Raw genomic sequence first — 144179 nt, forward strand, 5'->3', positions numbered from 1 at the left:
AATCTCCATGAAAATGTTTAATCTGTGACATCCAATTACTCCATAGCACCACCCGTTGAGACAGACACTGATGGACACGTGGACACTTTTTTTTTTTAACTTTGCACCTTTCAAGTTCAATCTCACAACAGACAGTGAAACACCAGCACACAACAAGGAGCTTAATCCTCCTAAATCACTCCCTGCAGCACACTCTGAGGATGTGATTTTTCCAAGTTCGCAGAGCACATAGAGAGTGGGTCCAGTGCTCCACAACCAGGATGGTAACCCTCACTGTCTGACGGACAGGCGCCATCTCCAGCCCCCTGGTGTAGTTGTTGCAGGGAGGCTGAGAGACCCCAGAACCACTGCTGAACCACTGCCAGTCCAGAGGCCCTGTCCCCAAATGGAACAGCCCCACAGCTTTAAAACATTTAACCTCTCACCTCTTTGTCCGTCTTGGCCAAGACGGTGTGTTCACCTGCACTCCCTCCTGCAGACGGACCGCCGCTTGCCGACCTTCTGGTTCGAGCAGTCGCAACGGTCTCTGCAGTGTCTGTAGCAGGGGTGGAAGCCTGTTTGGACTCCTCACTTTGCTCTGCAGCCAATCTTGATGAAACTCGTGTGGGAGTTTTAACAGCAGCTTCCTTTTCGCCTCCTGTGCGCCGCCTGTCGGCGGCCGCTTTACTGGCCGACTCGGATCTGCTGAGAGGAGATTTAGTGACAGCGCTTGGAGTTGGACTTTTAGCAGCAGACATCAGTTTAGAGGGTGTAGATTTGGTCGCTGGTGCGGACTTGGCAGGTGTAGCCTTGGTTGATTTGGCAGGTGTAGTTTTAGCTGGAGGAGCTTTGGTTGCAGAAGCCGGTTTTGCTGGTGTACTTTCTGTGTTTGTCTTCCCCGGTACCTGAACAGAAGATAGAACGGAGAACCTTTAGTAGAACCGAAACATGCCTCACTCATGGGCTATAAACATTTACGAAGCAGAGGTGCCAGCAGTGTGAGAAATATGTTGGAAATAGCCTTTACAGCCCCGTATCCATGCCTTTGACCCTAGTCTGTTCTGATTGGTCAGCTTCCAAAACAAATGAACACAAATGTAACTAGTTGAGATAGAGTTCACTCCTTTTTCCACCTAAACTGTTCTCACACGGCTGCCCGTTTGAGGGTGAATCTGACTGGACATTTTGCGAGTAAACAACGTCAACAACCAACTGACCAAAACTAGAAATACACTGATTACAAATGGTCCTCCAACACGTCTGCTGAAGGATTCAAAGGTAACCTTGTGTTTGTAGACGTTCAGCTGTTAAAGAGACAGTAGCTTTTTAACCACTATGGACTGGACTGAGGACAGTATCAGACAACACCACCACAGCGGCCTGCTCTCTTTACAGATGATGCTGCACGTGAAACATTTACTCTTTCATGTCTGTCACATGAGGTCATCCTGAACCTGCTCACATCTGTGAAGAGAACCAGCCCTCACTGTTGGACCGGTCACTTCAGGTGATGATCTGACCCAACTGGACAGACTGATACTGCTGAAGTAAAGCTGTGCTACATCAAATTACCCAATATAATTGTTTAGGCGATGTAAGAGTGTCTGATCAATCACAGCAGCTAATAGTGATGGGTATTGAAAACTGGTTCTTGTTGAGAAGAACCACTGTTTCAATTCCTTGGAATTGTTTGCCATTTTTGCAAACGATTCCCTTATCGATTCCAGTCGCCCCGAATGACGTCACCACGTTGCGGAGCGTCATTTACCTGGCAGGAAACACGGCGGCTCAAACGCTCAAAAGTTTAGTTATACTTGCAAAGTAGATATTTCATTTAAGGGAGGAAACACTACAAATATGCAAAAGCATTTGCTCACAAAACACGCGATGACCTTAAATGAATGTCGTGTTTTTAATTCCGCTCCGAACTCGTGAATCTCAACCCAGCAGCAGCGGTAACGTTTGCACGTCCTCTCCCGTTAATGCGGCAGGTAAATAATCAACTAACAGTGCATATTATGTTAGCGCGATCTGCCTTATTACAAAACCTGCCATTACTGTGCATTTAGATGACCATGATGAGAGAGACAGACAGAGTCTGGCTCAGATGCTGGCAGTTCTCGCTGCAGTCTACCGGTAGCGTCTCCTTTCAGGCCAGGATAGACGAATGTCACCGAGCAGTGACTAAGTTTGTGGTCAAAGATTTGCACCCATTTGCCACAGCAGATGCCCCCAATTTTCAGTAAGTGAATGTGTTTAATTGTAGGCAGGAACATTACTGGATATTCTTGTGTAATTGCTACAGAATAATTTATGTTATACTTTGTTATTGCTACAGAAGAATATTTATTATTTTACATTTACAATTTTTTCCCTGGGGATCCTGTGACACCCCATTGAAGAGCTGTAGGCTGGATCTCTTAAGATCTCACTGTTGGGTTTGTAAGGCCATGTTACTCCTAAATTTCTATCTTGTTCAAAGAGAAGATATAAAACAAAGTTCTAAGCTAATCGACCTTAGTGTTCTCCTTTTTTGAAAAGAATCGATAAAGAATCAAATCGTTAAAGAGAATCGAAAATGGAATCGGAATCATGAAAATCTTATCAATACCCATCTCTAGCAGCTAACTGGAGAAGGTGGAAAATGCCCTGAATTCACTGACATTAATAAAAGCTGCAGGCTGAAAACTGAAAGCATCAATAAAACACTGTTCAGTATTTTTATATACCAGATACATCATCACAAATATAATTTTAAAGCTATATAAGCTTTTTTTAAGCAGTGCGTCAGAAATATTACAAACACATCATTAGAAAATGCTTTGAGCAGTTCATTCATAACCATTCAATCACATAAAAATGAACTGAAGCGATTACGTAGCATTTTCATTACAACTGATGAGTGATCTTTAAAGAGAGACTGACTTTGAGTTTACTCCCGACTCCAGGCGTGTTCTGGATCTCCCACATGCCCTCGGTGAAGCCTTTGATGCGAACGCCGCTGCCATACTTCATCTTGTTTCCCACATAAGGGACGATGTTCTCCGGCGGCAGGAAGCCTCTGGGGAGGGGAGATTAATCACAGTTCGATCAATGCTGCTCAGAATCTGACACGATCGATCTGCAGCTGCACGTACGTACATCTGATGGGTGCCAAAAAAGAAGACGGGGACTCGCTTCTTGTACCCCTCGTCCGACTTACAGATCTGTAAAACACAGAAGAAGAGTTAAAGCGCGTACACACAAACAGCTGCATGCAGGTATTTACAGCTGAGGTGTGAGCGCACCCTCGCCGGCCAGTGAGGGAAGCCCTTCATCTTGGCGAACACCAGGTCTCCGGGTTTGAACTGGTCGCCGTTTTTTCCCGGCATCCTGTCGCTTCAGAGCTCGGTCGCACAGCAGGAATCAAACACTGAAAGACAAGCAGACCATTTAGACCACAGCAGCTGTTTCACACACTTTACCGGGTTTCATTTAAGGAGGTAAATGTGGGTAAGAGTGAGAGTAAATGAACAGATGTTGATTCGAGCTGTTCTTCAGCCTGTAGTAACCCCACACAGCTGTGACGTACGTTGTAGTCAGAGGATTACAAACACTCATTAGCATCAATGTGATGGTAGTTTGGGGTTTTTAATGACTTATTGAATCCACTCTTTCTCCAGGGTGGAATGACCGTACATCCATCTTTAATAACTTAAATAAAACAAGAATTGGATGCACAAGTTTGAATTCACTTTGGACTTTCTCCACACAGGGTCAAACACACACACACTCACTTAATCTTTTATTGATTGATTGATTGATTGATTGGTTGATAATACTTTATTCATCCTGAGGGAAACTGAATGATGCTAAAGTTGGTGTGTTAGTGTTGATCATGTTATTGATCATGATCTCTTTGCATGATAAAAATTATTTGTTTGTTTGTTTTAACTCCCAGAACAAAGAAGCTATAACAAGGAGAACTGTAGATTTATACAAGTTGGAAAGATCTCATTTCTAAACAAATGCAGATTCAAAGATCATCAGTTCAAACAACTGTATTCAAGTACAAGTTATTCAGATCTGTCACCACTTTTGGTCTAGAAGCCCCATGATGTGACCCTCAGATAGGGCTGCACGACTTTGCATAAAATGAGAATCACGATTTTTTTGCTTAGAATTGAGATCACGATTCTCTCATGATTTTCTTTTCCAACATAAATATTTATTGCGCTTATTAACTGCACATCAACTTTGTAGCAGTTGAGACTGAACATAAAAACAATAAATAAAAATAAAAACAACAAATGTCTCACATTTTGTCGTTGCTGCAAAATGTTGTACTGCTTGAAATTCCGTCTCCACCGTTGCTCGACACTGCGTGTATAGAGCAGGTAGTGCACCAATAGAAAAATAGTTGCGGGACGGCACTGTGTAGCGTTTGTCTAGGGTGTTGATCATTTTCCTAAATCTCTCGTTTTGCACAGTGCTGATGGAGCCATATCTTTGGTCTGCGGGAGTTCGACGGGTATAGGGAAGCGCTGTATAAGGTTCCCGTTATTGATGTTTGGGTGGTTGACCGGGACGGATTTTCTCCAGTCACTTTCTCATCATCCCTGACGTGCTCTCCGTTGTTTTTTCCCTGCCAATTTTAGCAGCCAGCTTCTGTATCACGTGGTATAAGGCTCCGCCCTTGTCATTTGTTGAGCAGGAAGAGTGAGCGCTTGTTTTCATGCAGATTACGTCCCAGATCAAAAATTTTTTTTTATTTTTTTTTTTATTGTTGTCATTTGGAAATGAGATCGCACATAAGTATGAATCGATTTTCTAACGATTAATCGTGCAGCCCTACCCTCAGATGATGTTCTCGGTTAGGATGTTTGGGAACCACCAAGAGCTGGAAACAGAACCCCAGTGAAACCAGTTTTATATCACCATGGACTGAAAGTGTGAGAAAGAAGAAATAAGCCTCCAAATCAAACTCCTTCAAGCTGATCTGAAATCTACAGGTGTCCACATGGACAAGCCAAATACCTTCTGGAGAATTTTATATTCAGACAACACAAAATGTTTTGGCCTCAATGAGAGGTGGTTTTTTTTTTTTGATAAAGTTTATTTTTAACATTAATTGCAATGCATGCTCATAATAGAGTTGATACACTTCTCATTAAAAAGATACAAGCACTAACCCCACGTTGTGAAGGGTTAGATAGAGTTGGGTGTTGAAGGTAAACTGCTACAGAACACAGTTTCAGACGGGAACGGCTGCTTGGCCTTGTGTGTCAACAAGAAATAAAGACTTCATTGTGTCAGTTAAAGCTGACATCAGCATGAAAATAAAACATCTCTGGTAACATTTATAAGGTGGGGACGGGTTTTCTTATACAGGACAAGATCCCTGACTTGAGGTTAATTCCGCTGTGGCCAAGTGGATGGACGACGAGGAGAACAAATCAGGGAGCACTAAGTCTAAACCACAGCATCTCCCCATCAATAACCAACCACAAATATGTTCTGTTTTCATGTGTCTAATATATTCTTCTCTGTAAGCAGACTGAGAGGTCCACAGCTGTGCAACCCAAACCTTTAACTGCCTGATAATAAAATAGTGTGAACTCCTGAACTTCTCTCAGCAAAAAAGAAAACCACTCAAACCCAAGGACACAGAGCAACTGTACAGCACAGTGGTAGCATCACGCCCTGGGGCTGTTTAGCTGTGATGGTACTAGTAACATTACACATTGAGGAATAAAGAAGAAGAGAACTACCTCAAAAATCTTCACCTTAAATAAACATCAAGGTGGTTGAAACATAGACAGTCAGGTGTTCCAGCGGGACAAGAGCTGTTTTTTTATGAGATAAAGCAGGTGAACACTGAGCTTCTGGTCTTCTTAAAGCCTTTCTCGAGTTTAAAGAAACGACCAATTCTGCCAAGAAGATATCCATCCTGAATTATGAGGAAGCTTGTTAATCCAAATTGTGAACCCAATTCTTGTTATTTAAAGCCATTAAAGATGTGAGCTGTGCAAAGATTCCACAGTTCAAAGAAATCATCAAACGCCTAAAATTATCATGACATTCATGGGTGGGTGTGAACTTCTGACCACAGAATAAATGGACTGTAACATTTTTTTAGGTATTACTTTGCTGCGTGTTTTGTTCACTGTGCGTGTCCAGCCCTGATCTTACCAAGTGCATAAAATCGTCTGTAGGAAACAATTAAAGCGGAAACCCCAACTGTTTTCTTTCTCTTCTTTTTAAACATGAATTTCAGGCCTGAGTTAGAGGGCTTTTCCACTAGTTGGGGGTTTGAATATTACCTCAACTCAATTTCAAACTCAAACACACCACCACACAAAGAATTAATACATTTAACGTAAACTTGGAGATTAACGATAACGTGGCAGCAATACTTCAATCAATACACACAACATGTGCTAACCCTGAGAGGATGCATAAGCAGGGCCAGACTTGAAGTCTGTAAGTAAAAATTTCACTTTCTGGACCTGAATCGTCCCACCAGCTGACCTTTGCGTGTGCAAAGTATAATCTTTCACACTAGCTCATCGGTTTCGCTCTCGTCTGCGTGTTTACGCTTTGTTTACAAATACAGGCTAACCACTGAAAGCTCGCGCTAACGTGCCGACTCGCGCACCCCTACTCCGTGTTTGTGGCATGCACCGTGGATGTGGGGTGGACTCACCTGCACACAGAACGACTGCCGTCTGGCACCGCGGACAAAAAACACGAAACAACAAGGCTTCTTGTTACTAAGCTATCCTCTAATGCACGTCGCCATATTGACCTCTGTGTTCGTGTCACGTGATCCACAATAGTGTATTTTTTCCCGCCGCTAGAGGACCGTTCCAACCACACGGGAGCTTTTGGACCGTACCACCTTAGGGTACAAAGGTTGTTTTTTTTGTTTATTTGTTTGTTTTTTTTAAATCTGAATTTAGATTCCTTTCTTTATAATCACCATAATGATGTCATCAATGCACACCTTAAGAAATAAAGCACTACTTTGAACTAATAATTCTGTCGTCATTTCCGACTTTCGGCATTGAGCGTCTGCCCGTTGCTACGATACCTCAGCGCGTGGATTGGTCTGCCCTCAATATAAAGTACTGAACTTCATAATAAGTTCATAACTTCATTCACATATTCACGCGTGCACTAATGTGTTTTTGGGGAAAATAAATGTAACGAACGTAAAGTTCACTGACAATTATAAATGAGAACTATGTATGTTTAGAGTGCAGACAGGTACCACACCAAGATGCATTTTTCTAATGATTTTTTATATGGTTACGTCTTGCATTGTTAGTAACATAGTAACATTGTTAGTATCTTTGTTGGGGTCACTGTTAGTAACAGTAACTCCAACAACTTTTAAAAGTCAAAATAAGACACTGTAATTGGCAGTGATCTACTCCATCTTCTCATAGCAGTGACACTATATGAAAAAAAATGTAGATCCTCGTTTTTCTGTATAAATTAAAATTTCATGGTTGAAGTAATAATAAAAAAGAGAACTAGTTTCAACAGTTGTTTTGCAAATGCAAAGTGTGCCAGAAATTAAATGCACTACTATATCGTTCTAAACCTTGTGGAAGGCTTTCCACAAGGTTTAGAACTAATAAATCAATCAAGCTTTATTAACAGACTTAATTCGATGCTTACACAGATTAAAAATGAAAACAAAATCTAAAAAGAATTAGAGCAGTCTCTGCTCTAATTCATCCTGAAGGTGTTTTGTCAGGTTTCGATCAGGACTCTGTGCAGGCCTTTATGGACCTGTCAGTCATGTTGGAACAGGAAGGGGCCATCCCCAAACTGTTGCCACAAAGTTAGGAACATTAAATTATCCAAAATGTCTTATGTCAGTGCTCTAGAGTCCAGTGGTGGCATGCTGTACACAACTGCGAATGACATGTTGCATTGCGTTTGCTGATATAAGGCTTGGATGCTGCTGTTTCCGTGGAAATCCATTCCATGACACTCTCTAAGCACCGTTCTTGAGCTAATCTGAATGCCACATGAAGTTTGGAGGTCCGTAGTGACTTACTCTGCAGAAAAGTTGCTGGCCTCTGCACACTATGCGCCTCAGCGTCTGCCGACCCCGCTCTGTGATTTTACGTGGCCCACCACTTTATGGCTGAGCTGAAGTATATGTCAGTGGGACTCGAGTGAAGGTGATATGGGCAAGAATGTCTCTGGTCACAGTCAGCCGAGAGTTACCTCATTGGTGTCACTGTGATCTAAAAGCCCTAAAAGAAAAAAAAATCTTAATACCAGTTGCAAGTGAACAGCAGATTAAAAGCCCTGCTGCTGATCTTCAGTCACCTTAGCGTTGAGGATAACAGAAGACATCCAACCTGCAGGATCATCAGTCAGGTTCTGACCATCTCAAGTTCTGGCAAATTTTTTAATAATTTTCATTTTAGTGAAGAACGACTGTCAAATTACAGTGTTCACTCTAATATTAGGTTTTACCTAAAGTTTTACATCCATTCACAACTACGAACAATTAGGAATCACTAATTAATTTAACAAACTAAGTGCATGTGTTTGGACTTTGAAGTTGGAGCACTCCACATCCACAGATGGTGGTGTCAAACCCAGGAGCTTCTTCTTGTGAGGCAACAGTGCTTAACTGTTTTTTTTTAAGTTATTTTTTTAAAAATTTATTTTATATTTAAATTGTGTTAAATAATAATAACAATAATAATAATAAAAAAATATAAATCAATAATAACAACAAATCTAATAAATACAATAAAATCCCTCTTTAATCAGCTTTTGATGTCCATGTTTTAGAATGGTTCGTATATAACAGAAACCATCTAGAATTGTATTTTTTTTAAAAAATAAGAACCTCTTTACCATCAAACATTCTGTGAAACAAAAAGCATAAACAATTGTGTGTCTGAACTACCACTAACTGTTATAGAAATATGAACTAAATTGAATCACACGAGAACAGGTCGTCTTTGTGAGGTTTAATCTGTTTTGCAAAGAGACAAACGACAGCACAGAGTTCTGCAGTCTGCATCACATCTGACCAACAAGAACAACAAGCACCAAATTATTTATAGACACAAGTTATTTATCATGGGGGGAAAAGCAGAGCTGTGCATGTGGGAATATTTAGTACTGAAAGATTATATGGAGGCAGAGCATGATACTGTGGAGCCTTTCATTCAGCCAGGTTAGCCTGACACAGAGAAGAGCAGAAACTTTCCATCACACAACTGGCTACAGAGCTTTGTACACAAATATAGTTATATTAAAAAAATAAATTAAATATAATTTAGAATTCAAACAGTTGTTGTTTTGAGCCACCAGATGTCAGTAAAGAGCTTCTATGCATCCTGCAGGTTCTTTCTATAAAGTGCAGGCAGGCAAACCTGCTGCTGCTAACTGTTAGAAACATTTAACAACAGACAGAATTTAACAAAGATTGTTTTGTTTGTATTCTTAAACAAAAGGCCTTCAATGTGAAAGGACTGAGAAAGTGTTGAGAGTGCAAACAACCAGAGAGTACTGTAATATTGTAATAATTATTATTTTTTCATTTCTTGTATTTTTTATGTATTTTCATCCATGATTTCATTTTTAATTAAAATTGTTATTGATCTTTGATTGTTGGATCTAAAGAAACTCTCTTCTCTTTGATGATGTAACGTGTAGTAACTCAGCCTGGGCTCTGTCTGAGTTTCTCCTGTGGATGTCAGATACTCCAGGATATTATGACACAGTGAGAGTGCATAGCTGGTCATGCACATCACATATGTTGCTGCTTTGTTTGAGGCATTATTACAAGGGTTAGTTTGTTTCCAGTGTGGAAATTTACAGGAACTGCAACAGGACCTGAATGCAACATGAGCAGGTCTCTGCTTAATTTCAGGTCAGAAGTGATGCTCTGTAGTGACATCATCATAGTGGGCATCTAATCCCTGCTCAGCCTGACTGGGTTGCATCTTTTCCACTGATGCATGAGGTTCATTTCCTGAAATATAAGTTTTAAAATGTATCTGCTGTTAACTCATGAGGAGTTCAGACAGAGAGATGAGTTAATCATCACCATATTGATTGTTCAGTGAGTGACTCAGAGTGTTACCTTTGGCTCTGAGTTGATATAAAGATATCATGAGAAGAGTGGACATGAAGTATGGAAAGAACACCACCAGGTGGAGGAGCACTCTGAACGCAAGCTGGAGGGAGCTGTAGTCAGGGAGTGGAGCTGTCAAAGGCGGCACAGCAGTGGTGGATCTCACTGTAGATGGGGGTGGAGGTCTGGTTGTTGGTTTATCTGCAGAGAGAATCCCACCTGGTGAATATACCTCAGGTGAATATGTGGATGAAATAAGAGGTGAAATCAGAGTGAAGCTCCTCACCTGTGACAGTGATCCAGCTGGATGGAGACTCTCCATGACCGCTGATGTTACACTTGTAGAGGCCTTCATCAGACCTGGAAACATGCTGGATGGTCATGTGACCTGTAGGCTGCTTCCTGATGAGGGAGCCATCTTTATAGAAAGCAGCTGGGAGGTTGGAGGGAGTGGTCTTTGTTTTACAGAGCAGAGTGACGTCATCTCCCTCCATCACAGGGAGGACAGGACTCTGCAGGATCACTGATCCACCTCAAAACAGAGACAAACTACAGCATTTCATCCATTTACACACAGCTTCATCAACACTAACTCCACACACTCAGCTTACCAGTGACTGTCAGGTTAACCATGTTACTGATGGCACCCTCTCTGGACTCACACCAGTAAACTCCACTGTCCAATGGGTAGATGTAGTTTATGTCACAGGAAGAACCAGCTGGTTTTTCCCACCCATCTCCACACTGAGTCCTGGTTTCTCTGCTTGTGTTTCTCCTCAGAGTCCATCCAGCAGAGCTGTCGTCCTCCTCACAGCTCAGAGACACAAAGTCTCCTTTAAAGAACTGAGAGCTGCTGGGACTCACAGTCAGACGAGCTGTGATAGAGAGAGCAGGATATTTATTGTGTATGTTTTTTGATCATGAGACAGTTGCCAGTTGTCTCCTCTGCTGTGACATATGGCCCTGAAAGTATTTGGTTGTCTGTATTCACTTTAAGAATCTCCCCAAATGTTTCAAATTTGCCCATTTTAAAACAGTGAAAGATGAAACTTCTTCTCTGTTCAGTTTAGAAAAGATAGTTGGGTTTTAAATGTTTCTACTTTTCAGAGCTTTGTTTTCTTTGATGCAAGGGTGAGGTATCTAAACAACATATGTGCTACACATGAAACATTCTTCAGAAAGAAAGAAAGAAAGAAAGAAAGAAAAACGGGCGTAGCTTTAGCTCAGTTGGATGAGCAAGTAGTCATATATCGAATCGCTGAGAGCGGCCGGCCCATGTTCGAGTACGACCGTTCTTTAAAAAGAAAGAAAGAAAACTTGATGTTGCTGTCATTTAGGTTAGGTTTTGTTAAACATATAAATTCCCCTCTCGCCCCTGCGGGGGGTCTACCCTTCAAGCTCAGGCGAATGAGGCGTTGACAGATCGTTTTTTTCTTTCTACCAATTTTGTTTTTCTTTACTCGAAGAGATCAAATTATTGGTGGGGATAATTCAATAATCGCTGGATATTGGTGGGGACATGTCCCTTCCATCCTTGCCAAATCTACGCTCTTGCATTTTTTATTGTAACAACCAATGATTTATAAAGGAAAATAATGACTATTAACAAGGTTGCCCAAACTTTTGCATCCCATTGTAATTGCCTGTGTATGGTGACAACTTTAATAATCTCTTCAAGTGAGTCAAAAAATACTTTCATCTTTAAACAGCCAAAATGTTTATGCAGACTTGCTAATGAAAAGAAAATGGAGAATTCATATCCATGAAAACAGACAAAAAGATTATTTGTTTTAAAACTATTTCACATTTTGCTAAGTCTGCCAGATTTACAGTGTGACAAAAGAAGGTTACTGACCTTGGTTTGTGGTGCAGCTCAGCAGTGAGATCAGAACTAAAGAGAAATTAAACTCAGGTTAGTTCAGAGTTTAACATTCAGCAAGACAGCAGAGACGTTTCCTCCATCCTGCTGCTCAATGATATCAAACCAACACTGAGATCAGCTCACAGTCATATAAAGTAAAACCCGCCTCCCTCTACTCCTCTTCCTCTTTGATAGGATGTCAGTATTGTGGTTTCCTTTGTAGTGATCATCATGAAAAGGTTTCTTTGTTTGTTTGTAGAAAAAGAGTTTTAAAGTAATAAAAAAAAAGTTGTAGGTGAGAAAACTGAACCAGAAAATAAGGCACAATGGATAATAAATTACAGCTGACCCAGAAGGCAGCATCTGTAGCTGTAGGATGCTTTCACTGACAATCACTAAGGTAGTGGTTCTGAACGTGCTTTAGTTTCCTTAGACTCCTATATTAAAATCCTATTCCTGATCCTAAAATTTCCATCAAGACTAATAAACCTCACTGACAGACCCTTCTGTAAAGGATGTTAGCGGTAGCTTTTGTTCACCTGTACAGGTAAATATTCTGTAGTCACCAGGTTTCTGGGGTCGATGAGATTCACCTGTATATCTCATCTTTCGGGTTGGTCACTGGACTGGCACTTTTCTAACACTTTTCATGTCAAATTGCGCTCTCCAAACATTCACCAATCACACACACTCACGTTCATACTGTACTTTATTCTCTATCTAAGCGCTTTGTCTAGCATTCACACACACTCCCACTCAAGGTTCAGCCACCTTCCCCATGGATACTCCAACATGCAGACTCAAGTAATCGGGAATCAAACTACGGACATTCTGATTAGTATTCAATTGAATTGAATTCACTTTTATTTATACAGCGCCAAATCACAACGACAGTCGCCTTAAGGCGCTTTGTAAGGTAGACCCTACAATAATACATACAGAGAAAAACCCACCAATCATATGATCCCCTATGAACAAGCACTTTGGCAACAGTAGGAAGAAAAAACGCATTAGGAAGAAACCTCCGGCAGAACCAGGCTCAGGGAGGGGCGACCTCTGCTGTGACTGGTTAGGGTGAGAGAAGAGAGACAGGATAAAGACGTGCTGTGGAAGAGATTAATAACAAGTATCACTCAATGCAGAGAGGTCTATTACCACATAGTGAGTGGTGACTGGAAAGGAAAAACTCAATGCATCATGGGAGTCCCCCAGCAGTTTACATCTATTGCAGCATAACTAAGGGAGGATTCAGGGTCACCTGATCCAGCCCTAACTATATGCTTTAGCAAAAAGGAAAGTTTTAAGCCTAATCTTGAAAGTAGAGATAGTGTCTGTCTCCCGAATCCAAACTGGAAGCTGGTTCCACAGAAGAGGGGCCTGAAAACTGAAGGCTCTGCCTCACATCCTACTTTTAAATACTCTAGGAACAACAAGTAGGCCTGCAGAGCGAGAGCGAAGTGCTCTAATAGGGTGATAGGGGCCTGAGAGGGCCTGATTATTTAAGACCTTGTATGTGAGGAGCAGGATTTTGAATTCAATTCTGGATTTAACAGGAAGCCAATGAAGGGAAGCCAAAACAGGAGAAATCTGCTCTCTCTTTCTAGTCCCTGTCAGGACTCTTGCTGCAGCATTTTGGATTAGCTGAAAGCTTTTCAGTGAGTTTTTAGGACATCCTGATAATAATGAATTACAGTAGTCCAGTCTGGAAGTAATAATCAGAATCAGAATACTTTATTGATCCCTAGGAAAAATTCTTTTTCGTTACAGTGCTCCATTATAAAAAAACATTAACAAAGACAGACAATACACTAACTAAGAATAGCACAATATATATATATATATACACATAAAGGTCACTTATTAATAAATAGCTGAAAAAGGAAGAACATGTGCAAAAAGGGTGTAGCTGTTGCAGTAAACAGTGTGTTAAGAGGATGAGTTGTAGAGGGAAATGGCCACAGGCAGGAATGATTTCCTGTGTCATTCAGTGGTGCTTTTCTTTGTCTTCGTCTTCGTCTTTCTTTTTTTTTTTTTTTTTTTTTTTTTTTTGACACTGTAATTTTTATTGATAGTTTTGTCACAGTTTAAACACAGACATGTAATGCATTACAGGATAAATAACCATGCAAGCACACAGTCAAAACAAACAGAACTAAAGCGAACAAAAGGTGTGGGTGCCAATTCTAATCAACTACCGTATGCATACCTGCCTTTACTCCGCAGCATACATATTCCAGCTTATATACATACTTTTATACGGGCAAGCATCAATAGATATACAGAGTTATAGACCTTTAAATGTTTTGTTCGTTCATTAGTTTTCCTTGGTGCCATATAATGTCCACTTCTCCCACTTAGCAACGAAAATATCTTCCTTTAATCTGAGAATGTAAGTCATTTTTTCCATTGCATAGATTTCTCCAATAATATTTAACCAGTCTTTTGAAGAAGGCAGATCCAGTTTGCACCAGTTTCTTGTTATAGTTTTCTTTGCAGCTATCAACAGGATTTTTGTCAAATACAAGTCGTCGTACATAACATGCTCTCTAATATTCCCAAGATATACAGTTTTAAAATTGTGTGGTAATTGGTAGCCCAAGATATTGCCTATTACAAGAGTCACGTTCTTCCAAAAATTATGCAGTTTCAGGCACTCCCAAAACACGTGTGTATGGTGTGCTTCCATGTTACCACATCTTCTCCAGCATGGCAAACTGTCTTGAGTCTGTTTACTTTTGATTTTTGGTGTAATAAAGAATCGAGTAAGATGTTTCCATCCAAATTCTCTCCAGCATCTTGAGTTAGTCGTTGTGTTCTGGGTTTCACACATATCTAACCATTCCTCAGTTGAGATATCAGTTTTTATTTCCTGCTCCCATTTCTTTTTTATGTATTCAGTTGATGTTGCCGTGTTCTCTCTTAGATTTTTATATAGTACAGAAATTTCCTTGAATTGGAGGCCCCTGTAGGATTTAATTACGCAATTCAGCATGCCATAAGACGTACGCGAACTTCGTACTTCCTTTGAAAAGTAGTCTCTGAGTTGCAGGTACCGGTAAAAATCGGTTTTCTCTAGACTATACCGATCTTTTAAATCTTGGAAACTCATCAAATGGCCATCTTTCATCACTGTACAAATCGCTGTTATTCCTTTTTGTTCCCACTTCCTGAATCCTGAGTCGTGAGCACTTGGTATAACACCAACAACATAGGCAACCCAGTTTAACATCTTAACCTCCCTTTCCAACTTACTTTGTTTAACTAGGCCAAACCATATCTCTAGAGTGTGGGATGTTATAGGATCAAGGAGATGCTGTAAGGTTTTCTTAAGTTGCTCATTTCCAAGAAATGTCTGGACTGGGACATCCTGTACTTTTATTTCAATATCTTTCCATTTAGCATTAAAGTTCTGATCACACCACTTTATCGCTGGTCTGGTTTGGGCCGCATGGTAGTAATCTTTCAGATTAGGGAGTCCCACACCACCTTGTTTCCTAGATAGTTGTAATGTTGTGTATTTTATTCTAGGCCTTTTACCGTTCCATACAAATCTAGAGATGAGCCTATCCCAGTCCTTGAATTTTTCCACTGGGATCTTAACTGGCAGAGATTGGAAAAAGTACAATAGCCGTGGGAGGATACTCATTTTTATTGTTGTGATTCTTGCACTAAAGTCTAGTGTAAGAGTTGACCATCGGTTTAGATCGTGTTTAATTTGAGTGGTCAGTCTATCATAATTTGTTTTAAAAAGGTCACTCAATTGTTTAGTCACAGTTACACCCAAGTATTTCATTTGTTTTGCAGTCCAGTTCAGTTTAAACTTATTTTTAACCTCTTCGGATGGCAAATAGTTGAAAGCCAGTATCTGAGTTTTGGTCACATTAATTTTGTACCCCGAATGTTCAGCAAAGATATTAATTACATTAAACATCGGAATCAAAGTTTGGTTTGGATCTTCTAGGTAGAGTATGATATCATCTGCAAATAAGCTGATGATGTGGTCTTCCCCTTTAATATTTATTCCTCTCACTTCCTCACTTTGTCGGATGGCCTGTGCCAGGGGTTCAATATATAGAGTGAAGAGAAGAGGTGAGAGGCAACAACCCTGACGGGTACCCCTCTCGAGAGAGATTTGCTCCGTTAAGCTGCCATTGATTCTAATTCGAGCCGTAGGAGATTGGTAAATAGATTTGATGCACATCACAGCACCGTCATTAAAACCAAACCTTTCAAGCACGGTATATAGGAAGTTCCAATCTACACTGTCGAAAGCCTTCTCTGCATCCAGGCTTACTAGGGCCGCACTGCCCTTTTTTGTTTGTATCAAATTAACTATCTGGAGGGTCCTTCTTATACTATCTTGAGTTCTACGTCCTGAGATAAAGCCAGTTTGGTCTTCATTAATTAAGTCTGTCATAATTGCTCCATATCGCTTAGCGATTATAGATGTGTATATTTTGTAGTCCACATTAAGAACCGATATGGGTCTGTAATTGTTACAATATTCGGTGTCTTTTCCCTCTTTAGGGATTACTGAGATAATCGCCTCTCTCCATGAGGGAGGGGTTACACCCTCCGCAAGGGTATGGTTGAATGATGATTGAAGCATTGGTATCAACTCCTCCTTAAAGTTCTTGTACCACTCTGAGGGAAACCCATCGGCCCCCGGTGATTTATTAGCTTTAAGTCTTGAAATTGCTCTAGATATTTCTTCATGACTGATGGGGGCAGTCAGTTTGCTGTTTTGCTGCGTACCAATACGTGGCAAGTCTAAGGAGTTAAGAAAAGCAGTTTTCTCATCTTTATTTGAGGAACATGGTTGTTTATACAAGTTTTTGTAATATTTCTTAAATGTTTCTTCTATTGCTTCCTGGCTATACTGCAAGTTATTTGTGGATGGGTCCCTAATCTTGTGAATTGTATTAGCAGCTTGCTGCTGTCTAAGACGCCGTGCTATCAGTCTAGCTTCCTTTGGGCCGTTCTCATAATAATCCTGTTTCAAAAATCTAAGTTTTTTTTCCACTTCTTCAGTCAATATATTGTCAATTTCCTTTTTTAGTGTTTTGATTCTGTCTTGGAGCTGAACATTCCGAGTTGTTCGGTATAATATTTCTGTGTTTTTCAATTCCTCCACCTGGCTTAGGTACAGGGCCTTCCTCATTTGGTGTTGTTTTGAAGTTATAGCAATAAGCTTCCCTCTGAGTACAGCTTTGAATGCATCCCAAAACACAGTTGGGCTAATTTCTTCAGTGGAATTTTCCTCTATGTATTGCTTTATATCTTTCTTGATTTGGTCTTTCGTTTCTTTTTTATTCAGACAGCTCAGATTTAACCTCCAACAGGTGTTTCTACGCCTACTATTTAGATTTAGCTTTAAATGAATGGCACAATGATCAGAAATATCTGCCACTCCAATTGTGCATTCAGTTACTCTATGTAGATCCCATCTATTCATTAAGACATAGTCAATTCTTGAGTAAGTGTTGTGAGTCTTTGAGTAGTGTGTATACTCCTTATCCAGCGGGTGATGTTCCCTCCATACGTCAACCATTCCCTGCTCCTTCATAAAGGTATTAACCATTCTCGCCAGGCTGTTTTTACTTCTATTTGTGCTTGTTGTATCAATTCTATGATCGAATACCACATTAAAGTCTCCTGCACACAGCACAGTCCCTTCAGATTCTGACATGACTGTAGTAAGTAGAGTCTTCACATTTTGTTGGTTGCTCTCAGGGGGAATATAGAGATTGATTAGTGTCACCGCCTCCCCTTCTAGTTTACCTCTTACAATAATGTATCTCCCCTCACTGTCCCGAATTTCTTTGGAACATTCAAAATTAACTGAATTTTTAATAAGTATTGCTACCCCCCTTTTACGACTTTTCTTGCAAGTACTATAGTAAGAATTTCTGTACCCAAATTTCTTTAATTTATCATGCTCTTCCTGCGACAGATGTGTTTCCTGTAGATATATTACATTGGCATTAAGCTTTCTCATTTTAAGTATCACTTTACTTCTTTTAATTGGGTTATTCATCCCATTGACATTCATTGACACCAGCGTTATATTCCTCATCTTTTCACTGTTAAGTTTTGTTTTATTTTTGGCTTATCACTATCATAGCATCCCACACTAACTCTAAGAACTTGGAACAAGATAACAAGAAACTTAAGAGAAACTGAAAATACGTATTTCTTACCCACAGCGTCCCTGTGGTTCATGGGGTATATCCCTTTCAGATTAGGGGCCCCTGTGAGATCCAACCTAGGTTCCTTAAAAAAAGAAGAAAAAAAAAAAGAAAACCTACCACTTTCCGGTCTACCTTGCCTTGAAAAGCAACAGAGTAATGAACCTTTAGTTTCTGAATTCTACTGTTCAATCATTTCCACCGGATTCAAATGTTTGTATCCTCACTTATAAGTTCTCGGTGTTAGATCGCTGCCATCCTAATGCATTTTGCAGTCGCTCCTCCAGCATCGCGCTTTCCCCGCTCCGCTGCGGCACCTCCACCTGTATTCCTCTCCTCCTTAGCTCCTCCGCCGCCGCCCGGCCGCTGTCGTATGTCCTGACGCCGCTCTCCCAGTGGATCCTGATTCTGGTCAGAGGCGTCTGGAAGCGAATCCCTCTCTCTTTTAAGGCTTTCTTAATTCCAGCGTATTCCTTCCTCTTTTGAACCACGTCGGCAGCGTAGTCATGATCAAAGAAAAGCTGCTTATCCTGATGTACAACTTTTTTCTTCCACGCTGCCTTCAGCACCATCTCCTTGGTTGAGAACTGAAGAAAATTAACCACCACCGATCGCGGAGGTTTTTCTGGACCGGGTTTTGGCACCAGAGCTCTGTGCGCCCGCTGAATATTTAGAGCAGAATCCGGCGGGAGCGAAAGCTCAGCTCTCAACAAGTCTTCCACACACTGCAGCACAGAGTTTCCTTCAGAGCCCTCTTTTAGGCCAAAAATGCGAATGTTGTTCCGTCGGCTACGGCCTTCCAAGTCAGCCAGTTTCATCTGAATATTCCGTTGTTGCTGAAGCGACTGGATTAGAGCGTCGTTTGCGGCCAAATTCCACCTTTCCATCTCTTCCAGTCTTTTCTCAGCTTCTTCGAGTCTGGTCTCATGGCTAGCTAGCTCATTCGCAGTTTCTGCCAGCTTTATATTAATGTCTTTCTTGAAGCTGTCGAATTCGTCCTTCATTTCTTGTGTGATGTCTTTCTTAAACGTGGCAAACTCAGTTTTAAACTCTGCTTTAAGTGAGTGAATTTCCTTAATGATGTCCTGGAAGTCTGCGTGAGGGTGGCTAGCTACATCTTCCATCTGCTCGCCTTGCACGCTGTTCTCGGACATATCTGCGTTGCCTCCTCTTGGCAGCTCCACTTGTTTCACAAAATCCTTAATGTTTCCTTGTCTTTTTGACCTTCTTCCACCTTCCATGGCATTTATTTCACGGTTTAGCGGTGGAAATATTCGAATTCTGGTTCTCTTTCGAGTTTTGACCGGGAGCTGCAAGCTTATGCTGCCATCTTCCTTACGTCCTCCTCTCGTCTGAGTCTTTCACTGAACGTGCTGACCAGCATGTCATGGAGTGGGTGGGAGGTATTATCCAACATTGTCTTTATCTTGGACAACATAATAAATGCATGAACTAGTTTTTCTGCATCACTCTGGGACAGGATATTTCTAATTTTAGAGATGTTGCACAAATGGAAGAAAGAACTTCTACGTATTAGTTTAAAATGTGCATTGAAGGACATATCCTGGTCATATTTCTAAGATTTTCAGGGCTGAGTACAATAACCTCATAAGAAGCAGAAAGTTAGCGGCCATCCAGGTCTTTATGTCTTTAAGACATTCCTGCAGTTTAACTAATTGGTGTGTGTTATCTGGCTTAATGGACAGATAGAGTTGGGTGTCATCTGCATAGCAGTGGAAATGTATGCTATGTGTTGTGGTGATACTGCCACAGTAATACTATCACTGCGGTGATAAGGGAAGCATGTATAATGTAAACAGAATTGGTCCTAGCACTGAACCCTGTGGAACTATGAGTGGAACTAATTAACTTTAGTATGTGAAGAGGATTTATTTATTATTTATTATCCATTTACATGAACAAATCAGAGTCCGTTAGATCAGTGATTCTCCAACTGTGGTACACGTACCACTAGTGGTACTTGGGCTCTCTCTGGTGGTACGCAGTTAATCTCCAATTTCTTTAAGATTAAACAATATACTATTGTGGAAGTATGAAAAGACGAGTTCCCGAGGCTCTTCTGGGAGCCGGAATCAACCAGAAAACATGTACCCGAGCGTGAGTCCTCTATGAAGAGCAGCCTTTCCTAGTACAGAGCAGTACTATCACCCAGGTCCGAGAGAGAGAGGAGTTTCTCGGCTGCTCTGCGTCGGAGAGGGAGTAGCCCCACACCAGCAGCGCCTTAAGAGCAGTATATTTCCCTTGGATGGGGGGATCCCGGCGGAGGGTCATCACACGGCGGGTGGACAGCGGATCCAGCGAGGCCACCACAATAACCAACTCGCAAAATAAAACAAAATAAAAACCAACAAACACGAAAACACCAGACATTATAATACAGACTTATAATTTGCACCGATGTTTTTTCAAAATTCTATACACGAAAAGTGAGCACGAGAGCCCTCGGTGCACCTGCTCGCTGCTGAAGTCAAAGTAAACTTTATTGTCATCTCCGCTACAGTCCAGTATATAGAGAGACGAGACGACGAGGCTCCAGTTACAACAGTACAAGTAAACAAACAATAAATATAAGAAGAGTAAGAAAATAAATCTACACTTTAGGACTCGGGGTAAAGGGATCAATAACAATTTAAAATCTACAGTTTGATGATTTAAAGTCTCACACACAACCCGTCAAAAGGGGAGGGGGGCCAGTTGCTTCTGTTAGGGATAAGAGAAATATTTTTAATGTGTATCTGCTCATTATATTGTTTTATGTACTTTAATAAAGGCTTGTAGAGCAAGGCCACTTTTAACTCACAAACTAAGTGCTCAGCCAGACTGAAAAACAGGAAGTTTTAGTGCACAGGCATATTAATAGATAAGACATGATATGATAAGACACTGAAATGAGGAACTTGCCATATAAGCAATGTTTGAGACTGTGTGACGTGTAAAGTACCAAAATAAAACCTAAATGAGCCACAGTTTATGATTCTAATGTTAGAGAGCTCTTGCAACTGGCGTTTGAGCTGTGCAGAGATCTCTGTCTTCCGGAAGATGAATGAATAAAAGAAATATCAATATTTTAACACACTATGAGTCGGTTTTCTCTGTTCTGTCATGGGGACAAAAGAATCGGGGTTTAATACTTCCAAATAGAGCACATTTCATTTATAATGTTGTAAATCCAAGTCCATTATGTATTCATGATTTGAATCCTGGGTTGTTTGAAATCCCAGAAATACACCCTAGACAAAGTGAATCTGTGAACTAAGGTGTAGGTGTGTTAGATCATGTTGTGGTGATCCTCGGGTTGGGGGATGGTTGTTCATACTGGAGTGCAAAATTAAAACCAATGGAAGATGGACAAGAAAAGTTCAAAGCCATCAGGTGCTCAGTTTAGAAAAATGAGAAAAGAAGAGGAGGAGAAACGAGCAAAAGATACAGGTAAGCAGATGTGTGATTGGATAATGGCAGGTCATCCTGAAACAATCAGAGTCAGAATACTTTATTAATCACTAAGGAAATTATGTGCGTTACAGTTGCTCCAAGAAGAAATGATAAAAATAGTAACAGTAACAGACTAAACTCCAAACAATACATTATGTTACAGATTTTAATATTAATTAGTCATTGTCATTGTTGATTTGTCCTGTTCTCATTGTATGACGAATTATGATGGCTGTTTGGTAGCCGTTTGCATACTATGCATACTCTCTCTCTCTTCATGTGTGTGTGTGTATACAACAGTTTTATGTTAATGTACAATCCTTAATATGTTTTGTGTGTGTGTGTGTGTGTGTGTGTGGGGGGGGGGGGGGGGGGGGGGGGGCCGTGAAGCCAAAACTCTGGCAGCTTGACCGCCACAGTAAAAATTAAAACGTACAATCACTTTCAACATAGATGAAGACAGTAAACTAAACAGCAGTGACCTTTGTGGGGCTACTGAAGTTGGGCTGGCTGGTATATTTAATGATGTGCTGCATGGTGGCTCGCTACACAGCTATGGTTAGCATAAACACAGTGAAGTTGGAGGATGGACGCTAACTTTTTTACATTGATAAAAGTTAACGTGAGGGTACCCGATGGTTAGAGAGAAATGTAATTGCCTTCCAGGATGCTGTAAACGGACCAAACGTCAGTCAGTAGTACAACTGCAATATGAGGTTAGTCATTAATATACTTACTGCTTCATGGGCTGGGCTGTAGTAAGGTTTTAGATAGATATTATACAAAACACTGCAGCGCAGTACCTGTAATAACTACAGCATGGTCTAATCACTCTAATAGGGTATTATGGTTGACAGTATCGAACGCTGTACTGAGGTCTAGCAGGACAAGCACAGAGATAAGTCCACTGTCAGAGGCCATAAGAAGCAGCTGTAGGCGACCTGCTCTATGTCCTGAGCTGAAGCTGCTCCACCACATCTTCTTGGTGCCCACCTTAATGATCTCATAAGCACTGGGAGAGGTCTTTGCTCTGTCTGACTCTTCAAAAGCTGATATCCTTAAGTTAGTAAATAATCATGTCAGCTTGGTTTCAGGTGTGCCTACATGCACAGTTTTATTAGAGCATGACATCAGTCCAGATGATCATGTCCCAAACAAGCAGCTTCTCTACAGATGTTAACCTTATCAGAAGTCCAGAAAGATAATGAGTGGTGCGTCAATTTATTTTATTTTATTTAATTAACAAAAGCTGACTCAACATTTTGATTCAGCAAAGACAAAAGTCACTACGTCTGATTACCTTCCTCTTTCTTTTGTGAAGGATTTCACTGGCAGGGTAGGTTCAGCTTGCCATGTGAAAGAGGTGGAGTTCCTTGAGGGTTACACAGGAAACCCCTGACATATGCCTTTTTTTTTTTTTTGCTGAAGATAGCTCCCATCAACACTGTCATGGTTTTGGCATGGGTAACACCAAGATGGAGGTTGCTTCCAGTAGCGGCAGGTATCGACCACCCTGTTATTTCTCCAGAAAGTTCTCACAGACCCACAGAAACTACAGCACTATTGTTGTTGATGCTCTGTCTGACATTTATGAGTGCCATCACCTTCATGATGATGAGTGTTACATCCTGTTTTATTTTAGTGTTGCCTGTTTCCCTCACCTTCTTGATGAGATGATTGGCTACAGAACGTTCTGGCTCATGGGCTGTTCAGATATCAGTTTATCTTTTGTTTGCAGCTCTCCATCCTGCTGCAGCAGAGGGTTTGAAGTGCACTGCATATCATTTTCAGTTATTGGCTCATTTACGGTAAAATTAATCTTGGTGCATTAAACTTTCAGTCTGGTGTTGTGTCCAGTTGTTTGCTGACCTGCAAAAAACTCAGAAAGAACCAAACTCACAGCTATGTTGTTAATGATTTAGGTACAGTGAAGCCATCACATCATCTCAGTGGGTGTAGTTTGATGTCATTTAGCCACAAAGTTTATTTCTAACAACATGTTAAAAATAAACTTTGTGGCTAAATGACATCATTTAGCCACATCATGTAACAGAAGCTGTCAGAGCCTCAAACACTCCACCACCTCCAGCTCTCTTCCTCTCAGCTGACCTGCTGTCAGTAACAGTCTTTATATTTAAGATCATCCTCTGACACCTTCAAAGAAACTCCTCCATCTTTCTGATGAAGCATCAACTTTACGTTCACATGGAGGAAACATCTCTGCTTTTCCTGCTCTGTAAGTTCAGTCTGTGTGAAGATTCAGCTGAGGAAATCTAACAAAAAAACTCAAAAAACCAGTCTGTAGTTTGTTTTTAGTGATGTTTGTCTGTAAGATGAATCTTCTGTACATGATTCAGTTGAACAATCTTCCTCCTTTCTGCTCCGATTCTTATAATCAGCAAACAGAGATGTTGCGTCTGCTCTGCTCTCTGATCACTTCATTAAACACCACAAACCCTAAACTAACCCGAGTCTTGTTTCTCTTTAATTCTGATCTCACTGCTGAGCTGCAACAAAAACCAAGGTCAGTAACCTCCTTTACTCAGTCTGAAACTCTCTGATTGTGTCTGCTAAACTCAGGCTACATCCACATGTAAACGCTAAAAACCCAGTCAAATGCTGTCAAGAACATGCCAAATCCTAACCGTGTAGAAATGTTGGCCAATTAGAAGTCTAGAAGCCTGGGAGGTAAAGAGTAAACAGGGCTCTTAAGTACTTCTGAAAAGTTTTTATATTTTTCTGGAAAGGCAGCTAATTTTGTGTTACTTTTGAAATGCCTTTGTAGAAATTCATCTCATGTAAACAATGACGCGGCTTAGACTGGGATAGTAAAAAAGGCGCACACCTTTGATGTTGCATGACTTAATCCCCATTTTCCTTGTCCACACGTAAACGCAAAAACTGAGTTTTTTCGAAAATCTCTGCCCTTGCAGGAGTTTTTAAAAAGCAGTTTTTAGTGATCAAAAACGTTGTTTAAGTGTGGATGAAAGGAGGAAAAACTGCGTTTTTGAAAATACCCATGTATGTTTGGACGTAGCCTCAGTCTTGGTTTGATTTTGTGTTTGGAGGTCTCCTCCCTGTTATACTCTGGTGGCTTTTAATGTGGGCACAAATATAAAAGATCACCGTTGTATCATTTTAACCCTCACAGCTCGTCTGACTGTGAGTCCCAGCAGCTCTCAGTTCTTTAAAGGAGACTTTGTGTCTCTGAGCTGTGAGGAGGACGACAGCTCTGCTGGATGGACTCTGAGGAGAAACACAAGCAAACAACAGAGGAGTCAGTGTGGAGATGGGTGGAGATAACCAGCTGGTTCTTCCTGTAACATCAGCTACATTGACACAATGGACAGTGGAGTTTACTGGTGTGAGTCCAGAGAGGGTCCCATCAGTAACATGGTTAACCTGACAGTCACTGGTAAGCTGAGTGTGTGGAGTTAGTGTTGATGAAGCTGTGTGTAAATGGATGAAATGCTGTAGTTTGTCTCTGTGTTGAGGTGGATCAGTGATCCTGCAGAGTCCTGTCCTCCCTGTGATGGAGGGAGATGACGTCACTCTGCTCTGTAAAACAAAGACCACTCCCTCCAACATCACAGCTGCTTTCTATAAAGATGGCTCCCTCATCAGGAAGCAGCCTACAGGTCACATGACCATCCAGCATGTTTCCAGGTCTGATGAAGGCCTCTACAAGTGTGACATCAGCGGTCATGGAGAGTCTCCATCCAGCTGGATCACTGTCACAGGTGAGGAGCTTCAATCTGAATTCACCTCTTATTTCATCCACATATTCACCTGAACAGGTGGGATTCTCTCTGCAGGTAAACCAACAACTACAGCTTCATCTTTCATTTCTTCTCCCTTCAGCCTTGTGTTCAGAGTGGTCTTCTACCTGGTGGTGCTCTGTCCATGCTTAATCTTCGCTGTCCTCACAGTGTCTTTATAATAACACATACCCACAGGTAACCCACAGACACCACATGTTCATCAGGTTTCACTCACCACAGAGCATCACTTCTGAAGCAGACCTCATGTCCTGTCCAATTTCATATTTCTTATTAATGACTCTATTGTGTCTCTGTGGTTCTCACTTGCCTTCATCTGTCATCTTTATTCTGGAGATGATTAGGATAAATGGACTCTAAAGTACTCTAAATGTACTTATGTGGACAATTGAACTATATTGGTATTTACTCTGTACTACACTATACTGAAATCACATATTGGGTTAAATTGAGATATATACCATACAATTATAGTGAAACACGAGCATTCTGTTTTCAATATTTTTAATCATGTTAAAAAATTATTAAATGTTTTTATTCATATTACTGAGAAATGATTCTTTATTAACCTCTCTGATTCATATTTGTTCAAACTCTGCAGAAGAATCTATTCTGTAAGTCTCTCTGAAGCCTGTGCAATAACTCAGAGATAAGAAATTCCATTGTTATCACGCTGCATTTGTTTTTTCTGTATTTGTTCTTTCACAAAAAGTTTACTTCTGAATATAAACTTTGAACAGCAACTCTGTGGCTCTTCAGTACTCCTCTTCATTCTCGTTTCTCCTCCGCTCCACCATCTCTCTTTCTATTTTCACTGGCATGCTTGACTTCCTGGGCTTCTTCTTTGGCGCGGGGCCAATTGACTCCGCCTGCCACCGATTTCCTTCGCAGTAATGGGATGCTCTCTGAGTGTCACAACTTTCTTGGGAAATTGGGGTGGTGCTGGAAGAATGGTTAGTCAGAAGGGGGTGTTTGATTTTGTCTGTTGCAGAACTGACTACAGGGATGAGAGAGGGAGGGGAACCTAGAGAAGAAGCAGTATGAACTGAATGGAGGTGGGGTGGAAGCGGAGGCAAGACCTGGGGGTTATTTAGGGCAAAGGTGGGATTGGTGTGTTGGTTCTGGGATTGAAGAGGGGAAGAAACAGGAGTTGAGTCAGCGTGATGTGGCATGCTCTGGAGAAAGCAATGTTGGAGGTTTTTGTGACCATTTAAGCCACTCCCCACAGTGTGCACATGTGCCTGTGAATCCTTAGTATGTTTCCAAAATGTGTTGGCATTTTCCTTTTTCCTATACACATACATGTGACTGTCTTGTGTGTTTTTGCGAGCCTGTTTAGAGCCATGTATCTGTGTATCAGTGTGAACGCTTGTGTGGTCAGAGTGTAAGCTTCTGTAGGTGTCTCTGCTGCTGCTCGTGTGAAGTCTTGGGTTTGGGTTGGCGCTGTGTCGGTTTCGACTACGCAGCGAGCTGAAGACCATGGTGCAGCCTGCCACTGTACAGCGATGTTTGATCTTCAGATGGACAGCGTTGTAGTGGATCTTCAGTGTTCCTGCACAAATTAAAATGGGATTTTTATTAGGTTACTACCGAGCTACAAATAAAAACTTATCAGGGCTGAAAATTAAATGGTATTAAATTAAATTCAAAGTTTCTTTTCATTAATGCTGGTGTATGATTCAACAATGAGATCATTAATAGACAAGAGTAGTAGACCTTGAATTAAATCATGTGGATCTCCATCGGACAGACACAGGCCATTTTTATAGGCTGCTTTACTGGCAGAAAAAAGACTCTCTAAGTGTACCATGAAGTAAGGGATAGAGTCTAAAGATAGAGTAAGGAAATAGAGAATATTCAATTGGACTAAGGGGAACCCCAAGAAAACAAGATAAACTATATAGGACCCAAAACAGAACCCTGTGGTACTCCGAAAAATGCTTTGTTATCCAAATTTATAACTAACTGCATGTCTGTAGCAGTACTTGTACATAACCCTCACAGACATGAGTAGAACATGCAAACTTTACAAAATGAGGCCCCAGCCAGATGGTGGATTCAAACCGAGGACCAACAGTGCCAACCACCACACCACCATGCTGCAGTTAGTGGGGTTAGGTTAATTAGTGATTCTGAATTGTCGAAAGAGGGTTAGGGGAATGGTTGCCTGTCTCTCTGGGTTTGTCCTGTGACAGACTGGTGACCTGCCAAGGGTGTACCCTGCCTCTCGACCTAAGAGAGCTGGGATAGGCTCCAGCCCAACCCGCGACTCTGAATTGGATAAGCGGAAGAAAATGGCGGGATGGATGTTATACATAATACTAGCATGTTTAATGTTAGTCTTGTTTAAGCTGTCAGTAAACCATTTAAGGATGCGTAACTAACATTTACTTTCTATAGTAACAGCATAGATTACACGGTTAGCCAGCTAGCTGTAACTTAGTTACACAATATCCATCTGATGTTTTTAACTTTGTCATGTCCAAGTAAATTTTGTTATCAGTATAGTGATACTGAGGTATACATTACACATTCTGGTCTCTCATTTTTGCACAAGACACTTGATATACAGCACATATAAAAGTGCAACACAAAAATTAAGTCCTATATTTATGCTATAGGATAATTTATAGTATATATATACTAGGGGTGCAACAATACTCATATCGATATTGAACCGTTCGATACAGTGCTTTTGGTTCGGTACGCATATGTATGAGCAATACAAAATTTTTAATTTATTTTATCAACTTTCCTTCTGACGATGCTGTCTGTGTTGAGCGCTCAGTGGATCTGCGCTCGATTCAGATTCACTGAGCGCAGGGCAAGCTAGCAAGACAGAAGTTAAGCTCTCTGTTGCAACATGGCAAATTGAACCTCCCCCACCCTCATTCAGATCTGCCGTTTGGAACTATTTTGGTTTTCATGTGATGTATGACCCTGAAGGTAAGCGCGTCATGGACAAAGGCGCAATTACATTGGTGGGAACTAGTGTGTTAGTGCAGTTAGCTCGTTAACGTGTTGACGCTGTCCAGCCCCACGCACGGGGCGATCCGCGGTAGCTCGTTAACGGAGATTTGCCGTGTTGTGGCGTTAACGTCATTTCAGATTAACGCTGACAGCACTAGTGGGAATACAACGAATATGACTGCACATTTACTCTGACATCATCCTAGTGCAAAGACAAGTGGAAGCAGAGAAAAACAACAAGCACACATGCTACAAACTCTACCCGAGTCATTTAGACAGCCGTTAGCACATGATTCTCCTTATGGGGACCTGATATGTTTAATATGCTGCTGAGAATATAGCCCAGAAGAAGCGTATAGTATAGCTTTTATTTTGGAAAGAGACATTTCTCTGTAATAAACTCTCTTTTCCAAAGACGAGTGATTCCTCAATCAAATAGATTTATTTTTTTATTACTTTGTTGTTTCAGCAACATTAAATTTAAAAACTGTACGTTTGAGTTAAAATATATATTTATAATTTTAATAAATGACAAATTAAAAAAGCATGAACATTTTTTTTTTGTATCTAAAAAATATCGAACCATGACACCAAAGTATCGAACCGAACCGAACCGTGAATTTTGTGTATCGTTGCACCCCTAATATATATATATATATATATATATTCTTTCAGACTCTATTATTGCACACACACACTCACAAAGGCCTGAGGATCCATACCTTTGTCATAGAAGCTTTTCCCGCAAACGCCACAGCAGACCCTCCCTTTCCGACCTCCTGCAGCAGATGAAGGGACAGAGCAGAGGGTGGAGGGGAGTGGATGGAGGGTGGTAGATGAGGAGGGGGGAGGATGCAGGGAGGAAGAAAGTGAGGCAGTGGGAAGAGGACAAAGGAAAGATGAGGAGAAGGAAGGGAGAGGATGTAGAGAAGAAGAATGGGAGCCTGGCACTTTCTGGGAAATCTTCAAAGGTGAGGATGGAGAGGGGGAGATGGGTGAAAAGATTGAAGAGGAAGAAATGATTGTCGATGGGTTTAAGGTAGGAGAAAGGGAAAAGTCGCTCTCGTGTTTGGCTGTTCCCCTCTGAAAATCAAAGTCCTGCTCACTGTGGAGGGAGGGATACCACAGTGAGCGAGGCGGGCTTGGCTTATCGGGGTCTGCTTTGACTTTTACGGCCAGTTCTCCTATACACTGACGTAAGATTGGATCAGTCTCTTGGTCTGTTCTTCCTCCTTCTGGCTTGTGCTTCTCAACCAATTTGCTGCAATGGGACTTTCGTAGAAACTGCGTCAGCTTACTGGGAGGAATAAGCTCCTGATAGAAAAAAAAGATGGTAATTGTAAATGTAAGAAGCTTAAATCTGGAGGAACTTTAATGTAAGAGGTTTCGAGTATTTAAAAAACGTAATATCATTTGATTACCTTAGTGGGAGAAACCAAACAGTGGAAGGCCGAGCTTGGAAAATGGAATGGCAGCAGAAAAGAAAGTCCACCAGCAAACTTTTCAAAATGGCGGACATTATTGTTGTGGTCAGCAGGACTGCTTTTTTCTAAATGACAGACACTGGTCACCAGTCGTGAATCTCCTCTTGAACTCCTTAACATCATCGTCGTTCCTTCTTTCGTGCTTGACTGGCAGCTGCTGTGTGTGGGTTTCAGCTCAGGATCTGAGAGGATTTCCGCACCGTCTGCAGTCTGAAGCATCAACTCGACTATGGGTCGCGTCTCTCCAAAGCGAAGGAACTGTTTGAAGATGAGCACTTCTTCTTCTGGAGTCACCGTAAACCAGCGGTCCAAAACTTTTCCACTGGGAAACTGCAGAGAACGAAAGCTCTTTTAAGTTTGGTTGTTGGAAAACGTCCATCATGCACTGCCTTTAATCTGTTAATTACTGTAAATCTAAAGTGATGCTTTGAGAGCACGTGAGGAGAGGTTCCTACTGGCACGAAAAGTCAAAAAGCTTGCTTAGCTGGATGGACTTATTTTTAAACAGTGGTTTTCTAGTCTTACTAACTACTCAAAGTATTTTAGGCTCAAGTCATATTTACATTAACATTCATACTTTACTTTTTACACTTTTCAGCACTTCTTCATCTGAGGACAATTTAAAGTCAACATGCAACAGTTGTTTTATAACTTGAGCAGAATCCAAATCTGCTAAAACAGAAGCAGGAGCAGTTTTAAAAACAGAAATTCAAGTTTTAGTTTTCTCATTAGTTTCTAAATATCATCCACCTTTTAATCCGAGCCACAGTTATAAAAGCAATTCTTGTTAGATTTTTCCTCTGGGATCTGGTGAAAGGTGTGTACTTCTTCTTACCTGGATTTAGTAAACGCTTACATCTAATTGGTGCCTTTTGAATGCCCCCAAAACTACAAACTCAATTTTGAGAATCCTTAACTTAAAAACCAAAAGGTAAAGAATATACTCATGCTTGCTGGTTTACAATTAATTTGTAATTATTTAATGTTAATCATATATTTGTTTTAGCTGTTACTTCTTCATATGGTATCACAAAATACAGGTTATTTTAATGTCAGACATTAGATGTTCATATTCACTCAGTCACTACTGTGAGTAGTTTACCTGCAGCATGTAGCCTCTAACATAATCCCCCAAATTCCAGCCCAAAGTGTGAAGTATGTGTCCGACCTGGAAAAAAGAAAAAGTAAATTCAAACAGCTTCTCTGCATTACTACCAATCACAGAGGTGCACTTGCTTACCTGCTCTGGGTTCAGGATGCTGTAGAGGCGGTCCAGCAATATCTTGAGACGAACAGGAATGGCCTGAGCTCCGTACAAGACCAGGGAGCTCAGGTCGAACACCACCCCAGGAAGAGCCACCTCCACTGGACCACAGCTGGAGGGAGGCTGGGCCTGGAGCTTCTCCAGTGCTGAAGATGCAAATACAGTTTCCAAGTTTTGTATTTATAAAAATGAAAAATGAGTTACATCAGTGATAATCTGTTGATTAAAAAATATACAAAAAGGTCAAAAGTGATAAGATGCCTCTGAAGACCAGCCACAGGTACGACTCACCTGTTTGTCAAAGCAACAGATGTGTGTTTACCATCTACACACTGCAACATTTGTGTGTGCGAGTGTACAGATGCTTACTCCAGATGCTCACACTGATGTGATGACAGCGACACCTGACTCCATGTCACCATAGTGACAGCGCACATCTGCACTCTGAGGGCTAACATGACTACTGACATTTTATCAAGAAGTTTGTTTTCCACGACTTCACGTTACAAAAAAAAGCCGACTCTGACTCAATACTTAGCTTCGTCAGACACATGACCTCTGTTTTACATATCAAAAAGCACAGTTTTATTTATTGAATTTAATTGAATTTAATTTATTGAGTTTAATTAAATATTGCCATTTGGGGACTCAAATTTTATTAAACCTATATAAACATTTTTTTCAGTCTCCAGGACTTTGCAATACACACATCTGTTCGAATACCTGCATCACGGGGACATTAACCTGTCACCTATATTATGGAGACACAGTTTTTTTTATTATCAATAATCATTAAGGCTAATGTTACTGTCCTCTCAAATACAAACAGTGTATGTAACAGCGTAATATAAAATGTGTATCCATGGTATTACCATGTGCCACCCAGCCGTGTCCACAGCAATCACATGACCTGAGCTGTACACTTCCTGGTCTGAAACACACGCAGCTGCAGCAGGATAACGTGCACCTGATGGACTGCCGAAGCACGACACATTTGAAATTTAAACATTTGCATTTTCCACTTTGACATATTTGTAATAAAACACAAACGTGCATGCCTCAATAACAGAGTCGGTACCTCCTCTGGGTCTGGAGTCATCCTCACGTCTCGGTCCTGCAGTCAGAACAGAAACATCAGCTCAGGCCTCTGATTGGTCAAATACAATGTAACCTCTATCTGACTGGTCACTGTGATTGTTTAAAACTTTTATGAATATTTATCATAAATGTGCTGATGACTTCTTTTTTGCAGACACGATTCACCACTGTTTTAAGTACCAACGCAATTGGGTGTAATTGTGAGTGTGATTAATGATAATCAGTTAGTGAAATTCCTTTTTGATAACTGGGTTTTGATCACAACTTATTAAGATTCATATGAACTACTGTTTTAACATAATATATATTATTATATAGCATTATATATTAATATATTTATTATTATTATATTCTTATTAATCATTAATGTACAATTTATTTTCCTTCTTTCTCAGAAATGGTCAGACTTGTTATGTATTTTATTTTGTTATATACTTAATATAATTTTAAATGATGTTAAACAATCTGTTTTAAAAATTATTTCTATTTTATGCTCATTTAAATTCATTTAATTTAATGTGTTTCCAACTTTCTTGTTTAACAAATCAGATTTTTTTTTATTATTGTTGAGTGAAATCATTTTTATATATTTGAGATATAATTTTTCCCCTGATATAGACACTGTATATTTTGTTGAAAATGTAGTGAAATTAATATTTAGATGTTCTTTCTTCATGGTTTAAAGTTATTAGAATGTTTATATTATATAAAAAATATAAAAATAAGACATACTGACCTTCTTTGCCGATGTTAAATTCTCCACTGATGAACAAAAAAAGCTCTTCTTTCTATTTTGAACCTTTTCCTTTTTTATTAGGATTCTTGGTTTTTATTTTCCTTTCCTTGTGGTTCTTCTTGTCTTTTTATTTCTTCATTTCTTTTTTCCGTCTTTCCCTCCTCCTCCTACTCACTCTGTCTTCTCATTTCTTTCTATCTCTCCAGTACAAAACTCCACTTTTCTCTCTCCCTCATGCATTTATTTTTCTTTTTAGGGCGCTCCATCCTTTGACTCCACCCTCTAGCTACACTCACTGGATGTGATTGGGCCCTTTTGTTCTTTTGTCTCCCATCCTGACAGAATATCATGATTATGATAATGGCAATGATGCTGATGGTAGTTTCATGTTTCTGATGCTTTTCAAGACAGAAGTTGGAAAACTATCTGAAATAAGCAAATAATAATAACAATCATGTGTTGTTGTTGTTTTGTTGAAAACCTGTAAGCCACACACCCAGCATCACCACCACAAAAACGGAGGTCAGAAGTTTCAAATATAAAAATTAAACAAATTTGGTATGGATAATCAGAATCATAATAATGAATTAATCCAAGGAGAAATTGTATTATTACAGACACTCAGCCCTTTAAAGCCCGAATCATAGTATAGTTGCCAAATGTATTGAAATTATTGTGTTTATTGAATCATCTGACATTTTTATAAAATAATAATAACTTATTTCAGGGTTTTCAGGAGGAGGGTGGGGGTTACACTTGTGGTGTAGATGTAAAAAGGTGCTAAAAAGAGTGAATTTTTTAAACTATATATATATATATATATATATATATATATATATATATATATATATATATATATATATATATATGAAAGATGGAAAATGTCATATATATAAATATATATATATAAAAAAGTCATATATAAAAAAATAGGGCCAAATTGAAATGAAATATTTCAAAGTTAAAAACCCCAACAGTATATACAAAATGTTACAAGTAAAAACAATCCAGATGTCACAAGGAGTTAAACTTTGATACTCACAGGTGGGAATAATTTCCTGTGACATTTTGTGATGCATCACATGATGTTGATTGAGTCTTTTACTGAATGTGCTTCTGTGGCTGTCCAGCATGATTTTAAGAGAATATGAAACAGTATCTACTGACTGTCGCTGGGACAGCTTCCTCCTTTCTGAAACCTGGTGCATTATTGGCATTGGGGATCAGTTTAATTAGTCTGTTGTTATCTGCTGCACCACCACACCACAGCCTCATCAAACAGCATCATCTAGCACAGCGGTCCCCAACCCCCAGGCCTCGGACCGGTATCGGTCCGTGAGTCGTTTGGTACCGGGCCGCGAGAGTAGAGGCTCAGGTGTGAAATGTATGGTTTTCAGAGTTTTTTATCGGTTTTCAGCGTTATTTTGTTACTGTTTTTATCATTAACTCGTTTTCCCTGGGTCTTTTCACGTGTGTTATGAATAAATCTTCTTTTTTTCGATACCGGTACTAATTTTATTTTGTCGGGCATAAACCGGTCCGTGGCGCAAAAAAGGTTGGGGACCACTGATCTAGCACATGTTAAAATACCTCGGTCACATCAGAAAATGGGTTCTCCATGAAGGAAGATAGTGTGGGGGGGGAGTAACTGTACAGGGTGGGCCATTTATATGGATACACCGTAATAACATGGGAATGGTTGGTGATATTAAAGTCCTGTTTGTGGCACATTAGTATATGTGAGGGGGCAAATTCCTCAAGATGGGTGGTGACCATGGTGGCCATTTAGAAGTCGGCCATCTTGGATACAACTTTTGCTTTTTCAATAGGAAGAGGGCCATGTGACACATCAACCTTATTGGTAATGTCACAAGAAAAACAATGGTGTGCTTGGTTTCAACGTAACTTTATTCTGTATATTTCTACATGTGCAAAACAAAAAAAAGAAAAAAGAAATTGCAAAGAAACTCAGAAGCTAGTCAAAAAGAGAATAAAGTGCACAACAATATGTGCATTTAGAAAGGATAAGCAAGCCATGCAGTGCTTGCCCAGAAATCTAAAAATCAATTGAAATGTTTTATCTGTTAAAACGAAAGTTGTTTCCACCTTCTTTTAGCCATAGTCCTGGCTGCAGATTTAAAAACTGACATCATATTACTTTGTTTCTTTCAAGGGTCATCTAACGTGAGAGACACCGCTCTAAGACTACTAAATAAATAAGGCTGCCCTTGGTGTGTCCATCAGCATCTGTGTCCCCTGAGAAACAGCTTCCCCCAGGGAGGAAGGTTTCCCACCCGAGGGTCAGATTGAATCAGGGTGACAGTGGGACTTCTGCCCTGCAGTTAGAAACAGCAACAAGGTTAAATTGATTATATCGTCCTGAGAGTTTTGTTCTCTCAGAGCTTTAATGAAGCAGTCAAGTTCTCTTGTGAATAAAAAGAAAGAAAGAAACATCACACTGTTCCAACTAAAGGAAGTTAAAGTGTTTTTTTTAAAGAATCTGATCTGATCGTCAGCTAAATCTGAGGCATTGGGAGATAATAATAAATGTTTCTGCTGCACAAATATGTAATTTTCTCTTGTTAAGGACTAAGTTTAGTTATTACCTTTCTCTGTGTGTTTCTCAATAATCTTATCTCTGTATAGATCTTTAAAATAACTAAAATTTTAAAATAATTTCCTCCGTTGAGTGCTGTAACTTTCCATATCTAAATACTTTGGGTCACATCCAGAAGTTGAATAATCTGAGACTTGTTTTGGATAGTTACTGCTCAAGATTTTTTTTTTTTTTTTTAAGTGATCTGCATATATTTTTGTTCACGTTTGTTCACTACACATTTAATTCTTTCTTGGAGCCTTTTTTAAATCAATCTTAAGACCAAAGAGAGATGGAATTAACTATTTCATAAGACATAAAATAAGAGGACTGATGAAATATATCAATGTATTTATTGGTGTTAGAATAAAACTAGTGTAATTGATATTACCACCCAAATCCTAAACAAAGTACTTTTAATGTTTTTAAAAACCTTTAATTAGAACATTTATTTAGGCTTGATTAAGAACCCATTATGCAGATTTAGGACAAAAAGAACATTTTAAATTAAGCTGTGATTTAAAATAATCCAGTAGACCAGAGTTCAGTTCAGTCCTTCACACCGAGATCAGCAGAAGAAAAAAACAGTCATACCAGAAGCAGAGAGACTTCACAGTTGTTCCTCGTGGGAACTGAAACGACCTGAAAAGTTTCTTGTATTGTTGCTGTGAGGTGGAGGCACTCGCATACAGTGAAGGTAGGGCTGTTGGACAGGCTGTCTGTCTGCTGGGATCCAATGGACCTCTTTCCCGTTTTGATGTCGTACTAATTAAAATATCAGACGATAACACCCCGTTAGCGCGTGATCATCGACGCTCCCTGACATACTTCCTGAGCAGAACCTCTCTGAGGGGTGGTGTTTGAAACACAGCAGCGGACCACCCCCTCTTTCTCCTCGTCCTGATGTGTGTTTGTAAGTCCTGGTCCTGTACTCTTGGCTCAGTCTACAGGAAACTCAGTGAACCGGGTTACACTGGCTCTCCGACACTTTAACATTAAAGTATGTTTGAAACAACACTTTAACTCAAGGTGTTTAAAAATACTTTAGGTGCTTTTGTGAATGAACTTTTTGGTAGTTGCAAATGTTGCTTTTACAGCTTTTTGTTGACATGTCCTCCTAACTTGTTTGAGATGTGTTGCTGCCATCAAAGTCAAAATGAACTAATATTTTTCTTTAAAAGGCTCATTTTCTTAGTTTAAACATTTAAAATGTTTCATGGATTCTATTGTGAATAAAATGTGGGTTTACGAGATTGCAAATTATTGGAAATTGTTTTTTTTTATTCACATTTTACACAGTGTCCCAACTTTATTGATTACTTTAGATCAATTCATCTCTAAACACGTGATTCTGAGACTTTTGCAAATGCATGATGAAGTTGACATTCTGCTTCAAACTCAATTCAAATGATCTAAACAGGAATGAAGAATGTGTGGCCCCTTGATGTGATCCAACCTGACTTTCAGCTGTTCTAAAGAGTTTATTCAAACTAGCTCTCTCCTCAGGCCCCCTGCACATGTTTGGGTTTAGTATCCCTGATCTCCATTTAAACAGCTAATACATTAAAAATTTGCTCTGCTTCCAGCATGGCTTTTCCCCGTCTGTCACTTTTCTGCCATTTGTCACCTCAAACGTTGAGTTCAGCGGGCTCCAGAGGTGAATTTTACATGACACTAAAGACTCTGTGTGTGTTTTGTGGTAAACATATATTTAACAGGACATGTTGAGTGCCTGAGTGTGTCCTCTCTTTCCATCTTCGTTCCTCCCCCACTCTTTGCAGTCCCTTATCCCACCCCCTTTGTATCTGTGTCATTGCTCTGGAGAGTGAGAGGGTTTCTCTTTGTAGTGAGTCCAACTTGGCAGCAATGCAGTCACTGCTGGGAAAGTGTGTGTTTAAGTGTGCGCTTAAATGAAATGTGTACGCTGTCACAGGTGGAACTAGGACAGCATGCTGGGAGGACTCGGAGATGGAGAAGAAAAGTTTGTGGGGTATTCATATGGGAGATCGAGAACAGAAACAGGACGCTGACACCTTTTAATTCATTCTTTTTGTACTGATGTTTTGTTTTCTTTCGGTGTTCCAGCCTTTAGTCGTATTATTATTTAATGAACAGGAGGCTCGAACTTGGAAGAAAGTTCCTATGATGTTGATAGAAAAACAAACCCATGAAAAGGCGGCCCTTTCAGGTCTTTAATCCTGTTACAGTTTGAGGATCGCGCTGCGGATTAACGTCTGTCATGTGTGTGAAAGGATAACATGGGATTAAGTTGCTGTTTGACATTTCGCGGTGTCACATCAGACATCAGAGCAGAGGCCAATTCATCACATGAAACAAGTCAGGGCTTATTATTAATACTTTAATGTGGCTGCCGATGGGTAACGATACTCCACCCATCTGCAATCGGCAGGTTTGCAATCCTAAAGTCATCCTGCAAATGAAGTAGCTGTATTTACTGATCTTTAACAAGTTTCAGAGGAACGACTATGGTTAAGAAGAAAAACTGGACAATTTTACAGATGATTTAAACCATTTGAGAAGGTAATTACCACACAGTTCTAGTGTTCTCTTGAATACTAAGGGCTTTGATTTTGGCACTCTCTAAAGAGAGAAATGGTATAACCTTCGAAATTTCCACGACCAAAGAACAAACAGAATCAGAACGAACTTGTAATATTTGAACCTCAAAACTGAAAACCAATTACTTACTCAACAAATATCCAGATCACCATGAACAATATACCCAAGCACTTGGACTCATAGTCCATCAAACATCACTGAAACACTACTAACCATTATAGGCCTGGGGTTCTCAGATAATTCTTTAATCAAGGTGCACCTTTTGATTTGCCTTTGACTCTCTGGACTACCACTGAGCCAAAACAATTTTCCCCCTTCAGATCTTCACACCTGCAAATGTCTCAAACTGACTGTAAAGATAAAGTTTGTCAATTTGTTTAGTTTTTGAAGTTCCTGATCTCATATATAGTATATTCTGCAATATTTCATGCATTTAAACATGAAAGTAGTCATTAATAAATTTGCCTGAAGGTTTAAGAATTACAAATAAAAAGCGCAGAAACATTTTGCTTCATTGGAAACCTCCTGGATATTATTCCATGGAGGTTAGCGTTCTGTTATTGACATATGGCCACTCCGTCACATCCTTCCTTTGTAGACTGTGACATTTTAAAGCAAAGGCTTTAACTACGAGAAGAGCCAATATTGTGGATAGATGCTATCAGGTTTTCGTCCCCAGTGGAAATATTTTTACTTCACAGATTCTAACAGTCACAGGAGACATTGTGTTTGTATGTAATTTTCTGGGAAACGCTGAGATAAGCAGCCTCAAGTGCAGCTGCTGGTCACTGTGGCACGAGTCGAAGCGGTTAAAGCCGGCGATCCTGTTGTGTCGCTGCATGCCGGAGCTTATCTTTGTTTCTGGATTACATTTTTTATCCTCTGAGGGAATTCACAGCTCCTCAGCTGGCCTCAGATTTGTCATTTGAATCTGGTTTTCTATGAGAGAAGCTGCTGCTTCATCAGGAATTAAACTTAATCTGTCGTTCGAGAGCGGGACAAACTCTGACCGCTGCCTCCTGTTCAATGAACCTGTCACTTGTCTATTGGTGGAAAACACTAACCCAGCTGTCCTCTCTGTGATGCTAAGCTAAGCTACCCACTCCTTTCAAAGCAAATGACAGAGGAGTCAACAGCTGAAGGAGGGAGACAGCTTTTACCCGATTCCAGTGACTGTCAAGGAAAAAGCTTTCTGTGCACACCAGCAGTTTCTTTGATAGAGACTTTAAAGCTTGCATGCTAAATAAAACTAAAACTGTGTAATCTGTGACAAATAAATACTCTAAAAAAAGTAAGCTGGGAAGGACTGGCCACCAGGACTCATAACTGAGGTGAGAGCAGGTCAGGAGGTCATGTTACGCCCAATGAAAACGGTCTTTGTATCGATAAGCGCTGAAGTTTAATTAGTGGCACTTATGTGTATTTTTTCTTTTCTGTTTGAGTTTATTTTGTTTCTCGTTGAGTGCAAAGAAGAACTCAAGACAACAGTAAAAAGCAGAGAATATAAGTTGGATATAAGTATGAAAGGAAGAGTGTAAGACAGGAGGGGGAGCTCAAAGGGACTCCTCAGAGACAGAGAAAAAAAAAACGACGAACCCCTCCAGAGGAAAGAGGAGAGTCGCGTTCAGCTGAATCAGCGCGGCTCTCTGTGTGTCAGCAGCTTAAGTCACTTTGTAAAGACGTCACACGCTCAGAGCCCGAGGACATTTCTTTGGCCGTCTCACGGTAATGCCAAATAAAAAAAAGAAGCACACACAGCCTGAGGCTTCACACACACACAGAGTTATTGTGCTGATGCAGTAGTTATAAAATGTTTGTCTTGATTGCTTTTCCTGCTGGAAAACTTTTGTTTTCACAACTTCAGTTTTGATCTTTAATGTTTTTTATTTTTGCAATATTTTGTTCGGAGGAATTTGTTTCTCTCTAAAGTCATGTATGTTTAAACTTAGTGGTCATTCCGTGTTCCTGAGATTATTATTTGCTTCGTTTATTTATTTAATTGGATCATTTAAATTTTCCTTTAAGTCATTTGTTTTCTACTTTTTCCTCTTAAGAACTCATTTTGTGTCTGTGATGATGTCCTGTGTCCTTAGAGATTATTTGGGGTTGTTTTTTTTGTTTGTTTGCTCTTTTAAACATTATTTGTTGTGTTCAGTTACTTACAGATTAGTAAAATGAAAATGCTGCCGTCACTCCTTAGTGTTTTTTTATTTATTTTTAATTCCTAACAGTGAAAATCTGACAATAAATAAGTAAAAACAAATACAATAAACAAAAAAAGATACATTTATATCTCTTTAGCTTTTCTGCTTTAGCTGGACATGTATCTGCTCGTGAGTTCTGTGTGCAAACAAACAAAATTTCAGCTCACACAAGAGCGAAAAAGTAACACGAACAGAAAATCTGCAGTGAGGTAACTGAGTAAAACCGACTGAACACACTGAAGAAGAATTTTCACTCTTTCTCTGTGATGTTTTCTTTCACGTGAATCGTTTGAGAACGCACTCGGCCACAGCACACGAGCAGCAGCGTCTGAGTGACAGCAGCTCTGGTGGCAGCGGCAGCTGCTGATCCGTCACCGAGTCGCCGTCGTAACGCTCGACCATCTGGCCTTCAGGCGTCTGTCACCAGACAGCTGTGGAGAGAGCATGTTTGCCCGCTACTGCAGATGAATAAAGTTTTGGTTATTTGAAGAAGAAGTTTCCAAAATCAGAAAGCCTCCACAACTTCAAAAAAGTGTTTCTTCTTCTGTGGTTTGTATCATTACAGACATATGTGATCATTTCCGCCCTCCGCGCTTCACGTGGCCTCTGGTTTTTTTTGTGGCTTTCTTCAACTTCGTTTGACCCACGGTGACTTTGCAAGAAGCCGATGTAGGGGAGGACCTTGCTTTTGATGGAGGGGTGGGGTTTACCTTAGAGGGGGAGTGGTTTACAGTGATCATCGGGTTCTTTGACGAATCACAGAGGGGAACAGCTTGAGGTATTTCCACGTCAGCGACAGGAAAGGTTTCTGTGAAATCAGACACCTGAAGAGAAACAAAGGTAATATTTATTGTAAACAGGAATTGTTGCATGTATAAAAATAATTCATTACACTAAAGATAGAGGCTTATAGAGACCAGTATTTAAAGGAGAGGGAGTCTTACAGGAACAAAGGCCAAGTTGTCACGGAGACAGGCATCCTGCAGCTCGCTACGCAGTGCTGTCACATGACTGCGGTGGGCAGAGACTTCCTGCTCAAGCCAATCGATCCTGGAGCTGCAGGTGTGGCAGAGCTGAGAGACGGCGGAGAGAAAACCCTGCACAGGAAGAGAAACATGAAGGGATGAACTGAGAGCGGCGAAGGGTGGAGGCTAAAGAGGAGAGAAAGGTGTCGAAGGAAGGAAGGAAAGAAGGAAGGAAGAAGAAAGGAGGGAAAACATAAGAAAAGAAAGACACTTCCTTCCTCGCTCTGCTACCTGGCACGCTGTCGCCTCAGGAGCTCCCATGATGCTCTCTGCTCCACTCAACTCTAGGTTCTCATGAGGTAACAGCAAGGGGCGGGGCTTGGTCTTCAGAGAGTGTTGCGATTGGACGAGACTGTCCCTGAACTGAAGAGCACACTGCATTGTTTCAACAACTGTGAGGCCCAGAGTGAGTTTCAGCAGTCAAAGTGAGGTCACCTCACTGTGTGTGTGTGTTTGTGCGCATGTGTTCACCTGCTTGCAACTCGCCTCTGCAGCCTTCATGCAGCTGACCACACGGTCCCGACGTCTGAGAAACAACAACGTCAACAACCAACAATCTCACAGTAAACAAACTTCTGGGCGGAGGGAAAGAAGGCCCGCTACCTGCTGGCATCTCTCAGCTCTTCCTCAGCTCGCTGCAGCCTCTCCTCCACCTGCTTCTTCCCCTTCTGAATCCCTGATAGGTGCTTACCCAGAATCCTCAGTGAGCGCTCTTTCCGATTCACCTCCTGCCGAGCCTCTGACAGCACCTGGTGAGAGAGAGTTTGACATTAAACATGATAGCATCAGAGAGAGCGTCTCATTTTCTAAGTTCCAGTTCACTCAGTTCTTACATTGGTTTTGAAATGTGTTTAAAGCTTTATCTACCCACCTTTTTTGTGGAAACAGATGATAAATTGTTTTCCACCAAACTCCACTAACTAAACTTTAACTTTTCTCTGACAGGATGACGGGGCTGCGGTCAGACTTTTCTAGTTTGTGTCTGAACCAAAGGATCAAAACACCAAAGTCACGTAACAGGGCAAAGTTGCCTGACCAATCGAGGCAGCAGGAGACAGTTCTGTGTTCTGAGGTAAAATTACTGTTTTTATGAATGGAGTCTGGTGGACAGCAATTTGGGTGACTTCCTGCTTACTGTAGAAAGGGCTGTTTGACAGAAGGCAAAGTGGTGAACATGTTCTCAATAGAGCGTCCATCAAACCCAGATCGAGTCAGATTCTGTGTGGGCGTGGCCTAATCCCACCTGCTGCAGGTAACACACTTGTTGTTGATGTTCAAAAAGAGCAGAGTGAATATTTGTGTGTGGCGTACCTGTGTGGTCTGTCTCAGTGTGCGCTGTGTTTCAGCTTGCTCGGCAGCATTTTCGTCGACTCGCCGCTGCAGCGTGTGCAGCTGGTTGGACTGTTCCTGGATCAGCATCTGGGCCTCCTGCTCTCTGCTCAGAGCCTGACGGAGCTCCACGCACACACTCTGGAAACGCTCGTCTGGCACCTGAACACACACACACGTACGTCATGAAGGTGTTTAGCATGCAGGTGTGTGCGTGTTTTGCCTCACCATTCTGCTCGTCTCCTTCCGGAGTCCTTTCCTCAGATTGGCCACCTCCAGCCGCAGGCTCCGCCTCTCCACCTCTGTCGAATGCAGCCGCTGGCTGAAGACCAGGAAATGCTGCTGGAGGACCGACACCAAACTCTGCTGGCGCACAGAGGTCAAAGGTCAGCAGAGGGAGACAGTTTCTCAGATAAAATCGAGTTTCTTTTGCTTTTAGCGACCTTTGTGTCAGACTGCAAAGACGTCAGGCTACTTAGACCGAGCCTCATTTGGCTGCTCAGTGTCTCCTCCTTCACGCCACAGGATGATAGGCTGGACTCTGATTGGTCGAGGAGGAGATCAAGGAGGCGGGACAAGCCTGCGCAAGCCACTGAGAGCAAGAGTGGAGGGGACGAATCTCGAGAAACAAAAGAAACAAGATGTTTTTGAGGAGGTCTGTGTGTGTGTGTGTGTGTGTTTGTGTTTGTGTGTTTGTGTGTGTGTGTTTGTGGTTACCAGAGTCTCCCAGAGCACCCTGCAGGTCAGACATGGAGGTCAGGATGGTGGATGAGAGACGTTTAGATCCAAACAAACGAGCACAAAGACCTTCACGACCGCCAGTCTGCTTTTTGTCTAAATAAAAAAAAAAAAGTTTCTCAGTTTCCTTTTGTTTTTTTAAACATACTCCATCAAACATTTATCATGAATGAAACACTTATTAATGTCTGCCAGCTGTGCCAAAAGTCTAAGGTTTTATAAATCAGGACATGAAAATCCTTCAATCTTAGAATTTGGGAAATCTCAAACCAACTACAAAACACAACATATCACACTGTGTCATTATTTACTTTTTAAAAATGACGTCTAAATCCAGGAGTGACGTGTGAAAAACTAAGTCCACCCTTACTGCTCCCACAGGAATTCAGAGGCTAAGCAGCAGCCACGTGCTGATAATCAAAAGCACTCAATTAAACTCATGATCATGTGTGAGCACCTCTATGACAGCAGGAGAAAGCCATTGTTAAACAATCTGAACTCCAGTCAGAACAGATTAATCCCACATGGAAAACATTGGAGGCTGCTGCCAAACTTCCTGCTGCTGCTGCAGTGGACCTCCCCGCAAATTCACTTGAAAGTTGGAGTGTAATTTGAGGCTCTACGGTCCTCAGTTAGCACGCTAAATGCTCGAGTTCTTGACGGTACAATTAGAAAACAACAGAACAAGTGTGGCTTGTTGGGTATTTCAAGACCCTGCCTCTTCTCTTTTAACCCTTTAAGACCTACCATAGAACCAAGTCCGCCAGAGCTTATATTATATTTTTACATGCTGTGGAGCCATTTTTGGGAGCATTTCAAGTTGCTATACATCAATACAACCATTATAGCCCAGATTTTAATAATATGCATGCATTAAGTGCATAGTAATTACATAAATTGCAAAAAAGTGCAATAAACTACAAAAAAATTGAAAATCGTTTTTGTCTTTTTAACATATATTTCTAGTTAGAGAAATTTAAGAGGCTTATCCCTCAAAACTGTAAATACAAAAAAGTTGCACAAACTAGTTTCCCACCACAGGAAATTTATTTTGAGTGTCTTCATAGTTTTATTTTTGAAATACACCAATTTTTATATACTGCAGGAAAAATGAAAATAAATATTATAGTGCAAATTTTCAAAAAAGCAGCATATGCATCAAAATAAACTATTTCCAGCAGTGCAATATGAGTCCTAAGCATCCCAGAAACGACACAGAAAGTCATAAAGTCAAACATGACTTATAAAAACACCAGTATAGGCTCATGAGGCCCTGATGGTAAAAAACTACATTTCCGCAAAATGACGTCACTTCCGGTTTCGTGCAGGTAATGGCAGACATGCCATAGTTTGCGCTGATGGACGTAGGAAGTGTTATGAACAGCTGATCGGATCGGCAAAGCGTGTTTCTGGAATATTATGTTTTTGTTGCTGCAAGTGCTTTTTATGCAGTTTTTGCAAAGCTATATGTGGAAGGAAACTGTGACCTAGGACAAGCTGATGGCATAAGATGTAAGTACAACTCCTCCGGTTTCATATGCAAAAAAAAATTATTGCGCTAGCTCACGTGGTTGCAGAGCTACCGGGATTTAAAAATAGTTGCGCAAAACGGAGCGTGCCCGCTCCAACCGGCTTTAAAGGGTTAAAAAAGGTAGCATGGTTTAATTGCATCTGAAGAAACCGTAAGACTTCTGGAACGATGTGACCGATGGGCACATGAGAGCAAAGTAGAGACGTTTGTCCATAATGCACAACACCATGTTTGGAGAAAACTAAACACCTCACACCAACTGTCTGTTTGTTATTTAAGATTCAAATGTGAGGAGATGCATCCGACAGCTAAAGCTTGGCTGAAACCAGGTCATACGACAGGACAACGATCCCACCAAATTAACCAAGTCCAGACTTCAACTTGATTGAAATGCTGTGGAAGGACTTTAAGACTTTTGTGCACAAACCTCAATCATCTGAAGCAATGCTGTGAAGCAGAGTGGGACAAATTTCCTCCACAGAGATGTGAGAGATCGATAGTCATACAGGAAGTGATGACTTCGACTTATTGCTGCTAAAGATCGTTCCACAAGTGACTGAATCATGGGCTGAACTGTTTTTCACAGCACCACAGCATCTATGTGAGTCTGGTAGCTTGTCATTACACTGACACTCAGATACACAGTATTTACGCTGCTCTCTCAGCTGCTGTACAACATCAGTGACACACAGCAGTGCAGCACAGTCTGTGTGTGCCTCAGCACCATCTCTAACATCAGTGTGTTACCTTCTGAAGACGGTGTTTCCTTGAGCTGCTACAAACACACTGAAAGTGTTTCCTTTCTTGTCTGTGGAGGTGTGTGTACCTGGTGTGTCTCGAGCCTTCTGTGTCGCCGTATCCGCCCCTCCACAGACGCAGACAGCTGGAGCTCCGCCTCCTCTCTCCAGACGAAGCAACACTGTCGTGTTCCTGGCCAGCGAACACCACCTCCTCACTGCCAGCACAGCACACACAGTCCTCCTCCACCTCTTCGTTGCCCTCCTCGTCCTCTCTCTCTTCTTCTCTTCCTCCTTCTCTTGGTCTTTCTCTCCTTCCAGAGCATCAACCAGCCTCCTCACCTCCTCCTCCAGCTGCTCCCGCTCTGCCAGCTGCCGGCACAGGAATTTCTTCTGCTCAGAAAGCCCACACAGACGGTGGTGAGCATGCCTCAGCGCTCCACCCAGCAGGGCGCATGCTAAGAAGAAGGACGAGGACTCCTTGCGGCTTCGAGAGAGGAGGCCTCTGAGCTGGGAGAGGTCAGAGGTCAGCGAGGAACAGCGTTGCTCCAGAGAGGAGGTGCGATCACGGAGAGAGTCGCACTGAGAGCGGCAGAGCTGGAACAAAACGTGGAGGGGTTAGCATCCAAAATCAGAAACACGCTGATTCAGCAAAGAGATGGAAGTGGGCGGAGCTGATGTGTACGCCGCCTCCAACGTAAAAACACACAAACAAAAAAAATCTGCCATTTTCAGATCTTAGGTAACTGTGCACGTCTGGTATTAACACGGAGTGTGAGTATTTATTACACGGCGTGCTGCGGGGAAAAGCCTGTTTGAGTTTAAGGTTTATTTTTTTAGCACCTGGCGGCTTTTTTTTGCTTGTCACCCGTAAACTCTCTGCATACTCTTTCACGTGATTCGGTTTATTTTGAAGCAGACGACAGAGCCACACAATGGTTTTACCGTCGTTGTTGCTAACGACAACGCATAAAAACAGGCGCTTGTCCGTCCGTAGTGTGGTTATATTAAATATAAGAGAAAGAGAGAACTTTAAGAAAGTAATATAGCCACTACAGTGACCATCAAAACGATGAAAAAATATTGCCGTAAACAGTTTATTTTGCGACACCGCGAAATAAACGATAGCGTAAAATGAAACGATAGACGTTTTTATATCGTCATCGTCATCCGTAGGGATGGGTACCGGTATCCGGTCATAAACGGTAGTAACCAGACCGAAAAGCAGCGCACATTTCGGTGCTTTATTTTCCTGAGATGTCACACACTTTGAATTCTAGCCAATCATTTTACGTTTCCGAGGATAGTAGGCGGGTCCAGGTACGTGCGTTCTTTTAGAGCAGAGCTACAGATTAAAAATTACCAAGGCGAAGCGGTCAAAAGTCTGGCTGTACTTCACAGCAAAATATGCAAACTCAGCAGCCTGCAACAAGTGCTTTAAGGTGATACTGTCAAAGGAGGTAACACCTCAAATCTGATGAAACACCTGGCGACGCATAGTGTTTTTTTTTAAAGCCAAAAAATGCGCCGTATTTGATAGCTTGCTGCGAGACCTCACACCGAGCGCATCTACTGCGGGTATGGTGCCTGTTACCGGACCCAGAGTTAGCAACATCCCTCAAAAACCCGAAGAGGAGAGTCCTGGCCCCTAGCCCTGCCTGTGTAGCAGAAATGATGACGGATGATGATGGCAGCAGCAGCCGTTCTTCTCTGCATGAGTAGCTTAATGTTGTTCGTGTGTAGGAGTAGGCTAACCACGTTATTACATTAATGCATGAAAGGTGAACTAGCAAACATCATCATAGCTACATGCGGCTGTCTTCTTGTTTGATGGCAGATACTCCCTTCACCCTGGCCAAAAAGGCTAAAATGACCAAAGAAAAAGTGAAAAACAGTTAAACATGAGAGGTTTTTGGACAAAGTTTGTGTTTTTTCCATTGTTTAAGCACTGCTTCCAGCCAAGAGTGATGCCATATATGCCCCATAGCTGCAGAAAAGGCTAACATTGTTATCTTTTTACAAAAAAACAGCTGAACATGAGAGGTCAATTTTGTGTTCTCCATTCTTTAAGCACCGGTTCGAGCACTGTTTAAGCACCGGCACTGTTTCAAAAGTACCGGTTTGGCACCGGTATCGGATAAAACCTAAACGATACCCATCCCTAGCCATCCGATATATCATTATATCGAACAGCCCTAATGCTGGGTGTCACGGATAGATGAGTAGAAACTATTCAGAGCGTGGACTGCAGTGATCATTTTGACAGAAAATTTTGATTTAGTTTTAGTCATAATTTAGGCCTCTAAAATAGTTTTGTCGACATAATACTACAAGATCATAGTAGAATATATCTGAAATGGATTCAGTGACTGAAATAAAAGCTTGTAGTATTTTTAATGGTGACAGTTGTTTACACGGTTAAACAAAGCTACTTATTTTCTTTTACATTAAACATGAAATGTGTCAACATGTCTTTTCTTCTCTGCTTTCGCATTTATTGCGTTTTCATGAGAAAAAACTTGTAAAGTGTGACGCTGCTCAATGACACAAAGGTTGTAATAACTTTGTAACAAATCCCTATTAAGCTTTGCCTTTTTCTGCTCTTCACTCTTTGGTGAACTTTTTCTGTTGTTGTAAATGTTGCTGCAGAGAATTTTATGCTTTCGGAGACAACAAAGTTGGAAGTGAAGAGATGATTTTTGTATCTGTCGTCTCGTCTCTTCGGAGAATCTGACCAAAGGGACTGATAACTGAAATCTTTCTGCTTCCAGCCTGCTGATTCAGCTCACAGTGCCTCTGTCGCTGCAGGGCGACATGACTGACGTACACGAGGCGCTGAAACACCCCAGGGATGAGTGTGTGTGTATGTGAGTGTTACCTGCAGCTCGCTCTGCAGCCCCCTCACAGTGTGCGTGTGCTGTCTGCTCCACTCCTCCTCCCTCCTCCTCACGCTCTCCTCCAGACGGGACAACACACACTCCTGATTCCGCTGCAGCTCGCGCACACACACACTCTTCTTGTCACACACGCTCTGCAGGTGGGCGATCTGCAGCGAGAGAGGAAAGAAAAACAGGGTGGGGGAGGGGCAGAAGAGCACTTCAACATCTTAGCCACATGGGAAATATGATGTTCACAGTCTGTCAGCAAACTGCTGCAGATGTGTCACAGCTGGCAGGCACATGAAGTGAAACCTTGTAGCTCATTGTCACCTCACCGGTTTGTGAAAATACTCTGAGGGTCTCAGGCCTCTGAATGACGCCACAGGCCTGGACAAGACCCCAATTTATTCATATAGTCAGGAAGCTAATGTTAGCCGGCTCGCTCCTATATTGCTTACCAACATGTTTGCTAGCACTAAACAAGATAAAGCCACTTTTATCAGATGAAGCCCATTTAAACAAACAGAAATTTGACTGGCATTCGAGTACAGTTCTTTCACCATCAAAATATCAATTGATTCAAATCCAACACTCAGACTGTCTATATTTTGACTAACATATGTTATCAAGTAGGCAAACACATATAAATGCAAGTTATCTAGAGCTGTGACCACACAGGAACTGATTCCCTCTGACATGATAGCCAGAAACCATACACAATACGTCACTACTAGGCAGACCATGGTCTATTACTAGATTTTAGATTTATTAACCTGGCGCAACTTTTCTTGTATTTACAGCACAGTAATTTTAATCTGTAAATCTGTAAAACGTAAATAAGGACAAAGAAAAAGGACGAACCTTAAACTACATCTTTTTCAAAAGTTCTATTTTAGTTTTTATATGAATTCACTCTTTACTTTTGTTTAAAAGAACGTTTTACTATCAGAATGCCATTCAGCTTATTGTGAAAAATAATTAAAACGTAATGATAAATAATTAAACATCGTTGAAATGTTGTAGAATTGTACTTTCTTTGTTTCATTTGACAGCCAGTTGCTGACAGTATACAGTCACTGATGCAACTGTTAGGCTACTTCAAATTATAACTTGTCATCCTGCCATAGAAGGACAATGACATTCAGCATCAACAAGTGACTCTTGGTGACACAAAGTGGCCCTGAGATGTATTTTCTCAACATCAAGGCAAACCAGTGAAGCAATGAGATTGACAGATACTGGTGATTAACTCATGAAAGCAGAGTGAACACGTTTAAGGGCAACTAATAATAATAATAATGGATTGCATTTATATAGTGCTTTTCGGGACCCCTCAAAGCGCTTTACAATTCCACTATTCATTCACTCTCACATTCACACACTGGAGAAGGCAAGCTAGCTACAGCTGCCCTGGGGCAGACTGACAGAGGCGAGGCTGCCATATCGCGCCATCGGCCCCTCTGGCCAACACCAGCAGGTGAAGTGTCTTACCCAAGAACACAACGACCGAGACTGTCCGAGCCGGGGCTCGAACCGGCAACCTTCCGATTACAAGACGAACTCCCAACTCTTGAGCCACGATCACACTAGAGGTAACCCTGGAGAACCAATGGGGTCAGAGCCGACCCCATTGGTTTTCTAGGGAAACCATGGGGTCAAATTTGAGCCCATGGGTTCTCCAGGGTTAAATACACCTGTGGTGACCAGGTTTGGCACTTGCACCTAAAAAAATTACCATTTTTCTTTAAGATCTGGCTGTGAAAGAAGTTAGTCAAGGCAAACAAAGTTCTCACTAACAACAAATTTTATTGGCTCTGTACCAAAGGAACAATCATCAGAGCTGCAATGATTAGTCAACCATACTTTTATTCTTGGGGTCTGAAGAGTAGAGCTGAACAGAAAACACCTGAAATGAAACCTGGATTGTTTCTAATGACAAGCAGGGGGCGACTCATCTGGACTTCACTTAATCCTGGTTTCAGATTCTAGTTTCAAGTCGTATTAAATAAAACACATTTATTTTATAAATTGTGTTCATATAAAAGTAAAAAAGGACAATAAAGCAGGGAAATGTTTTAGAGGTGAAGACAGGATGGGTATCAGTGGGTGAATTCAGCTTGGTTTACCTTGTTGTTGGCTTTCTTGAGGTCAGAGGTCAGCTGGTCCACCTGCTCGCTGATGACATCACACAGCTCCTGCCAGGTGAAGTTACCCAGAATGCTCTGGGGCTGATCGAGGAGGACGCAGCCAGCCAGCAGGCGCTGGTAGAGGCAGTAGAGGAAGGACAGATGGGCCTGACACACAGACAGAGGCTCAGTATGAGGAGGCTGTAATGCATTTAATCCTCAGCTGTAATGATATAACGACATCATGCTGCTGAGAGAGCGGGCTCAAACTGTGACTCTGCTGCCACACAACTTTATTTAAAGTGTTTAACTGACAACTTTTCACTTTTTTCATTTAAATTGAGTCAACAGAAGATAAAAATAGTTTGAAAGTAACGGACAGATTTATGCAGCACCAGAACCATAAAGTGAAGAGGAAGCTGAACATGGAAGAAGAGAAATGAGAAAAAAAAAGAGAGACAAATGTTAAAAATCTCGATTCAGCACCGTCGACTCTTTCTTGTAGTGTTCAGTTATCTCCTGGACTTCTGCTGTCCTCTCCTCCTTCTCCTTCTCTAGTTCCCTCTTCCTCTCCTCCCTCTCTCTCTGCAGCTCGGCCTCCTGGCTTTGACTCCGTGTCGACCAATCAGAGCTCTCCTGGCGTAAGCGAGACACCGCCTCCTTCAGTTTCAGCGTCTCCTGCTGAGACTCCTGGAGAAGAAAAAAGAGAGAAAAACAGGTTGAGACATAAAAATATACCTTCCAACAAACCAGAAAATGTCTTTACAGATTACACAGAGATCCTGACCTTCCACCAACGTACTGAGAATCTTTAAAAAAACAGTCCCTGCTTCACAGAGACACACTTGTGTTCGTCCCATGTATCCAAAAAAGGAAACTTGGTGTTTCCACTCTTATGTCTGCTTATATCACGTCATGTGATTTATATACATGCTGGATTCTGTCTATCAAGGAGCACTGAGATTCATTACAAACTTTAATGAGAAGCCTTTAATCTGGGATTTTATTTATTTTTATTTTTACTATTATTTATTATGTAAAAAAGAAAACTCATCCAGTGCTCCCGACTTTTCCAGCACTGGCAGTCCACATTAGTCCTATCGTTGTCTGGGAATCCATTTAGGATAAAGACCTGTTCTTACATCAATCTGACTCCTCTGATCTGAGGTCAGCTGCTGAAGAGTCTGGTTCTCCTCCTGCAGCTTCTCCGACACCAGCAGCAGATCCTGGAGCTGCCACAGAAGAAGAGCAGAGGAATAAAATCACAATTCACCAGAAGAAACGCAGAAATAAACGAGAGGAATCTGTACCTGTCTGTCAGCGTCTAACAGCCTCTGCTGGTATGAGCTGAGCGTGGTCCTCAGCAGCTGCAGGACTTCAGCAGGAAGACTCTGTTTCCCATCATCCTCTGCAGGTTGCGCTGATGGTTCGCTGGTGTGCTGTTGCAGAGCGTCTCTGATCTGTTTCACACAGGTCACAAACGCCTCCTCTGTGTCGCTCTGCCTCTGAACGGCCTAAACACAGTTCACAGAAATGAGCAAGGAGAATTCAGATATTCCCTTTGATCGTAGCGCGACATGCACATGTCACACAAACATGAACACACCACGTTAAAGCGTGTGCGTGTGTGTACGCTTCACCTGCTCCAGCAGTGAGTGTGTGTTTACATGCTGTCGTTCCTCCCCCTCAAGTTTTTCTGAGAGGTCGGAGGTCGTCTTCCTCTCCGTTTCCAAAGCAGCGCTCATGACAGACTTGCACTGCTCGTACTCTAACTGCAACCTGTGCACATGTTAGAAATCCCAATTACAGACAACTAAAGAAAACACATCCAGCCTTTAGTGATGTGACTGGTTGATTAGATCAGATGACAGTTTATATATTTTTTTAGCCGCATTTTCTGCAGTGACCTCACCGCTCCAGAGCGCGCTCAGTGCTGCTGCTCCTCTCTCTCTCCTGGCTGTAAGCGTTCTCCACCTCTCTGAACTGAGCTCTCAGCAGCTCCAGGCTGCTCTGTGCCTCCTGCTGGCCAGACCGCTCCACCGCCACCGCCGCCTCCAGGTCCCGCACCCGCAGCTGGTGGTTACATGAACAGGGAGAGATATTGATAAGACTTTATTGATACTTCAGTGATTCTTTATGAGTTCCTTTAGTGAATCGTTTTTATTTTAACCTCCTAGGACCTGGCGTCCACATATGTGGACATCACATTTTGGGTTATTTAGACAAAAATACTCAATTTTGCTCTACAAGGGCCTGATATCCACTTACGAGGACATTATACTGCTACTGTTCTATCCATCCATTCACTTCCGCTTATCCTTTTCAGGGGCGCTGGAGCCTATCCCAGCTGTCATAGGGCGAGAGGCGGGGTACACCCTGGACAGGTCGCCAGTTTGTCGCAGGGCCAACACACAGGGACAGACAACCATTCGCACATTCACACCTAGCGGCAATTTGGATTATCAATTAACCTATCCCCACAAGCTGCATGTCTTTGGACGGTGGGAGGAAGCCGGAGTACCCGGAGGGAACCCACGCAAACACGGGGAGAACATGCAAACTCCACACAGAAAGACCCCGGCCTGATGGTGGAATTGAACTCAGGACCTTCTTGCTGTGCAGCAACAGTGCTAACCACCGTGCCACCGTGCTGCCCACGCTACTGTTCTATCAAGATGTTTAACGAATATCCTCATATGTGGCTCTCGTTTTTCTTAGAAACAAAAATGAGGTAAAAAACAAATCTGGTAATTCTTTGTTTTTACATTCGTCAGGTCCCAATCAGCCCAAATATCAAAGAGAAATTAAAAATGCATGCCGTGGAAGAGTTCGGGTCTTAGGAGGTTAAGAACTTTGGCTAGCACAGATAGATCAGATATTGGTCTATAATTAGTTACAACTGCTGGGTCGCCTCCTTTGTTGTGGGAGGCTCTGCCACAAAATGGGCTGCCAGCGTCAAAAAGTAAGGATCTATTAAATCAGTCCTGAAGATTTTCTATGATCTAACACTTTATGGACTTCCTGCACAGAAAAAGGAACAAAGTTAAATATCTGACTGATGTACACCGTATTGCACTACAAAGGGCCTAACTATGACTCAAAGTGCTTGCTTTGAAGCCGGGATGTTGTTTTAAACCAAAGCGTTCACCTTGTTTGCATTTATAACAGTTTCACAGGTTCTGAATAGAACTGGTCCTTGATTCGAGTTGTGGATCACACAGAGATTTTAGCTGATCCAAGGCGTTTAAAAAACTATTGATGTGTTTTCTCTGTTAGTGAAAACTTCTCTGCACTTTAATTGAATATGTTAAAGCTCCGACTCTGCGTGTTTGTTACCTGGACGATCTCAGAGTTGAACTTTGTCTCCAGGTGAGCACCTCGCTCCGCCTCGATGTTCGACTGAAGAGACTTCACCCTCTGCTCCAGCAGCTGGAGAGAGAAGACACACATCTGTTCTTTCTCCCGTTTCCCACCCAATGTTAAAAACAGGAACAAGGTTTGGCCTCCCCTCACCTCCTTCTCCCTGCGGCTCCTCTCCTCTTTCTCCATCAGCTGCTTTAGCTCGTCGGCACGTCGTCTTTTCACCTCGGCCTCCTTCTCTCGCTCCATCTGCACCTTGGCCAGCCTCGTCTCTGACTCCTCCAAAGCAACCTCCTGATCCTTGCAGACCAGAAGACACAAACCAAACCCCAAGAAACTTGTTTGTGGTGAAGAAATACTGGATTCAATCTGTTTTTCAGCCTATTATTAGGCTGGTAAATGAAATAATGTTTTAATCAAGTTAAATTTCTGAGTTTTTCTTTGTCACATGAAGACTAAAAACAGAGCTCTTTTCTGTTGTGACTCTAACCTTCAGCAGTTGGTGCAGTCTCTGGTTTTCAGAACTGAAACTCTGAATCAGTCGATCTCGCTCCTCCACCTCACGCTGGGAAGCGTGCCGTTCCCCCTCGCTGGCCTGCCGCGTGATGTCCAGAGCTTTCTGCAGCTCCTCGACCGCCTGCTGGAGCTGCGCCGCTCGCTCTACCACACAAACACAAACATTGTCAGAGCTGTCGGTGCTCTAAGCCACGACGTTTATAGATCAAGAGATTGATGCGGTCCTGCTGAGGATTTCCTGAGTACAGATGAAGAGTTCTTATATTTCTTTGACTGGTCGACATGAAAAACTCTACAAGGACAGAACTTTGTAGCACTTCATTTCACAGATCACTCTACAATCAAAAAGGAAGGACAATTAAAAGTCTGCTCTGTTAAAGTGACATCATGTGTTGCACTAAACTACACTGCCAGCTTTTTTCTAATTGGCCGATTTCGGGAAGCCTGCTCCTGCGGGGGATCGCACGCAGCATGAAGCAGAAAGGTGCGTTGGATTCGTGTACCTGTGAGCGCCTGTTTGTCTCTGCTGAGCTCGGTGATTCGCTCGGCATCTCTGCGGCTCAGAGTCAGTTGGTACTGAAGCTCCACCCTCTGAGCCTCGCCGCGCTCCACCGAACACCGGAGCCGGGTCAGCTCTGCCTGCAGCCGACACACCTTAAACACCACAGTAACCACACACACACTTACATTATTATTTTTTATTTGCAGCTGATTATTTATCATTTCCTAATTTTTAATTTCTGTCCAAAGTTTTATCTTTTTGTCTTGAACATTTTGGATTTTCGATGCATTATTTGCACTTTTTTCCCCCGAAAACTCTGAACCTTCTTTCTCACTCCTTCATATCTTTTAATCATAATTATGATTTTCAGCTTTGGTCACAATTTCAGGTGACTTTATTAAACGATTCACCTCTGTTTAGACTGTTTAGATGACATGAAGGGTGTAATTAGCTCTTGAGAGCCAAACCGTTTTTGTAGCAGGCTGTAAACATGTTTAAAGTTGGACATTTTGCTGCTGGAGCCTCAAGTGGACATTAGAGGAACTGCAGGTTATGATTGGCTGTAGCTCACCTCCTGGTTGTGGCTCGCCTTCAGCTGCAGTTTCTCTTTCTCCAAATCGTTGACTCTCCACCTGAGCCTCCTGCAGTCCTCGCCCCCATCGTGCCCTTCTGACGCCACCCTCTTCCCTCCCCTCCCCCCATTTCCTCCGCTTCTGTCTTTCCCTCTTCCTCTCTCTTCCCACTCCTCTTCCTCCTCTCCTTTCCTCTCAGCCCTCCTTCTTCGTCGGTCTCCTGCTGCCTGCTTCTGTTTCTGCTGCGGAGCGTCAAAGCTCAAATTTGACCTGAAGAAAGCAAGAAACTATTTTTCAATTTTTTTTATTAAATACCCAGCTAACAGCTTAACTTAATCTCAGAAATGTGATTTTTTTTTATGTAATAATTTTTAAATTTAGCTGATGCTGTGAACACCTTCAAAGAGCAGATTGTTTTTAATCAGCCTTCTGTCCAGTTTCTCCAGATTCTTCAAAAAAAAAAAAAAAATCTACATTTTTGTTTAATTTTCACCTTATCTTCTGACTTTTTATCTCAAAATTCACAGAATCTAAAGCTCATTTCCCCACATTTTTATGACTCATTTATACCATTCATAAGAGACTAATTTCAACATTTATAATTGTCGTGTTGTGTTGTACGTGGGACAGTTTTCCAATGTACTATTGTACTATGTATGACTGTGCAATGACAATAAAGAGTTATCTTAAGTAAAAATTATAACTTCTTATATAGTAGCCTTTTTAAGATATTTTTAAAAAATGTCGAAGTATGCTTTTAATCCCCCCCCCCCCCCCCCCTTCAAACTATTCCCTTTTTGGCTCTTATTTTAGTTTAAATCTTAAAACAAAAGAAAAAAACAGTAATTTAATTCTTCAATCATCCAAAGTTTACATTTTTAAGGCCAACTAGGTCTTAAAATTTGCCTGCACCCACCTTGCCTTGTCCTCCCCGGAGCTCCGGACTCTGCTGCCCGCGGGTCCCTCTTCGATATCCCGCGGCTCTGCTCTCCTCTCCCCGCTCTCGCTTCGGTCAGGTTGTCTCCTCCTCTTTGCTGTTTCCGTCTGCATATCTGAGTTCAGTGAACCTGGAATTGCATTTAAATGTCTGTTACTGCCACGCCTGAAGCTGTCCGATTTCCTCTTTGGGACCCCGGAGACTCTTTTGGTTGCTCAGACGCTGCTGTTGCCCTGCCAGCAGACGCACACGAAATTACAGCGAGCTCTGTTTACAAATCGTCTAAGTTAATTATTGCCTACAAATAATAAAGCTTGTACAAGTTCTACAAAAAGAGTTACGACTAGTGATGAATAAACGGACCAGGTGATCAATTCGGCATCAGTAACAGAGCCCCCCAAAAAACCGTATTTCCGCAAGATTTCTACTTTATAACTTAAATCTCTACGTATATCCTCAAGCGCTATAAATACTTGTCAGGTGTTTCCTGTTGGGATTTTTGTCATTTTACATAAGTCTTTGTTGGCTTAAATGTGTACCGAATTATTTAAAACACTGTCTTCATCCTAACCAAATTGTTGAGTTTTCACTTACCTCTCTGACACTTGCTATCTATCGAGTCAGCGACGAACTCCATTATTTTGTGAATGAAGCTTTGTTCTCGTACGATAAATAGTCCCGAAAAATACTCTTACTTAATAAATAACCAACATTGGAGGGGTTTTTTTTAGCTTCAAACCCGTGTTTAATCATTATGCGACGCTCAGTGTCATCTTATCTAAGCACACATTTAGAAAGAAAACGTTTAAAACACTTACTGTCGCACTAAAACCGAAGCCGTTTGAATCTGACGCCATCTTTAGCGTCAGTACGTCGCTTCCGGATCAGCGCTGGATTGGCTGGTTAAAGTTTTTTATTTACGTATTTATTTTTATTTGTTTTGAATGCATTTTATTTATCTTATACTCAATTTTAGAGCAGTTTATCAGATTAAATTATATTTCATTAAATTTGGTATTTTTGGTATAATTTAATTATTTTTAGATGAACATCAAAGAGTACTCACAGGATTATATATATTAAAGAGTTACTTTATTATATTAAAAAGTTACAAATATTTCCCTCAGAACACACAATATAAGCGAGTAAGCTTTAGCATGTTTATTTTTTACCTCTTGACCTTTAAATATATTAATTTGCTGAGTATTCTTCTGCGTATGTGTGGTTTATTTAACTACAGCTTGGGGGCGGTATGAGGCTGGTTTTCACCTGCATCGCTTCTTTAATTCAACGTAAAAGAAGAAGAAAGGCAAAACAACATGGCAGCTACCACGGAACACGTTGAAGTAGCGACAGAAAGTTCGGAAACTGAGCAAAAAGAAGCTCCGGAAACCACCCAAGACCCCAAAACGTCTGATTCTGAGCCGGCCGGCTCCGAGCCAGATCCGGACCCTGATGAGGACAAAGACGAGGATGCGGACATGCCGCAAGGACCGAGAATCCGAGATACCCCCATGGACCTCCAGCTGGAAGCGATTGCCAACACGGTTGCTCTGCACCCGACCAGGGACGTTTTGGCCTGCGGGGACGTGGACGGGGACGTGTACGCTTTCTCGTACTCGTGCACGGAGGGCGAGAACCGGGAGCTGTGGTCCTCGGGGCACCACCTGAAGTCCTGCCGCCAGCTTCGCTTCACGGCGGACGGAGAGAAGCTGTACAGCGTGTCCCGAGACAAGGCCGTGCACCAACTGGACGTGGAGCGGGGGCAGCTGGTCACACGGATCCGAGGGGCCCACGGGGTGCCAATCAACAGTTTGCTCCTTGTAGACGAGAACATCGTGGCGACCGGAGACGATGGAGGCACCTTAAAGGTCTGAACAGGGTCTCGCTCCATCTTTACCCCGAATTTGAGTCTGCGTTTTTAGAACACACCCAGTTACCAGAAAGAGATTTAAGAGATCTTTTTGTGCCAGATTCAGTCATTAATACACAACAATTCAAAATTTAAACACTGAGGACTAAAGATGTTGAGTGTTGGAGGGTTCATAATTTGAAGAGGTGCACTTGTTCTGATGTTTAGAAGCAACTAAAGCAAAGCCTCTGTCTCCTCTGTTCTTGAGTCTGCTTCTTGGAACAACCAGAAGCATCAGGTGAGCTGCCCTTAAAGATCTGTTTGCAGCGTGCTTAGTTAAAAGTTGACAAAGTTAAGAGGGTGAGACTGCAATTGGTGACTTAAAACAGACATTTTCAAATTAAATCTAAAACGTACTGGAAGCCAAAACAGGTCAAATATGGTCTCGTTTACCTGTGCCTGTCAGGAGTCAAGTTGCTGCATCCTGAGCGAGGTTTGGATGAGAAAGCAGAGCCTGGAAGGTTCCCTGAACCGGACCTCTTGAAGTAGAGCACATTGCATCTCTGCGCTCCCGCCAGACTTCACCATTCTCCACTCCTTCAGTTTGCGACCGCAGTCATCGCTCTGCTCGCCGTAACATGCCGTGAACCTGTTCTTCACCTTCTGTCGGTTCTGATTGTAGTGACCCATGAGTTCACAGAGGACCTCTGGAGTAGAAAAGAACGACTACAATTGTAAGCTGCAGTCCAACCATGCTGGACGATTGGGCTCAACCATGACACAGATCTGGCAAATTTTATTTATTTACTACTAAAATACTGTAATTACTCAGGGGAAAATCTGATATTCAGAAGAAGGTGAGGTAATGGGTTAAATGATGCAACAATTCACATGATAAATTCAGTTTAAAGCTGATATTTAGAAGTACAGAGTAAGGACTGAAGTAAGTGTGGGGCTTCACAGATGCCAGTTAGACATTGTTCCAGTGGAACAGCTGAAGCTGCTCTTATGATCAATTGTCTTGCAGTAAATAGGCCAGGAAGAGTTTAGATATGGAAATGTTTCGGATAAGTTTCAAACATTATCTTAACTGTTACCCGTTCCCTATTTTGTCTGTTTATTGTAAGTTTGTGGGGTTTTGTTTTTAGACATTATTATATCCAACCACCAGAATCAAGCTGCTGGTCCCTGACAGGTCAAAGTATTCTCAATCAAAATGAAACCAATGAAACAAATAAGGTTTAATCTGAGGATCTTTCCATATTGAGGATATCTACAGCATCTGTCATCATTTAGTATGAGAAAATTCCAGCGTCTCATCCTTTCCACAGGGTTATTGAGGTTGATTAAATGATACTTGCCTGTATTTGTATAGTGTTTTACTTAGTCCCTATGGACCCCAAAGCGCTTTCCAGTCATCCAGTGATCCTTTGACATAGACATGCAGTCTATGGAGCAAGTTGTGTAAAGCACATTCAGAGTTCAGAGTGAAAAACCGTGCATAATAACTAGCCCATTCATTATTTACATCCTGTAAGCGAGTGGCAGCCGTTGTTGCCATTTATGCTTATACTGGTGCATCATGTGCTAATTACCATGTAGTGATGTCTGGATGTTTCATATGCAGTGCCAGCCAGGATGGAAACAAAGTGTTGTAATGTTTTTTCCCTCCAGGGTCCCCACTCTCTGTTGTAAAAAGTATTCATTCACTCATCCAAAACATTAAATTCAGGTGTTTGATTCACTTCCACTGCCACACTGAGGCATGCAGACTGCTTCCACAAACATTTGTGAAAGAATGGGTCGCTCGCAGGAGCTCAGTGAATTCCAGCGTGGTACCGTCATAAGATGCTACTTATTCAACAACACGAAATATTCCACAGTCAGCTGTTCGTGGTATTACAACAAACTGAAAGTGATTGGGAATGACAGCAACTCAGCCATGAAGTGGTAAAATGACAGAGTGGGGTCAGCGGATGTTGAGGCACATGTGCAGAAGTCGCTGACTTTGTGCAGAGTCAGTTACTGCAGACCTCCAAGCCTCATGTGACCTTCATATCAGCTCAACAACAGTGCGTAGAGAGCTTCGTGGAATGGGTTCATGGAAGCCTTACATTAACAAGCTCAATACAAAGCATTGCAGTGATGTTAAGCACACCGCCACTGGACTCTAGAGCACTGGTGATGTGTTCTGCTGTATTGATTGATGCTGTCGCCTTGTTTCTTCTGGTCTTTGGTGGCCACAATGTCCCCTTTCAGTGAGTTCAGTTTTTTTAATGCAGGTTTACCTCCCTGTCGTTTGTTTCCTCTCCGAAGGTGTGGGATATGAGGAAGGGGACTGCCATCATGGACCTAAAACACCATGAGGATTACATCAGTGACATCACTGTGGACCAAGCCAAGAGGATCCTGCTCACAGCCAGGTAACAACAACTGCTGATCAACTACAGACAAAATCTACTGAACAATTCAAAAATCTCTCTGGATCACTTGGATCTTTTCACATCCAACAATTATGCAAACTTTACATTCACTTAATACTTTATTTTCTGAGAGTTTTTTTTTCTGAAGAGCATAGGCTCTGAAAACTTGATAAATACTGGAAATATTCCCAACCGAATCATATTTACACAGCCTCCAAGTGTCACAATGGTGTAGGTGTAGCTCCGGAGGTAGAAGGTTGGTGGTTCGATTCCTTGATGCTCCAGTTTGCATGCAAAATTAACCTTGGGAAATATACTAAACCCCAAGTTGCTTTCCTAACTTTTTGTCTCTATCCAGCTTTGACAATAAGGTAAATTTAACAACGTGCATAACTGAATGTAGAAAATAAGAAAACTCCTCCATAGTTTGCTGCTCTAGAAGTTATACCACCATGGAAGGTCTTGTCTTTACCTCTCAGCTGTGATAGGCCGACAGCGTGAACACCAAAATATGTGAATATGACAACATGGCCTCAAAAGGTCATGGTCAGAGGTCAAGTTTTTCTAAACATCACCTGTCAAATTTAATAACACAAGTTGGGATGGGTATTGATAAGATTTTCACGATTCCGATTCCATTTTGATTCTGTTTAACGATTCGATTCTTTATTGATTCTCTTATTGATTCTTTTTAAAAAAGGAGAACACTAAGGTCGATTAGCTTGGAACTTTGTTTTATATTGTCTCTTTGAACAAGATAGAAATTTAGGAGTAACATGGCCTTACAAACCCAACAGTGAGATCTTAAGACATCCACAGCCTACGGCTCTTCAATGGGGTGTCACAAGGTCCCCAGGAAAAAAAATTGTAAATGTAAAATAATAAAATAAATATTATTGTGTAGCAATAACAAAGTATAACATAAATTATTCTGTAGCAATTACACAAGAATATCCAGTAATGTCCCTGCCTACAATTAAACACATTCACTTACTGAAAATCATCTGCTGTGGCAAATGGGTGCAAACCTTTTACCACAAACTTAGTCACTGCTCGGTGACATTCGTCTATCCTGGCCTGAAAGGAGACGCTACCGGTAGACTGCAGCGAGAACTGCCAGCATCTGAGCCAGACTCTGTCTGTGTCTCTCATCACCTAAATGCACAGTAATGGCAGGTTTTGTAAGAAGGCAGATCGCGCTAACATAATATGCACTGTTAGTTGATTATTTACCTGCCGCATTGACGGGAGAGGACGTGCAAACGTTACCGCTGCTGCTGGGTTGAGATTCACGAGTCCGGAGGGGAATTAAAAACACGACATTCATTTAAGGTCATCGCGTGTTTTGTGAGCAAATGCTTTTGCATATTCGTAGTGTTTCCTCCCTTAAATGAAATATCTACTTTGCAAGTATAACTAAACTTTTGAGCGTTTGAGCCGCCGTGTTTCCTGCCAGGTAAATGACGCTCCGCAACGTGGTGACGTCATTCGGGGCGACTGGAATCGATAAGGGAATCGTTTGCAAAACTGGCAAACAATTCCAAGGAATTGAAACAGTGGGAACCGGTTCTCAGCAAGAACCGGTTTTCGATGCCCATCCCTAAACACAAGTGTACCTGCTACGAGGCTGAGGAGTAGCACTGGTGGCTGTCAGCACTTTGTTTTGAACGTACATTTGACTGAAGGCTCAAGTCTAACTTGGATCTTTTGCTGATGTTTTGATAATCAGTGTCATTGATGTCGAGATTTCCCAACTTGGCATCAAGCGCATGTGCTGCTCAGCTGCTACTATAAAGTGAATCAAGATACATTTCTGTGCAAAGTGCTGAGCCAGCCCTCATTTCTTTATATTTGCCAGAAAAATGGCAAATGTGCAGGCATTTATGAAAATATAGTATAGAAGAGCAAAAGAGTTTGTATGATTCTAACAAGCTTGCAAGTCAATAGTTGCTATGACCACCTTCTAGATATGTTTTTGCTGCATGGGCAGTTTGCTTAAGATCATTATAATGCTGTAATATAAAGCTCTTTCCCAAATGTGAAGCATCTGATTGCTCTAAACTGCTTTCAAAATGACAAGAAAGCCTGACTCATTGGAAGGAAAATATAAAGAAGTGACGCGTGACTCAAGACTTCTGTACAGAGCTATAGCAATAAAATCAAGAGTTGACATCCAACTGAAAACAACATTAATTTAGATCCTGGTACAGTTTTCACGAGAAATACGTTCCACAAGAGAACTTACTGCAGAAGTCAGTCATGACAGCAGCACTCAAGATACTCCAAGGAAACCCAAAACCATTACAGACTGTGACGCTTGGGGTGGGCGTTTGGTTGCAGTTTTTTGCAGAGCTTCGATATGTTTTTAGCCTTGGAGTTTTTACCTGGACGTCATGTGCAGCTATAAGGCCTCAAAAATACTGGGAAAAAAATCACATGAATTTGAAAGTTTCCCAAATTTCAACCCCAACTTGATGCACTTAGGTGTTCTTAGTGAAAACATAACGTTTCAGGGTTTTATTCAATATGATGAAGTTAAGGTACAGAAAAAAGCCAGAAATGGTGATCCTGAGCCCACCCTCTGAGCTCCAATCTGATTTGCTGTGATTTGTCACAGTGGCGATGGCACCATGGGCGTCTTCAACATCAAAAGGCGGCGGTTTGAGCTGCTGTCCGAGTACCAGAGTGGTGATCTGACCTCAGTGGCGCTGATGAAACGGGGCAAGAAGGTGGTTTGCGGCTCCAGCGAGGGGACCATCTACATCTTCAACTGGAACGGCTTTGGAGCCACCAGTGACCGCTTCGCTCTCAAGGCTGAGTCCATAGACCAAGTCCTCCCAATCACTGACAGCATCATGTGCACCGCCTCCACAGACGGGTACATCAGGTGAGTTGTGTTAACATTGAAGGTTTAATACAAAATACAGTGTGATATACAGCTGGAAATATCTGCCAGTTTAAGCAGATTATTAAAGTTCTTCTTGCTTTTGACATTACTATCGATTAAAAGCCCTGTTAGCCGTCTGTTAGCCTTTACTGCAGAATCACTAAAACACAGAGCGTTATTCAGGTAATTTAGCATCTGTGCAACATGTTGGTGACAAGAAAAAAATCATCTACCAGCAGGGCTCTAGACTAACTTTTTTCAACCGCATCGCTTAACACCACAGTTTTACATGTGCACTTTTTTGGGGGGGAAATTGATGTCCATACAGACAATATTGATTTGTAAATGATTAAAGTGTGCTTAAAGTGCTTTGGTACTCTTTGGCAATATTGTAGACAATATTAAACTTAATCATCACATCGGCCTCCTCTGTTTGCTGCTGCCTGTCGCTGAAAGGCAGTGGTGAGAGGGGACACTTGGGCAGTGCATTTACAACAACATATAGTGTTTTCTGGATACACTGTGCTTTTTCAGCGTTTAGAGATTAATGGCACCGTGTCAGAGCAGTGGCTATGAATTTCAGATGTATCAGGCCTTAACTTAATAAAATAGTTATCAATAGTTCTTTTCATCTTTTCTAATTACCCACAGCTACATCCACTTCTCTCAGGCCTAGGCTGCTCACTAGGGCTGGGTATCATCACTGATTTCTATAATCCATTTGATTCCGGTTCTCAAAGTCCTGATTCGATTCAATTTAGCCTCAGACAGTCAGAAATATTATAATTCTGATCATTTATCAGTACTGATACATGTGAGACTTCATCAGAAATTTGAACATCACAGCAGATGCCTTTGTGTGAAAGTAACTGAGAATAAAACACAGAAAAACATGAAGGAGATTTTCCTGGTCTGGCTTTTTATAGCAGATAACCTTAAAAATATTCTGCAATTTTGCATAATTTTAAGAAGTTTAAATGTCTTCAGTATTGAACTGCAGAAATTAGGCTTTCTTGTCCGAGGTCATTTAAGTTAAAAAAAACAAAAACACAGTGGCCGACAGCGCTGTAAACAACGGTAGACTGATGGGTAATAAGCGAATGAATAATGCAGAAAACAGATTTGAGATGGGAAACTGTTCTTGAAGTACAGAGAGAGAGAGAGAGAGAGCTGTGCATGAAGTGCGATTTTTATCGTGGTGGAAGCAAAACAGCAAAAGTCAGAGGGAATTCATGACGATATTTATCAAATGTGAAGCATAGTTTGCTGCTTCTTTTGCTGCTGGTTCAGTGAATTTTAGTTTAAGAGAGACAAAACCTGCAGCTCAGAATCTAGCTAAAAATAGACAGAAACACAGTGTGGACCCAACGCATCAGAATCGGTGAGCTGTCGGCTTTCAGCCCCGACGGCGTGTCCGTGTACGGGCCGTCGGGTGAGAAAGCCGAGAAAGAGAAAGCTGATTTTGATGCGTCGGGTCCGCTCTGTGTTTACGTCTTTGTGTTTACCTGCTCTCTCATTTACTGTTTGGTGGTTGTTGAAATAGTTTTGTGAGCTTTAACCTGAGATTCTGGCGTTTCTGGCAAAATACATTTATATTTAAAAGAGAGGGAGGTCTGGGCCTCTTTGCTTAGGCTGCTGCCCCCGCGACCCGGCCTCGGATAAAGCGGATGAAGATGGATGGATTTAAAAGTTGATTCAGGATTTAATGAATCGATATCACTTTATTCAACCTACTCACCTCTCTCTCTCCGCCCACCCTGCACTTTCAAACGTACACACGGACTACATGAATATCTGGACCACGACCAATCAGAGAGGTCCCTCCCCTTACTATCTCTGATTGGTTTAGACCACGATAGGGGCCCAATGTGTGTCTGCTGTTGACCACACGAAGACTTTCAGAGTTGCAAAGACTTTTTTCTTTTCTGTTACTCGAACAGTTGGTTGCACTGGTGCGACCTAAAAATTTTTTTTAGTTGCGCCATTGAAAAAATTGGTCGCATTTGTGACCAAATTGGTCTCACTCTAGAGCCCTGACCAATGATTCCTCTGATCTTGGTTTTGGACTTCAGGCCATTTTCAAAAATTATCGTCATCCTAAGTGAAATATTTGCATTTTAAACCAGCTTACTTTCAGTAATCTCGAAGACCTTAACCATCAGTTCCTGGGCTGCTGTGATTGGTCAGCACACCATCTCTATAGTCAGTACACGTTTGTCTGATCATCTGTAAAACTGCATTGAGTCAGAGTTGTTTTATGTTGAAGCTGATAAAGAAATGGTACTCGTTAAGACTCATCAGACATCAGATTGTCAATATAACTTACTAACACACTCTGTCTCTCCACCATCAGAGCCGTCAACCTTCTTCCCAACCGAGTCATCGGCTGCATCGGGCAGCATGTTGGTGAACCCGTTGAAGAGCTCGCTAAGTCTTGGGACTCACGTTTCCTGGTCAGCTGCGCTCAAGACCAGCTCATAAAGTTCTGGGATATTTCCAGTTTACCCAACACGACTGTCGATGAGTACCGCAAGAGAAAGAAGAAAAACGGTCGGATGAAGTCTCTCACCAAGAAGGCCCATGGTGACAATGACTTCTTCTCAGGACTTGTAGAGGAAACTGAGAAGAAAGAGGAAGAGGAGGAAGAGGAGGGTGACAGTGACAGTGACAGTGATTGAAAATGGTAGTCATTAAGCCTTCGGGCAGATTAGTCCTAGACAATGGGTGTGTCTGCTGTTTGAGTCGGGCCTTTGCCTTTGGTGGATTCCAGTATTGTTAGAAACAAACAACCACTGAGGACTTAACAGGGGTTTTTTTCTCTTGAAATGTGCCGGGATTAAATGTGAACGTCTCAGAGGAGAAAATGCTCTTCAATATTAATACTGTACATCAGTACTGGCTCTTTAGTGGTTGGTTGTGCATGTTGAAACTCAGTGCTTCCATGAAACAGTTTGTCAAATGTTAATCTATTTAGTCTGAAAATTTGAGGATGTCTGTTGTCAATCATATTAAAATAATTTATAAGAACTTTAATATTAGATGTTGTGGTATCAGTACCAGAAGTCGGGTGATGTGGCGATGAACCTGATCGAGAGTAACACTAAGATCCAAAAACAGACTTTGCTGTTACATTTATACGCCTGCAGGATATACTGTAAATCTGCTGAAAGTTGTGTTGTATCAAACTCATTTCTCTCAATAAAAGTGTTGTTTATATTTAACGAATTACTCATTTGAACTCTTAAAATTTAAAAAGGAAGTATTAATTTTGCATTGACGGATCTCAGCCATCCGACTGATGGTAGTCTAAGGAGCTTGGAAAGAAAAGCGTCTGGACTTGTTTAAGCTACTTGAAGATGTTTCATTTCTCATCCAAGAAGCTTCTTCAGTTCAAAAACAAAATGGTGGAGAGTCCCAGGAATTTAAAGGCCAGTGGGGGTCGTGCCTTAAGAGGGTCATTGACTTATGATCAATAACAACCCCTGTTTCTTTGTAACATTGCTGTGACAGGGTTGTGTTTGTGTTGTGTATAATTTGACACATTAAACACTTAAAACTACAATAACTGATTGTTGTGTTCTTGTTTTCAGCAGAATCACAAACAGCACAGGCTGGTTTTCCATGTTCATGTTTATGCTCGAGGCAAACACTGAACTCTATACACCAAAAGGAAATAATGTTTGGTATGTATGCCTCCACCAGTGTTGGTCAAGTTACTTAAAAAAAGTAAAGTAACTAATTACTGATTACTTCCCCCAAAAAGTAATCCTGTTACTTTACTGATTACTTATTTTCAAAAGTAATTAATTACTTAGTTACTTTTTAAAAACACGATTTACAACCTGAATAGGTGATAAAGCGATAGATCTTTCAGCCCAATTCTACTTTTTCTACATAATCCATCATACAAAATGTAATCAAATGGAAAAGTCTCTTTTTAAAACTTGTTTTATTAGTTTTAATCTTTTAACTTTATGCATCAAGCAAAAATTAAATTATATGCACCATTCTCTGACTGGAAGAAATTTGTTTAATATTTAAACCTATTTTCTGCACATTCCAGCACATAAAATAATTTTTTTTGTGTGTGTTTACAGTCACTCTTTCAAATAGATGCAAGTAAAACACAGCAGAAAATAAATAAAGTCAAAGACTAGCGGTCCTTTTGCTCTATTTTCACCTGTAAAGCAGGAGTGGCGTAGGTGGAGGTTTACCCTGGTGCAGGTGAGCTGCAGCGGTCAGTGGAAGAATCCGCGAGTTTCTCTGTGAATTTCCCATTACGTCGTAGCTACTCGGTGCTTGCTCAGAAGTTTAGGGTTTTTTTTCGCTGTAAAAAGAAGTTTTCTTCCCACCACAACGGACACTAATGTTTTTGTCACTTTTTATGGAATCAAACTCAAAGTAAGGTCAGTACTTCCACGCTTTAAACGCTGCACGCTCATACTCTCTCCCCACTCGATATATTATCCATTGTTGATCTGCACACAACTGTTGTCACGAACGTCGCACTTGCTTACGTCACTGTCATGAGACATTCTCACAAAAAAAAATCACGGTTTTAGTAACTCAGTAACGCAGCGTTCCTACGGGAAAGTAACAGTAATCTAATTACCGTTTTTGCAATAGTAATCCCTTACTTTACTTGTTACTTGAAAAAAGTAATCAGATTACAGTAACGCATTACAAGTAACGCGTTACTGCCCATCTCTGGCCTCCACACACTATGAATGAATTGAACTTATGACAAACGGGTTTACAACACATGAGCATGTTTTATTCTTTGGATGGTGAAGGCTTCAAACTTTGCATTTGTGAGGTTGAACTTTTATAAAATTGTGTTTTGTTGCTGTTTAGAGAGCAAATCTGTCAAATGTCAGTGTGATGACTCCAATTTCACAGATGGATGAGGAAGCATGAAGACATTTGTTTTCTCTTTGTTTGTTTGACAATGTATAAATTTCACATATCGCGCAGTTTTTTGTCCAATCCGAGGTGTTGAAATGTCAGCTGACTGACCCTCTCCAACATGCTCCGCCCTCTGCTCTGCCTGTCTGTAAAACAATGATTTGCACATATCTCATCAGTCTTGCACAAAATATAAAAATCTATTCATTTGATCAGAGTATTGATCCATGTTTGTGCAGTGTTTTGTTTTTGCAATAACCCCAAATATTTCCCTACAAAATAAGTGACAAAGTGAAACATCACATCAACCATTATGGAGTCGCCCCTGATATAAAACCATGATGTGATCCAAACTGAGGATTATGCTTATTATGAAGGAGAAAACCACAGAGAGATGCTCGAACTGTTTTTATGTCAGCCTGTAAAACATGTTAACTTCTGCTATGAGTTTAATATTGAACATTAAATGCTGGGACACTTTTACCTGAATAACCAGTGACTTCTGAGTGAGATCAGAACACAGCCTCATAAAGGGGAGCTGTACAAGTTCTTGACTTGACATGTAGCAGACCTAGTTCCAGGAACCAACGCTGCATCATGTGACTTCCTCTTCAGCACTAAAGAATGCTGCTGCTCAGGTCCTGATGAAAACAAATGAATAAACAAATCAACGCCCTTTAAAAATGGGTACGTTTTTGCATTAAATGCATCACTGGGTGAGGCCAAATATCTTTTTACATAACACCACAGTCACGAAGAGTGTGAGACAAAATGTAGATGCAGTTGTATCACAGCTGTTAGCAGGACAAAGAGCTTTAAGAAGACATGAAGAGCATTATTGTTGAATGTCTTTAATCCTGCAGTGACAAATTTATTTCAGTGTTTCCTGTTGCTGTTGTCCTGTTTGTGTAAGAAGAGGCTTAATAAGCATCCATCAGTGGGAGGTTCCCATCAGGTATCTCCACCATGGACTCCACCTCCATCCCCGCTCTCCAGGATCCACATAAAGAGAGACGGACGGAGAGAGCAGCGTCTTCTTCACAGAGACACCACCTGCAGAATCACCAGAGATCCTCCTGAGCAGCAGCCTTCATCCTCCTCATCCTCCATCAGAGCTGCAGGTAAGACGAGCTGCACACCTGGACTCCTGCTCTGCCTCTTGTAACACACATCAGGACGGCTCAGTGGACACATTTCAGAGCTGAACAACACATCAGTGTTAGGACTGTTAACAGACTGCACAACAAACACATCACAGACAGATGAAGGTGTGAAAGCCGACTTTTAGTGTTTTATCCAGATGTTAAAAGCTGAGTTCAGTGTTTTGGGGCTGGTGGTCATCATTCCTCCTATTCTTACTGGACGTCAGGAGATCCTTTCCTGATGTGCTTGGAGCACAAAGCTCCACAGAGAATAGATTTGAATGTTTGTCTAATTTGTCATTGTTGGAGACAAACTGAAGTAAAGTAAAACAGAAACATTTTATTTGAACATCCCAACCTGTTACATGGATACGACAGTGCCATTGGTCTGTTAGTGTTTCCTGTCAGGAAACTCGCTTACTTTCAGCTCGAGCTGAGCTCAATATCCTGGCTTTTTATGCACTCACACTTTTATTTACTTGTTTTATCTGATTTATTATTTATTGTTTATTTACTGACTGTTTGTATGCAGTGTATATTTTGTACAACTTCTACAGCACTTTGGTCAACAGGTTGTTTTAACCCTTTAAAGCCGGTCGGAGCGGGCACGCTCCGTTTTGCGTAACTATTTTTAAATCCCGGTAGCTCTGCAACCACGTAAGTTAGCGCAATAATTTTTTTTGCATATGAAACCGGAGGAGTTGTACTTACATCTTATGCCATCAGCTTGTCCTAGGTCCTCTGGTAAACCAGATCTGGGCCACCAAAGGGCTGTCATTCTTTGCAGGATGTGGGCCATGTGTAAGCACTTGTGTGGGCCTGATCCGGACTGGATCCGGATTCGCTATTTTTTCAGTGTTACGGCCCTAGCTGGGCCTCCTGAAACTGCCCTTGTGTGGGCGTGGTGTTTTTCTCTAGCAGTGAAGCTAGCTGCTGCTAGTGACAGGGTAAGCTTGTGGGCCCCTGGAAGTGCCCCCTTGTGGTGTGGAGTTTTTGTTTGGTTGTTGTGTTCCGTGTTGTTGCAACCTTTTTTCCTTTTTCCAAGTGTTATTGGTAAAACGGCGTTGCCGGCTCTTTATGTTAAGATTATCTATAATAAAGACTATTTTATTTACTAAACACCTGTCTGTTCTCCTTTCATTCTGTTCTGGACTCATTTGTTACTGGTCCCCTCATTCGTATGCCTAGACCCCTTCGGGGGGGACGTAACATTTAGTAATGAGTAATCTAACTAATTACTATTCCTATCGTTACAACGCTGTTACAGTTACTAACAAGAAAACGGGGTTACAGTTACTAACAAGAAAACGCGGTCCGTTACTATTTTTCAACAAACAGACGGTTGAAGCTGTGTTCAGCTTACCGCATCAGTTGCACGGAAGTAGCTGTAAGTAATCTGGACGTGTCACAGATTCAAATATTGGGGATGGATACAAGAGGAAAACCAAAATAACAACACTGGTCCGGCCGAGTTAAGTCAAACGATGATTTAATGAATACACGCGTGGGAGATGGACACCATACAGCAGACAGCATCAGATCTCAAAATGGTGAAGCATTGATCAAACTCTTATAGCCTCTAGTGGCCCCCTCCTAATCATAAAAGCCTAAACATTCACATTCTTTCTCACACAGCACCTAAGCTACGACCTTGGCTCCCTGTTTATCTGCTCCTGCTGAGATGGGGCAGAAAACCTCTCCAGTATGCTCTGTTCTCTTCTAATCAGACAAATAAGGCGATGACTTTCTGTGAACAGTATTTCTTATAACTCAGCAGTATAATGCATCATAAAACAATATCATTCATTTACAATAAATCAACAGTCTAATGTAATGCAAATCAGTTTACCAAATGTAATAGTTATCACCTTCTTCTAATTCAGGAGAATAATGCAAACTAAAACTACCTAATAATTCACAATCTTTAATTAGGGGTCTAACATGGCATAAAATAATATTATAATCCGACAGACACTACAGCTTTAAGCAGCTGTGCACTCCCGCAGACGGTCATCACGATCACTGTCTAGCACAACACCTGGAGCTAAGGGGGCAAAACAATCACATGAGTGCTGCTGTTTGACTGAGGAAGAATAAAGTAGTCGTGGTAAGCCAATCACATGACCACTTCAAGACAAAGCAACAAGGTGATATATACCAGTTTTTAATGTGTGTTGATAGGCCACGTAAAACCAGAGTCATGATAAACAATATAAACGCTGCGTTTTTTCCTCAATAGTTTTGTCACGTTTACTGTCTAAGGACAGCGCAGCAAGCACTCTCTGCTTATGAGCAAAAAACAAACAAAAAAACAGGGGAAGTTTTAGGAGTGACGGCGAGAGAGAGAAAGAGAGAGAGAGAGAGAGTTTTGAGATGTGAGAGATTTGTGACGTTTAGCATGTTTGGAGTGTGTAGTTAATGTGTTGTCTTGTGTAGGTAGTGCGTAGTGTTGTGGATAGTTTTGTGTTGTGTGTCAGAACAATGAGGCGACTGCTGTCTCCAGGTAGAAAACAGGAGTGATACACCTGCTGCTGTCAGACCTGCAGATATCAGGCTGTGATGTTCTCCTTTGTAGTGGACAGAAATTATTATATTGGAGTGGCACAAATAATTTGTATTGAATGCAGAACAGCTGATTGTTCTGTAAATAGTTTGAAATGGTTATTTTAAAAAAGGGTAAAAGGTAAATGGATGCAAATAACTTTGTTGTTTGCTAAACTTGTGCATAGGATTTTAAAATTGACAATTTATATTTGCATTTAAACTTATGAAATATGATTCATTAAACATGTTTGTGGTTGTTACAGTGATAAATATAACTTTTTCTACTCTAAATTTTATGTTTTTTTGTCTGATTTTAGATCAATTGTGTTAATACAGTATGTCAAAATGAAAACATAACTGTAAATTCAAACACGTGAGGTTGTGCTGAAAAAGATGATACCAAACAAGGCAAAGTAAATAGTTTTTAAAGGTGAAATGTGGAGGGAAAATCAAAAGTAGTTAAAAATGGCCAATTATACCCTGGACCCCAGAGGGTTAAACATTTTTTTTTTTAAAGTAACGGAATAGTTACTTTTCAAGTAATTAATTACTTTTAGAATATTGTAACTCAGTTACTTTTTTGAAGAAGTAACAAGTAACTATAATTAATTACTTTTTCAAAGTAACTTGCCCAACACTGCTGCTGTGAAAGGGTTTGTGTTTGTGTGAAATTTGACACATCAAACACTTCAAACTACAATAACTGATTTTTTTGTTCTTGTTTTCAGCAGAATCAAAAACACAGCACAGGTTGGTTTTCCACAGAAACACAGCTCACGTTCATGTTTATGCTCGAGGCAAATACTGAACTCTGTAAGCTAAAAGGAAATAATGTTGGGTTTGATAAATCCATAAACTACAGTTGAAATGAACTTAATACAAACAGGTTTACAATACATGATCATGTTGTATTCTCTGGATGGTGAAGTCAAAACTTTACATTTGTGAAATTAAACTTTCAGAGAAAATTTTAAAGATACACGAACAAACACAAAATACACTAACTGTGTTACAGGTTTCTGTCAGCTGATTGGCCCTCTCCAACATGCTCCGCCCTCTGCTCTTCCTGTGTGCTCTCATAGCAGTGACAGGTAAACACACACACCTGTCAGCCATTTTGTCCTCACAATACTCAACTGCAAAAACATGAGAGTGACGATGAAGAAAACTTTAAGTCCAGGTCATCGTAGTCAAAGGAGCTTGCAAAGAAAAGCGTCTGGACTTCTTTAAGTTACTTGAAGACGTTTCACCTCTCATCCGAGAAGCTTCTTCAGTTCTAAGGTCAAATGGTGGGGAGTCCCAGATTTAAACCTATAGTGGGAGTATCCCCCCACAGAGGGACAAAAGGACCCCCTGATGATCCTCTAATCGCCTGGGCCAAGGTGTGGAACTGGGTGTGGGTCCCAATCAGCCAGAGTTTCGCGTGAGTTAATTGTGAAACCTGGCCCCACCTTATCATGCCTCAGGGCCATTCCTGAGGAAAGAATTCCTCAGGAATGGCCCTGAGGTGAAACGTCTTCAAGTAACTTAAAGAAGTCCAGACACTTTTCTTTGCAAGCTCCTTTGACTACGATGACCTGGATGACTGAGAACCTTCACAGACATACAAATAATCTGACATCGTCAGCAAACTTTCATCCTTTTTTTCCAAGATTTTAAATTATTCTTTAACAATAAAGTAAAACAAAGAGCCAAATATACAAAAACAATAATTCACAGAAAACAAACAACAATCTGCTCCTCCAGAAGCATCTTCAACCCTCAACATCCTCCAATCAAAGAAAACACGTTCAGGTTTACACAGAAAACAACAACAAACCAAATGGATCACAAACAGCATCATTTGTTTTCATATTAGTCATGAAATCAATAAATACAGTTAAAGTTTAATAATGATTATCTGCTTATCAAAATGGCATTTATGAATAAGTGACATAAAGTCTCTGGTCTGTTTTCTTTGTTTCTAAGAAAGCTAACTGATGATGTCATAGTAAAGCTTTACACTGATTGGTTAACGCTGTTTAATCCATTCATGAAGTCAGTTTTTCAGCCTGCAGCTCTCCCTGTTTGTCCGACCAGCTAACAGACTGTAGCTCACAGCTCTCATGTGTCTCTGTGTCTTCAGGTGCTCAGAATTTCACTGAGTCTTCAGTGTTGAACATCAGCTCATGTCCCATAACATATTATGGACAGCAGTACGAGCAGCTCTATGTGAGTAGGATGAAGCCTGATGTTTTAGCAGATCTTTGTGTTTCCATCACTGTTGCTGTTTAGTCTCCACCTGTGGCAGAGATTATGTTTGCAGACTGAGTGAACATCAGCAGTTAATGAAGGTCACACACTCTCTGTTCACGGGTTCAGGCCCTCAGAGGGCAGCTGGCTTTAAGCTCAGAGTCTCATTAATGTCCTCTGCAGTGATGCTGAGTATGTGGACATCACCTGATGCAGCTTCCTGAAGCAGAGCGAGAGCTCTGACTGAAACCTGAGCAGCTCTGACACCAACAGTTCAGCTGTAAATGACTCAAAGCACAAAAGATGTTGATGTTTGACTCGTTGTGTCTCTGATTTTCCACAGGTGAACATAACATCTGGAAATGTTACCGTCTGTTTCAACGGCTTTTTCAGTCCTGAAACTGGAGGCGACTGTATTGTGGAGCGTTCACAGGGCACAGAGAGTTTTTACTTTGGGACATATTCATATCCTTATTATTATGATTATTGCTACTTCTATATAACTTGCAATAATGTGAGTGGTTTTCTGTATCACACAGTTAAATCTGTCACTTTTCACTGTTTTACCACAAATTAATTGTATAAACACTGCAAAGCAAAAATAAAATTTGAGGTTTTATCACATCAAACACTTTTGTAAAAGCTTTTAGAGGAAACTTCCTGACAGTGTCTGAAACTTTTCTGTTTGCTCGTTACAGTTTGTTTTGGTTCATTATATCTTTGGATCACAACCATATCTGTACTCGTACATTCAAAACTCTAATCTAACGGTGAGTCTCTGAGTGTTTATAAACAACTTTACACGTCTGTTAATGTTTAAATACTACATTAAATACTTTCTAACACAAACATCGTTGTCTCTGCTTTGTGGTCGTAACATTGATTGTGTTTGTTTCTGTCCAGGAGTTTGAGCTTCAGGCCGGTGGAACCACAGTTGATACAGTGAATGCTACTTCTGTATATACAACTTATTACTTCAGCATCAGTGGATGCAGACACTCAGGTAAGTGAATCTAAAGCTCCAAACTCAACTTTGGGATTCTGTAAAATGTAACTATTTGAATGTTGCGGTGATGTTTGTGCTCACAGTTGTTAAACGAGTCAGTGATCTGTGAGTGTTTGAATTCTTTCAATCCTCAGGTCAGATGTATCGACCTGGTACGGTGATCAGCTCTGATCCAGAAACCTGCTTCAGTCTCACCTGTAATGAGACTGCACACCTCCACACCTCCAGCTGTGGTCCACTGGAGCGTTGTCAAGGCAACAACATGTAAATATGTCTTCTTTGTATTTAAAAGAAAGCAGGAAGTGTTAGTATTACATCAGCAGTGATTGAACTCATTTTGATCAGAGCAAAGAGCTTCTTCTTCTTCTTCTTCTTCTTCTTCTCAGTGAACAGTGAGTTTGATAAAATGCTCAAACTTCACACACAGCTGCTGATTCACAGCTGGATTATTTGATGAATCACATATCAATTAAACCCCTTCTGTTTGTTTGGCTGGTGTTTCCTGTAGCGCCACCATCAGGTTTTTCTCTGAGATGTCTTGAAACATGAGAACTCCCACTGGTGGCTGCAGCTCCCAACAGCAGCTCATTAAGATGTTCATGGTTGGATTTTTTTTTTTTGATGACCAAGATATGTCCTTACATATTAAACAAATATGTAAGCATGCATTTTCTTCCATTTGCGCAACATCTCTAAAATTAGAAATATCCTGTCTCAGAGTGACGTTGAAAAACTAGTTCATGCATTTATTACTTCCAGGCTGGACGACTGTAATTCATTAATATCAGGAAGTCCTAAAAACTCCCTGAAAAGCCTTCAGCTAATCCAAAATGCTAGAGCAAGAGTACTGACAGGGACTAGAAAGAGAGAGCAGATTTCTCCTGTTTTGGCTTCCCTTCATAGGGCCCAACTTGTTGTTCTTAGGTTCATCAGCACAAAAGTTGCACCCAGTTTTTTCAACTGCATTGCTTAACCCCACTGTTTTAAATGTTCACTTTTTTAATTGCTGTCCATACAGACAATATTGATTCGTAAATGATTAACTAACAATCTCATCAAGACAAAGTTCTTTATTTAGAGCAAAGTTCTACACGAAAGATAAGTTACTGAAAAAGTGCTTGTGCTTAACGTGCATTGGCACTTTGGCACTCTTTAGCAATATTGTAGGCAATGTTAAACTGAATCATCATCTCGGCTCCTCTGACGAGCTGTTTGCTGCTACCTGCTGTGAGGACAGTGAGGAGAGGGGACACTTGGGCGGTGCATTTATCACAGCATATAATGTGTTTTCTGGATACACTGGTGCTTTTTCAGTGTTTCAATTCGAAATGTATTAGCACCAGTCACAAATGCAGTATGGTCGGTCATGGGCTTTCCACACTCACAACCGTACAGGCAGTGCATCCTGTTGTTAACTTTATTGTATCTTAGCCAGGGAAACTGGTCACTCTCTTCCAAATGTATAAATGTCCCCCTTTTACGTTCAGTGGGCTCTGGCTCTGGCTGTGGCTCATTATCTGATGCCTTCTCAGGACCAGTGTTAGACATAACCTGAGAGGTTGATGGCTGCGAGATTATGTTAGTTTAAATGAATCAACACCCCTGAGTCATTCTAACTACCAGAAATCTCGAAGCACAGGTCGAGGGGGCGGTGTGGCAGCAATTTTTCACACCAGTCTATTAATTAATGAAAGACCAAGACAGACTTTTAATTCATTTGAAAGCCTGATGCTTAACATTATCCACCCCAGCTGTGTAACTCAGAAACCAGTCTTACTTGTTATCATCTATCGTCCACCTGGGCCTTACACAGAGTTTCTGTCTGATTTCTCAGACTTTATATCTAATTTAGTTCTGAGCTCAGATAAAATAATTATTGTGGGTGATTTTAACATCCATGTTGATGCTAAAAATGACAGCCTCAACATGGCATTTAATCTGTTATTAGACTCAATTGGCTTCTCTCAAAATGTAAAAGAACCCACCCACCACTTTAATCACACTCTAGATCTTGTTTTAACATATGGCATAGAAACTGAACATTTAACAGTGTTTCCTGAAAACCCTCTCCTGTCTGATCATTTCCTGATTACATTTACATTTACAATAATTGATTACACAGCAGTGGAGAGTAGACTTTATCACAGTAGATGTTTTTTCTGAAAGCGCTGTAACTAAGTTTAAGAATATAATCCAACCACTGTTATCATCTTCAATGCCCTGTACCAAAATGGAGCAGAGGTGGAGAGCCGGTTCTACTTCCACCCCTCCTCCCTCTGCTCAGTGCAAACAAAAGGCTTGTGTGTGGCGTGAAGCGAAAAAAGTGTGAGAGAGAGAGTGAGAGAAAGAAAAAATATGCATGTCTAACAACTGCTGTTGTTAATTACTATTTTTAGAGTTCAGAACTGCTATCCAATTAAATATGAGTCATGATTGGTAATCTTGTCAGACATGTAGCTTCAAGGGCGTAGATTTGGTTTTGGCATTGGTGCGGACGGATGATTCTACCACCAAACCCTACCGTGTTTCTTTTTTTTTCCTTTTTGTCTTTGCTTCTTGATTAAAAAAAGGAGAAATATACTTGCCTACATATGCTATTCTACATGCTTTTAAACCATTTAAAATTACAATTCATAGTTTTATATGTGAATTATATAATGTTAAGTTACTATTAAAAAAATGACTAAGTATTTTATACTTTAGTTTACTTCAATCATATTCCATATAAATCAGATTTAAGAATATAATCCACCCACTGTTATCATCTTCAATGCCCTGTACCAACATAGAGCAGAGCAGCTATCTGAACGCTACCCCAACAGAGGTCGATTATCTTGTTAATAATTTTACCTCCTCACTACGTACGACTCTGGATACTGTAGGTCCTGTGAAAACTAAGGTCTCTAATCAGAAGTACCTGACTCCGTGGTATAATTCTCAAACACGTAGCCTAAAGCAGATGACTCGTAAGCTGGAGAGGAAATGGCGTGTCACAAATTTAGAGGATCATCATTTAGCCTGGAGAAATAGTTTGTTGCTTTATAAGAAAGCCCTCCGCAAAGCCAGAACATCTTACTATTCGTCACTGATTGAAGAAAATAAGAACAACCCCAGGTTTCTCTTCAGCACTGTAGCCAGGCTGACAAAAAGTCAGAGCTCTTTTGAGCCAACCATCCCTTTAACGTTAACTAGTAATGACTTCATGAACTTCTTCACAAATAAAATTTTTATCATTAGAGAAAAAATTACCAATAATCATCCTACAGATGTAATATTATCTACAGCTACTCTTAGTACCATTGATGTTAAGTTAGACTCTTTTTCTTCAATTGATCTTTCTGAGTTAACTTCAATAATTACTTCCTCCAAACCATCAACGTGTCTTTTAGACCCCATTCCTACAAAACTGCTCAAAGAAGTCCTGCCATTGATTAATTCTTCGATCTTAAATATGATCAACCTATCTCTAATAATCGGCTATGTACCACAGGCCTTCAAGGTGGCTGCAGTTAAACCTTTACTCAAAAAGCCATCTCTAGACCCAGCAGTCTTAGCTAATTATAGGCCAATCTCCAACCTTCCTTTCATATCAAAAATCCTTGAAAGAGTAGTTGTCAAACAGCTAACAGATCATCTGCAGAGGAATGGTTTATTTGAAGAGTTTCAGTCAGGTTTCAGAGTTCATCACAGCACAGAAACAGCTTTAGTGAAGGTTACAAATGATCTTCTTATGGCCTCTGACAGTGGACTCATCTCTGTGCTTGTCCTTCTAGACCTTAGTGCAGCATTCGATACTGTTGACCATAATATCCTATTAGAGCGATTAGAACATGCTGTAGGTATTACAGGTACTGCACTGCAGTGGTTTGTATCATATCTATCTAATAGACTCCAATTTGTGCATGTAAATGGAGAGTCCTCTTCACACACTGAGGTTAATTATGGAGTTCCACAGGGTTCAGTGCTAGGACCAATTCTGTTTACATTATACATGCTTCCCCTAGGCAGTATCATTAGAAGACATAGCATACATTTTCACTGCTATGCAGATGACACCCAGCTCTATCTGTCCATGAAGCCAGATAACACACACCAATTAGTTAAACTGCAGGAATGTCTTAAAGACATAAAGACGTGGATGGCCGCTAACTTTCTGCTTCTTAACTCAGATAAAACTGAGGTCATTGTACTCGGCGCTGAAAAGCTTAGAAATATGGTATCTAACCAGATTCTTACTCTGGATGGCATTACCTTGGCCTCCAGTAACACTGTGAGGAACCTTGGAGTCATTTTTGACCAGGATATGTCCTTCAACGCACATATTAAACAAATATGTAAGACTGCGTTCTTCCATTTGCGCAACATCTCTAAAATTAGAAATATCCTGTCTCAGAGTGACGCTGAAAAACTAGTTCATGCATTTATTACTTCCAGGCTGGACTACTGCAATTCATTATTATCAGGATGTCCAAAAAACTCACTGAAAAGCCTTCAGCTAATCCAAAATGCTGCAGCAAGAGTACTGACAGGGACTAGAAAGAGAGAGCATATTTCTCCTGTTTTGGCTTCCCTTCATTGGCTTCCTGTTAAATCCAGAATTAAATTCAAAATCCTGCTCCTCACATACAAGGTCTTAAATAATCAGGCCCCATCTTATCTTAATGACCTTGTAGTACCATATCATCCTATTAGAGCACTTCGCTCCCGCTCTGCAGGCCTACTTGTTGTTCCTAGAGTATTTAAAAGTAGAATGGGAGGCAGAGCCTTCAGTTTTCAGGCCCCTCTTCTGTGGAACCAGCTTCCAGTTTGGATTCGGGAGACAGACACTATCTCTACTTTTAAGATTAGGCTTAAAACTTTCCTTTTTGCTAAAGCATATAGTTAGGGCTGGACCAGGTGACCCTGAATCCTCCCTTAGTTATGCTGCAATAGATGTAGGCTGCCGGGGGATTCCCATGATGCATTGAGTTTTTCCTTTCCAGTCACCTTTCTCGCTCACTATGTATTAACAGACCTCTCTGTATTGAATCATATCTCTTATTAACCTCTGTCTCTCTTCCACAGCATGTCTTTTATCCTGTCTTCCTTCTCTCACCCCAACCGGTCGCAGCAGATGGCCGCCCCTCCCTGAGCCTGGTTCTGCCGGAGGTTTCTTCCTGTTAAAAGGGAGTTTTTCCTTCCCACTGTCGCCAAAGTGCTTGCTCATAGGGGGTCATATGATTGTTGGGTTTTTCTCTGTATCTATGAAGCGCCTTGAGGCGACTTTTGTTGTGATTTGGCGCTATATAAATAAAATTGAATTGAAAAAAAAAAATTGAATTGAGTCAGAGCACTGGTTATACATTTCAGATGGATCAGGCCTTAACTCAACAAAAAAGTTATCAATAGTTCTTTTCATGTTTTCTTAATGCCCACAGCTACATCCACTTCTGTCAGACCTAAGCTACTCACTCGGGCTAAATATAAACCGCAAAACAACACTTCTCATTCTCTACATGTTTGAGAATGAGACGTCACTGGTTTCAATAATCGATCTGATTCCAATTCACAATGTTCAGATTTGATTCGATTCAATTTTGCCTCAGACAGTCAGAAATAATATAATTCTGATCATTTATCAGTGCTGACACTTGTGAGGCTTCATCAGAGGTGTGAACATCACAGCAGATCAGGCACGTGCAGAGGGGGGGGCTAGAGGGGCTTGAGCACCCGCCCCTTTCCTGATGGGTGCCCAAAGTGCCCTTTTGTTGAGGCAACGTTTTAAAAAAAATATATATTTTTTTTATGTGTGTGTGCATGCGGAGTCCTGTCTGTGCCCCTCAACAATAATATTTAACTATTAATCACAGTTTTGCTAAATAAAAGGATCTGGCTTGCATCAGTCACATGATCACATTTAACCAATGATCGCCCTTGACGGCAGAACGCGCTGGTTACGAGCCGGGAACGAGCTCACAAAGAGCACGCGCATTTTTAGCGGTCCGGAGCTGTAGGAGAAACAAGTTAACTCAGAGACACAGACTTACTATATTTCTTCCATACAGACTGATGCGACAAAACCAGTAAGTAGGTGTACAGCGTACACTGTAGTGTATAGCACACAGGAGTATTAGCTTATTACGTACACGTTGGTAAGTTGTCTTGTGGCAACTGACGAACTGAAACAAACGAGCGTGCTGTGTGTGCAACAGCGCGACAAACATTACCTGTCCTTTTATTAACTGCACAGGTAGTGCTGGTCATAGCTGCTGGCTACCTGTGTAAGGCTGTCATGGGTCTGTATCTCTGTCCACCGTTTTAGGGAACATATTTAGTTTTAAAGTTTCCGGGCTTTTCCTGCCTTTCTGGTGGGATTATATTTCACTAAAAAACGATCTAATATGCATGTCCACATAATTATGCATTATTATAATATTTTAAAAAACACACACTGTATTTTAAAGAACATACATTAAGAAGCAGATTATATTAGATCTATATTTTAAATAAGACAAAATTTGGATTTTACAGCAGTAAAATGATTGTATCTCTACAGTTTAAAAATGTAATAAGCTTTGCCCCTGCACAGAGTGGATAGTGAAACAAATGGAATCATCATAAATACATTAATTCATATTTATTACTTCCCCCTCCTCGTTGCTTTATTATTGTAGCTCTAGTAATAAATAATAATGTAAGGATTCTGGATCAGCACCATGATGCCCATAGTATATACAGTATTCTGAAGAAGGTCTAAAATGTCACTGTGTGTGCGTGCATGTGTGTATTTTATTTAGATGGATTTTTTAAAAAATATTACTCATGATATAACATTGTCCAGACATGGCTGGTAAGGACATGAGGAGGAAACAGTAGGAGCTGTGTGAGGCTACTAAAGGCAGTGCTATAACATTTTTCTGTCATCATTTTATTATAGATTAAGTGCAAGAGTTGTTAGGTGTGGATAATTAGATTATAGTTTATTTCAATAGCAAGTTGTGCCTTGTTCTCACATAGACAGCAAGTGGAGAGTGATATATGAAATGATGGGATGGAAGGAAGAAGAGAAGCAAAGAGTGATTCACAGGCAGAGCCTAAATTATTTCTCACAGTTTTTTGTTGCCTTATGGTTCCAAGTGCTGTCACCAATCTTTGCATTTTGTTATTATCTCATGATACTTGTTTAATCAGCTACCATCTCTCCTATGGACTTTTTACTGTCTACAGTCTCAGATCAACACAGCCCTGCCCTTCCCATATTAGATTCTTGATGAATGTGTGTTGTTGTTGTTCAGCCTGGTTCAATGTGCCCCTTTTTAACTTTGAGCACCCGCCCCTTTAAACCTCTCTGCACGGCCCTGCAGCAGATGCCTTTGTGTCAAAGTAACTGAGGATGAAACACAGAAAAACATGAAGGAGATTTTTTTTATAGCAGATAACCTTAAAAATATTCTGCAGTAGATTGAAAACTGAAGAAAAACATGACTCAACATATAAAATTACCTGATGCTGCTGAAGTGAATGTTACAGAGGTTTTATTAAAAACACTGCTAAGCATTTTGCAATGTGGCATCATTTTAAAACTTTCTTCAGTATTAAACAGCAGAAATAAGGCTTTCTTGTCATTTTTGAAAAAAAAAACAGCTGCTGTCAGCGCTTGTACACAATAGTGTGAAATAAGCAAATGAATGGGAGAGAGAGAGAGCTGTGCTGGAAGTGTGATTTTATCTTGATGGAAGCAAAACAGCAAAGGTAAGAGTTGATTAATGAGGATGTTATCAAACGGGAACAGCAGTTTGGATCTTCTTTTGCTGCTGGCTCAGTGAATTTTGGTTGGAGAGTAAAAACAACCTGCAGCTCAGAATCTGTGAGCTGTTTCAGCCCCGACAGCGTGAACATGGAGATGCTGTCGGGGCTGAAACAGCTCACAGATTCTGATCCGTCGGGTCCGCTCTCTTTGTTTATGTCGTTGTGTAGAATCTGTTTACCTGCTCTCATTTGCTGTTTTACCTATTTGGTGGTTGTTGAAATAGTTTTGTGAGTTTTTGGCAAAATAATTGATATTTAAAAATTGATTCAGGATTTAATGAATAAATATCACCTTAAAAGACATAATTATAGCTTAAAAAACACCCTAAAATCCATTTTAATTAGAAAGTTATTGAAACCCAGCACTACTACTTGCCTCTGTCTATCTGCCTGCACTTTCAAACGTACACACAGGTAGGGAGACAGAAATATCTGGAACATGGCCAATCAAAGAGGTCCCGCCCCTGACTATCTGTGATTGGTTTAGACCACGATATGGACATAATGTGTATCTGTTGTTGACCACACGGAGACTTTCAGAGTTGTGGAGACTTTTTTTTTTTGGACTGAATGGCTGGTCGCACCGAGACCTCCACATATGTGCATATGTCACCAAATTGGTCACACTTTAGAGCCCTGCTTGATTGACTACACTGTAAAAAAAATCCGTAAAAATACAGTACAATCTACTGTATAAACGTGAAGGAATTTTCCGTATTAGTCATTTACAGGTATTTTTCTGTATTTCTCAACTACTGCAATGCATTGTGGTAAAAAAAACCCGAAAAGGAGGGAAAAGTAAGCGCAAGAGCTGCCATTAGGCTTATTTCAGGCTCCATCTGGATTTTGAACTCTGAAGTTGGAGAAACTGCCTTCAAATTTCTGTGGTAAGTTTTAAAACTCATGTTTCCTTTTATTAAAATAATGTTTTTCAAAAGACTCCGCGTTTTTATTTAGAAAGAATTGTTAATTTAATTGTTAACTGGTTTTGGCTGTCTCCAGACAAGTCAGGAATATTTTGCTGACTCATTTTTTAAAATAATTGTTATTTAGGTTTAACATGACTTACGCTTTCCATTTTAGTTAATGTTAAAATAATTTTACTGTGATACCACCAGTTTTGCCCTTCAGTGGCCGAACCAGTTTTCATAAATGTTATAGTTAGCTGTCTGTGTCTCTCTGGGTATTACACAGCTGTGACTGCTAACTAGCTAATTAGCAAAAGTCAGCGATGTGGATAACTGGGAAAAGAGAGAACTTCATGGTTCTAGAAATTATTCTAGGACTCTAATAAGTACTGTATCAATACCTGTGTTTTACAGTTGGCTCTACTGTACACTTTAAAGGGTTTCAGGCAAAGTTACACTAACCCTAGTTTAAGCCTCAGACCTTTCTGGCTGACGCTAGCAAATGCTAATGTTAGCCTCTGATTTGGGCTGGTAAAGTAAATACTTTTAGCTAGCTGACCAGCATAGATTATTTCGGTGGTTAAATGACTGTAGTGGTAATATTATTGAAAGTATAGTTTCACCTCAGCACATTTACAATTATGTCTATTTTGTAGCACATAGAAATGTTTAGTTAATATTAATATTTACAGACAGACACATTTTCCCTGTAACTGTGTTTTTACTCCAACATTTGTTGAAAATGTAATTTATGAAATACTGAGCAGCATTTCTAGTATGTGGAATATTTTTGTCACCCCACTGTGCTAATGTGATTAAATACTAATAATTATTACTAAAGAAATTCAATAATAAATCAATAATAACTATTTCTTGATTGAACTATAATGTAAGCGCAGTGCTGGTGTGCAGGGGCTTTATATGCCTTGTGGGGGATGCTGACATATTATAAACTGTTGTGTCTATATCAAGCTTTTAGCCAAATATAAGCAGAGATATTTGTATCTTTCTTAAAAATCCAGATCCTTACAGATTATTTGAGAAATAGATCAACAGCTATCACTACTTGAAGCACTCTAAGTCCTGCAGTGGGAAAATATCCCTTATTTCACCTTTGATCACACACTTTGGTTTTCCATTGCAGAGCAATGGTCAAGAAAAGGAAAGACTTCCCTGAGTGGGAAAAAAAAGATGAAGATACAAGCTGGTAATGATCCAGAGCAGCTGGTCTCAGGAAATGAAGAAAAACCCTGATCACCATCTCTACAGAAACAAGGTGAGTTTAATGTTGTGGTTGATTTAGTTTTTCAAGGTATGTATGTCACTTTGATTATAAACTGCTTTTGTTGCAATAGAATGGTGTTATGTGTATGCAACTCTACGTGAATTATAATCCTTTGTAGGGCTGTGTGATATGACCAAAATCTCACATCCCATTGTAAGACATCTCTCCTGATAATGATATATATCACAAAATAGTGCATTTTCTGTAAATTATGTGATTCTTGGGCAACTCAACTTATGTGAAGTGTTTTCAGTTGGGCGTCGTGTACCTGGAGTCGAGTGTTTTGACCGATGCGTGAAACTATACATTTTTAGACATGAGTTTAAACGGCCGCCATTTTCTTTCTGAGTATTTATTACACGGCGTGCTGCAAGGAAAAGCCTGTTCTAACGTTTGAGTCTAAGGATTACTTTGAGCACCTGACAGCTCTTTTTTGCTTTTCATTCGTAAACTCTCTCGAAACTCTTTCATGTGATTCTTGTGTAGGTGGTTAAACAGGTTTGTCGTGTTTGAGTGGTGGTGGGGACCAGTTTGTGGCATAATTTGCATAGTACAGTTTTCTGGGGCGTGTCAGACTTTTCATAACCAAACCATGTCCATGCTACAGAGGTAGCTCCTCGTTTAACAATAAGGTCCTTGATTTCTTTTGACTGGTCCTTCTGTTTGGAGCTAGTTGGTTCTGCCTCATTCTTGCTGGCCATGCTGGTATTCTCTGTGCCTTCATCTTTGTGATGACTGTAAGCGCCATTTATAGTCACTTCATGTTTTTATTTGAGGTCATTTGTTTGATGCATATTCTGAAATGTTATGTTTGAGAATAATGTATATCATTTCAGTTTATTTTGAAAAGTCTCAACAGAAACTTGAGCTTTATTGTGAAAGGTTTATGTGGAAAATAAACAAGCGGAGGGCGGAGCCACATAATGGTTTTACCGTCATTGTTGGTAACGAAAGTACACGTAAAAACAGTCACTTGTCCATCCATAGTGTGGTTATTGTAAGTATAAGAGAAAGAGAGAACTTTAAGAAATAATATAGCAACTACAGTGACCATCAAAATCATGAAAAAAATATTGCCGTAAACAGTTTATTTTGCAACACCACAAAACAAACAATAGTGTATAATATGAAACGATAGACATTTTTATATCGTCATCTGATATATATTGTCATATCGCACAGCCCTAATAATTTTTTTGTTTGTTGTTTATGTTCTAGGTAAAAAAAATTATTAAAATACAAACTTTTTAAAAATGTCTTGTTGTTTCTCTTTTTTTCCTCAGAATAAATTGCGACTAGTCTCAATGGCTGACATGGAGGAGCAACACAGCAACACGTTAACCCCGACTGCTGCAGTTCCTGTTCATACAGGAACTGCAGCAGTCGGGGTTACACTCGACTGAGCAACTCTGAAAATCCAAGGAAAAGCTGAGTGTATTTTATTTAAAGCTCAGTTGGACCTTGATGTACTAACATGCAGGCTGCATTCAGGACTTTGTCACACTGGTATATGAAGAGTGGTAACAAGACTTTGTAGTAATTTGTCTTACTATTGTCTTATTTGTTGTGATTTAGGGTCTGTGCGCACAAGCAGAGGTTTTTGTTTGTAACCGTAACCTTGTTTTCAGAGCCTGGTCTAACATTTAATGGTCATGAAATATGTCAGAATTTTCCTCTACTTAAACAGCTAGAAGAATTTGAACACCGTGGAGAAAAAGGTGTGCATTAAGGATTTTGAACTATGATGTTTAAGTGTTGTCACTGCTGAGGATTCGTGGACACAGATCCTTATTCACTACGCTGCTGTTTACAGTTTAACTTTTCATCAGAACAAGCACTTCTAATTGTACTTTGCTCCTCACTGACAAAACAAGTCCAGTAACTTGTAACAAGTACACTTTTATCTTTACGTTTGGGACAGTAATCTGTCCTAATTTATTTTGTGTTTCAGTTATCATATGGGGAAAAGTCCTGTGGTTATCCATCCGTCCTGTTCGAATAAACCCAAAGTTCAGGAACATCTTCTTTAGATCTGTTCAGTTTTATTCATGTGGCACCACTTAAAGTCAACAAATTTTGACTCAAGTATGTTATATTGTAAGGTAAAGACCCCAAAGAGTTAATCTCAGACAAATGTTCACACAAATGTGAATTACATTCACTTCATTAATGAAGTGAATGTAATTCAGTAATCAAATGTGTTTGGCTATAACTGACTACATGTATATACTGTATCATAAGTGGACAGACTTGGGTGTAAACCACACCTTAACCATTTGGCTGAGGCAAAACTACCACAAAGCAGTGATTCTAACTAAAAGGTACTCTGGATATTATTAAATGTGAACATATCGTTAAATATGACATTTTTTGTTTGTCAGGTTTCCTGTTTGAAGAAAACACTTGGTAGCCACTTGAATAAATGTAAATAAACACATTTACACGAGGGCAACCTGATTTCAAGGAAATAAAAAAGCGTGTGAAAGCTTATTTTGTTCATGTATCAGCTGTTTAGTCATTTTATGACAAGATGGATGCTGTCGTTATATTTTAGTATAGTGTTTGAGATAAGGAGAATAAAAGAATATTTAACATTAATTGTACCAATGTTGTTGTGTATGAAGCACAAATTAATTTAAGTTTTAATTTATGAATTTTCGAGCACACTCTGTTGTAATTGCATAGAAATGTACGTTTAAGGATATAAAGAACTATATTTAATGAGTTACAGTGAAAAGAAGTGCTTGGAAATAGTAATATAAACAGAAATTTCAATTTTTCTATTAACCGAAAATATCAGTTAATGATACAGAAAATATACTGTGAATAAACGAAATTTTCCGTTTTATAGCTGAAGGAAATGTCCATAAATAGTACAGAGAGTATACTGTAAATCTACAGAATTTTCCGTTTTATTATTTACAGAAATGTCCGTCAAACTTCTGTAAAAAAACAGAAAATGTACTGGCAAAAAATTACCAGGACATTTTCCGTTTTTCTACGGAATATTTTTTTACAGTGTAACAGGTTTCCTCCTGTTAAGATAGCATATATCCTTCAAACTGTGGACAAAGTTGTTGCAAAAAGGACGTGACATGATAGTTTTCATTCTAAGGTCATAGGATCTTTATGTCTAAGTGACTGTTGTTGTGATTTAAGGCTATAAAAACAAAACAAAACTGAATAATGTTGAATTTTCTGCCTTTATCAGCTGCGTGTTGGACACCATTTTGGCCTCCACCTGCACTGTTACCAGCCCCACTATCATTGACATAAATGGCCAGATTAACTCCATCCAGGATCGGTGTGCATACTCTCTGTTCTCGACTCCGTCACTCCCAGGCTTCCATGTTCTGGGGAACTTCAGGGACAGACGTCGTACAGATGTGAGCTTTTTGGACAGTGTGACGCTGCGTGTGGACGGGCATGACATTCACCTGGATCAAGGTGGGAGAGTTCAGGTAAGTGACCTACAGCCACAGTTCATGTGTCATAGTGGAGTCTGATCCAAAGTCCTCCCTCATCCTCTGCTGTGTCTCCTCTCATCGTTCTTCTCAGGGCTGTTAGAAGCAGTTCTTTCAGAGCTGCTGAACTCAGTGGTTGTTGCTGTGAAATCGGCCTGTTTGTGCGTTTGACATGTTTCACTCAGTGTTTCCTCCACTTTGTCTCTGCTGTGATGCAGCTGGACGACTCCACGCTGACCCTCGACAGCTCATCTCAGCTGGTTCATGGTGTGGAGCTCTCTAAGGACCAAACTGGAGTCACTGCCAAGCTGTCGCTCTCCAACCTCATCATCTCTGTCTTCTTTGACAGCTACACCGCACAGATCCACTTAGAAGGTACAGAAGATAAAGTTTAACTCATGTAATGTAAACTGTAAACTGTGCTGTTATTTGTTGAGTTGCTGTGTTCGTCCAGTTTGAATATTGATGCTGATCTGACTCATTCTGTCCTGATCTTGTGTAGGACCTGCTGGTTCATCTGTGCGGGGTCTGTGTGGAAACTCCAGCAGGTCTCTGAGTGACCTGAGACTCTCTGAGTACAGCTCCACCAGGTAAGACCTCATCACAAGCTCAGAGTCCCTCTGGCTGCTGCTGCTGCTGATGTTGCAGATATTCTGTGTTTGTATGAATGAGCCTGAACTTTGTTGTTTGTCTCCCCCTAGCTGTGAGATGCAGTACAGTGAGCCTGCTGACAGCACGATCAACTGCACCAGTGTGACTGAACGGTGAGCAGACTGATCCACACAGCAGGAAACATCTGTGTTGTACCTTGATCTCTGTGGTACTGCAGCACGGACAGAAGATAAACACATCTGATTACAGATGATCATTTTATTGTCTTCAACTTCTTCTTCTGTCTGTGGTACAGCTGTAATCTCCTGAAGGAGGCGCCCTTCTCCTCCTGTAACAGTGACATCGACCCAGAGCCCTACATAACCGCCTGCACCGACACTTTGTGCAAATATCCTGCAGTGGACGGACTCAACTGTCAGTTCCTGAAGGCCTACGCCAGAGCCTGCAGTCTAACCAACCACACTCTGGATGGCTGGACATCAAAGACCAGCTGCTGTAAGACCTTAATAAGACCTTAATAAGACCTTAATAAGACAGTAATAAGCCCTCCTTTATTAAAGACCTGAACTCTGGATTTTTAGAGCTCACATGTTTTCAGGATAATACATCAGTGTGTTCCTCTGTAGCCTCTGAGGCCTTCTGTCAGGACAGGACCTGCAGCGATCACGAGTTCTGTGGTGAGAAGACGGTCGGTGGTGACACCCGCTGCTTCTGTCGGACCATTTTTGCCTCCAAGTACCAAGAAAACAACTCTTTGGGTACAACAGCTGTGACATCATCATGACAACAGGGCTGAATAATGGAGGAAAACTTCTAACTGTGATTTTTCTGACTGATATTGTGACATTCAGGTGATCCAACGGTCTGCATGCAGGACTCTGCTTCAGTCACTCTGGTCGGTTGTCTCCTGGAGGACAAAGGCATCGACTACTCTGCCTTACACCTCAATGACCCGACCTGCAGGGGTCAGGTGGACGAGCTCACCCACATGGTGACCTTCAGCTTCAACAGCAGCAACAGCTGTGGGACGGTGGTCACGGTGGGTTTCATCTCCTCCTCTTTACCTTCTACAAGCAGCCAAACATCTTCCAGCATCTGCTGAGCTTCTCCTGCTCTGCTCCAGTTTGGGATCTTTCTGTGGGATCAGCTTCACGTCTGACCTCTGTGACCTCTCGTCATGTTGCTGATCTGTGAAGTTCATACACAGAAACATCAGAGTAGGAGTTTGATTCAGTACAAGGAGAAACTCTCTAATGTTTAAGAGATAAGATAAAACTTTATTAATCCCTCGGGTGGGTTCCTCTGGGAAATTTGGTAGTGAAATAAAGTTTGAAAGCCTAGTCTAAAAAAAGTTAAAAGTTAAGAAAAAGTGCGGTGTTGCAGAGCTACTTGGAAAGGCTGCCGTCACTCCAGCGCCATCTTGAATTTCAATTTCAATTTCAATTGAATTGAATTGAATTGAATTTCAATTTCACAGTTTGTGCTGTGTTAAAATAATGTGACTTCATTCAATGTGCTTGACTCGTCTGCGTGACACGAGCGGTGAAAGGTAGAGACAGAAAGAAGACTAAAGCTGCTGTTGTTGCTTTTAAGAACAAAGTGAATAAGTTTGATGTTTTTGACGTGTCTATTTAGCAGATTGTTTCTGATGAAATCTGTGATTATAATCAATGACAAGATGTCATAAACATTGGACCAAAGATTCAAGGACACTTTCTTACCTTCATACTTCTGAGTTAGAGGTCCATTATCTTCAAAGTGTAGTCAAAGTTCTGATGTTCTCAGATTAAAATCATTGTAAAGAGACTGAAAAAAGAAGTTAACATGGCTGCATGTGTGTGTGCAAATAAAGCAAACAGAGCATGATTTACACTCACTTTTTCTAATTGAACAAAAAATGATTCAGCGCACTTTGGGATTAATGAACTGAATAGACAAATGTTAACAGTCAGTAGCAACTTCTGATTTTGTGACTCCGCAGACCAACAACAGTCAACTCATCTACAAAAACACCATCATGACCCAGAACAGCTCCTCTGACATCATCACTCGTCTCGACCAAATCTCCATCGACTTCTCCTGTGTCCAAACTCAGCCGGACATCAAGACTGCCACCTTCAGGATCAGAGACAGGTGTGTGGTGGCTGCTGGTTTCCTTTGAATTACTTTAAGATGTGAAGCTTCTCATGAGGTTTGTGAGTCAGAGAAAGCTGAAGTGTGTTTGTGTCCTGCAGCTCTGTGATCCAGCACATCACATCTGGAGTTTGGGATTACACTCTGACCATGCAGAGCTTCACTGACGTCGGCCGCACACAAGCTGTGGAGTCCAACACTGAGGTGCAGCTGATCCAGAAGATCTGGGTGGAGCTGAAGACTGATGGGCTGGATGGAGACGTGGTTGTCGTGGTGACCGACTCCTGCTGGGCAACTGACCAGCCATCCCCCGACAGCACTCCGAGATACGACCTGATCATAAACGGGTGAGACAGACTCAGAGAGTCATGTGGTTTTGAGCTCTCTCATGGACTCCTGAACAAAGTGTGTTTTCCTGTCTGTGAGCAGCTGTGCCAACCCTGCTGACCAGACTGTGCAGGTGGAGGAAAACGAACTGGGAACCTCCAACTACTTCTCCTTTAACATGTTCGAGTTTACTGGGAGCTCTGGTGACGTCTACCTGCACTGCAAACTCCACCTGTGCCCCAAACAGAACAACTGTGTCCCGGTACAGCTTTGTTACCAAACACACACACAGTCAAATGTATCTCTCTTCTGTTACGATCATTAAACAAATTATTTTCACTTATTCTTGTTTCTATTCTGACTCAAAGGCTCAAATGTTCTCAGCAGATTCAGTCCTGAATGAAAGGATCAGTGTTGATCTTCTAAAGTCTGGACTTTGTCTCTCTTTGTCTTTAGACTTGTCCTGCAGGTGACGCAGACGCAGATCTGCCAGGTCCAAATATGAAGGTGAAGCCTTCATCAGCATGGCCTGGACTCATTAGGTGAGACACAGTCTGCTGTTTTAATAGTGCTGAGAAGTGTTCGTATACAAAGTGCTGATTGTTAGTGGTGTAGCAAACATGTTTCCCACAGAGAAATGTCTCCATTCGATTTAAGAGAAAGATATTCTCTGAGTTCCTACCAATGAGATTGTGTTTCCAACTGTCTTCGTGTAATAAATTTAATATACTGCTGAGTGAGTGAAAAGCCCTGGCTTAAGGTAAATGTCCAATACCAACGATAAACATTTAGGAGAAGGAAGTGACACCACAGAGAGGAGGAAGGGTTGTTCAGCAGTTACAGTGGGGTCTGGTTTATCTTCTCAGGTGGTTTCCATGGTGACTCGGACTGACCGACAGGTTATTGACCTCCATGATCATCCTTGACTTCTGATTGGTCCTGATCCAGATCCTGTCTTGGGCCTGCGTCTTTGACCCAGCATTTTGAGTTATTGTGTATTTTTTTTCTCTTATGAGATAATGTTAAGTTCTGGGGTTGTTATTAGCTTGTCTTAGTTGAAGTTTAGTCTAGTTTATGTTATTGTCCATGTCTCGTTGTTTATGAGTCTTTTTCATGTGTTACGTCCTTGTCTATAAAGGTTCCCCTTGTGTCTCTCTCCTCTGTGTCCTTCTCTCTGTCTCTTGTCTTAAGCTTGCGTGTCCCAGTTCATGTCTCTCCAGGTTTCTTGTTTTATTTTAAAGGTCTGGTTTCCATGTTCAGTGTGTTTAGTTTTGCTTCCCCTGTGGCATCATATTCATTTGTGTCAGCTGTGTTTCCCCAGGTGTTTCCACTTCCTTCATTACTCTCCTATGTATTGAAGTCCTCTGGCTCCGTTTGTTCAGTGTCGGTTCATCTGTTTGTATTTCTTCATGTCATGTCAGGTCTTAGAATTTTTCATGCTCCTGCTCATGTTCATGTTCTCATGTCATAGTTTTTGTAGCTAGTGTTAGCTTTTCCCAATTTAGTTTCTTGTTTAGTTATCCCCCAGTTTCCCTTGTATTTGTTTTATGTTTTTTTTTTTTTTTTTTTCTCTATCAGCCAAATAAACAGCTCACTTTTTGTTCTCCCGTTCCTGCTTTTGCTTCTGCTATGCAAACACACCGGACAGCCTGCCTTGACGGATCCTGGATGTTAAAAGGCTAAGCTCAGTGCTGCTGTGAACTCCCACAGCTGGAACAAGCCGATGTTTTACTAAAGGTTTTGTGAGAATGGATTTAATTTGTGGTTTTCTTTGTAGAAAGTCAAAGGTCCCACACATCCATGAACAGTGAAGCTTTTAAACAATGATCCATTTATATTTCTCAGTTTGTTGAAATTTAAGATGATTTAGGTACAAAGTGATGAAAATTTCTAGTGATTTGAGTAAAATGTAGAAATCATCTCTTTAAGAAGGTGTAATCAGGGTGAAATTATCAAAGGGGATCATCTGGTTTCTTACTTTGTTTTGTAGCAGAATTTTGTAAAGGTGAAGGCGTGTGGATTTCATTTCCACCTGTTAGCAGACCATTACAATCATGTAAATATGAGGTTTGGAAACAGAGTCTCTTTAACTCACATTGTCTTATAAAACAAGCCGGATGCAGCTCAAAGTAGACAAAGCAGCTCCACGGCATACCCATGCATTAACTCACTTACTAACCCACTCATGCAATGAAGACTAGCTTACACTCATGAACACTCACAAACTCATATCTCTCAAGAATGTTAAAATAGTGTAAATTTAACAGACACTTGTTATCAGAAGCTGAGTTTGTCCACTGCTGATACTTAACTCTCCGGGTTGCAGGGCAACAGGTTACAGATGGATAGATTAACAGATGGAAAAAAAAATATTTGATCACTTGTATGACCAACCAGTGATCAAATAAATGTAGTTTTGATAGTAAACAATTGTGAGATGCTTTCTGCTGATTGAGCAAAAAAAAAAGGAAAGAAAAAAAGTGATTTACTCTGTGAAGGAAATTCTCTTTTGTGATGTTTTAAACATGCATTTCTGTTGTCCTGTCAGCTTGATGGGTTATGAGTCGGTACAGAAAGTAGTTGATTGTGGTTAGATGAATTATCTCACAAGCATATAGATTATAGCAAAGGGGTGAATCAGTGGAGAATGAAAGAGTTTTGAGTTTTCTGTTTCGGATGCATGGGTGAAGCTTGCACCTAGACAAACACCTCTGACTACATGAAGATAAACTTGCTTTGTGAAATACATGAGAGCATGTTAAAACAACCAAAAAACAAAAAATGATTGAGTCTGTGACTAAAATTAGTGCAACACTGCAGATATGGGGAAGGAACACTCCAGTGAAGAAACATTGTCATGAAGTGTAGAGGAAGTGGTTAATGTTGAATATTAAATGGTGAGGGGGAAAGTAACAAAAAGTGTCCGAGTCGGAAAAAGGAGAGAGAGGCAAAATGGTTAAATTAAAGAGTTTTATTAAAGTTTCTATTAATAACTCAACTAAAAGAGATGGACAAGCATCTATCACTATTTACAGAAACAAAACAAAACTCAAGCGTCGGTCAGTAAACTGAAAAGTAAGTCAAAAAGAGATTAGTAACCAAACACACTCCTCTCCACCGAGCAGGAGCAAGCAATCACAAAATACAGCTCACTAGCTGCAACACTCACATGGCACTCTGGCACCAGAGCGCACTTTTCTCTGGGCTCAAATACCTTTAATTGCTGATAGAAGGTAGCTGTACAAAAGAAAAAGGTGGCACCTAAGGCTGGAGAGATGGTAGGACACGCCCACACAGGCAACTTCAGGAGGAGACCCTGCTAGGGCCGTAACACCCCCTCCCATAAATACAAACCCGTGGTTTGTCAAATGGTTTTACCTGTTGCGATAACCAAAATAATGAATGAAAATGAAAATAATTCCCTTTTTAAAAGTCTGTAATCGTTGCATCACCAAATTGGAGGCTTTCCACCTACCAAACCTCATAGCAATTGTTCGGTATTGCCTGCAGAAGCTGCCAACCCCATCTCAGTGGGTTCACAACACCAACCGAGTTTGGCCTCAAACCCTCGAAACAGTGTCCCACGTAATAGCCAGGAATGTTTTTTAGCCGTCACATGTGGAGAACCCAGCTGCCAGCTAGTGGGCGTTACTAAAACGCTTTTCAGACAATTCCTCAGGTCACGGGTACAGGCATGTTTGTCAGCCAGGGGTGCAGGTCTGAGTGGTGGTGTTATACATGATCTGTCCCCCTGCAGGCCATTTTGAGGACCAGGGAAATTGTCAACCAGCAGCAGCTCAGGGCTAGTTGACCTCTGACACTGACCACAGGAGCTCCTTAAGCAGCTATGCCCCAAGTATGGTCTTTTGCTAGGCCTGGCAACCTTGTCGGTTTGAGAACCAAAGCTTACTTTTTTTCAAATCAGGCCTCCTTCCCTTCGGATGCGCTTTCTGCTTGAGTGCCAGTTTGACACAATTAGCAACCACCCAAATCATTAACCCGGCTTGCAGAGCACCACCTATCAAAGAATTTTGCCTTCTCCCTAGCAAAGTCAAGGTAGGACTGATCCTGTGCCAACTCCAAACCTTGAAACTGCTGCCTTCAGGTACAAGTTCATAGGCTTGGAGGACTGCACTTTTAAGCTTTTCATAAACTAAGCAGTCCTCCATAGATAAACCAGAACAAACCTCCTGAGCCTTACCTGTCAACTTACACAGCAACATCACGCACCACATGTCTTGAGGCCATTACAGTGCAGCAGCTATGCATTCAAATGCAATGAAAAAGCTATGAACACTGGACTCACAGAAAACTGGAAGCAGGTGGATGTTATTGCTCACAAACGAGCCGCTAGACACCTGTGCACTGATAGCTGTATCATCCATTTTGGGGGCGGAGAAGGCTTTGCAAACACACCCTAATTAGAAAACCACCTCTGCCAACTGACTCAGAGACTAACCAACAACTAACCAATTAATGGTGAACTCCACAACTTACTTTAACTGACCAACTTACCTCTTGCTGCATACACATTAACAAATACAACTTACCCAGTTCCTAAGCACACCAATCTTTACCTACCTATCTTCTGGAGCGTGCTGGGCTCGAGGCAACTTGAAAGGCCGAACTTCAGCTACTGGAGCCCTGAATTGCCTACCCCCAAACAGGGAAAATATCTCTGCCCAGGATTACTCCAAAAATAAGAAAGGCAAAATAATAAAAGAGTGCCAGAAGGAAGAACTTAAAAAGCTCAGCTGGACACTCACCTAACTTAACTGGGTAGGTGTATTTTTATTTTTCTCAAAAAGCAACACAACCGTTACATAAAAGCAAAAAACCAAACACCACTAATGTTTGCGTTCCCATGCATACGTTATGCAGACCACTTTGTCAGACATAGGCCTGTAGGAAGTATTGGTAGTGGAAATAAATCAGGATGAGTGCAAGAAACAGATTTCCTGATCTTTCTGAAGCACTTTGCAAACCACACCAAAGTAAGGCATGACAAAAGTAATTCTTCTCATGGACATTGCAATCGAATTTTTCAGCTTCATTATTATGTTCAAAACTTGGTGCAAGAGTTGTAGATTACAATACCTTGTTGGAAATTCCATAATTTGTCTTTTTTGGGGGGTTGTAGAAAGCAGCTGGTCTGAGTGATGTGATCAGAGTGCAGTAGATAATGTCTGACAGCAGTTTGAAGAGGAAATGGATTCTGTTCTGTTCTTCACTCATCACCTACCTGACAGCTGACACCTCACACCTGTTTCTCACCTGCAGGTCAGACAGGAGGACACACAGAGGATGGATGGATTGTCATTGTCAGTTTTGTTATAGTTTTTGGTGTTGCTGCTGTTATTACACTTGGGGTTGGGTTTTCTTTCTTCAAAACAAAATGCGAAAAGTAGAGGCAGGGGGCTTGGAGAAACCTCACTGTGATAGCCCTGAGATGATCATTTAAGAGATATCTAAAATCTCTTCACAGCTGAACTGTAAGTGTGTTGTTATAATCCTTCATGTTACTGTGTCGAATAACAGACCAAGCTGCAAATGTTAAAGAACATTCTCCAAGTGGCACTCTCAATAATCAGAAGCTGATGGTTTTTATTTTATTTTTTAAAATCTGTTAAACTCGAAGGCCAAGGAACACTTTCTGTTACCAATGGTACAGCTAAATACATCTGATGTCTTTATAAATTTAATTTCAGAGATGTTTCAGAATGATAATAAGACTTTATAATTCCCAGAGGGAATCTATATTGCTACCGAATTTCACTTAAAATATATATTAAAATGGAAAATTCTCTATAAAAATACATCGACAAATGAAAGATTTAAATATAAATGCTATATTATAATGAAATATCCCAAAGTTTAAAGCAATAATATGTGCAGTATAGACAAAATAGTACAAGTGAAAATGTTACAGATGTGATAAGAGGTGTTATAAAGTTTGATTATCACAGGGAGGTTTCACAGGTAGTAGTTTAATGTTGTTTTGATTGGCTTCAAATAATTTCCCCTAGGGATCAATAAAATATTCTGATTCTGATTTTAGTGTGAATTCTGGCTTTTCACTTAAAAATATATCTTTCAACAGCTACTGAAAACTGTTGAGTAACTTTCCTGCAATTGTTAAGACACAGAGAATGCTGTTCAGGTAAAAACATAATTTTTCATGGCTAACATTAACTGATCTTTAACAAGAACAACTTGCAAAGCAAATTCACCTTGCTTTGCACATAACTCCTGTACTCGGATAGTAAGGGGAATATCACTGGCATACAACAAAACACTGGAGTGAGTCATACAACGTATTACCTAAATTGTTTAAACATATTGTAAATAGCATAAGAGAAAGAGCATCACCTTGATTGACAACAAAGGAAGTCTCAAAAAGTTTATTTTATTCATCTCAACGTAGCGTTTTCAGTGAGAGAAACACAAAGTGGACCTGTTTGTGTGTAAATTTATTTCAGATTGCTATAACACTGCACACATCTTCAGTCTTGGAGACTGAATAAGTCACTTGGATGAGTGACAAAACGTCTCTGCCACCTAAAACGCTACGTCCAGATGAACAGAATTAACTTTATGGGATTTCCCTACCTGGATGATTCCGCATGCATCAAGACAAAGAAAGTATTAAATGAGCCAGCTTGTATATTACTGATATGCAAACCAGCAACATGATGACAGTTAAAAGAATTTAGTGCTTTAGGCTCCATAATAATGTTCTGTGTTCATATAATCTTACAATACAAGACATACTCAACTGTACAACCTATCTTATGCATGCAACATTCTGACTGTATTCTGTGACCTTGGCAGAAAGATAACTATGCCTGTTATCCTTCTTTGTCAAATGCCATGCATACTGCTGCCATACTCTGTACTGCTGGTTGCTCCTTTTTTCAATGGCAAATTAAAACCTCACAAAGAGAACGTTTTTTGTGTAATTCAATTTATTTAGATAACACTGCATGTAAGAGAAATAAAATGGGTATTTTTGCATTGTATTGTACAGCAGGAGGTTTTCTGTAGGTCACTGCTAAAATATGACTATATTGTTGATATAGTAATGAAGAAAAAGTCAACGTCATTAGGGCAAAAGCACTGAATCACGGACAATTTTTTTAATTCTTGTATCAAAGACACTGCCAGTAAACATTTCCATGTCTGTGATTGGTCAGATGCTGCGAGCACAGCCTCTTTTATGTGACCATGCTCATTCAGTAAGCTGCAGGAATGTCTTAACCTAAGACCCGAACTCTTCCACAGCATGCATTTTTAATTTCTCTTTGATATTTGGGCTGATTGGGACCTGATGAATGTAAAAACAAAGATTTACTAGATTTTTTTTTTTAACCTAATCTTTGTTTCTAAGAAAAATGAGAGCCACATATTCGTTTAAAATTTCGATAGAACAGTACAGTATAATGTCCTTGTAAGTGGATATCAGGCCCTTGCAGAGCAAAATTGAGTACTTTGGTCTAAATAACCCAAAATGTGATGTCCACATATGTGGACGCCAGGTCCTAGGAGGTTAAAGACATAAAGACCTCGATGGCCTCTAATTTTCTGCTTCTAATCTCAGATAAACTGAAATTATTGCCCCGAAATTCTTAGAAATATGGTATGTAATCAGATTTTCAATCTGGATTGCATTACCTTGGCCTCCAGTCACACTGTGAGGAACCTTGGAGTCATTTTTGACCAGGACATGTCCTTCAATGCACATATTAAACAAATATGTAGGACTGTTTTCTTCTATTTGCGTAATATAATTAGAATCATCCTGAAAAAAATACTTGGTTTATTTATTACTTTTAAGATCAACTAGTGTAAATCACTATTATTTGGCTATCCTGGCATGTACTTCATTCCTTACATGCTCACTAGCAATATCTTGTCTTTAAATATATTATCTCCCCCTGCTGGTACTGAAATTTCTGTATGCAGTACTGAAACATGTCTATGATACACTTTGCTATGATATTGGGTTCCTAGGATAATTAACAATAGAAAGGGAGACAGTCTGGATTTGGGAGACAGGCATCCACTGTTAAAATTAAGCTTAAAACTTTCCTTTTTGATATGTAGTTAGGATTCCTCCCTTAGTTACACTGCACTAGGCCCAGGGTGCTGGGGGATTCCCATAATGCACTGAGCATTTCTTCATCACTCAGCCACTTTCATTCACTATGTGTTTTTACATCACTTTTGCGAGTCCTTGCTGATAGGGGCTTCATCTAATTGTTGGGGTTTTCTCTTTAATATTGTCAGGTCCTTAAGGTACAGTATTCAATATAATTATGAAGGTACATGGGGTTTACGCTGATTGTGTGCTGCTGTTTGTTATTATATCTATATATGCACAAGTATGTAGATGTGTTTATGACATAGATACAACAACTCGAGTTGCTTTTTCTGCTTTTTAGAAAATGTTAGTTTTTCCTTTTTTTATCTAATGTTATGTTTACGCCAGGCTTTGACTGCTTTATACAAACCCCCACAGTGACGTATACTGATTCCAACACAATATTTTTGTCAAGGTAACAAGATACCACGCATATAACACAAATATGATAATGTGCAAATACACTGTGTACTCAAATGCATCATATGATATTCAAATAATGGATAAACTGACTATAGAAAGCTTTTCAAGCTTTTCTCCTTCCTCCTCTTTCCTCCTGATCCAACTGTTCAGCACCACTGCAGACACCACACCAAACCATCGGTTAGTCTCTCGATCCACTCTCCGCTCACTAATGACCAAGACCCTGAGATACTCTCAAACCCACTCTGCTCCAGAGTTCCCTTTTAAATCTGTAATATGAATATCCTTGTAGGTTTCCTCTGTTCAGATTATTCTAAAAGAAGCATCTTAGAGCTGATTTACATTTTAAGGGATCAAGTGATGACAATAGCCAACCAAGTGAAGGATGCTTGGCCGCAGAGTAAAATCCAAAAATTCAAATAGTTATCTTTAAGCTAGCAGCTGTTACACACAAAAGCTGGTAGCATAAGAAATACAGTAATCCAGACAAGTCACAGGCAAAAGGCAAAGAAGAAATAGAAGAAGACCATTTATGAAGATAACAAAAATGACTAAAAAAAGAACAAAAACAAAAAAGTGACGTAAAAACTAAGGTTGAAACCTAAGTTACAAATCCTACAATTTTCTAACTAAATATCTCATGTTTAATACCAGTAATAACCAAAGCCTTTCATCTGTTAATGATAACCATTTTTTCCCATGTGATTTTCATTTGCATTACGATGTAAATACTTAGTGGAAACATGATTTCTGAAGTCATGCAGGATTGTTGTTGTTCTATCAAATTAGATAAACAATGAAAATTCATATTCGATTCAACATATGCTGAATGCGATGTTGCCTTCTACAAACTCTGTGTCTGTGAATTTCCTAAAGTTGCTCGTAATACTATCCTCGAATGCTAACATTAACATGTAATGTGTGTTTTTGCTATGGGAACAAACAGAGTTTGATGGGTTTTGACTTATTTCATGGTGATGTTTCATTGTGGTTCTTTCTACCATAATTTTACTGGAGAAACCTTCAGGTGTTGATGATTGCAGAATTCAAAGTGACTCTGTTTCAGATGAATAAATTTATGAGATTTCTTGCATATATTTTCCAAACACAAGGGAAAAGTTTAGATTCATTTTCCATTTAGACTGTATTTATTACCAACAAATGGATTACTGGAATAATAATCCACTGTTTTTGTTGGTGGGGGGTTAACCCATTTCTCTGGTAACACCTAAATAAACTTTAGTCTCCGTGGAGCCTTTGTGAGTACAATAAACTCTGCCTGGATGTGTTGGTTGTAGGGCCAAGGACAGCCCAGCTTTTTCTTGATAGTGCAGAGATATTTGTTTCTTATCTGGAAAGTTGACGTAGGACAGAGTTTATGAAGTCCTGTGAAATATCTGAGAATATGAGAGTAGGCCTGTCGTAGTCTGTCTGATCACATGTTCTGTTTTTTTCTGTATTTTTTCTAAAATCAACATTTTTTTTGTACTTTTTTCACTTTTTGCTTTTCACTGCTTTAAATTAGAAACAGTGATTTCAGATGTGTCATTGTTATTGATTTTTTTTTCTTCACACAGTTCATTGTTCCCCTGTGGTGCTGACCCACACAGTGCTGAATCAGTAGCGAGCACTTCACATCAGGTAGCTCCACTGTGGACTCCACCTCCACCTCTTCTCTCCTCTGGGGTGTGGACCGCCTGAAGGATGCAAATAAAGAGAGAGAGACAGAGAGAGCAGCAGTTTGTCTCACACAGAGACACCAACAGATGAATCTGCCCATCTGCTACCTCCTCCTTCCTCCTCATCCTCCATCAGAGCTGCAGAAGGTAAGAGAAGCTGCACACGCTGCACACCTCTACGCTCATTTTAGCTTTTGGACCAAACAGCAGCACCGCTCAGTGGATACATCCACAATTCAGAGCTCTGAGAGACAAAGGAAGACTAATAAATACATAACACTAAGAATGATAAATAATTATAAATAGGCTGATTTCCACATGGGGATCTGTAGCACTATATTTCAGTTATGATATTCATTAGTGTACTTGTCTTTATTCTCTGAGGGTGAAGGTTTCAAACCTTGGTGTTGGATTATAAAAATAAACTTCTAGTTTGGAGATTAAATCTGTCAAATGTCTGTGTGAAGAATCAGATTTGACAGATGAGTACAGGAGGAGCAAGACGTTCAAACAACAACTTAAATCCATTTCTGTTTGTTTAACAGCCTCAGTATTAACACACAAACTCTGTGTCTGTTGTTATTTTCCCCAACGTTACCTACAGTATTGATCACCTGGGATGTTGTACCAAAGGCGGTTCATGACTTACAAGAGCTAAAGCACTATGGCAAAGATGTAATCTTGTACTAAATTACAGATTAGAGATTAAAAGGTGTGATGAAATCACTGCCTACTGACCAATCAGTTCTGGGGAATATTATGTTATTATTCCTGGAATAGGTTTAGGCGTTAGAGGCATTTCCATGTCTGTGATTTGTCACATGCTGCCAGCACCACCACTTTCATGTCAATCCTGGACTAACTTATGAAATAACCACATTTTTGTGAACACTTAACTTGATTTCCAGTGAAGCTCTCTGTAAATGTCAAAATCAGAGCATTTTCAGTCCCGACTCTGCACAGCTCCTGGTCATATCTGTCACATTTCTGAGGTTCTGTATGGAGCTGTAAGGCTGTAAGGCTGTTGATGTCACAGTAGCAGCTCCCTGAAAAAGATGCTAAGCACCAAAGGTAAAAGGGGTCATCAAGATGAAAAAGTCCTCTAGTAGCCTGTATGAGTCTAAAGGCAGCCCACAGTTACCCACAGACTAAGCAGAGTGCAGCATCAGTGGTTGCTAAAAAACAGAAGTTTGAGTTTGTCGAGGTCATGGAGCAAGACTTTTAGAGGGAGTGAGTTGGTGTACAAGATTTTCACAATGTATTTTTCACTAATTTTCTTTCAGTCTCTTTTAAAGAAACTTTTTCACTTTCACAATTTAATATCACATACATAGACTCAGCTTCATTTTTCATGTGGTCAGCAATTTTCTGTCCATTCAGAAATGTCGCAACTGTGTGGCTTTCAGGTCTCTGTCAGCTGATTGGCCTCCTTTAAGATGCTCCACCTCCTGTTCGTCCTGTCTGTTCTGATTGGAGTGTCAGGTAAACACACACCTGGAAACCATTTTAAGTGTTTCCTCCCATCACTTTAGTGCAGGGGTGTCCAATTCCACTCCTCAAGGGCCGGTGTCTTGCTTGTTTTAGCAGGATGCCGGCCCTCCTCAACATATCTTGAAGTTCTCCAGAGGCCAGGTAATGAACTAATCAGGTGTGCTGACCCAGGGTGATATCTAAAACCTGCAGGTCACTGGATCTTGAGGCCTGGAGTTGGACACCGATACTTTAGTGGAAACAACATAATCATAGCACAAACACCCTGAGCAAAAAAGAGCAGAAAGATTTAAAGTGTTAAAGGGAATGACGCTTTAATAACCTAACAAATATTGTGCATCTTTGTTTTTAAAGTTTGCTAATTAATAGTATAAACTGTAAATTTATGATGTTGATTCTTTAGTAACAAACACTGTTTTATCCACTCATGATGTAACTGTTTGAACCTACTGCACTCCCTGTTTGTCCAAACAACTAACTAAGACTAAAGCTCACAGCACTCATGTGCCTCCATATCTTCAGGAGCTTGGCAGATAATCACTGGTTCTTCAGTGTTGGACATCAGCTCATGTCCAATCACTTATTATGGACAGAAGTACGAGCAAATCTATGTGAGTATCCCGATGTTTTTATGTTTTAATCAATTCTGTCATCCCCACCTGTGCTGATGAGTATCGCCTCGATATACCTCCTGAGATTTTCTAGCAGGAGGACATTTTTGTTCAAGAATTATTTTATATTATTCTTTCATGAATGAGAAAATAATGAAACAAAAACTTCTCACAGAAAAAGGTGCTCAAATATGAAGAAAAAATTAAACCTCATGAAGGAGACCTAAACTCTTCACTTTTTCTTATCTCATTGAGGCGGCCGTTTTGATGTGATGCCTGTGAGAGACACCCCATGCATCGTTCATGTAGATCATTATTAATGGGTTAAATATGTATTTTATGCTTGTCTTTCTATATTTTATTTCTTTCTATCTTGATATTAAGCAGCCAATTTGGCTTTCAATTAAATATATAAACAATGTTTTCATCTTTGTAACAGTGGAATCAATATATTAAAATTGATCCTCTGGGTCTGACTGGATCTATGGTAGGTAGAAGGCACATCAACATCCGTCCATCTATGCTGCAGTTTTTGCCGTTATCAGAGAGATAACCATGTTTGCTAGTATGGCAGGGTGTAGGTTGTAGCTGGGCTGGCCCGGAGGGGTGGAGCAGTGGGTTCAGGGTGTGATTACTGGAGAGGCTGATGCCTCCCCTAATTAAGTACGATACCAGGACCTGACAAGAGCTGTGCGTCATGCTGAGCTACAAGAGGCAACTAGTGGGTTTGTAGAAAAGACGTGGTATCACTGATTAGTTGTGTCTTTGACTTCTAACAGGTCGCCTTCATGAGTGAAAACATTGCATTCTGCTTCGACAACTTTTTCAACCCTGAAACTGGAGGTGACTGTCTTGTGGGAACTGCACCTGACTCAGACAGCATTGAGTTTTGGATAAATGAACCCAATGCTGAAATCCAAAAGCTGATTTATGACAATGTAGCAACCATTCAGAACAGGATGGAATGCTATGTGTTGCTTATCATGGAGCTCAATGGGAAAAATGTGAGTTGTTTTAGACTAAATTAACTGTGTAAGAACAAAAAATAAAATTTGACAGGATTTTTTTTTATCATATTAAACATTGGTGAACACTTTCAGAATTCCTAATAGTGTCTGAATCTTCTCTGTTTACTTTACAGTATGGTTTGGTTCCAGTTAATTTTGGGACACAAACGGCTTTGATTGTGGAAATATTGGCATTTGGTTCAGTGGTGAGTCTCTGCATGTGACAGATAATAAATAACATGTTAAGATATTGACAAAAACAAAAAACAACTAGAACATCAACAGAAAAAAAACACACACACATTCAAAAAAAAATCTGTAGTAGACATAAGTTTCCATATCAGTAAGGATCATTCAAACATGTTTATTTCACAAGTAGATAAAGATTTTTATCCATTCTTCTGTCTGAAATCAGTTGTCTTTACTCTGTGATTGTAACATTGTTTGTGTTTATTTCTGTCTAGGCATTTGAGGCTCAGGTTGGTGGTATCACAATTGATATAATGGCTGTTTCGTTCGGTCCCAGCAATCGTCAGTATCAAAGATTCTTTGACATCAGTGGATGCCGATATGCTGGTTGGTGAATCTCAGGCTTCAAAACTTGACCCATGTGTTCTGTATTTCAATGTTACCATGATGTTTCTGTCAGTTGTTATTAAACTAGTCAGTGATCTTTGAGTTTTTAAACTAAACTAAACCCTCATTTCAGGTGGTTTGTATGAATACGATGCAGTGCTGAGCTCAGATCTGGAAACCTGCTCTAGTCTCACCTGTTCTGACACTGCTGCTCTGCAGATCTCTGGCTGTGGCTCTCTGGAGCGTTGTGAAGGCAACGGCATGTAAATATATCTCTTTGTATTTCAAAGAAACGTCTGTGATCACTTTCTTACCTTTAGCTGGTCCCCACAGACGGATACTCGGGCCTGAGTCTGTGTTTGTGATTTGGTGCTATATAAAGAAAATTTAATTGTATTCAATTAATGAATATGTATAAAATGTCTCTTCCCCACTCGTTTGGCGTTCAGCAGCACCTCGTGATATTTTTTCATTCTTGTTTGTTTCCTTTCTTTCTATCAGCTGCATGTTGTACTCCACATGCACTGTGACTGGCCCCACTGTCATTGACTTCCACGGCCAGGTTAACTCTGTTGAGGATCGGTGTTCATACTCTCTGGTCTTGACTCCATCAGTCCCAGACTTCCATGTTCTGGGGAACTTCCGGGAACGTCGACGTAAAGACGTGACCTTTTTGGACAGTGTGACACTGGTTCTGGACAGGCCCAGCATTAAAATTCATCTGGAACAAGGTGGGAGAGTTCGGGTAAGCTACCTCCACCCACAGTTTAGTCAGTGCAGTCAAATGATAGTTGCTGCGAAATTAACCTGTTGTGTGTTTCAGATGTTTCACTTACTATTTCCTACACTTTGCTTGTTATCCAGCTGGACAACTCAATCCTGACCCTCAATAGTTCGCCTCAGCTGGTTCACAATGTGAAGCTCTCTAAAGACCGAACTGGAGTCACTGCCAAGGTGTCGCTCTCATACTCTACCATCTCTGTCTTCTTTGACGGCTACACTGCACAGATCCACTTAGAAGGTACTGAAAATAAAATGTTTTATTCACAATGGGGAATGCAAAGGGTACATGTAATGTAAAAAAAATCCCTCCTTTCTGTTGATTTATCTGCTAATGGTTGTTCGGTCACCTCCTGGTCACCCTGGTCACCTCCTTCAGCTTTACCAGGTGAACACCACGTGTTCCTAGGCTAGCCAAGAGATATAATTTCTCAAACATGTCTTTGGTCTACCCCAGGCTTCCTCCTGGTAGGTCATGCCAGGTACATCTCACACAGAGGTAATGTTTTCAGGCATTGTACAAACCATCTCAACTGGCCCTTTTTCATGTGAAGGAATGAGCAGCTCTACTCTAGGCCTCTCTCAAAGGACCTATCTCTTCACCTTGTCTCTAAGGGAGGTCCAAGTACCCTTTGGAGGAAGTAGAAAGAAGTAGAATGTAGAAAAAGCATAGAAAAAAGTACCTTTATGAAAGAGTGAGTGGGTGAATGAGGAAAGTTAATCCCATCATTAATCCATCTGGGCAAACACATTTGGGGCTACCATGGAAACTGAGGACAAAATTAGCTGGGTCCCAGGTGGGTAACCCAAGTGGGCCCCAAATATCAGATCTGCTTCTACCCATCTGGGCCCCACATTTTTTTTTGACTGGGCCTGATTTGGGGCTTATCTGGGGCCCAGCATAAACCCATCTGGCAAAACACATTTGGGGCCACCATGACAACTGAGGACAAAATTAGCTGGACCCCAGTTGGGTTTCCCAAGTGGGCCCCAAATATTAGCCCTGCTACTCCCTATTTGGGCCCCACATATGTGTGTCGACTGGGTACAGTCGAACATATGTGGGACAAACAAGTCCGATTGACGGAGGCTCCACCTTACAACTTATAGGAAATAAAGGACCTGTTGATAACATCTCATTGCCAGATACCACACTACACATTCATGGGTTTAATATTAGGCAGGAGTTTATAGTGTTATGCCTGATCGGTTTAAAACATATAAGAAAAATACTGACATTTCTTCCAATTTATGACATAAAAAGTATACTGTGTCCTGAACCCTTCCAGGACCTGCTGATTTACCTCTAGAGGGTCTGTGTGGAAACTCCAGCAGGTCTCTGAGTGACCTGAGGCTCTCTGAGTACAGCTCCACCAGGTAAGACCTCATCACAAGCTCAGAGTCCCTCTTACTGCTTCTCGTTAACAAATAGTTTGTGGATATTCTGCATGTTTGTGTTATTGAGACTGAGCAGGCAATTGTCCTGACTCTGTGTTGTGTGTTGCCCCATAGTTGTGAGGTGAAATACAATGATGCTGCTGACAACACAATCAAATGCAACAAGATGATTGAACAGTAAGCAGACTGATTCAGCCGACATAAAACATCTGTGTCTATATTTCTCCTGTACTGGTCCTTGTGCTTCATCTGTGCCATCATATTTTTATGCATGCTAATGGCTTTTATGGATACAATAAGCATCTGCCACCTGTCATCTGTACAGATGGAATATAAACACTCCTGATCACAGATGATAATTTTACTTTCTCCAATTATTTCTTTCTGATTTCAGCTGTAATCTCCTGAAAGAGGCGCCCTTCTCCTCCTGTAACAGTGACATTGACCCAGTGCCCTACATAACCGCATGCACCGACACTTTGTGTAAATATCCTGCAGTGGACGGACTCAACTGTCAGTTCCTGAAGGCCTACGCCAGAGTCTGCAGACTACACAACCACACTCTCGATGGCTGGAAGTCAACGACTGGCTGCTGTAAGATATGAACAACTCTACAGTTCTTGTCCTGCAGCATTCACAAGCAGATTTTTTTTTTATCTCACATGTTTTCTGAATAACACATCAGTGTGTCCCTCTGTAGCCTCTGAGGCCTTCTGTCAGGACACGACCTGCAGCGATCACGAGTTTTGCGGTCAGAAGACGGTCGGTGGTGACACTCGTTGCTTCTGTCGAGTCATTTTTGCCTCTAAATACAGATCAACCAACACTTTGGGTACGATACCTCTGACAAAAACATGTCAATAGGGCTGAATGATTGAGTAAAAAGTTTTTGATTATTTATTTTATCAATAATGTGATGTTCAGGTGATCAAACAGTCTGCAGCCAGAACTCTGCTTCGCTCTCTCTGGCCGGTTGTCTTTTGGAGGACAAAGGCATTGCATACTCTGACTTACACCTCAATGACCCGACCTGCAGGGGTCAGATGGATGAGCTTACCCACATGGTGACCTTCAGCTTCAACAGCAGCAACAGCTGTGGGATGGTGATCACAGTGGGTTTTCTCCTCCAACTCTTTAACTTCTACCACCAGCCAACCTCTTCCAGCACTCGGTTGAGCTTCTCCTGCTCTGCTCCAGCTTGGAATCTTTCTGTGGGTCCAAGTTTAGCTTTGAGTTCTGATTGGCTTCAAGTCTTGTTGGCCATCTATGATTCTTATTCTACCCAGTTAACTCCTAAAAGTTTCACATTAGTTATGTAAAAGACAAAACAATGCCTTTTTAGTTACATTACAAATTAATTCACTTCAGTTAAAGCTGGTGTTAGTGAAATTGCAGTTGCCTGCAATTGCAATGCTGGCAACTGCAAGTAAAAAAAATAAAGACTTCATTCATTAATTAAATTAAATTCTAAAATTATATTATTAATTTTATAGATGGAAGAAATGAGATGAAGAGAAACTAATACAGGAGAAAAACTCTCTTTTGTTAGTGCTCCTGAAGAAGTGTTTAGATGAAATGAAGGCTTTTCAGAGAGCTTTTTCCACAACCTTATAAGACATTTCAATATTCTAGGCTAGAAGTAACAAATGCATGAGCTAGTTTTTGAGCAGTACTCTGAGACAGGATATTTCTGATTTTAGTGAATTTGTGCAGATGAAAGAAGATACACTGCTCTATAAATAGCTTTGAGCACTGTATTTGTGCCCAAGTACAATATCCTCAGTTTTGTCTGAAATCAAAAGTAGAAAGTCAGAGGGCCCGGTGGCGCCAGTGTCCGGCAGCCTCGCCTCTGTCAGTGCGCCCCAGTGCAGCTGTGGCTACAATGTAGCTTGCCATCGCCAGTGTGTGAATGTGAGTGTGAATGGGTGAATGACTTAATGTAGTGTGAAGCGCTTTGGGGTCCTTAGAGACTAGAAAAGTGCTATACAAATGCAGGCCATTTACCATAGAAAGTTGCTGGTCCAAGGACCTGATGCTCTCTAATGGACCCTGTGTTTAATCCAAGATTGCCATTTGCCATAGAATACAAAAATTGGCAGGTTCACCACTCTATGCTTTTCACAGATGAGACCAGGTTTCACCTGTTTCACCCGTTCACCCGAACGTTATGCTGCTTGTAACATCATTCGGCATGAATAGTTTGGTGGTGGGTTAATGATGGTCTGCTGAAACATATCCATAGAGGGAAACACAGAATCTGAAGACTAGGCTGACTGCAATTAGGTATCAAGACCCAGTGAAATCTTTGGACCCTAATCTATCGTCAGACTCTATACTGGTGCCATGGGTCTTGGGTTCCTTGTAGTGCAAAATGATAATCAAACTCCTGGAAGAGGAAGGAATTGATACCACTGACTAGACCCACACTAACCTGAACTAAATCCAAATAAACACCTATATACTGATGGATTGCGTGCTGCCAGGTTCCTCCTCAGACCTCTGGAGACTAATTTCAGTTGCAGGTCTCAGTCGTTGTGTCCTTGGGTAAGACACTTCATCCGTTGCCTACTGGTGGTGGTCAAAGGGCCCGGTGGCACCTGTGTCCGGCAGCTTCGCCTCTGTCACTGCGCCCCAGGGCAGCTGTAGCTACAATGTAGCTTGCCATCACCAGTGTGTGATTGTGTGTGTGAATGGGTGGATGACTGAATGTAGTGTAAAGCGCTACACAAGTACAGGCCATTTACCATTTTCGGGTGTCCTTGAATTTAGCTTTCTACAGGTTCTAATATTAATTTTCATCAAATGATGTGGTCTCCTTTTGTTCCTAAAGCGTTACACAGTCGAATGCTGTTGTTTGGTGATTGCATTCAAATCCTTTTGTTTTCAATCGATCCTACAGACTAACAACAGCCATATTATCTACAAGAACACTATCACGAACCAGAAGAGCTCCTCTGGTGTCATCACTCGCCAAGACCAAATTTACATCGACTTCTCTTGCGTCCACATTCAGCCAGATATCGAGACTGCCAACTTCAGAATCAGAGACAGGTGTGTGGTTGGTTTTTTTTTGTGTGAATCATGTTGTTGTTGTTTTTTGTTTCAAAGAAAGCTAAACTGTGTGTCTGTTCTGTAGTTCTGTGATCCAGCATGCTACACCCAGTGATTGGATTTACACTTTGACCATGAAGGCCTACACTGATCTGGGCTGCACACAAGCTGTGGAGTCTTTTGCTGAAGTTCCTCTGAACCAAAGAATCTGGGTGGAGCTGAAGGCTGATGGGTTGGATGGAGACATGGTTGCCATGGTAACAGACTCTTGCTGGACCACTGACGTGGCATCGCCCACTGGGAGTCTCAGATATGACCTGATTATCGATGGGTGAGACCAAATTCATTCATAAATATATATTTTTTGATAATTCTGATCAACTCCACACAGAACTGTTTCCTATCTGTTGGCAGATGTGCGAACCCTGTTGACCTGACTGTGGACGTGAAGGAAAACGGACTGGGAACCTCCAACTATTTTTCCTTCAATATGTTTCAGTTCGCTGGGAGCTCAGGTGAAATCTACCTGCACTGCAAAATTTACCTGTGCCCTAAACGGAGAAACAAATGCACTCCGGTAAACACACCGCACACACACTCATGGAAAGCTTTACTCCCTAAAATGTGTAGTCTTTTATTGATTCCCTATTGGCTACTGAAGAAGGTGAACGCTAGTTTATTTAACCTTTAAAGTAACTACGAATGCAGTCAAAGTTTCATGGTGTTTTAGTTTTTATAACTGTCCACATGACGAACCACTTGTAGTTTTCAAACAACCTAACGTGACTTTGTCAAGCTAAATGTTTTAAAGGAGTATTCACGTTTCCTCCTCTTTGTATAATCATGTAATGTTTATGAAGACTGAATAAAAGATACAAACCAAAACATTTAAATGATAAAATGAAAGAATTGTGACGTCTGGACTTTATCGCTCTCTGTCTTTACCTATCAGACTTGTAAAGGAGCTGCTCGCAAACGCAAACGCAAACACAGACCAGCCAGCTCCAAATACAAACGAGAAGCACCAGCCTTCATCAGCTTGGCCTGGACTAATTAGGTATGACATACTTCTGCTGTTTTACATCATCGGGTAATATTATAATGTGCTGATGGATGCTGCTGTCTGTGCATGAAGAGCTGATTGTAATACAACTCTGGGAAACAAAATGAGCAAAATGATTCAGACAAAGCAAAGTCTCCTAAATTAAATAAAAAAAAAACCTTGCCTAATGGTGGTTCAAATCAAATATTAGATTAAGCCAACTGCACACCATCTATTGAATTTGTATTTCCAATATTCTTCACATTTTGAATATTTTAATATGCCACTTTAATAAGTGAGTCAAATGTACTGGGTGGGCCTCTGCAGCCTGACAGTCCAGGATCAGGGTGAAGGTTGACCCTCAAAGACAGGTCAACAGATTAGAGAAAGAAGCACGAGGTGATTGGCTAAAAAGAAGCCAAAGGGATGTAAAAGATAAGGGTCACAGGTTGTCTGGTTTTCTTCTTAGGTGGTTTCCAAGGTGACCCTGACTGACGGATAAGGCTGCCGGTCCCTGACTTCTGACTCGTCCTGACCCAGAGCCTGGATGTTTATAAGGATGAACTCATAATTGGCTACTCTGAGGCTGGGATTACTGCCACAGCTGGATTAAACAGCTGTTATATCGAAAGTATTGTGAGGAAAGGTGACGATATTTATTATTTAACGGTAACATGCCTTATTGTGGATGTATGATTTATGCCGGACGCCCTTTCTGATGCAACGAAGAAGGAGAACAAGTGTGTGGCAACATGAATATTTCTATGAAACATCTGGCCTTTACAGAAATGTCATCACTACATCTCCCAGCATGACTGGGAGTACTTTACGAACTCCCAGGAAGGTGGCCTGTATGGTTCTTATGTTGGATTAGATTTGAAGGTAATGACCTCAAATTTAATCATGTGACCTTGTTCATATGAACAAATACCTGAGGACAGTGGCCTTGAACCAAAGAGGTATTTTTACTTCTCAGGTCGTTTAAGCTGAAGATGTTTAAGATGCTAATATATCAAACTACTGGACAAGAATAAACAAAGATAGGAAAATAATAAGAATAAGAAGATCATCAGATGCCATCTGCAGGTCAGAGGTGCTTTAAAGGGGAATCAATGTGAAATTCACTCCTGTAAAAAGTTGGTATGCGGGGTGAAATATTAAAAGGGGGCAGACTTTTTTCCTCTGTTTCTGGTGTTGGGAAGGTTACTTTTAAAATGTATTCCACTACAGATTACAGAATAAATGCCCCAAAATGTATTCTGTAACGTATTCCATTACGTTACTCAATGAGAGTAATGTATTCTGAATACTTTGGATTACTTAATATATTATCATGCTTTTTACAACTACATGAATGTGATTTATTACTGTTACTGAAGGTTACTTGCCATACTAATAGCAACTAGATTTTTAAATCTTAATATAAATGAGTAGGGTGGACATTAGGTAAGGAGGCACTTTTTTTGCAGCAATCTCGTATAGAAAACTATTCCACATGTATATAAAACAGGTCCGTGGCTCTGAACCATAGTAAAGGGACCTCTGGCTAATGCGTTGGGTTCATGTCGGGCTCGTAGCCGAAAAATAGTTTTACTTTGTTGTCTGTGTCAACTTTGCTAGCGAGAGACAGAGAGAGGCGTTGAAAGGCTGCTCCAACAGAACTTATTGTTTTGGGGGAAAACACGAACACGGTGTACAGTCGAGTCTTAATAGCTTACTTACAAATGGGCTCACTTTTTTTAGCTGCAGTGGTTATTATTATATTTACATGCTTCCAGCTCCCGTTTCTGCCCAGTGACAACTCGTAGTTTTCCACTCTCCCTCCCTCACCCACAAATCAAATCATTTTTTGAACGCACAGCGTGACGTGAAAAAAAGGCACATACCTTTGACGTTGCGTGACAAACTCTGTATTCCTCGTCCACACGTAAACGCAAAAAAGGAGTTTTAAAAAATCTCTGTTTTCGGTGATTCGAAACGCCATTTACGTGTGGACCAAAGGCCCAAACGCATAGAAACAACTGCGTTTTCAAAAATACCCGTGTAGTTGTGGACGTAGCGTAAAAGAGTTAGTTAGTAGTTTTTTTTATTACGGCCTGTAATTTATTGCAGTTTACTTGTATTTGCTTAATTGTTTACTAAATGTTTGAGGTGTGAAATAAACCCCAATGGAGCAAACATTTTTCTTGTAAAACAAAGTGGGGCCTAGCAAAAAAAGTTTGGGAACCACTGGCCTAACATATGAAACAGGAAGATACCGCTGTGTAATCCATTTATTTCAACAAGTAACTGTATTCTGAATATCACCTTTTTAAACTGTAACTGTAACAGAATACAGTTACTCATATTTTGTATTTTAAATACGTAACGGCGGTACATGTAGTCCGTTACTCCTTATCACTTCTTGTTGTTTTCTTGGAGTTCCACACTCCTCACTGGCAGGGGTGTGTTTGATTTGAATGTTGATTCACTTTCTTTCAGATACCCCCACCACTCACTTGCATCCACATTCTTGCCACATTACGGATGTGAGGAAAGACTGTGTCACTTTTTTTTTTAAAAGTTTAATTTAAATAAATACATTTTGGCTATTTAAACTGATTTATTTGTGTGATCTCCTACTTCTTGGCTGTTAAAGGTGATTTACAAAAGCTCGACTGGTTTCCAATCACAGGTAAAGTCAGTTAATTTTATGACATGCCCAATCTGCAGGACACAGGACAGGTGCAGCTTGTTAATTGTAATCAGAAAAGTATAAAAATATAGATCACAGATATGTTGGTTAAATGTGGGCCTACAGTGGGCATCTTTCAGAGAGAGTCATTATAATGAATAAAGGTTTCAGTCACTGGCAGCCTCTGATGCAATTAGTGCATGCAACAAATGAATCATGTGATAAGATTGCTGTCGACACTCCTGAAATCATAACTGCTTAATTACTTTAATATTATTTGAGTTTAATAAAACCTTATTAAGGTTTGAATTTTATGAATCTAAAGTGAATAGAACAGAGCGCATTCAAACTATCAAAATGAAAAAATAGGCTGCTATTAACTCATCTCATGAATGACACCCATGCAGGGCCCTGAATATTTTCAGGATGAGGTCCAAAGTCAGCGTCATCACTCTGTTCTCTACATTCGTCAGCCATTTCTCTTTGAACCTCATCACAAGACGCAGTATGTTGAAACGAACCCGATAAAATAAAATTTGATGCTTCTTTTATGCAGCAGTAACTGCTGTCATATCAAGCTCAAGAAATAAGACATGATTTTTCTTTCAGTGTTAATTACAGACACAATTAGCAGCGAACCGTGTTCTTCAAATGCTAGTAAATCAGTTTAGATGCTTAAATCAAACTTCATCTGAATAAAGAAATAAAAACCAAGGTATTACCAAAAAGCACCAGTCTGAGATTGTCTCTGTGGCTTTTACAGATTGAAACATTACTGGTGTCTGTCTGCTCCAAAAGGAGATCCTGGAATATTACTTCTCCTTTAATTAAAGTAGATAATGGACACTGAATTTTCATCAGTTAAAAGAAGTTAAAAGAAACTCTGATAAGTGCTCATTGGAGTCTCCATTTCTGCTTTGAGATTATCAGGTCTAAATTTGGTGCAAACATCAATTAAGTGTGAATCAATTCTTCCTGGTACCAAGGGTTCAGGTGGATGCTAGTGTTGTAATGGTGGAGCTGAGCTGATGGTGGCTAAATAAATAAAGAATTTCAAGATTGGAGACATGCTTTTTTTTTATAGAAAAATGAGAAAAGGTGGAGCACTAGTGAAAACTAGTAAACACAGCAACAGAGTTCAACTGGAACTTTTCACCAAAAACAGTGCACAATTCACCTCTTTCCTTACAATGGTAAACAATGAGAATAACAATTAACAGCAACACATGCTGTCACGTTTATACAGTTCTGTGGACGGCTGTTACCTTAAACAGGGGATGGACATACAGCTCTCACTCTCACTCATCTGAAGGAGGAGATGTGCAAATCCACCTACTGGAGTCCTGAGGCATTACCAATGGATCGACACACAATCAACCCAGGAAAAACTCTCTACTCTTCTCCCTTTACATTCCCACTGCATGTAACCTCCTGTTTAAAATAGCCTACTCCTTATAACTGATCCATTATCTTAAACATTCTATCTGCTACTCTTATTATTGTGTATATTTAATGTTTTTTATGCCTGTTTTATTTGCTGTACAGTGTTCCTGGGTGTTTTGAAAGGCGCTTTTAAATAAAATGTATTATTATTATTGATATTATTATTATTATTATATTCCATAAAGCAAAACAGTCAAAACAACTAATAATGATAATAATAATAATAATAATAATAATAATAATAATAATAATAATAATAATAATAATAATAATAATAATAATAATAATAATAATAAGGAACAGAGCTCTCAGAAACAGCTTCTGGGTGTGCCAGTATGTTTTCTTATTTCCTGGTTCCGCCTCTTTCACAGATCTGTCAGCTTTGCGATTGGTCTAATTACCATAATGGAAAGGGAGAGAGCTGACTAACCCAGCTGCTTCAGCCTGTGAGTTTGAGGGAGAAAAACAAAGGGCTTGGCTTCAAGTGGGCTTCAGAAAGTGAAACTGTTGAGTCATTATCTCCTGCTGAATGGTGAAATGGCACAGCAAAGAAATCAGCAAGATTCAGAGAACTTCTCTTGTTCCATCTGTCTGGATGTACTGAGGAATCCGGTGTCTATCCCCTGTGGACACAGCTACTGTATTAAAGGTTTCTGGGACAAAGAGGATAAGAAGAAAATCTGGAGCTGCCTATCTTTGCTTTGTTTTGGGGTTTTGTTGCTATTTTTCCACACTGAACTTTATGTGGTCCTGTGTTAATTGCCTGTTATATGTAGCACGATGGTCTTGGAGAAACGTTGTCTCATTTCACTGTGTATTATACCACTGCACATAGTTGAAATGACTATAAAGCCACTTGACTTGACGCTGAACTCCTCCCGTAAGCACCAATCTCACTGAGCTGGAATCACAGTTGGAGTTTCTCTGGTAGTTTCCCGCTCAACTGTGCAGCTGTTGGGTGGTGCTGGGGGCGGTGCTAATGTGAGATCTAGTAGTTTAAAAAGCAGAGAGTTAATCAGAGAACATCATTAATCACTCCTCGTGGTCTCAGGCATCTTCAGCTGAGATTTTAGGTTTTGTTGAGCCCATTAATGCAGAGACAGCATGGCTGTGCTGAACCTGCTCCATCATGGACTCTTCTGGACTCTGCTGTGTGTCTTTTTTCTACTTTCTGCCTCTGAAGGTAAGCAGGTGTTACTCTTATAATACAGCTGAGCTTAACAATAGTTTTGTCTGACCTGATAAAACATGAAACATAAAATTTGGGATGATTAACAGTTAAAATGGTGGGTTTATTAACTCAGTACCATGTTGGGCACACTGAACAAGATGTGTGCGGGTGAAGGAATGAACTGATCCATGGCATCACAGAGAAAGAGTCTGCTCTTTCTCTGTTCACTGCTCTTTTAATATAAACCTGAAAGCTCACTAGTAGGTGCCGTTAGTCTAAAATAACTGCAGACGAAAACATCTGTAAAACTGAAAATCTGGATTATAAAATATAAGTTATTATACTATAATATAAAAAATAGATGCTTCTGCTTCTTTCGCAAAAACGAGAAAAGATGAAAGTTTTCCACTTAAAACTAGAAGAGCCAAGAGGGTCATTTCATTTTTGAGTCCTTAGAACTTTTAAAAATCCTAAAAGGGACGTTGTTAGCTCTCCACATTCCGACACTTCAAAAGCTTCAGGAGCTTTCCGCTCAGCACAGCATCAGCACCACGGAGATACACGGATACATCCGTAGACTCGAGACACAATTCACAATGCGTTTTTGGGACTTTCATGTGTATGGACCAATGTTTTCTTTTCTGATCAAACCAGAAATCTTTAATGAGCAGCTGGATTTGTCTCTCATTAACTGGCTGAGTTAATGCCAGTTAATGCAACATCGAAGCAGCTGGAATCCACAGCTGTGCGTGTTCATGGAGCTGCATTTTCACCTGTTGGACATGTTTACCTTGTCTACCTGACAAGTTTAACTGTCTTCAGAACATTGCAGAGGCCTTATTGACAGTATTTGGCTCTACATATCTGTGTGAGCAGATTTTCTCTCACATGAAGAGTGTCCTCAGGTAGCCGTCTGAATACTGGACACTCGGAGACCTGTGTCTCTGAGTGGGAGACCAGAGATCATATTAACATGTGTGTCTCTGTATTAACAGACATGCCATATTGGCCCAGTTTATTTTTCTTATCATTCTTGTGAGGAGACCATAAACAGCATTTGTATTTTCTGTTGTACAGTCCATTTGTTGTTATGGAGTTCTTGTTTTGGATAAAAAGTGTCTTTTTGTTTCAAAATAGCTGATAACTATTCGCTGATAGCTGCCAACATCTGCGAACAAATATAATTCTATAAAGTGGTTCTATATAGTGTGTAACTGTTAATATAGAGCGTTATTAAATTTATTGCTAATGCAATCATATGGCACACTGACTGTTTACATTGACTGTTTACTGTGAGGAAAATTTAAATGGCATTCACCATCAGAAAGGTTGCCTACCCCTGGTGTAGACATTATAAGAGTGAGACAGTACTGCCACCGTGAGGTCAAACTGGAGCATTGCTGGTAATAATTCTCCACCTAAAAACTTTTGGAACTGTGGAACGCCAGAACTGCCATAATGAATTAATTAAATGTGACAATAATTAATTAAAATTGGAAATAATTAATTAAATAAATATTTTGACACATTTAATTAATTTTTGACACATTTAATTAATTACTTATTTATTTCACATTTTAATTCATTATTGCCACATTTAAATAATTATTTAATGGTCTATTTAATTCATTCTTTTTGGCACAGTTGACTCCTTCAGGTCTCACCATGAAATAATTTTATCTGTCAACCTCACCCATCAAACACAGGGGGCGGGGTTAACGCTGATCGAGTCAAAGCCATTGCTTTTGGGTTTGTGTGTCACCAAATACCGTTTTAATATTTTTTTTTGCCGAGAATGTAGTGGTTTAATCTTCAGATATCTGGTCGGTTTGTCAAGATACAGCCTCTTTGCAAAAGTGCTTCGATGATTTCGGAGATGTCTGCCCAGTTTCACGCCAATAGACCCGCTCGTCTCACAAGCAATCCAGCTGTTATTACCACCGACAAAGCGCAGGCCCCGGTACACAGCTGTAATAACCCCCGCTGACACTGACTTCTTTTACTGAGGTTATATTTATCGAGTTTTTATTTCCTGATGTTCGTATGTGTTATACCTGTTCCAGTCACCAATTCTGAATTATAACTAACATTAAAAACATGTTTAAGGAGGAGAGAGAGCAAATAAATTCGATTAACAGCTGATCTTTGGGTTTTTGTTCAATTATGCGTATAAACGCATAAAAGAGATAACGTTGGTGTTTCCGTCATGTAGTAACTGCTGGCTTTAACTGTACAAAGGTTGTTCGACACTATGAAACACATACAGACTTCATGATGTTGGACTAATATTTTAATTGTGAATATTAATCATGAGGGTAAACGGCCCTGTACACCACAGGTCAGCATATCCACGATATCTTCAGCTCTATGAGTAAACACAGAGTTTCCCAGCTGACTAATCTAACTGTCATCTACGAATATGTCACGGGTCATATCAATATGATTTTACAGAAAATCATAATTATTACTGCCAACTATTCCAGAGATGTGAAACAAAAAAAATATAGCAGTCTAACGCAACACTGTAACAGAGATGAACCGTCAGTTTGTCGCAGATCAAAGTGGAATGAAAGTGATTGGTTGAACAGGTGTTCTGATCTGTGTTTTCTGCATTTTCATCAGCGTAAGAGACTCAGCAGCAGATTAGAATAACAGTTATACATTTAATAAATCACTAAATTAATACATGCAAGAAACGATCAAACCTGTTCGGAAAATTTGAGTTTGTATTCCCTCAGCTGCAGACTCGCTGCTGTTTAAATGTTTGAGAGGAAGATAAGATATAAAGAAAACGTCAAACATAGACTCAGTCTACGTTCACATTTGATATGAGGCCAGCACGTATAGTGGCTGTGTCCTGTTTTAAGATCCTATATGTAAAATTGTTGTCTGACTTGTGTCGATCCAGCAGCTCAGAGTCTGTGGTTACTATGGTTACTGCATAAGCAGCTGTAATTTAAACAGCTGGCACGGCGGAAACCCACCAGCGACATGAGTAATTATGTTTGTCATTACAAAAGAACTGTCTGAATGGTTAACTGAAGTTAACTTGGATAAATTATAGTCAGAGGTGGGTAGTAATGAGTTACATTTACTTGAGTAAGTTTTTGAAAAAAATGTACTTTTAAAGTACCTTTTTGCACAATACTTTTTACTTTTACTTGAGTACATTTGTGAAGAAGAAACGGTACTTTTACTCCGCTACATTTGCAAAATTCAACTCCTTACTTAAAAAAAAAAATTAGTTTAACACATTAGATAACATGCCAGTGGAGTTTCCGGTAACTGTTTTACCAATCAGATGTGGCCATGCAGTCACATGACCAGTTTGAACCTGTTTCAAAGTAGCGGACACACGGAAAGCAGAAACACATGAAAACATGGCAGAGCCAGTCATCTACGCTAGAGCTGAAGAGGATGAACACCCTTGGCCTCACATACAAAGAATGTTTTGCTTAAAAGCAGTACAAAAGAACAGCTATGTCTTCAGCATCGGTGTCTTCAATGAGAGCCAAAACAAACCAACTTTTCAGAGTGAAAAAATTTCGCTCGTGTAACCTGAGGAAACGTTAAGTTTTCTCTATATCTCTTTTTAGCTGTGGTTAGAAGTTCATAGGTCACGATGCAGGGTCTCACACTATACGGCCTGATGCTCTGATGCAACCTGAGTGCTCAAACTGTGCGTCCATAACATGAAGCTTATCATACAAAATCAGTCTCTCGCTCTCCTTCTCTCTGTCTTTCACTGACACTGACACACACACACACACACCACCATCAACTTTGCTAAATTACTAATGAAAAACATTGAGCAGCAATGTCCATCCAACTCTTTTCATGGTTGTTGTAGTCGTGATAATTTTGTGAGGCCACATTGAAAAGCCTTGGATACGGAAGCGTAGAGCTGCCACCCAGGCAAAAGAAAAATAGAAAAGTGAAAGGTATATTGTTCTAACAATATACTTTTCACGTTTGAACAATATAATATCACGTTATTACAATATACATAATTATCACGTTCGTACAATATAAATATTATATTGTACGAACATGAAAAGTATATTGTTAGAACAAACTTTTCACGTTATAACGTGATATAGCTCTATTTTTCTTTTGCCCCGGTGGCAGCTCTACGCTTACGTACTCCGATGAGCTTGCCTCATCCTACAAGTTGTGCCTCCATCTCTTGTGTCCAGATCACACGCTGCACTGCCGTGCTGCTCCACCTTTTCTTTCATTTTTGTGTTTGTGCGTGCGCAGTGTGATAGGCGACAGGATTTCAAACTGGTTTGATTATCATGCGACCATGCGATTGATGATTGGGAGCTGGTCGTGAGGTGTTAACTGCTTTTTGTTACCCCATGTAAACGACACGATGCACACACGATTAAGGCAAAACTCGGGCCGATCCCCAAAACGGTTGCGTGACTGAAAAATCGGCTCAAAATGGGCCAAAAATCGCACAGTGTATGGCCAGCTGTTGGAGGCTAGCTCCAAACAAACATCTGCAGCTTGGCAGTGTATACAGCACTATAATGACCAGACCTAATTCTTTTGAAAACCTTACATCTTTCCACAGGTTTCCACTTCATCAGACATCACCTAGACTCAGAGCTGGGTGAGGCCAGCACAAACAGCAGCCTAACCGACGAAGATGATGGATCCAGGGGAGCTGGAGAGGTACTTTTCATGTCCATTCACTGGAGGTGTGGATCTATTGCATGGCTTTCCTCACATCTAGAAGCTGTTGATCAAAATCAATACAGCTCTTCCTGCATCTGGAGCTTGTGAAGGACTTCTCAGTCATGCAGGACTCCTGTTCACTGCTGAACAGTTACAGCTTCACAGAAAGAACCTTGAGAGCAAACTGCTGCTGAAGCTTAACCATCACCTCACTGAGTGAAGAAATGGCTCATTTTTGCTAAATATGCAGAAATAGACGCACACCCATACAACTTATGGTAAACTGAGCTGCCTTGTATGTACATATGTTGATGAAGATGCCTCGTTCTAATGTTTTCTCTGAGGCTGCTGTGCCATTTGGAGCAAAAATGAATATAAAGTTTACAGCATATCTTGTCACTGGAAATTGTTTGAACTGTTTATATATTTATATTATTTACTGTAGGTATTGGTGAAAAAAGCTGTTGTGAAAAACTGAAATCTGGAAATTAGAATTGTTGTGCCTTATTTTGTTGATGTTTTTTCATATATTTCTTTTGAAAATACTAACATTTGTATATTTATTTATTTTTGTTTGTCTGATAGCATTTATTTATAAAATAAATTGGACATTTCAAACAGTTACTCACTACTTGAGTAGTCTTTTCACCAAGTACTTTTTTACTTGTACTTGAGTAATAATATTTTAAAGTAATGCTACTCTTGAGTACTATTTTTGGGTACTCGACCCACCTCTGATTATAGTTAAGGAGTATCACAGATAACGCCCATGTGAGCTGTGTGACTGTTCACCACTAAAAAATAAAGCACATTTCAAACAGTTACTCACTACTTGAGTAGTCTTTTCACCAAGTACTTTTTTACTTTTACTTGAGTAACTTTTTTTAAGACTACTTTTCACTTTTACTTGAGTAATAATATTTTAAAGAAAGACCCACCTCTGATTATAGTTAAGGAGTATCACAGATAATGCCCATGTGAGCTGTGTGACTGTTCACCACTACACTGAAATAAGTAGGCTATTACTGAAATACACGTGCTATATCATAAACTATGATATGAATAGGGAGGTCCTATTAACATGTTTAGTTTTAAAGGACACCTTTAGTCTCATTCATGAGCAGTATTAGTTTTCTTCTAACAAGTCTGCACGATGTGTTTCATAGTTGGTAACAAGCCTTTGACAGTTAAACATAACAAAAACCGAAGAAAAAAAAAATCACAAAAATCATATGTTAACCTCATTTATTTTTAGTTAAGTAAACTCTAAAAATTCTAACACACAGCTGGCGCTTAGAATACAGTTGAATAACTATTAAAAAACAGATGAATACATTTTTTGATGTAATAATAACAGTAGGATTACTAAATAGACTATTTGTATAGTATAGAATATTTGTTTCAATGTTTTGTTGTTTACCTTGTTAGTCAATAAGAGCTGTAGGGCCATTTTCTTCTTTCTTTGGCTCTCGGAGGAGGCGGACGCACTTTTTCTCCTCTCCCTTATCTTCCCTGCTTATGTCCTTGTCTAGTCTCGTGGTTTTTTTGTATTTTCCCTGGAACATTCTCTCACAGTCTGTTCTCTAAAACCTAAAAGAGGAATTATGGATTGAATCAACTGGTCCCTGAATGCAATTGACACCCCTTTCTCAACGAGAAGTTTGGGCTTGGGTGAGCCTGAGTGCTGAAGATATCTACCTATTTGGAACCATGGTAACAGGGTTCTGGCGGATCGGAGCTGGCTTGGCCCTGACTTATCGAAGAATTAAGAAAGCGGAACCGGCTGTTCAAACCCCCACAAGGCTGCCCGCTGGGATTGGAACGATGGGAGAGGCGTGAGTTTCTCAAAATGGGCTCATTGAGTCAGCACGGATAAGATCTTGGAGAGGCTACGGCTGCTGTGAATACTCAGAATAAGATCTCTGACTGCAGACTGGATACATCTCGGAAGGGCTAGCCCGGAATAACATCTCTGGGCGCAAAATTGGATAACATCTCGGGGAGGCACACTGCCGTGAGTTCTCTGAAATCGGCTCCTTGAGCACAAGAAATGACAACATCACAGAACGCAAGTATGGCGAAGCTCGCGGCTCTCCAACGGGAGATTAAGAGACCAGTGTTGGACTGTAGAACTGCTTTGAAATTCATATGAGCTGTTCGCACTAAAGTAAAAAAATAACATCACTTCATGTGGATACCCTCTCGGCGCCAGCTACAAGGCCGGAGCTGAACAAAACACCCTGATAACGACTGTGTTTAGTCTGTTCCTTCCCATTCCATGCAAGGCCACCTGGGTTGGCTGGAAGACTGTTTACTTAGCCTGGCAGGGCGAAGGACACTGTCTCAGCTGAACTATGGAAACGCACACACATACATATACTGATACTGATAAGCACTCACCGACGCATCACCCTCCCTACCCCGGATCCAACGCCACCTCCAACGCTTACCTCCCCTCTGATGTGGACATTGGGTCAGTTGGAGGCGCAGTCGAAAGATTGCAGCGGTCCCAGATCAGATGTACACACTGGAACTCTTTCCCATGTTGCTTGTCTGTGTTTATTGTGCTATGGTGTGTTGATATCTGTGCATTCCTGTATTATCCTTCTGTGTTACACATTTCGATGTTTTTTTCCTCGCTACCTAGCCTGACCTGTCTCCCCAATGTGATGTTTGTGTATTGTATGTACGGTCGGCAAGGTCTGTCATCTCGGTTGTGGGCAAAAGACCTGCAACTGACAAATAAAGGCTATCTCATCTCATCATCTCATCATTTTGTTTCTATAAATAAAGAGACTGGTATAGGACCAGCATGCACTGGGGTGGGCCTATGGTTTTAACCAGAGAAGGAGAAGCAGCAGGAATTAACAAAACATGGATCTTGTTTTTGCTTGCCAAACTGGATGAATAAACCATAAAAATGCAGCTTTCAAGTTTGGACAGTGGACTTCTTTTGCGTACAAATTATTATCTCAGTGCAGCAGTGGCTTGTGGACTTTAAATTGTGGGATGTTTGGTTTGTCAAACCACTACACTGCCCTTTTCTCCCCATTGGTTGTTAGATGTTTTTTCCAATTCCATTGTGTAGGCTGTCAGGCTTGGTTAGTCTGTGGAGCTGCAGAGGCAAAGAAAGTTTGGCTGTAGCTGAAGGAAAAACTGAGGTTCGGGAGGAGTTTAGTAAAGCTGTGGAACAAGATTTTCAGTGTCTGTTGTTTTCTAGATTTTATTTTTTACGCCTTACTTCGTTGTTTTTTTGCTCATAACCTAATTTAAAAAAAATGTGTTTACTGACATGTTTCAGCCAAATAAACTTTTTTTTTCCTCATAACGATGAGAGCGGGGAAACTACAGAACTACCACCCTGTAAGAGAGGAAGGAGGAGGAGGGTCTTGCTTGATGCTTGTCCAGGTCTTAATGGTCTGGTATCTTTTTCCAGAAGACAAAGGTATAAAGAGGTTTGAGTTTCTGCTTGTACTGCTGGATTTTCATCTGAAAGTATCAACACAGACAGCAGGTCCGGGTGTACAATCTTCAGTGATATCTTGACCTCACAGGTCAGCTACCTTTTTGTTGTCTGCTCAGCAGCTGAATCATCTTGTCTAAGGAGCCTGATCTGAAAGTCTTAAGTCTGAAATATAAATTCTGAAATATGAAGAGACAAACAGTAAACATCAGAATTTTCTGTAAATGCATTTTCATTTTGTCTGTGTGGTTTGGTCTTTGACACTCTTTGAGCAGGATTACAAAAGGACCAAATTTAGGCTAAATATATGTTAAAGTATCCTGTGCTAAAGCTTACTTCAGAATCAGATAAAGCATTCAACTCTTATCAATTTAATTGTAATAATAATAAAATCTAAAATTAAGGTTCTGAATAATTTATTGCAACACTTTGGATTTCCATTTTCAACCAAACTAACCAAACAAAATAATAAACATTAATTTGCCATCTTTTAATAAAACAAATACATAATTCATAATATATAGAATAATGATTAAGTCTGTTATTGTCATTATTACATTTGTATGTGTGTCTGTATTTGTATCATATTTATTGAAAAGAACAGAAGTCCACGAAAGACATGATCACATCACTTAAACTGACATTAATGAATACTGTGGCAATCTCAATCCCAGATTAATATGAATATAATTTAAAACAAAATAGTTCATTTTATATCACCAATAAGTTGTTATAATTAAAGCAGGCGTCAAAGGAAGGAAACTCTTCTGTCCTGTGACTCTGTCTCTGTTATTTTATGAAACTTTATAAATGTGCAGAAGTTTGGGCACTTTTTTCTAAACACGTGTCCAAAGTGCACATCAGGAGAGCTAATAATACTGCTGTTACTGTCAGGACAATTAGAATAATCTTCCAGTCTCTCTCTTCTTGTGGTGGTGAAGTTAATCTCTGATCAGCAGCTGCTGTAACAGACATGAAAATATTTACTTGTGCAGAAATAAAATGAAACCATCTGGATGTTTGACATGAACAACACTTCATGTTTTTCAGTTTTAAATCACAAACATTGCAAATAAAAGTTTAACAGACCAGTAAATATAAATGTGATCATTCACTTTTGACTTGTTCAAACTTACCAGTGACGTTGAGTCTACAGCTCGCAGAGCTGAAGCCATAATCTGTGTTTACTTGACATCTGTCCTCAGTCCTGAGTCTGCACAGCTGGAGTTTGATTCATCCTTCTCTGAGGGCGTCTTTGTCACTCTGAAATCGTTCTGAAAACTTTTCATGCTGAGACTCTGAGACTTCAGCACCATTATGGACATGATACAGGAGTGAGGATTTATCACCAGGTCACAGTAGATGTTTAGATATGTGGGCGATCTGTCTGTTTCTACTGTGAACGTCCACTCCAGTGTGATGTTGTGGTTCTCCTCGGCCTGATAGGAGGTCTGAGTCACATTCACTACAAATGATCCTGCTGAGGAGACAGAGAGAGAGAGCAGCAGACACTCTGAGAACTGGAACAAACCTGTTGTTGTGGTTTTAAATTTAATTTTATGACATCCATGGACTTCAGAAACAGGATATTAGTGTGCTCTCTAAATCTGGCTTAACAATGCAGATGTTTTCTGATGTTTACACAAAGGTTGATGTGAAGTTTTACACATGTTGTCCCAGGCTTCACCACTCTCTGCTATGAACACAAACGATTATTCTGATTTATCACCTCCAAAATTAAAAATAAATAATCACTGACATGAATTTAGAGTAATTTCTAAAAAGAAAGAAGAACCTTTTCTTTCAGTGATTCACATGTTGTTACTGACTTTGCACATGTGCTCCGACTTCACACAGAGGGACATCAGTGAGCTTATGTTAATAGTACAGAGTTGAGGTGATTTAAGGAGTGGTAGTTGAAGTAAATGTAGATTTTCAATTACTAGAAATGTCTGATGGATGAATCAATAATAATAAACCTTTACAGCAGTTTGTCCATGTTTGTCTGACACCAATTTAAAGTGAATGACAGCACTAACTGCTGTAGGTGAGGATGAGTAATGCAGTTATAAACGGTTACGGCAGACTCTTGTCTTCACAGCTTCATTATACAAACTGTTATGTAAACGTGTGCGAGTACATCTAAAAACTAACATCCACTTTCTCACATGACAGAAGAGGTTTGATGACAGGAGACCTGCGTCCTCTCTGTGAGCAGCTGAAACTAAAGCAGCTCTAACATCTAACAGCGCATCACTGCGAGAGGGAAGACTGAGATGTTACAGCAAACATGTTTCATTAGGCACACTCAAAGTGCACGATACCCATTATGTGGACCGTCAGAGGTTAGCGCTATTTTTTTTAAATTCAATTCAATTCAATTTTATTTATATAGCGCCAAATCACAACAAAAGTTGCCTCAAGGCGCTTCATAGATACAGAGAAAAACCCAACAATCATATGACCCCCTATGAGCAGCACTTTGGTGACAGTGGGAAGGAAAAACTCCCTTTTAACAGGAAGAAACCTCCGGCAGAACCAGGCTCAGGGAGGGGCGGCCATCTGCTGTGACCGGTTGGGGTGAGAGAAGGAAGACATACCACGCCCATGACAGTGATCAATGCCACTGTCTCGCTGACACTGGCTGTGACGACCGGGGGGAGGAGTTCCTGTGACACGTTCCCGCTCGCTGCACAGATAGGGCTTTGGAGCGTGATGTCACGGGGGTGGGCGTGGAAAGGATTTTGGCCTGAACTGCCATTTTCAGGGTCAAAACAAAGCGCAAGCGAAAAAGGAGCAAAGGCAGACACAACAGCCATGGTTCGTTCTTGCTGTGTTCGATCGCACGACCGGCAAGAGAATAAGCTTGAAAAGGGTTTGTCTTTTCATTCTTTCCCAACCTGGAAGCAACATGAGGCAGCTCGTGTATCGATGTTAGCAAACGAAGGCGTCTAGCCTGGATAGCAGCTGTGAGACGAGCTGATATCCAGTTCTCTTTCATCTCCAAATATCTGTTGGTGCTCCAGACATTTTCATTCCGGTAAGTTCTAAATATGTTCATATCACTCTTTATAGCCTATTAGTTTTATTTTCGATGCGCTCTGAGCTCATAGCAAATTAGAACAAACATCCTATTGAGTGATTTTGCAGAACTACCTTCTATTTATAGAGTTGCTAATTATTTGGCATTATTGCAGCAAACCAGCCTATGAAATGGATGAAACATCGTGACTGGGTTCCAGCGCTACACAAGGGACCTGCTTCAAACATACCACCATGCCAATCAGATTACTTCTTCCATGTGAGGGTGAAGAGGGGACCTTTCTGGATAAGATGGCGAAGGTTTGCTGCGTTTGGTGAACAGTGTTGTAGTAAAACCAGGGAAAAAATTAAACTTGCTCCTGTTAAATATTCTTCAGTCTTGTGCTGTATAAATAGCTGTATTTTTTCAAAAGATACAGTAAATAAAGTAATGTTAGTAGTGGGTGATATCATGTAAACACTGTCATGATTTTGTGTAAACATTTTGTCATTTGTAAACTATAAATGACATGGATTCTGGACTGCCGCTGCACCACGTTCTCACTCCCAAAGCGTAACATTTAAAAACTTCCTTCATAGACTGATTGACCGTTAAAGAACACCTCCAAATATCAGACTCAGAATTATGAATTTTTAATCCATGGAGGATATATATATATATATATATATATATATATATATATATATATATATATATATATATATATTTATTTATTTATTTTTTTGCCTGTCCCGTTTGGCTCTTTTGCCATCAGAATTATTGTCTAAAGGCGAAGAAAGACGCCCAACGGATTTACTTTACCAAATGGACCATCCCAGCCTTGCCGTAATGGTCTATTTGATTCACCTTTTATTGTTTATTTTATTTTTTATTTTCACTTGCTAGATATGGGAAAGACCTGAATGAGGAAAAGGAAAGGGAGAAAGAAAGAGGGGCAAAAACAGCGGAGAAGAGAGACGGGGATAAAGGGCAAAAAAAAGAAAAACCAATAAAATAAGCAGACAAAAATACATATATCGATCAGCTGGATCACCTATTGAGAAACAAAAAGAAAACAACCATTTAACAAGGGATAAACAACATCATGACGATTTATGTGAATATAACAGTAAATACTAAATATTAAACATTATTGTGCAGCACGTAATATCGACAGCACACAGTGTGCTTTGAGGTAGCAGCCAAAAAGGGTGTAGTTTTTGTGTGTGATCACCTGTGTGTACACCTGTGAGCATGAACGCGCTTGTTTTTAAAAGGTTCCTTCATGTAATGATCTGCTAGAGGGTGTGGGGGGCCACAGCCCCGTCCTCCAGGGCATGAAGCAGGTATGGAGGAGATCAAGACTCCAGACATCCAGAGGCCCCCAGAACACAAGAGACCAAGGAAGACCAACAGAGGGGCAGCTGCGCCACTGTCCCAGAAAGAGCTGAGGAGAGCCCCAGATGAGGGGTCACTCAGCAGCCGCGGAGCAGAAGCCGGGGGGGGGGTTGCAGTGACGTGCCCGTGAGCTCCACCGGCAGCCAGCTGTGCCAGAGTGACCAAGCCCCAGGCCGAGAGGCTGAGGGCACCCCACCCCCGAAGTGGCCCGAGCGAGCCCCAGGCTCCAGGCCCCGATAAGCAGCCACCAAGGAGTGAGCCGGTGTGTACCTGGACGCCCATCACTGGACACAAAGAACCACCAACGCACCGATGTCTGAGGGCGTCTGTCACTGGCAGGGGAAGTGGTGGGGGGAGATAGGCCTCCATACCTTGGAGGGCCTGAGATGTCCCCAGAGAGGTGGCGTCTGATACCCAACCTGACATATAGACACAGACATACAGGCACACACAGATACAAACATCCATTCCCACCCTCATGCTCTCATATGCAATTACTCAACACTCACCCAACATGGAGACAGACATAGAGAGACACTGTACACACAATCACACTCCCCAAACGTACTCTATACCCCAGGTCTAGGTACCCTTGCCCCTGCAGGGGGAAACTCCACCGAGACCCAGGTGGTGTTACCCTTTTCCTGAAGCTGAGTCCAGGTGTTTGAGTGCTCCTCCTACCAGGTGGAGGCTTCCGGTGATGAAGCTTAGCTTACTTAAGCTTACTTAATCTTTCAGCTCAAACATATAACTGTGTTTGAGTGGAAAGATTGTTGTGGTTGTTGTTTAATTCCTACAGCATTATTTTAAGTAAATAATCTCAGCTGCTCCATGTTTGATTTGGCAGTTTTAAACTAAATACCCATCCTGACACAATCCCAGAGAGGTTTAGTGTCTATAGCTGGAATCAAACCAGCAACCTTTCATTTGCCAAGCATGAAGCCACATTTATATTAAGTTATTATAAGCAAAACAAAACTATTTTTATCACATGCCATTTAATTATTTTGCAAACAGCATCTGTCCACAAAGAAAGGTGCTCTGATGCTTCCAGTCAGCAGAATGGACCAATCACGTTTCTGAAACCAACCAGAGAAAATCTGCTGCAGGTGCTGAATAAAGTTCCTCATATTTTACTGCAAAATCTCCATGGAGACAACAAGCTGAGAGCAGATGGTGGAGAGGCAGACAATTAAAAGTGACACAGACATCTGAATAAAAGAGGCTCCGTACCTCTGACTCACTGGAATCGTGACAAATGTTTGTGTGGGTGCATGCAGTCTATTCTGTGCGTTTACTCTGTTGTATTTCCTCATTGCTTCAGCTCATCATCATCATGAGCATTGTGAGTCTCCTTCATGATGAAGAGGATTCTCAAGGGCCTGTTGTGGATGTTTGCTTCTTGGTGTGATCAGCCATTGTTAGAGATCAACAAACATCAACATCATCCTGCACTAACAGTAGTAAAGGCTGCAGCCATTGAACTGGTGGACAGTTCAAAGTATTTGGTGGTTGTTTTTGACAAAGCTCTGTCCTTTGAGTCACACTTTGATGCTACAGTGAAAAAAAAGTACTTTTTAAAAGAGGTTTTAATGTTTCATCTGAAATTATCCCCTTTAATAAAATTTCTATTGAATCTGTTTTATAATGTATATAATATATAATATTATATATTATATATAATATATAATATTATATATAATATTGTCCATATATAATTTTTTATATATGGACAAAATAAACTATTTAAACTTACAGCATGATAAGAAGTAATTTCATGACATCAAGCAAACAAGGGCATGAGACAATCTGCATGACAATATGCATATGAACTGCATATAGTTCAAAAACTTCCCTCCTCTGGTTTCAGCAAAGGGTGGAGATGATTCAGATAACTGTTGTGAAGGCATGTCATTGGCAGAACCTGATCACAAATATGGACACAAAGCTGATCTTATTTTCATTTGATGCCAACAAATCTAACATTCCTGCTCAATGTATCACTCCTGTCATATGTTAGCTTCATAAAGTGAAAGCAGCAGAAGTAAATATAACGCTTATGATGTCATAGTTAGATGTGAGACTTACTTTGAGCTGTTCATACAGCAGCTGTGTCTACTGGAGTTTTTTTTTCCAGTTAGTTTGATATTAGTGGAATAAAAGCAGTTCAAATGAAACAAAGGAAAGTCAATAAGTGTTCTCTTTACAAGTTTAGAGAATCTCATACAAGATGTAAGATCAATGCACAGCATGGAGAGCACTGGCACCAGCATGTGTCTAAGGTACATCTGCAATCCAAGTCTGGTAAAAATGTTTCCTGGAATCTTTATCCTAAAAAGCTTTCAGCTTCCTCATCAGCTCCTGGTACCTGGTAATTGAGATCACCAGGTAGTTAAAACATAATAAATTTTCATATTAGAAGGATTGTCAAAGTGGGACCACTTTGACAATCACTTCCACCTGTCTCGACAATACATGTAAACCAGTGTTTACACACGCACGCACACACACAAGGGTGAAAGTGGGAGAAGGGACACAGAAAAGAAATCACAAAATTGGGTGGCTGTAGAGCAGGTCATCTACTGATCAGAAGGTTGGTGGTTCAATTCCTGGCTTCCCCTAGTCTGCATGCCAAATATCCTTCGGCAAGATACTAACCCCAAATTGCTCTCCGATGCATGCATCGGAATATGAGTGTGTGTGAATGTTAGCTAGAAAGCACTTAGAAAAATGTGCTTGTGTGAATGGGTGAATGCACAAGTTGTATAAAGCGCTTTGAGTGCTCAGAAGAGTAGAAAAGCGCTATCTAAGGACGAGTCCATTTACCAAAATTGCAATTCGCAGGGCAAGGACCCAGGGAACCATGACATGGAGTTGTTGCACACACCCATAGCAACAATCTGTACCATTTCAAGTGCTACTATAGACGTGCTGTGTTATACTGAGTGAAAAAGTCACCCTTTTTTCTTTTTAATAAGACATTATGTCTGCTAAAAAGGACACTCACTGTTCTTTGTTGAAGCCACGGGGATGGGGAGGAGCTTAGAATATCTTCAAAGGATAAATTGTCACAATTTGCATCTCTATGATGTGTTGACCTTCCTGCATGGTAACACAAGAGCACTCATGTTCCCTTCATTGATAGCATGCAATAAAATCAGTTACTCCAACTGTGCAGACTCAGGACTGAGGACTCGGGTTGACACAGGTGCAGAGATGGGCAGTAACACATTACTGTAATCCAATTACTTTTTTCAAGTAACAAGTAAAGTAAGGGATTACTATTGCAAAAAGGGTAATTATATTACTGTTACTTTCCTGTGAGCATGCTGCGTTACTAAAACCGTGATTTTTTTGCGAGAGTGTCTCATGACAGTGACGTAAGCGAGTGCAACGTTCAGCAACAGCTGTGTGCAGATCAACAATGGATAATATATCGAGTGCGGGAGAGAGTATGAGCGTGCAGCGTTTAAAGCGTGGAAGTACTGACCTTACTTTGAGTTTGATTCTGTAAAAAGTGACAAAAACATTAGTGTCTGCTGTTTGAAGAAAACTTCTTTTTACAGCAAAAAACCCCCCCTAAACTTCTGCACAAGCACCGAGTAGGACACGCTTCCACAGGAATGTGAAATTCACAGAGAAACTCCCGGATTCTTCCACTGACCGCTGCGGCACACCTGCACCAGGGTAAACCTCCGCCTGCCCCACTCCTGCTTTACAGGTGAAAATAGAGCAACAGGACCGCTGAGTCTTTGATTTTATTTATTTTCTGCCGTGTTTGCATCTATTTGAAAGAGTGAGTGTAAACACAAAAAATATTTTATTTTATGTGCAGAAATGTGCAGAAAATAGGTTTAAATGTTAAACAAATTTCTTCCAGTCAGAGAATGAAAAAAATCATATTTTTAAAAAGTAACTAAGTAACTAATTACTTTCAAAAATAAGTAATCGGTAAAGTAACTGGATTACTTTTTGGGGAAGTAATCAGTAATTAGTTACTGACATTAGTTACAAGGATAACAAACTGTGTGACATGTTGTTCCTTGTTCCCACAGTTTCTTTCTCTGAGCCTGTCTGCTGCACAGAGCCGATTGGAGGACCTGTGTCTGTCAGACCAAGACACAAAGTCCCGCCCACTTTCAAATCCACACTCAGTAGTTTCCTCGTTTTATATACTGATGTAATCTCATGATTTTTGTAAAGCCTGTTTACTTTTGTTACATAAAAGAAAGAGGAATTTGCTGATCTTGCCCCAGGATATGGATGAATCTGTGAGACAGTTCCTTGCAAAACAAACTTAAACAAGCTTAAAACAAGACAAAAAAGAAGAGAAAAGTTCAAATGTTCTGTTCTACAAATTAATTTGAGAAAAGACATGGTGAATTTTTTTTATTACTAGTTTTGTAAATATTGGCTATATTAAGAGGTCTTATTTTATTCTTACTTTATTTTGCAAATTCATTTGGGAATTACGCCATTCAGTTAAGACAAACTTTATGTTGTTGGTTGTAAAGAGATGAATGGATATTTTATTTTATTCTTTATTTTATTTGTATTCTATTTTTCAGTTTTATATTTCAAGATTTGGTGAATGGCCTACCCTTTTTAGTTTTGTTATTACTGGAAATTGTTATATTTGCTATAGAACAGTGGTAGGGAACTCCAGGCCTCGAGAGCCGGTGTCCTGCAGGTTTTAGATGTGTCCTTGATCCAACACAGCTGATTTAAATGGCTAAACTACCTCCTCAACATGTCATGAAGTTCTCCAGAGCCTGGTAATGAACTAACACACCACCCCACCCCTTTCCTTTCTTTGTTGCCACCTGTTGTGAAAATTTAACACTAACCTGCAACACACCCAGTGATCTTGATTTGAAGTGGGTTTAATAAACACATTGCAATGTGGAGAGAACATCCCAGTGAAACACCAGGACCATCTCTGAATTGTCGCCCTTACATCTTATATACAGACACAGACACTCTCAAACAACAGATCAATTATTAGCAGACCATTAACTGTTCAGTCTAAGAAAAGCTCCAACCAACCATCACCTCATCTGCAACAGGATGTCCAGAGCCCTCAAGAGGAAAATGCTGTGAAGGTGCAATAAATCTTGGGCCCCACTAGTGATCACATTCAACATGCATACAAACTGGTGACAGGAGTGCTCTTACTATACTAAAGTGATATGGTTAAAATATGTGATTAGTACATGAGAAAAGAAATCTGCCACCACACACCATTGGCCCCCTTTACATTTCTATCTGCTCATATATGCCTGTCTAGAACCGGCCCTGGTGGCCGTTACAACTTATGTCTAAAAAGGTATAGCTTCATGCCTCGGAGGGAACACTCCAGGTACACGACACCCAGCTGAAAACACTTCACACAAGTTGAGTTGCCCGAGATTTACAGAATTTTCAGAAAAGCACTATTTTGTGATATATATTGTTATCAGGATGAGAAATGTCTTATTTCGGGATATGCGATTTTGGTCATATCGTACAGCTCTAGTCACTGGAGACCTTAATATTTACTGGTTCTTATTTAGTCACGTCCCTGAATCAAGATGATTGTAGAAGTTGTGATCAACTCAACCATAATAACAGAAAAATACTTAACAGAAAAAAAGGAGTCAAGGTTTCTTTGTATTATTCCTGTCATCACATTTTTGTGGAGCTGAATATGTTTGAAAACCCGTTAATTTGTTTACTCCATCATTTACCAACTACTACACCTGCTGCACCCTCTCACCCTTGATGGTGTTTAAGGGAGAGAAACAGTTGAAATGAACAGTATCGTTCTCAAACCGCTCCTCTTCCAGGAATGAAGCACAGGCTGATAACCCTCCCTCTTCTTCCTGCTCTTAAACATAGCACCTCTCTGTCCACATGTTTCCTCATTTCCACACCATCACTTCTCAAGTTGAAGTTGGGGGTAGCCAACATGTGGTGACATGTTAGAGCTCAGACTTGAGTCACTGCAGGAACACATGTTGTTCAGATCAGACCTCAAACTACTTTATAAGGAAGATAAACTCACGAAAGCACTTAAACTGAGAGGAGAAATGGCACAGAAAGGAGATCATGCAGGCAGGTCCTGAGCAGGGAGACCCTGACTGGACGTTGTTACTGGGAGGTGGAGTGGAGAAGAAGAGGAGTTTGTGTGGCAGTCGCATACAAGACTATCAGAAGAGCTGTGTGCCCCACTGAATGTGGTTTTGCATACAATGACAAATCTTGGGCTTTATTCTGTGACACAACCGGCTACACTTACTTGAACAACAAAATCCAAACTGTCCTCTCAGGTCCTCGGTCCTCCAGAGTAGGAGTGTACCTGGATCACAGAGCAGGTATTCTGTCCTTCTACAGCGTCTCTGAAACCATGACTCTCCTCCACAGAGTCCAGACCACATTCACTCAGCCGCTCCATGCTGGACTGTGCCTTTTGGGTTTTGGAGTCAGTGCTGAGTTCAGTAAAGTCAAACACACATAGAGGGCATGTTCTTGAGTATCAGTGTACTTTTGTTATGATCTAAAGCAGTTTCTACATCTTCATTTTAATTTTTTATTTCATACATGGTACAGCATTAATTCATTTCCTACACTAAAAGCCTTGCATTCAGTTAATGTGGCACTACATCCATGCATGAAAAGGAGCAGGGAGAGAAGCTCATGAATTCATTGTAGGAATGCAAACACAAATACAAACTGTAGCTGGGTTGCTCTTTAGCTGTGACTCTGCAACATTTCTAATGTCATATTCCCATATTTTTAGTACCTAAAATATTTAAAGGCAGTAGATCAGAACCAGAGAGTGATGCATATTTTAAAGGAAAAAGATAATTACACTGTAAGTAATTTTTTAAGTACTGGGTACCCTGAGGGTAGGATAAACATGTTGTCTAGTATGTTAGGATAATCTGCGATGAAGCCCACACTTCTAATACATCTGTGCAACTTAATAACTGTCTTTGCAACATTGTCTCAACCTCTAAATACCATTTAGTTACTTATTACTTTAAAATAAATCTTGAATTATATAATATTTGCTACCCAGTTCTAAGTATTTTTAGTAGGGGTGCAACAATACTCGTATCGATATTGAACAATACAAATTTTTAAATTTATTTTATCAATTTTCCTTCTGACAATGCTGTCTGTGTTGAGCGCTCAGTGGATCTGCGCTCGACAGTGCAGCCTAGGCGGAGTAGTCGAACGCAGATTCACTGAGCGCAGGGCAAGCTAGCTAGACAGAAGTTAAGCTCGTTGCAACATGGCAAATTGAACCTCCCCCACCCTCATTCAGATCTGGCGTTTGGAACTATTTTGGTCTTCATGTGACGTATGACCCTGAAGGTAAGCGCGTCATGGACTAAAGTAAAACAGTATGTTGGATGTGCCACGCAATGCTCAATTACATTGGTGGGAACTAGTGTGTTAGCGCAGTTAGCTCGTTAACGTGTTGGTCGTCCAGCCCCACACACGGGGCGATCCGCGGTAGCTGTTAACGGAGATTTGCCGTGTTGTGGCGTTAACGTCATTTCAACGCTGACAGCACTAGTGGGAACACAACGAATATGACTGCACATTTACTCCGACATCATCCTAGTGCAAAGACAAGTGGAAGCAGACAAAAACAACAAGCATGCATGCTACAAACTTTACCCGAGTCATTTAGACAGCCGTTAGCACATGATTCTCCTCATGGGGACCTGATATGTTTAATATGCTGCTGAGAATATAGCCCAGAAGAAGCGTATAGTATAGCTTTTATTTTGGAAAGAGCCATTTCTCTGTAATAAACTCTCTTTTCCAAAGATGAGTGATTTCTCAATCAGATAGATTTATTATTTTATCCCCTTGTTGTTTCAGCAACATTAAATTTAAAAACTGTACGTTTGAGTTAAAATATATATTTATAATTTTAATAAATGACAAATCAAAAAGGCATGAACTTTCTTTTTTTGTATCGAAAAAATATCGAACCATGACACCAAAGTATCGAACCGAACCGAACCGTGAATTTTGTGTATCGTTGCACCCCTAATTTTTAGGTACTGAAACTTGTGTTCTGAAGATTACCTGATATATGTTGGTAAATTACTCCATAAATCAAAGGCTGTATTATAAAGAGATATTGAAAACTACATGTGTGAAAATCAACAAAAAACATAAAAAGTAGAACAAAATGATTTGATATGACAGAGAAAGGAGAAAAGTGCTTTAATAATAGTGCAGTAATGTTAAAGTGATAAAACTGGTACTTTACAATTGACAAATCTTGTATATACTGTACTCTTCATATTCAACACATATTACACAGTTGGATAGTTTGATAAGTGATACTATTATATACTTGTGGTTACTGTTGCATTGGGTTTTCATGTGATTAGTCGGTTTAATGAGTAGAGGACAAATTGTTTTTTGATTGTCTCAGTAATTTGTTAAGAAACCTCAACATTTCATAAGATTCTTCTCTTTAATATATGATGATAAACTGATGTTTTTGAACTGCTAACATTATTCAATTACTCTTTTCTCTAATAGTTAAATAAGTTTGTTTTTGATTCTTGTCATTTGATAGTATTACATGCTACTCTTTGATGATTGATCTCACATATACACTGATGTATAATGTAATAGCATTTTCTTTTTATATTGTAGAAGAATGTGTAGAGAGAAGTTTATTTAAAGTGGGTTTGGGCAGCTTAGAATCACCAGACTCCAATAATCTAAAGTTCAGTTTCAGTTCATCTGCTTGATGTTTATGAAAGTTTAATGTCCTTTAACATTTTTGATCTGTTTGTGTTCAGTCTGTTCACTCGCCTGCTTGAAATGTCTGCTAAACTACAATTAAACAAAAAACAAAACAAAACATGTGATTCTCTGGTTGCACTCTCTGTCACAAATTACTCTAACGTTCATTAAAGCAGTATGAAACCAGCCGAACAGATTTATTTCATGGAGACAGATTCACTTTACTATTAGCCTTACAGATTGTAATCAACAAAGCCGCGGAGCCTCAAAGGAGATACAAAACCTGTTAGCGTAGTTTGCTGTTTCCTCTGTCCATCTGCAGATCAGCACGCTCCGTTTTGTTGGCTTCCTTTTTTGCTATTCCGAGATGGATGTTGTGCAAGCTGCTGGGTGAGTATGAAGGAATTCACCCTACATCTTATAAGGGGGAAGTTTGGTTTCAACACTTCATGTTAGCATAATTTCCTCTCTGCTGTGGTTTTTAAGACCTTTAATGAGATCATAGTTTTCACTTCCTCCATCTGTGTTAGTTTGTGTGAAAACCTCATTTCAAGCTCATTTCGCTCCTTGAAGTTATAATAGTGTTGCTGTTCGCTCCCATACTGTTGCCAGCACCTTTGAATCTATCCTGATATTTCACTCGCTGCTCATTGGTGGAGAGACACCAGATCATTACAGTGGAAAGGGAAGGAGGAGGGTTAAACCTGACGCCAAACAGCAGAATGAAGCAAACTTGTCTGCAGCAGCTTTTCTGTAAGTAAAATTTGTAAATTATCAACTTGATTAGTGAACGTAAGCAGTTAGTGCTTTTTCTTTGCTTTCAAGCAGGTGTAAACCACCTTGTACCCAGCAGAGGTGTTTATAGACAATTTTGGTCACATAAACACACTCAATTCTGTTTCTAGTTTTCTCATTTAAAATCTAAAGAGATTCTCATGTTTGAATTATGTGTGAATGTTTTCTCTGGTTGTGAAAGACCAAAGTTTTTTTTTTTTATTTCCCCTCAGGGCTGACCTCAGTACTGTGCTGCAGACTGACTCATGGTGCGTACATCTCGTAAGCCAAATGTGTCTTCATTTCAATGATCAACTTACCAAAAAATACCCTGTTTCAATTTGGAGTGAACAACCTAAAGCATGTCAGCGTTTATTCTACACTAAACTAAACTGCAGCATCATGAATATTTCCTTCCAGCTCGTCTGACTGTGAGTCCCAGCAGCTCTCAGTGTTTTGAAGGAGACTTTTTCTCTCTGAGATGTGAGGAGGACGACAGCTCTGCTGGATGGACTCTGAGGAGAAACACAAGCAAAGAAACCAGGACTGAGTGCAACGAATGGGGAAGATGGTCTGGTTCATCCTGTAGCTTCAGCTACATCTTAACACAGGACAGTGGAGTTTACTGGTGTGAGTCCAGAGAGGGTGCCATCAGTAACATGGTTAACCTGACAGTCACTGGTAAGCTGAGTGTGTGGAGTTAGTGTTGATGAAGCTGTGTGTAAATGGATGAAATGCTGTAGTTTGTCTCTGTGTTGAGGTGGATCAGTGATCCTGCAGAGTCCTGTCCTCCCTGTGATGGAGGGAGATGACGTCACTCTGCTCTGTAAAACAAAGACCACTCCCTCCAACCTCCCAGCTGCTTTCTATAAAGATGGCTCCCTCATCAGGAAGCAGCCTACAGGTCACATGACCATCCAGCATGTTTCCAGGTCTGATGAAGGCCTCTACAAGTGTGACATCAGCGGTCATGGAGAGTCTCCATCCAGCTGGATCACTGTCACAGGTGAGCAGCTTCACTCTGATTTCACCTCTTATTTCATCCACATATTCACCTGAACAGGTGGGATTCTCTCTGCAGGAAAACATACAACCACACCTCCACCCTTAACTCCCACCCCTGCTGCTTCACACCCTTCTTTTGCTGCATCGCCTGACTCCTCTACCCTGCAACTAGTGATCAGACTGGCCCTCCATCTGCTGGTGTTCTTTCCATATTTCATCTCCACCCTCCTCCTGGTGTCTTTATATCGATGCAGAGCCACAGGTAACAGTCTCAGCCTCAGCCCAACCTGCTGAGCAGGGACTGGATGATAAGTAAGATGACATTATGGTTACTGAATAAACTAGTGACTCTTTCATCCTTGTGTTTTAACCTATTTACTGTTCTACAGTCTGTCTGTATCCACCTAGTTTCATTTGAACATCCACTCTCAACAAATTCACAATAAAACAATAATCAGAGTACAGCTGATATGTTAAGCAGCAGAGAAGGTTCCTTTTTGGCAACACCAAACGGTTTTTAGCTTTCAGTGGAGGCTACTGATACTTTTGGTTTGACTGTTGGTTTCTTTCACTAGTTTTGCATTTGATTAGGCTCATTGTCACTACTGGTGATATGAGTTGATACTTGGACCCTCCAGAGGTTGCACAGGTAGTCCTACTCCTCCAGGATGCCACATCGATGTATGCCATTGAAGATTTATTTTCTTATAGCTCTTTTTTGTAACTTGAAAATAGGAAGAGTATTTGTTTTATGTGCATTACCTCATATCTCTAGTCAAGAAGTCATATATGGAAGCAACAGAGAACAATAAAGTGTGTATAATGATTTCTTGTTCAGGACATGCTTTGTTTTGTAGAGAATAGCAGTGTTTTTTGACATTTTTGTTTTCACATGGTTTATATGAGACTTCCAGCTCAGCTTATCATCAATTATCACTTATTTTAAGGATTTACTAGTGAGAACATGCAACAGGTTTTCAGGCCTGGACAAGTTTGAAACTTTGGTTCCTCAACAATGGAAAATGGCTGAAAATAAAAAAAGGTAACACTCTAGTCAGCTCATAGTTTTATCAATTCTGCACTTGCAGCCTCCAATATCATTGAAATGCAGCCTGATGCATCTCATTTTGCGTTTTCTTCACTTTTTCCTGACATACACATTCTGTGTATCTGGCTTGTAACACCACACTTGCTGTCTTCCATCTGCCTCCTTCCTTCTTTCACATAATGGTATGATCCCAGTTTGTCTTTGCATGTGATTGGCTGCATTGTGTGAATGAATAAAGTCCCACCCCTGCCTGCATGGATTCAGCTCCACATACAGCAGTTAGGCTGTTAATTGCATGCACATGTACACACACTCACATATATATGTATATATATATATATATATATATATATATATGTATGTATGTATGTATGTATGTATGTATGTATGTATGTATGTATATATATATGTATGTATGTATGTATGTATATATATATATATATATATACATACATGTATGTATGTATATATATATATATATATATACATGTATGTATGTATATATATATATATATATATATATATATATATATATATATATATATATATATATACATGTATGTATGTATATATATATATATATATATATATGTATATGTATGTATATATATATATATATATATATTAGGGGTGCAACGATACTCGTATCGATATTGAACCGTTCGATACAGTGCTTTCGGTTCGGTACGCATATGTATCGAACAATACAACATTTTTAATTTATTTTATCAACTTTCCTTCTGACGGTGCTGTCTGTGTTGAGCGCTCAGTGGATCTGCGCTTGACAGTGCAGCCTAGGCGGAGTAGTCGAACACAGATTCACTGAGCGCAGGGCAAGCTAGCTAGACAGAAGTTAAGCTCGTTGCAACATGGCAAATTGAACCTCCCCCACCCTCATTCAGATCTGGCGTCTGGAACTATTTTGGTCTTCATGTGACGTATGACCCTGAAGGTAAGCGCATCATGGACTAAAGTAAAACAGTATGTCAGATGTGCCAAGCAATGCTCAATTACATGAGTGGGAACTAGTGTGTTAGCGCAGTTAGCTCGTTAATGTGTTGACGCTGTCCAGCCCCACACACTGGGCAATCCGCGGTAGCTCGTTAACAGAGATTTGCCGTGTTGTGGCGTTAACCTCATTTCAGATTAAGGCTGACAGCACTAGTGGGAACACAACGAATATGACTGCACATTTACCCGATAGCATCCTAGTGCAAAGACAAGTGGAAGCAGACAAAAACAACAAGCACGCATACAAACTTTACCGAGTCATTTAGACAGCCATTAGCACATGATTCTCCTTATGGGCACCTGATATGTTTAATATGCTGCTGAGAATATAGCCCAGAAGAAGCGTATAGTATAGCTTTTATTTTGGAAAGAGCCATTTCTCTGTAATAAACTCTCTTTTCCAAAGATGAGTGATTCCTCAATCAGATACAGGGCTCGCAAAATCACTAGCCCGACGTCCCGGGGCTAGCGATTTTTCCAGTCGGGCTGCCCTGCTCTGCTCGTCGGCCTATCGTAGGAAGGAAAAATATATGTCAATGCTTTTGCATTCTTTCGGAAATGTAGCTGGGTAATTATGTCATTGGCATCGGTGAGCCACTGTCAATATGTGACATATTGAAATTGCGTTTGAATTTGCGCTTGTTTTTTGCTTTCACTTTGCAATCGCCCGAACTGTGTATAGAGAGCGACAGCACTGATTGGTGAGTGATGATAATTTGCGCACCAATTCCTCTGGCATCGTCTTATCAATCGTTAGCTTACTATGCAAACATGACAAGTGAAATCTCCCGCAGCAAGCTTAAACATGTGAGAGGTTGATCGCGCAGAGAATTGCTGAGCGTTATGTGAGTGCGTGTGTAAAAGCAGCAGGATATATATTTTAGTTCTGCTGAGCCAAACAAGACAGGTCAGGGTGAAGAAGTGACAGCCAAAGAAAAGCTTACCACAAAACGGAAAAGTTATGACAAATCAGACTATGAGGCAAAAAGAAAGTGCAGCTTTATGGTTTCATGGACAAAAGAATTTCTGTGGCTGCAATATGACGAGCTAAATAACCAGGTCTACACATTAGTAGTCCGCAGGTGCGCATTCGGTGTCAAAATAAAAAACGCGCACAAGATAAGAAGTTGCAACGCGTGTTTGCATACATAAGATTTTCAGGAGGAGGACAGACATTTGTTTAGAACTCATAAAGATGTCGAAGAAGCTCCTTTAAGCAATTACTTTGGTGTTCCTCCACCTCCAAAGAAATGTCAGGAGTCCGAACCACAAAAGAAGCGCGTATTCGCGGAAAAGTGGTTGCAGAAGGTGAACTGGCTTCAAACAAATGATGAACGCACAGAGAGGTGGTGCAGAATGTGCCGTGAAAATTTAATAAATGACAAATTAATAAAAAGGCATGAACATTTTTTTTTTTATCGAAAAAATATCGAACCGTGACACCAAAGTATCGAACCGAACCGTGAATTTTGTGTATCGTT

General features: G+C 40.5%; 7 protein-coding genes, 1 long non-coding RNA gene and 1 pseudogene across 9 annotated transcripts in view; 5 read left to right on the top strand and 4 right to left on the bottom strand.

Annotated features, from left to right (window-relative positions):
- Positions 1–6780, bottom strand: part of psip1b (PC4 and SFRS1 interacting protein 1b) — a 17026-nt gene extending 10246 nt beyond the window's left edge. For both annotated transcript variants that reach the window (XM_006808846.2, XM_035915887.2), the window contains exons 1-5: positions 6665–6780; positions 3267–3391; positions 3121–3185; positions 2905–3040; positions 426–884 (exon numbers count right to left, since the gene is read on the bottom strand). In XM_006808846.2, the coding sequence (XP_006808909.2) occupies positions 426–884; positions 2905–3040; positions 3121–3185; positions 3267–3350 (744 nt within the window). In that variant the 5' untranslated portion in view covers positions 3351–3391; positions 6665–6780. The remainder of the gene's footprint in view (positions 1–425; positions 885–2904; positions 3041–3120; positions 3186–3266; positions 3392–6664) is intronic.
- Positions 6781–9872: 3092 nt separating this feature from the next.
- On the bottom strand, positions 9873–12049 carry LOC148103613 (Fc receptor-like protein 5). Its single transcript, XM_087839156.1, has 6 exons — positions 12013–12049; positions 11931–11966; positions 10687–10950; positions 10362–10607; positions 10085–10276; positions 9873–9973 (listed from the first exon to the last, which is right to left on the bottom strand). The coding sequence occupies exons 1-6, from the start codon at positions 12035–12037 to the stop codon at positions 9873–9875; spliced, it is 864 nt and encodes a 287-aa protein (XP_087695282.1). The 5' UTR covers positions 12038–12049.
- Positions 12050–26111: 14062 nt separating this feature from the next.
- LOC148103614 (zinc finger protein basonuclin-2-like) lies at positions 26112–32173 on the bottom strand. Its single transcript, XM_087832564.1, has 6 exons — positions 32153–32173; positions 31947–32049; positions 30913–31220; positions 29748–30140; positions 29049–29640; positions 26112–26908 (listed from the first exon to the last, which is right to left on the bottom strand). The coding sequence occupies exons 1-6, from the start codon at positions 32171–32173 to the stop codon at positions 26112–26114; spliced, it is 2214 nt and encodes a 737-aa protein (XP_087688690.1).
- An 8657-nt stretch (positions 32174–40830) lies between these two features.
- On the bottom strand, positions 40831–57349 carry ccdc171 (coiled-coil domain containing 171). The gene is made up of 24 exons (XM_087832589.1): positions 57135–57349; positions 56520–56670; positions 55603–55873; positions 55033–55183; positions 54504–54673; positions 54167–54313; positions 53990–54082; positions 52566–52726; positions 52294–52432; positions 51964–52167; positions 51796–51885; positions 51140–51343; positions 50654–50821; positions 48527–48694; positions 45738–46245; positions 43360–43476; positions 43086–43261; positions 42871–43005; positions 42625–42804; positions 41917–42062; positions 41785–41839; positions 41545–41676; positions 41233–41385; positions 40831–41112 (listed from the first exon to the last, which is right to left on the bottom strand). The coding sequence occupies exons 1-24, from the start codon at positions 57175–57177 to the stop codon at positions 40864–40866; spliced, it is 4011 nt and encodes a 1336-aa protein (XP_087688715.1). The 5' UTR covers positions 57178–57349; the 3' UTR covers positions 40831–40863.
- Positions 57350–57855: 506 nt separating this feature from the next.
- On the top strand, positions 57856–67267 carry wdr55 (WD repeat domain 55). The gene is made up of 4 exons (XM_087832574.1): positions 57856–58411; positions 60709–60815; positions 63433–63702; positions 66056–67267. Exons 1-4 carry the CDS (start codon positions 57860–57862, stop codon positions 66378–66380), a joined length of 1254 nt encoding a protein of 417 aa, XP_087688700.1. The 5' UTR covers positions 57856–57859; the 3' UTR covers positions 66381–67267.
- Positions 67268–83925: 16658 nt separating this feature from the next.
- On the top strand, positions 83926–86856 carry LOC148103615 (uncharacterized). The gene is made up of 3 exons (XR_015716839.1): positions 83926–84206; positions 85372–85503; positions 86796–86856. It is a non-coding gene; the product is annotated as an uncharacterized LOC148103615 (long non-coding RNA).
- Positions 86857–86986: 130 nt separating this feature from the next.
- On the top strand, positions 86987–93489 carry LOC102776097 (alpha-tectorin-like). The gene is made up of 13 exons (XM_087838159.1): positions 86987–87032; positions 88672–88973; positions 89195–89351; positions 89479–89566; positions 89678–89740; positions 89884–90083; positions 90215–90346; positions 90440–90627; positions 91570–91721; positions 91823–92068; positions 92151–92310; positions 92505–92590; positions 92915–93489. Exons 1-13 carry the CDS (start codon positions 86987–86989, stop codon positions 92928–92930), a joined length of 1836 nt encoding a protein of 611 aa, XP_087694285.1. The 3' UTR covers positions 92931–93489.
- Positions 93490–103702: 10213 nt separating this feature from the next.
- LOC102793337 (alpha-tectorin-like) lies at positions 103703–112261 on the top strand (annotated as a pseudogene).
- A 27218-nt stretch (positions 112262–139479) lies between these two features.
- LOC148103616 (sialoadhesin-like) lies at positions 139480–141473 on the top strand. The gene is made up of 5 exons (XM_087832580.1): positions 139480–139613; positions 139868–139903; positions 140055–140315; positions 140395–140640; positions 140716–141473. The coding sequence occupies exons 1-5, from the start codon at positions 139583–139585 to the stop codon at positions 140931–140933; spliced, it is 792 nt and encodes a 263-aa protein (XP_087688706.1). The 5' UTR covers positions 139480–139582; the 3' UTR covers positions 140934–141473.
- Positions 141474–144179: the final 2706 nt, after the last annotated feature.

This window comes from Neolamprologus brichardi, chromosome 3 (assembly GCF_056152115.1).
Source record: "Neolamprologus brichardi isolate AB-2024 chromosome 3, ASM5615211v1, whole genome shotgun sequence".
NCBI classification, from domain to species: domain Eukaryota; kingdom Metazoa; phylum Chordata; class Actinopteri; order Cichliformes; family Cichlidae; genus Neolamprologus; species Neolamprologus brichardi.

Coding starts and splice junctions, on each gene's coding strand:
- LOC148103613 (XM_087839156.1), bottom strand. CDS start 12,037: ATGGAGGAAACGTCTCTGCTGTCTT. Junction 11,967..12,012: donor GGAAACGTCTCTGCTGTCTT/GCTGAATGTTAA, acceptor ATTTCTCTTTAG/TTCTGATCTCACTGCTGAGC. Junction 10,951..11,930: donor GAGCTGCACCACAAACCAAG/GTCAGTAACCTT, acceptor TCTCTATCACAG/CTCGTCTGACTGTGAGTCCC.
- LOC148103614 (XM_087832564.1), bottom strand. CDS start 32,173: ATGACTCCAGACCCAGAGGAG. Junction 31,221..31,946: donor ACACGGCTGGGTGGCACATG/GTAATACCATGG, acceptor TTGCATCTTCAG/CACTGGAGAAGCTCCAGGCC. Junction 26,909..29,048: donor GAAAAGCTTCTATGACAAAG/GTATGGATCCTC, acceptor TAATTTGTGCAG/GAACACTGAAGATCCACTAC.
- ccdc171 (XM_087832589.1), bottom strand. CDS start 57,177: ATGGAGTTCGTCGCTGACTCGATAGATAGCAAGTGTCAGAGAG. Junction 55,874..56,519: donor TCCGGGGAGGACAAGGCAAG/GTGGGTGCAGGC, acceptor TGCTTTCTTCAG/GTCAAATTTGAGCTTTGACG. Junction 50,822..51,139: donor ACTACAAGAAAGAGTCGACG/GTGCTGAATCGA, acceptor TCTGTGTGTCAG/GCCCATCTGTCCTTCCTCTA.
- wdr55 (XM_087832574.1), top strand. CDS start 57,860: ATGGCAGCTACCACGGAACACGTTGAAGTAGCGACAGAAAGTTCGGAA. Junction 60,816..63,432: donor AGGATCCTGCTCACAGCCAG/GTAACAACAACT, acceptor GATTTGTCACAG/TGGCGATGGCACCATGGGCG. Junction 63,703..66,055: donor TCCACAGACGGGTACATCAG/GTGAGTTGTGTT, acceptor CTCCACCATCAG/AGCCGTCAACCTTCTTCCCA.
- LOC102776097 (XM_087838159.1), top strand. CDS start 86,987: ATGCAGGCTGCATTCAGGACTTTGTCACACTGGTATATGAAGAGTG. Junction 89,567..89,677: donor TCTGAGTACAGCTCCACCAG/GTAAGACCTCAT, acceptor GTCTCCCCCTAG/CTGTGAGATGCAGTACAGTG. Junction 91,722..91,822: donor ACCTTCAGGATCAGAGACAG/GTGTGTGGTGGC, acceptor TGTGTCCTGCAG/CTCTGTGATCCAGCACATCA.
- LOC148103616 (XM_087832580.1), top strand. CDS start 139,583: ATGAAGCAAACTTGTCTGCAGCAGCTTTTCT. Junction 139,614..139,867: donor TTGTCTGCAGCAGCTTTTCT/GTAAGTAAAATT, acceptor ATTTCCCCTCAG/GGCTGACCTCAGTACTGTGC. Junction 140,316..140,394: donor GGTTAACCTGACAGTCACTG/GTAAGCTGAGTG, acceptor CTCTGTGTTGAG/GTGGATCAGTGATCCTGCAG.